Here is a 144,179-nt window from a genome sequence, read left to right on the forward strand (position 1 = left end):
TTTGCAGATGCACACGTCAATAATCCACAACGATGTGGACATTGTTTGTAGTAGTGTACAGTTGCCATGGAGATTATGTTACACAGCACCAACATCCGCCACCAACATCTGCCACAAGAGATAGGGAAAAATCGTAACTTAGACTATCCCAAAAAGGTGGAGCACCAAAAGCCATAGCAAAAAATATCTACAAAACGAACTTTGAATGACGAAAATCGGACAAAAGAAGTGAAACGTGCAAAAAACTTTTTTTTTTTTTTTAATGGAACAGCAAAACACATACTTTGAAGACGAACACAACTATAGTAGGTGGCGGTAAATGCACCTTTTCAGTTGGCTGCCAACCGCCATTAAAAGCAACACAACAACAACAACAACAGTTTGCTATAATAATAAAATATAATAAAGATCTACAATAACTAATAGTTGTTGTTGTTGTTGTTGTTGTTGTTGTTGTTGTTGTTGTTGTTGTTGTTTTATGGCGGTTGGCATCCGAGTGTTGCATTACCGCCAGACTTTATTCCTCAGACGTTTCGTAGTCCTCAGACTCTGTCGTAGTCCGTAAAAGTACTCCTCCCATTGCTTTGGTTGTTGTTGTTGTTGTTGTTGTTTTATGGTGGTTGGCATCCAAGTGTTGCATTACCGCCAGACTTTATTCCTCAGACTTTTGGTGTTACAAAGCCCATGGGGCCCTCCTCTGTTCCTTGAATGTAACTTCTAGTGACAGCTTTATTTCGCAATCACTCAATAGTAATGTTTTATTTACGTATTTGCTTTGAAGTGTGTTTGTGTTCTTCCGGACCTGTCGGCGAAGGTTACTCCTGGTTCAGCTCTGCGTTGTAGGGGAGACACTCTTGGTTTTTCTCTTCTACAATCAAAACAGAATACGAACGACCCACTTATCAATTAACGGCGTACTTTTATTTTCCACTTATATTGATTTCGTAAACGGTCACATTTTGTCGTTTTTAAAGCCATCAAGATTAGCCTCTGCTTAAATTTTTCCTATTACCCACGTTTTCCTCGGCCTTGAACACAACATTGCGCTGTTGACCCGGAAGTTTACATCAGCGTTCTCCGGGCAACGCTACTGCTATCTCATCCGTTTAAAAAACAAACAAACTGCCACAGTTTGTTTCTGGTCCACAAAAATGGTATAGTATTATTGTATTTACTTTCACGACGTACTGTTGTCTAATTGTGATCGTAGCTTTTAATTGTAGCATTGCGCTTCTATGTCGGAAAAGGCTAGCACAGAATCGGGCGTTGTCAGATTAGCGTTAGCTCCCTTTGTGCGACACGCTAATTTAACGTTACATGTTATTTATCTAATGTATAAAGGTTAATAATCGCCTCGTTCAAACATGTTGTATCATATTGTTGCTGTTGCGTATAAAATTAAAGTGCGCAATGATGTGCTGTTCTCTCAGGCCGAAGTGGAGGAAACCTTAAAGAGGATTCAGAGCCAAAAGGGGGTCCAAGGAATTGTTATTGCCAACTCGGAAGGTAAAGTCAACTTTTCACGTTTACAAAGCTGTGATCTTTATACTGTATCATTTGCCTTGTTTGTAGCTGAGACAATGTTGTACCTGACATAACCTGCATAGTCAGACTACTTCAGAGTCATTGTCATTTCCCCTGCTTTCTGTTAAAAGCGTATTATGTCATGAGAATTTCAGCCTTGTCTGTAACTTATCTTAACTAAAAATAATGCTACTTGTCATGTGGTTGTTGCAGGCACAGAGGCATTCAGATCAAAACTGCAGTGACTGGAGGGGGACATACAACAAGCAACATATTTGTTTGTTTTTCTCTCCCTCTCAAACTCGTGATCCTTGTAAAATTGTGTATCGCGCTGCGTTTCCAGGAATCCCCATCAAGTCGACGCTGGACAACTCCACCTCGGTGCAGTATGCAGGCCTCATCCAACAGCTGCTACTGAAGGCCAGGAGCATTGTGCGAGACATCGACCCACAGAACGACCTCACCTTCCTCCGAGTCCGCTCCAAGAAGAACGAGATCATGATAGCGCCTGGTAAAATTATAATAATCATGAAATATAGTTTTACAATTGACTGTGTGCGTTAATAATTTGTATTTTTGTTCTCTCTCTCTCTCTCTCTCGCTCCACAGATAAAGACTACTTTTTAATTGTGATCCAGAATCCTTCAGACTGAAACTATAACTGTTAGTTTCTATTACACAACAAACCATAAAGGAAATTGAAGACTAAATATGAAGGCCAACAGATTTATATCGATGTCTCCGGTCGTATGTCACTTCCTGTGCCACCAGCCGTCTTTTGGGTGAAAACAAACAGTGTTAATATAGCCAGGCGGGAGATGGCACATGACATAGCAGCCATGGGGAAGTTAGTGATTATTTCTGTCCATGGCTGCTGTGTTGCCAGTATCAATATGTTGTTGTATTTTGGGGTGAAAGGATTTTAACACTTTGTATCTCTTGGTTCTGTCAACACTGTTTGTTTTCACACAAAAGGGGGCGTGGCTGTAGCGCTAGCCCTAAAGTACGACTGGAGACATCTATAGACACGTTTTAAGGGATATTCCAGTACGATTTGGTGCCCAAAGTCTTTCTTGTTGACAACGGCTCCTAAAGCTCTTAAGCTTAAGATGAAAACAGGAACATGTGATAATTACCTGTTTGTTGTGCTGAACGGTTTCTTCCTAAAGATGAATTATACGTTGTTGATATTGTTATTTTATTCCCGCTTCATCGGCTCATTAGTGTGTTTCCTCGAGCAGCACGATCGCGCTCATGATGTTACACAATAAAGAGTAAAGTGATGGATTATTTTGTGATGTTCCTTTCTAGACACTTAGTTTAACATTTCATATTTAGAACACAGTGTTTCAATTATTGCATGATAAATGTGATGTTGGATCGATGGCAAAACGGGATCGGAAAATTGATAGCTAATTGTTGCTACTAAAAAAAAATTCCATTCTAGTTTATCTGCATATGTCAGTTCAAACTGATGTTTGCAAAGCTAAACGATACATATCTAAGTGAATTTCTTTCTTAGGAGTTAAATTTGAATAAGTTCATTGCTTTCAGTATTGTATTGATATCATACGTACAGTTGTACTGGTTCAAAACATCAACATTTGTGTCACACATCACTAATAAATAATATTTTGAAAAAAATTATATTATCTGTGATGTGTTATTTCACTTTTGAAGTGAAAGACACAACTAATAAACAATCGTAGTGAGAGCCATGAACCGAAGTTTGGAGGTTTTATTGCAGTTATATAAATGTGATACAAAACAAGCTCACAGAACAGAACTGATGAGCCACAAATGAAAAAAGCTTCAAATAAATTTATCTACAAGGAACAAAACAAGTGTCAAAATACTACAGGGAAAACCGTGTGGTCGCTATGACGACATCTGATATTTTAACCTGGTAAAATATGTGCCACGTGATTAGACCTTTCATGCTACCGTACAAAGGGTGTTAAGTCCCGTTATATTTCATTGGACACACAGAGGGGGTGCACCGTTCCTGGAGGTACTGCAATACCAGGTCGATGCGTGGAGTGGACGGAGCAAGCCCCTATTCCATCTCCCAGTTCCAAAAATCAATTTAATATATGGTCCCCGGGTAGGGGACGTATCAGATATTAAACTGATAAGAACAGATACTACACTTGATCTTAGCCAAAAGGCCGAGAAGCGATAACTTAAAACGCGTCTGAGGAACGAACCACTATTTCCTCCACGTCTTTCTCACTCATGGTGCGGAAAGAACTGAATTCTTTTTGCTGAATTATCAAAACGACAAACATGTTAATTTCATATTAATTTAATAAAGCGATGTAAGAACGTTCTACAACACTCTTTGTTGTTGTTGTTGTTGTTGTTTTATGGCGGTGTTAATTTAGCAGACTTTTAAGGATAAACGACTGTTAGGGGCGTGAACAATTTACCACGTGACCCGATACGGCCTTAACACTCGCGTGCGTTTTAGAAACGACAAAGCAATGAGACGGGTTTAGAAACTTCAGACATTCAAGGAGAAATATGATACTTAAGTACCTCGCGTTATTTTGGTGCAAATAAGGGTTTATTTAGCGAAACGAACAACATATCTCCGAGCGTGAACATTTCTGGTCACGTGCGCGCCCCTGATCCAATAAAAAACAGATTCAAACAAATGCAAGCTGTTGCGACATCTACTGACCGCAGCTCTTACTGCAGGTAGAGCCTATAATATTATGGAAACAATTCTCATAAAGGCCTCCTCTTTTAAACACGTCACTTGCAATTAAAAATACAATTATGTTGAATTATTAGACTGTGATTTAGCTTTTATTTGGTCCTCAAAATGATGTCAAACCACATATATTAACAAAATCAGAATGAGAAAAAGGTTTATTGCCACAAACTAGGAACTTGCTCCTGTGGTAGGATCCAATTAATAATAACAGCAAAATCTATCAAAGGCCTGCATAGAAGTAAGAATAGACTAAGAACCTAAACATAGATAGCAGAAGTTATTTTTTCAAGTGATACATGTGGAGGACAGCAGGTCCCAGAGTAGTAGGCCTACTGGGTCTCAAGCTGTGGGTACACCGCCAAGAAGTGTGCAACATAATTTCTGCAACAAAGAAGTAGGCTACAAATATATTTACCTATTTTGGATTTCGGAAGAAGAAGAGACATGCTTTTGCATTGTGCTTATGCGAGTTCATGGATGTGACTGACAGAGAAATATTATTGACAGACTGGAAGACGCAGCAAGTTGGTACTTGTCTGACCCTAGGCCTGAAGCTTGTATTTATAATCGGAGCATGTTCATATACCAGATTTTCCATAAGTCTGCGTTGTCTTCAGTTCAGTGAGGCAGGTGTGTTCCCATGGCCCTGCCCATCCCACAGGGCGGCACGGGGCCCCTCAGCCGTTTGCCTGCTTCACTTTGTAGCCTTCAAACTTACCATGCATGGAATGAAACCGCGTTCAACCAAGATATGAATGTGCGCAAATATGCAAACGTATCCTAGACATGGAGTCAAATTTAAAACTGTTTGTCATAGGGCCTACTTGTTTTTAAGTGTATGAATAAGTTTTGGCAAAAGCTTAAATTCTACAAACCTGCTATGGATGATGTTATGAATATTTTGCTTTTGAATCTTTGAATGCCTAATTTAAATAGCTTTAGTTATTTGGGCATTTCCAAAGTAACAATGCAACTTCTATCCACCATCCACAACTTGCATGTGAACAGCTGATGGTCCAACAATAGCTCTTTTGTCTGGTTTATTTTAAATTCATCCTTCTAGTTGGCATTTTCTGCGGTGAGGAGAACGAATAGAGTGTGGACAATGGGCAGTCTCACACGTATGAGCTGTAACCTTTAGTTGTGAACCAAAGCTGCTTCACCAGAGCTGTTCTGTCAAGAGCAGTGGGAGGACAGCCACGAGCATTGTCTGTGATCTTTAACAATCATTTATTATTTGTAAGTATTCCTAAGCGGATTATATGAGTTCTTAAAGGAGCATGATGTATTTTTCTTGTGGAAGGCCTGTCTATCACTGTAAAGATGTTATTGATTTGCTCAGAATGTCTCACAGTATGGCATTAACTGGATCGTATCTTTCCCAATAGAGACAAGCAGATGATGACACCAGGCAAGGTAACAGGTCAGATCTGTGGAGAAATGTTCCCACTCATGGTAAAAATCATGTATTTTAAGTTATTATTCACACAATAATTAATAATTAATTAATAATTGGAATATATATATATAATATATATTAGTATTTTATTCCATACTGGTAAACATTCCAGGCAAAGCAATAACATCTCCAGGAGCCAAACAGGTGGAAGACCTTCAACCAAAAAAGCTCCGTAGTGCACCTTTAAATGTAATTTAATGCTATGTAAGCAAAGTGGATTAATTGTAAATATTACAGTGGATCTCCAAACCTTTTTTGTTAAAAAAAAAAAAAAAAAAAACTTAAGTCCATACAATCTGAAACGTCCATAAAACATTACATGATTCTGATTCTGATGTGTGACGCTTTAGCCAGGAAGTCTCGGTTTTCATTGTGTCCTAAGAGCCTTTCTTACTGAAAAGAAAGTTATGAACAAGATCAAAGGTCCAAGTTTAAGTTCTTTACTCAAACCAGCACATGCATGAGCTAAAACCGGACATTAGACATACTATTTTATAATCACTCTTATTTTCATTGTCAATCAACAAAACGAATATGTCATTGATTTGTATTGAATAATTATGCCCCAATTAGCAATTATAAATTGTTTGTGATAAAAATCAACTTTTCAGTACACATTCTTTACCTTTATTCCTGACGGACTCAACTGGGTTCAATCCATGAGTAGCTGTACTCATCTCTTCGTAATAATCCACAGAAAAACAATATCCACTTGCATTTTTCCTAAAGTAATTCATTTTGGAGAAATAGTCCACTAAACGACGTTATTTCTGTGAAATTTAAAGCTCACCCACTCTAGATGCCATGTGGCGCTGGGTATGTTTGTTTTTCTCACAGTTTCAGCTGAATAATGAGACTATCCACCTTTTTCCCTGCACGGGTTCGTCTGGCACAGCCCTTTAGTTAAACCAAGCGTCCCCTAGTGGTTTCTGCGCAGTGGGTCTCTTACCTGTGCTAGCCTCGTGCGTGTTAAAGCGAGCTAAAGAAGTAGCTAGTGCCAAAGTCTGAGGAATAAAGTCTGGCGGTAATGCAACACTTGGATGCCAACCGCCATAAAACAACAACAACAACAACAACAACAGCTAGTGCCTCTTGATTGTCATATTATTCTAGCCAATGAGACAAGCTTTCAAATGGTGTTTTTTTAGGTTTTTAGGAATAAGCTAGTCTGAGAGCTCAATATTCAGATGCTTAAAGCAGTAAACAGCTATTTGTTTTGGTGCACACTAACAAGATTTTATGCACCGTGTTTTTTGATCCTTTTAGCCTTTTGGATGTGCATTTTGTTAGATAAGATAAGATAACCTTTATTTGTCCCACAATGGGGAAATTAGATACAGAAACAGATTTGGCATAGTATAGTATAATAATACTTACATATTATAAATACATATTATTATATGCATAGGGCGAAATAGGCGGCTGTTAAAGAACATTTTACTGTAAAGGAGAATATATATCTGTGTATTTCCTCTTCCAGGAATAACCCTCATAATTGATCTTGACTTCCCTCTCACATTGTGCAGCAAAGAAATAATTGCTATAACCACACCCCTGTTGTTATAATAAGATAAGATAAGATATTCCTTTATTGTCCCACATGGGGAAATTTCATACATGCAATTAAGAAAAGTGTGATAAATGAACAATTTATTATTGGGCTACCTCACCTCAACTTAGCCTTCTACACAAGTCCTTGGTGAATCTCCTGACGGTCAGTAGTCTGGTGTTTACAGGCACAAAGGCCAGAGCAGAGCGTCTTTAGTGAGCTGCGTTCATTCACAGCACAGCCTTGTTGTGTTCACTTCACACTGACTCCAGTCTGCCAGCACTACGGTCTCATTATGTAACCAAGACATCGTCTTATAAACAGTAAGGAGGACACAGTACGTCACGTACAGTGTCCTCCTGAGCGTTTATAAGAACTTGAAAAGACACAAGAGGCAGGTATAACAATGCGCCGAATACTTAAAGAAAACACAATGTGTTCATGCGTAGCAGCAGAATTAAGTTACACTGGGAACAAGTATGTAAATCCCATACATTGTGTGTCTACCATTTCACATCTCCATTTATGAGCACACAGAGAATGTTTACACCAGATCATGGCATGACTGTAGTAGGTGCACATATACTGTAGCTTAACTGCCTCCAAGCCTGACTCCTTTGTATTTCTGAATCAGCATGGTTTTCTCACTGGGGCTGAAATGGCTCAAGTGTCAATATTCCGACTAAAGACAGCTTTAAATCTTGTGAACCTTTTTCTCATCTTCAACAGTTAAACATAGTTTGAACCTGTCACGAGCATGGGCTTACACAGGTTGACCAGTTTGAGTTGTGCGATGCTACTCAGCACAAGCATATGCCAAATCAGCCCAAAACGTATGCCGTAGATCAAGGTTACTTTTTGCATGACTTTTGTAGACTTCACCTGCGAAGATCAAATTTTACTTTTATACTAAAATGTGGGTTATTATAACAAATTGCTTTTTAATCAGACACATTATTTTTACAGTAAATTATGTTTCCAGTGAAGCTGAAGAATGCTTTTCAAAACCTGTTTATCCATGTTCTGTAAAGATCCCCCTCTAGCCTGTCCTAATATAATATTATATTTGTCCATTTTCAGCATTACATTGTATCCAAATTTCCCTTTTGTCTCCATCTCAATCTCACAAGGGAAGTGCATTGTTTTTTTAATTATTGTGCTTTGTTGATACACCGGTTTCAGCCAACTACTCGTTTGAGTAAACAGAGGCCTGGAGGTTGTTGGTGTTACAAGGGTGATACCAGTAATGTGACTTGTTTCCAGTGTTACTCAGAATGAGTCAACTCAAACTCATGACCAACATTTTACAACAGGAAGCAGCACCTTCACAGGGCCATGTTTATTACTTACTTGAGTTAAGGCCAAACCGATTGAGTATCAGAGATGGTGCTCTTGATTGAATAAACCTGAAGTATGTCAACTCTTCTTTTTTAAAATATATTATAATTACAATTGCCCTCTTTTATAGTGTAATTATATATTCCCGGTGTCCTGTTGGACCATGCAGGCACAATGCCACACTTAATTTGCCTAAACAGTGAATGTTAGCGCCACATATTGCATGTTTGCATTAGGGCGAGATGTCAGTCCGGTGTGACTACTTTGTTCTGGTTATCTCGCGTATGTAAATCCTATCAGGACACAGGCTGTTTCCTTATTCAAACACAATGATGATGTCAAACAGCTCTCTCCCACTTAAATCAATATTAGACATGGTCAGCGCAGCTTTAGGTGTTTATGATTGTCACAAGGATGTTTCTTTTTCTCTTTACAATGGTTTGTTTAACCTTTTGACCCAGAACATTCTCCTACACAATGTCCTTTTTCATTTGATTTATAATTGTATGTTTCAATCACAAGTATCCATTTACTGTGCTCATTTTAAATGTTGAGGAGCATTTGGCAGGTTTACAAAGGCTGCACAAAAATGAAGGTGTTTGAGATTATACCTAAATAATTTAAATTTGATTGTGATTTCATTACTCACCCAGGCCATTCCTAGTTAATAGTAAATAGAGAGTAAAACCGTAATTGAGTTTGTCCAAACAACTCAAACAACAAAGCATAAAAAAAAATAAACGTGCATATTTTTGATTATTTTATCAAGGATGGAGCAACACATGACCAAACACACTCTCACAAGGAACAAGGTAAAATCACTCAAAAAGAAAAGGTTACAGTTAGGGCACAATATGAGGCACTCTCTGTGTGTGACCTCGCTGAAGCTTATCATTACGCCTCAACGTGTCATTTCTGAGACAAGAATAGCAGCTACATAATGATTTTATAAATTACTAGGTCAGAACCTTGTGGGAGTGTCAGAAATGTCTGCCAATGTGGTCCAATAAATTTGGATTTGGCTAGGTGTTTTTTATTTTTATTTTTTATTTAGTTGATTTTTATTGTACTTCTGTTTCTGTAATTTCTTTGTGATTTTAATGCATTTTTCCTGCTGTGTGAAGCACTTTGAATTGCCTTGTGTATGAAATGTGCTCTACAAATAAACTTGCCTTGCCTTGGGACGATGTTGGATTTATGTGATTATAAAAATAAAATGTTTTTCATAAAATTAATTGTTTTTGTTGGGTGACATGCGTCAATTCAGTTGTTTATAAATTAGATTTGAATAAGCGGGAAGTATAAGCTTCATTAGCTTATAAATATAAACTTTATTAGTTTGTACTAGCTGGAGACCGAGTGGACTGACAGATCCATGAAACATCGCCCTATAGCTATGTCTATTACTATTCTCTATTTTGTTCATTTATGTAGACAGTTTTTGACTATATCCTTCTGTTCAAAGTAGGCAGGGATCAAAAAGAAAAGTATTATAATTATTATATAAAACGGGCCCAGGGGTATTAGGCTTGTCGCTCTTTGTCCAAAGCTTTAGGTCAAAGTCTAGTTAGCCCAACACGGATTTGCCATCACCAAATTAAATATCTTTCAGCTTTGAAATGTGCATTTGTTTTTGAGGGGGTCGTATTCAAAATCAGACTCTCAAAATCCCACAGTAATAGGCTTATTTAATTTGTGAACTGCACCAAGGAGTGGCGCATTTCATCCACACTCAGAGCGGACAGACCAGACTGACGAGAGCAGGGGAGGGACCCGCGCGAGGGAGGGGCGTAAAGTGGGCGCGGCTTGTGCAAAAGAACCAATGGCGTGCAGGTAGGCGACAGGTGAGAGTCGCGCGCACGTGAGACACGGACGCGCACTTCGCTGAGGCAGAGAAGAGTTGTCCGCCTGCGCACAGGGGCTCCTGGGATTACACACAACAGACGGGCAACTGGAGAAGCCAGGACCATTACAGCGCACACAGGACGGAGCTCTTCTTGTTTGGATTATTTCCTGCATTGCCATTTGAGCTCACGCTAGACAGTGTGAGCGAGGGACACGTCACGTTGACTCTTGTCACTGTTTAGAGCTGTACTTTGTCCGTCTCCAGCAACTAGTTTTATAATCCGCTTTTGTTTTCTTCTGTGACTCAGAAATTAACGTTTCCTTTTGTTTTTAATCATGTTCATACAAAAGGGCTAGTTTCTTTGTGTGAAGAAGTTTATTTCTTAGTTAGTTGGACTTTTGGATCAGTTTGCAGAGATGATGATAAGCTCCGAGGGCCTTAGGCCATCTTCAAACGGCCGTAAACCGCTCGGGAAGCTCGCGTCGCGGCTGGAAGAGGTGAAGAACCCGTGGCGACAAGGCTCCACTTTGGAGCTCAGCCACAATGAAGCTGCGCGCCTGGCCACGGACGCACTGCTGGAGCAAGGGGAGAAGGAGTACCGCCGGGTTTTGGCCGAGGAGCGGGAGGTTACGTTCCTTTCCCCTTTGGAGATCCGCTATATTACGCAGAACGCGGCCAAAACGTGTTTGGACTCCAACGGCACCAGCCCCAATGACCGGGACTTTGGGGATGGGGACGCAGTGTCGGAGCTCACCTCCGGGACGTACTTTCCCATGATGTCAGACGAGGAGCCCCCCATGCTGGAGCTGGGCTGGCCCGAGCCGCCTGCACGCTATGGACCATCCGAGACGCAGATCTACTTTCAGAGAGACAAGTCCCACAATGTGAAGGACCTGATAAGGTCCCTTATCAACAAGGCAAAGAAGGTAGAGTCAGCTGACTGTACGACTCATGTTGTGTCCCACACAGATCTCTTACAGTGACTATAGACCACTGCTACGGATGTACTGTTCATCCCACCTTTGCCCTCCAGACTGCACCGTATTATAATTTACAGTCCAGATTAGGCACTATAAATAGCACACGAGACTTAGATTAACTGCAGACGATTAATGATTCTTAACAAACCAGAATGGCTTTATGCAACTTTCTTAGGCATTTATTACACTATTTATATACTCTACTTTAAAGTGTATAGGGAGGGCTACATGTGTAAGCCACTGTACTACAGTCATTTACACAATGAAACAATTTACCAATTCAGATTTATTTTATTACTATGTTGTTGAATAACTCACTCCACATCATCCGGCTCACGTGTTCTTCTGTGACCTGTGCTAGTGAACTATTTCCACTCTCCAGTAGTTTCCACTTGGTTTGCTTACAAACAAATTGGCCCTGCTTCAGGTTTGGCCTGCTCTGTCCCACAGTCACCACCTTTACATACACAGAAAAGTGTTCACACTGATCTGATGTTACAAAAAACAATGCATATCTTTAAGCACCCAGTTACAACACAACCTGTCTGGGGCTGAATGCTAAAAGAGAATAAGAATCCAGTCTGTGATATGGCAGAACATCCAGCACAAGCTGCATGAGTCACCACTTCACAGACACTTCTCATGTATTAATAAATCATCTTGCGGTCAGGACTGATAAAATACCCATACCTTTTGAGAACTGAAAAACTAATTTTGTAGCATATATTCGGTTAAACGTAGACACATTGTGCAGAGTCAGCAGTGCCTCTCTCAGGTGAATGACCATGTAACCTATATGCACACAACTCCTCTCTGGACTATCACTGTATATCAGTCTCTGATCACATCCCACAGCTCTCATTAGTCTTTTTTAACTTCTCTTGTGCACACAGGTCCATTAACTGTGAGCCTGGGCCTGTCTTAACCCGCCTGTGTGTGCATACCTGTTGTTTGTGCAAGACTCATGCATTTTATACGCTAGAAACACTTGAGAGGTTATACTCTGTTAACAATTAGTGGTATTGTGTCACTCCTCACTCAATAGAATATAGAGAACTCATGACTGGCAAACTTTAAAATTGTCCATATGATTGCAATAACTTGCTGGTTGTATTGTTGTAGGTGATAGCGGTGGTGATGGATGTCTTCACCGATGTGGACCTGTTGTGTGACCTCATGGAGGCATCAAACAAGCGAAAGGTGCCAGTGTATATTCTACTGGATGAGAAGAACCTGAGCTCCTTCACAGACATGTGCTCTGCGCTGGACATCCAGAACTCACACCTGAGTGTAAGTGTATATTGACAGTGACCTTAAAGAGAACATGTAGGTGAGAGGAGTATTACACAAGTCCAGTATAACCTTCAAAACCTCCAAAAAGTGTGAGTCAGGAAGAAGTCATGGAGAATATTGCGTAACATACCTTCCGACTGTGTGTCCAACTGTAGAACAGTAACGTGTTGTTGTCGAAGCGCAGGCCTAAGCTGGTCTGCAAGTGCATTTAGCAGCTGCATCTTTACTCTTTCAAAAGCACAGTAAGTACTTTGTGCTTTTGAATATGGATTTTGCTGCTTGTACTGTAAAACTAGATTGATCAAATTAGTTTTGTCAATCAACAAGGTCACACACACATGCATGTGAATGGGAATCATTATCCATCAGTGAGGGGTAGGTGCTTAAAAACAGATTACAGATTCCTTTATACAGGAAGGGTTCAGTTGATTGAAATCTTATCTATTGTATTTTATCCATGTTATTCTATTGTGATCTTCTCTTATTTTTAGAATTTATATTATCTTCTACTGGTCCATTGCATGTCTGTAATCAAAAGAATTCCCCCTTGGGATGAATAAAAGTAATTCTGATTCTGACTATTGGGTTAGTGACTCCAACAAGGTTTTTTCTTCTTCCTTTTGGGCATTGTTTCTTGTGTTTTTTGTCATACTTAAGTTCAACATTGTTTTTACAATTTATATTATTATTAAATTAAATTGGGCTATGCAATTCATCTGATTTTAATTGAGACTGAGGTTTAACCATTTACTTATCGTCATTAGTCATGTGAGTATTTTTAATTGAGAGGTCCACACTCAGTCCTGTGTCAGTAAATGCTTGTTTTAGGAGCAGAAGTCAGCCATGTGGCCAAGCCAGTATATTAGCCAATAGTATGAACTCTGTTGGATATTTTGTATCTTCCCTTTTCCTTTACATTGCAAGTATTTTGTGTGCTTTTGTTTATTGTGTTTGTGCTTGTGCTTGTGTGTTGCTCAGCACATACGGATTCGAAGTGTATGTGGGGACACGTACTGCACCAAAAGTGGAAAGAAATTCACTGGTCAAGTGCTGGAGAAGTTCTTGATTATCGACTGTGAAGAGGTCATCGCAGGGTCATACAGGTAGGAACGCTCACAGGGGTCAATGCTTGTGATACCACCTAGGCTTTATGGGATTGTACATTACTTTCTGCAAATACAGTTTATTTAAAACAATTGTTACTATCTTTGAGAAAAAGGGGCCGAGTTGAGACAATATAATATTCAGATGGAGCTGCACAGACTCTGTCACTTGTGAAGCTTGGCGTTTGTAGCAGAACGTGTGTGAGGACTGTTAGCCCTCACTGGTGCCACACTGCAGGCACAAACCTGTTACCCCCGGCTCCTGGCACAGAATGCACATGGGCACATTCAAGTGGATTTATGCAGTGTTGCTTGGACAACAGGCTGCAGAGCACGGAGGGGGACTGAAATACGTTTTACCAGAACCCCTTTTTGTTATTCAAAACCACTATTTAAAAATGATACAGTGTAAAATGCAATGTTCAATAGATTTGAAATAGGTCCTATTGTTGTCTGTCAAGTTTGTATGATCCTGAAAGTTCTGTATATTTTGTAATGTTTGATATATTGTTGTTGTATAGAGTAGTCAAACATTAGAATGATATCACTGCTTTATTATTAAGTAAAAGTTCTAGTTCATTGATATATTACTCAACTGAAAATAAGCAAAAATATTACCTACTCAAGCAAAATTAATTGTAAGAGTAACAGTCTGGACTGTAGTCAACTAAAGAAAATCATCTTAGACTAAAGCTATTTCATGCAGATGAATATGGTGTGAAACTGATAAAAGCTCTCATCTCTATGATATTATAATGTATCTGATCCAAACTGCACTCACGAGACCAAACCCGCACTATTTGTAGAGCACAATTCGTACATAAGGCAATTCGGCAATTCAAAGTGCTTCACAAAACAGGAAAAAATGCATTAAAATCACAAAAACATGACAGAAATGGCAAAACCTTCATTTAAACAGAAAAGTACAACAAAAAAAGTGTATTCATACATAAAAAGCAGATTCATGATTCACTCCTAAATCTTCATCTTACTCACTCCATGTATTTTCCTTTTTGCTGTTTTCCCTTACTACTTAGAATAATTAGTTGACTAGCTTATCCTGGGCAAATGAAACACAATCAACCGATTAAATAGGGCACATCCGAGCGGAGGCAAAACGGCGATACCTTCTTAAACTCTTAAAAAAATGTATGCATCCACACACAACACGTCTGAAAACGTTGTAATACGTCAGGTTCCTTGGTGACGCTGTTGAAGAGTAACACAAAGACAATGCGCATGTGCTGAAGACAAAACAAATATGGCGGCTTCAAGTGATCATTAATAGATCCACGAGTCAAACGCATTGAGATGATTTGCGGTTAGAGAAAAAGTCTGCAGTACCAAGTCTAGGATGTTTAAATAGACCTAAAATTCTATATATCTGAAGGAGGAGTGCAAGAACGACAGTAGAGTAATCAACACTTTTACTCAAGTTAGAGTACAGAGACACTGAAATATTAATTGAGTAGGAGTAAAAGTATGGCGTATGAAAACGACTCCAGTGCCGCTCGGTGGGCAAGTGGGTATCAAGTGGCGCTTTGAATCCGTCTCTCGGCAGTTTGCTGCAGTGTCTTTCCCTGGTCTCGTCCCCATTTCACGTTGTCCTGTCTAATAAAGCTGACAGGCCAAAAATAAATAGAAGAAAGAAAACTACTCAGAGAAGTACAATTTCTTGAAAAAGTTACTTGCACTACTCTGCATACTGTATGTAGTAAGTAGTATAAAACATGGAGGGACTGTAATCATTTAATGTTAGTACTTTGTGTTACCTGGTAATAACAGCAATGTATACATAGATATAACTTATAAAATACATATCACGTATTAAGTATAGACTAATGCGCTGAGCTTCTAAAAATGCAAAATAGGGAGTGACTGCGAGTAGATGAAAAATAGAAAGATTAGGAAACCTGTTTAACCACAAACCATTTATATATGCTCCATATTAACTTCTGCGCTTGGTAATAAAGAGCAACACAACCCACAACCCAAATGGCCTGAAAGCAAACTCCATGAGAAGTGGGAACGGATGTTAATATAATCTGTTCAGAATACATTTAGAGCTTAGTGCATACAATGGCTGAAGCGCTGTCGATGTCTTGAGAACAATTTATAGGGCAGATTTGGATCATTTTCCCCAAATGATGGGATTAGTGGTAAATCTGTTGTTTTCTATATTTCTTTAAACTGAAACAGAAATGATTAGAAGCTTGTGTGTGGACTAAAAAGTCTTCACATCCAAGTTGCTTTGTTGTGGAATTTCAATTTCAAATTTTCAATTTTTGATTAAATTCTATTTCAATTCAATTTATTTTTAAACACCCAAAGTCACAGCCTGACACAACCCCTCCTTGCCTGGACATGTACATGTCCGGACATCCAGGATGCCCCAGGGCCAGGCCCCCGTTTGGTTTCACACTAGGACAAAGACAGCAAGACATGTGAATTGAATTAATGCAAATGTTATCCACTGTCTCCTTCTTGAAACCCCTAACCCCTCGCCCCACCTGAGTGACTGATAACTTTCCGTGTGTGTTGGGTCATGTGACTAATGTACATATATATGGAGGGACCTGGCACGAAGGAAGGAACTGATCATGTAATGTACCAGAGAGAGAGAGAGAGAGAGAGACGCCTGATTAAATCACCTTAACATTGAGACAAAGCAACTCGCTTCCTTGCCTTATTTTTGCCATTACAGCTTCAAAAGAGCTTGTCATAAACAAAGAGGGCAGATCAGGTGTTCTGCAGCATTCTTTGTGCAGGAATGACATTTGCTGCTGGCTCAGAATGACAGCCCTGGATTAGTGCAGAAGCCCAGAGCCAGTGTGTCCCAGTGACACGTGATAATGTGCACCACAGAGTGTGCATCTGGACCAATCTGGAACTGTTATGATCAAAATACTTCAGAAATATCTGCTGAGGAAGAGAAGAATAGAAAGTTGCAATTACTGTAAATATGATGTTCTTTTGCCGAATTTTCCTAAACGTAGTAATAAACTATTTCAAATAGTGTTTGAGCCAAGTGTTAGCCTTGTTTAAAATGCTGATTAAACTTGGGAGTGAAACTACTGGAATTTTTGGTTAATTAAGATTAGATTAGAGTATTTGGGATAATGTTTTTGATTATTATTTTCTTTTTGCAAAAGTTAACCAGAAAAAAGTATTTGTTTTCCTTCCTAGTTAAACCATGTTTATGAAAAATAGTCAATTAAAAATAGTACGGAAATCACGTCACTGACATCTGAGCTTAGACTCAGCTTTATTTTCAGTTTGTTCTTTGGTCCTGGGGGTTGTGTGTGATAGTACTGTACCAGTGAAGTTGCCAGACAAACAAAACTGCGGAACTCGAGGGACTTTATCAAGTTCGTGTCACAAGAAGGAGTGCTGATAATAACTTGTTTCTTCGTCACCTTCCCATCGCACTCTTGGTTGTAACTGCTGATTGCTTTAATATCCAGTCAATTTTGTTTCCGGTTTCAAAAATGCTACTAAAATTCATATTACAACAGCTTTTTACTGTTCCTTTTTTGAAAAACTGTGACTACAAGGACACAGTGTACTTCTTGGACTAAGACCATGGCTGTTCAAAGTTTATGGAATCGAGGGTTGCTGATGGAAACCTCTGAAGGACTATATGCTGGTGGTCAATAGTACACTGCATGTTTATAAAAATAGCAACAGTTGTTTTTTATTAATTCGAGTGGTTCTGAGTAGAGATAAGACAAGTCCAAGGTTCAAATGGCGACATTCACGGGGGGCAAAGCGAGTCCAATCCAACAGTTGTTTTGTATTTCAATAAATAAAAAGAAAATAATACATTCATCATCTTAATTTCTAAGGGTCACAGGCTGGTAACTTCTAAACTTTTTTTTTTATATTTAAGACAAACTTTGCTGATATTCCTGCAGTCACAGCTGGAAAGTGTAAACTGACCTTTAGTGTGGTCACCGAGGCAGCTCACCAATGGAACAATCATACAACATATTTTTTTATAAAGGAAAAACTTGCACTTTTGTCAACTCTGATAATAATATGATGATAATATATTACCTCTGAACTAAGAATTTTGTTTCGTTAAATAGTCATTTTGTGGTTTAAGCTGCATATAATATACTTAAATACAGCATAGATTACATAATTTATAACGTCAACTTCAGTGTGTGACGGAGTTGACATTTCAGGTTGACGAGTGAGGAGTTGACAAACCCACCAGTTTGCTAAGAAGTGTAACCTTGAATGTCCCAGTTTTCTCAACAACAATGTATTATGCAATAACGTTTTTCACCTACTAAAATATTATTGTAAATGTCTTACTTTATGAGCCAGATCTAGACTGTATCATGTTGTGACACTCGCACTTTGAAACGTCAAATTGAAAGCAAAATATGTAAAATAATTCATGTTCAGAATTCAGAATGAAAACTCATGGATTGGCAAAGGAAAGGGAGAAGAAGGGAGGGAAACAAGAGAGAACTGGAGAGGAAGAAGAGGTGAAAAGGTGGATCCAGAAGCAGACAGGAGGGTGAGACGGGCGAGAGGACTCGGCTCTCCTTTTGTTAGATTGGGGTTTGGAAATTTTATGTTGTTCAAATAGTAAAGGTCACTAAGATCCACAGCCAAATCTGTGTTAATTATGTACAGAAATGTATTTTCTAATTAAAAAAGAAAAACAGGTTTGAAATTGAGATATTTTGAAACTCATGTTTTCATAAAAAGTGTCAAATTACAATCTAAGTTATTCAATTCAATTTATTTTTGTAACGCCCAAAATCCTCGAGAGTAGTAAGGGTAGTAAACAAGTTGGTAAAAAACTCATAAAAGTGTAAATAAAAAGTGTTTTATTTAGAACCTGTTCCTTTATATTTCTCTACAGCTCAGACCTTTTTCTACAAAAATATGACACTCATAAATGGAATGCTTTTTGAATAAAGTAATTTTCAGGTGTCACAGATTTATGTTCATGGCCATTTCACGATTTACAAAATAATGTCATGATTCATCTTGCTTAGCTGACCTAAAACACCCATAATACACTCAGACTAGTAATAAATTGTCCTCTGCAAACAGCAAAATATTCTGACTTCTTATGAAAAATCAAAGGCTTATCCTGTAATTCATCCATTCTTCCTGGGGGTCTCAAATGTGCCCTGTGACTGAATCTTGATACACAACATAAATCACAAATATGATTGTAACGGCCCCAAACAATTTTCTAGTTCTTCTTTGAGTTATCATGACTTTTCCAGCCCTGTTCCCTGGCGCCAGGTGCTGTGTGTTCACGTTGAGCTGTTGTTACGTGCAGCTGGGTAGGTCAGGCTCATGTCTTTATGCTGCTTATGGAATGAAGGGCGAGGTTCTGGAGCCGTGCCAGTGCATTCAGTCAGGGCAAATATTGTTTTGTTTTTTTATCTCTCCTTTCTGCTACTTCACTGTACTGCAAAGTACTGTATCTGCCACTTTACACGTCTGCTTGAACTACTTAATGATGCGTTTGAAAATATCAAATTAATATTGTGTAGCTTGAAAGTGAAATTAAGTTATGACTTGCAGAAGAGGTTAGAGAGGACTGTCACCATGGCCTGTAAAAGAGTGATTTACGCGCAAAGCTGCTCTTCCAGTTTGAAGTGTTTCATTGCTACAGAGGAACTGTCTCTGCTCGTCTCATCCTGTGATAAAAAAGTTTATCAGTAGTTTTGACATTTAAATTGTACAGTGGGGCGTTATCTTATTGGAACCACTGTGCTGTTATTGCGTCTGTATGAGAACTTAATCAACATAAAAGTTTAAAATACTGTTGAGACGCTACAAGGCGCCTCAGGGTCGACTGGGGCTGTTTTTGACATTATATAAAAGCTCTCTAAGTGTCAATCGATGCTGAAATGTTAAAAAGAAAGCATCTGCCACCAACGTTTTAGCTGTACACTTTCCAACTAGATGCCTTGTCTCTCACATGTGCTGTCAATGTGCTAGCTCAACTTGTTTGTGGGAAGTTGGGACCTCAAATGCGTGAGAGGAGTTTATCGCAGTAATGGAGTGTTTAGTCTAGATTTCCTTCTCACTATTCAGAAGGCTCAGTGTTGACAGAAGCAGCTTCTCACAGGTAGAAAACTCAGTGCTCATTATTATTATTATTTTTTTTCTTGTCTCTCTTTTGACACTGTCTTGATCTGAGTAAGAAAGTTAAATCCGTGTAATTGAGGCTTATTTCAATTAGTGGATGAAATGTCATACAGCCACATGCCATATTGTTGAGTCATTTGTTTCTTAAGAGCTTTTGTTTTTTATTAATATTTTGGTTGTGAACATCTGCTATTTATTCAACGTATAGATTAACGCAGAAGACATAATATTGTGATGAGACTTGCCATCAAATCAAACTACGTCTTCTTGTATGACACAGATACAAAATCCAGTTTGTATAAAAGTCTTTTCTGCCATCTCTCATTTTAATGGTATGGTATGGTAACAGAGTCTATTGCATGAAACTTTGAAGTAGTGAACTACGACAGAGCCGAGGCTGGAAACGAACCCCACAGTGGCTACATTTCCTTTATTTCCTTTTTTTTTTTTTTTTTTTTAAACATAAAACAAAAACAAAACTGGGCGGGACCAGAGAGAACATTCCAATGACAAGTTGATTCAAAGGAAATGCAAATTATATTTTGTTGTGACCATAGTGAGTGTGACGCTCACAGCATAATCATGGGGAATTGTATATATTAAACATGTTTCCTTGAAAATGTGGACATTACTGCAGCTTGTACTGACTGCCTTTTTCTTTGTGTTCTCTTGCAGCTTCACCTGGTTGTCGGCCCAGGTGCACAGTAACATGATGATGCATTTCTCTGGTAGAATCACGGACAGTTTCGATCGAGAGTTTCGCTGTTTGTACGCCGACTCTCAGATCATCGACTGTTTCTTCAACCCTGAAGACGAGGGCATGCCCTACTACCCTTCGTACCAGGCAATGATGCCGGGCATGGGCCTCAACATGGGGATGGGGCCGGTCATGGGGCTTGACCTACTCTCTGACAGGTAATCAAGCTTTAGTTCTTGTATTGGTGACAGTAAGTGCTGACAAATCTGGCCGGTATAGAGACTATGCAGCTGAAATCAAAACGTTGAAAATTGTCAATAGTGATAATGGCATTTTGCCTGTAAGAGCTCAGAATACATCAAAATAAGATAAGATAATCCTTTATTGTCCACACATGGGGAAATTTCATTGTTGCAACGCAGGTAGATACAGAGGTACATACAGAAGAAAAGAACAGATAACTTATAGGAAGTTTGAAAAACACTCTCAATAGAAGATCTCTTATAAACAAAAACTCCTATTGACAAAACCTCCCATTTCCAAACAAGGGATGGAGGGGAAAAATAATAAAGATAAAAATAAATAAATACCATTGCATGTGACCACGACAGTAATTGCACATGAATATGTGTCACGACAGTAATTGCGCATGAATTGCACAGTAATTGCACAGTAATTGCACATGAATGACGACAGTAATTGCACATGAATATGACAGTATTGCAAGTGTTCAGGACTAACAGTGTTTGTTATAAAGTCTGACAGCAACAGGAAGGAAAGACCTGCGAAACCTTTCCTTCACACAGCCAGGGTGGATCAGTATGCTCACATTTGTCACTGATACAGACTTTGGGTTCATACACAGTTGAACTGATTATCTTTGTTCTGTTCCTAAATGTTTATAATGTTTATAATTTTTTGTGTTGTGGAAATTAATAAGATATTCCTTTTATTGTCCCACATGGGGAAATTTCATTGGTGCAACGCAGGTAGATACAGAGGTAGATACAGAAGAACAGATCACTTATAGGAAGTCTGAAAAACACTTTCAGTAGAAGATCTCCTATAAATAAATAAAAACTCCCATAGACAAATAAATAAATAAATAAATACCATTTCATGTGATCCCGACAGTAATTGCACATGAATATGTGTCACGACAGCACATAGATTGCACATGAATTTCACAGTAATTTCACAGTAATTGCACATGAATTCCAACAGCAATTGCACATACGACAGAATTGCACATCAGTATTAGGTTAGGTCAGTATTGCGACGGGATAACGTGACGATCTCCGGGTAAGACGACAGTTCTCAGCAGTTTCATGAGTTCCTCCTTTGTGGAAACGCGGTACGGCACCGGCCGGGGGGCGGGGCCGGAGCCGGGGGGCGGGGCCGGAGCCGGGGGGCAGGGCCGGAGCCGGGGGACTCAGAGCCAAGACACATCGCAACGACACGACGAAAACACTCAATCCAGCCGAATAAAGTCAAAACAAGTTAATTTAAAGCGATTCCAGCACGTGTCCCGATCGTTCATGAAGTTCCTCTTTCATATAAACGTGTACCGACGACACGCCGTACTTTAGCGCGGCCGGAGGGCGCGGGGGGGGCTGGTGGGCTCACTCGGAGCTAGCTCACGTCACATAATGATAATTATAATACATTTTATTAATGAAGCACTTTCTGTACACTGAAATACACTTTACAGAACAATAATATTTGTTGGTTTCATTTTTTAATGGCTTTGCTGACGTTTGCTATGTTTATTGCAGCCGGCAAAGAGACAGAGTGTGCTCAGAGAACTCCAGTAGCCAGTCCAGCAACAGTGTGTCCAGTGTGAAGGCAGCGCCAGGAATGACCACGAACAACATCTACAAGGTCACGCAAACGCACGACAAGAAGGAATCTAACAGCAGCTCCCACATGAGCCCAGAGAGGAGAGGTGGACAGACCCCAACTAACCAAAACTCAGCCAATCACAGCTCCTCTGCAGAGAGACCATCGGCGATCTATCAACCCATGGGAATCGAGTGGAATAAGCCCAGTCCAGTGGACATGATGCGCTCCAACATTGGAGGAGCCTCTTCCAAATTCCAGGCTCTTGGTTTGTACGAGCACAAGCCCACTTTGTACCACAGCAGTGGATATGGGTCCAACACCCCTAACACTAGCCTAAACTCGAAGGCCCCCACCCCCTCCCCAATTCAAGACCCCAAACTCAACCCCAAGAACCGTAGTTCCTCCAACCAGTTCCTTAACAAACTGTCGGACCTCTTCCTTCCTCCCTCCAACAAAGAAAAAGACAACTACAACTACCGCAGGTCTCCCTCTCCCCTCGCTCCGTCACCTTGGGGGGGCCCAGACCTGTCCCAGACTGAGCCTGAGAGCCAGCAGAGCCCCCCTCCCCCTCCCTCACCAGGCGTCGTCATGAACCGCCAGGATCAGAAGCGCATGACCCTGGGACACAGCAAACTGGACCTAGTCAACCAGTACAATAAGATGAAGTCCAAGAATGTGTACAGTCGATTTGAGCTTAAGAGCAGCAACTGACCCACAGTGCACATGTGCACACAGACTCCGTAAGGCTTTTGTCACTATATTGTCTAAGTCTTGTGACTAACCTGACATACATTACAAACTTCACATGCAGTTGAACGTTAATGTTTACAGAATATGATCTTACTACTTACTTTAGGTTATGCTTAAATTATCTTTCTGTAGCTTCTTGATTTTTAAGACAATTCAAAACCAGTGAAAATTCCTAAAATTACAAAGTGTACATCATATTTTAAGGTAAAACAACAGGGGCACAATGTATTGTTTACAGTGTAAGCTGACTGTGATGTATGATTATGAATCTGTAATTGTTTGAGTTTCCTGACAGGATATACAAGTCAGTGTACGGAATGAATCCAGAATGAAATAGTTATGTCTAAGCGTTACAGGCTGTATTTGGGTTTGGGTTACTCCCAAACCCAAAGGTATCCGTCAGTTGAGTGCTGATGTACCACAGTCCGACTTTGAAAGAGTACCTACAACTTCAATACACCTTTACTTTCTGTATACATTTTGACTATAATACACTCGAGGAAAAACTCCCTTCATCTGTGCCTTCTTTACTCTGCCTTAAAACTCACTGACTCAGTTGTTTTCAGGTGCACATGGGAGCCACAGCACCGCTTGTAAATATACTGTAATACATTCCTGGTGCTTGTGCTTCCAAACAATTGTATGGAAGTAGTAAATATTAATATGCCAAACTCTTTAAGTGAGATAATTGAGATAACATTTGAGTAACAGGAGTTTTTAATGAGTTTCTTACAATGGGTTGTTGTGATTGTGTACCGTTTACTGTGGTGATTTTACACCTAAATGTATATTTATCCTGCATTGAATACATAATTGACATATGCTACATCAGTAATATATGCAATTATCAGTTACTGTAGTGACTGCAGGAGACACTCAACAGACACTGCACTTGGGCTGTGCAGAAAAGGTTCTCCCTTTTGAGAAGCACAAACATTATTGCAATTTGAGTTAAAAGCACATTCTGTAGTATCATTGGAAGTGTTTTGTCAATGAAGACAAATGTTTATACAGTGCATATTGTACATTATATTCTTTAGACTTCGGCACATTTGGGTTTACAGTATGGCAAAGAACTTTTGGTTTAATGCTGAATCATTCTTCAGTTGAAAATGTGAATGTAAAGTTTAATGTATGTATGACCTTATCTTTTGGATGAATTACAGTTATAATAAAAGTATAAAACTAAAGTATAAGAAATATGTTGTTTTAATGCAAGCAACTGAAACACAAAGAAGATTCCCTTGAGTTGACATCAAAGTAGTTTCGTGCATGACATGTGGGTGTGATGACAAAAGAGCTGCTCCTGATTTAACAAAAGCACTGAAAAGGAAATGGATCACTTCATTTAGGGAATTCTTTTGTGTTTTGTGTAACATTAAGTGTTATTCTTAATGTTGTATACAAGTAGTTTGTGGTGAACAGCTGAATCGATCAATACTGGAATAAAAACACACATTAAGATTATTGAGAGAAATACTGTTTGTTGTGTTTATTTGAAATGCACAGAACTTGGTCTAAACGGCCTTGAGAGCTGGGACCTTCCTGTCAGGAAATCCCGCCCATGACAAAGGTCACGGTCACAAAGTCAACAATGTAACTCCATGAAAAGTGCCAGGTGCATTTGATTATTTAGATTTGAGTACAGTTTGACATGCTACTCTTTATATTGGTCCTAATTGAATCTATTGAGGACAAATACATTTACAGTGGTAGCGTTTCGGATGTTTTCCAAGTCTGTTTGTGGAGGAAAAGCTACATTTTGGCATGTTAAACTGATGTATTTATTTTATTGAATCAAGATAGTCTGAGATTTGGAGAGTTTTTTAGAATGCATGCATCTGCATTACTTGTTTTGATTACGTCTCGGTGTAATTTTATGCATTGTAGGACTGCCATGCTGCTCACAATGAACCCACAGCTGTACACAGGGTGAGCGGTTGTCAGAGTAACAGGCCCATATTCTGTTGTTTTACGAGCCTGTTTTGGGAATTTTATTAACACGGGGGACTGTGACGTGCTGTTGTCTAAAAGAGGACGTGTGCTTCGTTCCATTTCATAAAGGTGTGACTTCTGTAGAAACGCAAGAACAAAGATTAGAAAAAATAATCCCGCCAGAGCTTTAAATAGACCAAGCACTGGAAAGTTGAGATGTTTGTCACTTAGTTGTTCTGCCAGGTAATATTTGCTTCTAAAATAAATCTCTTGACCCAAACAATGTGAGTAGTTAGTAGTTAGTATGAACTAATGTGGTTTCAATTCAAATAAAATGATGAACCGTTGCAAAATATTTCACACATCAGAGACAATTTTTCTTGTGGTCCACAGTACATGTAATAACCTACCACCATGTACATACCGAAATGTATGAGGCACATAGGATCGAGGCAAAGAGCTGAATCGTATCTGGTTTATAGGGCAGATAGGGTAACACAAGACTGACGGTCATGTTTCAGGCTTGACCACTGACAACCAGCCAGAGAGGACTACTTTCTCAAGTCACGAACAATAATGGTCTAACTAAATGAATACATAAATAACTGCCTGCATTAGGAGTAAATTTAAAACTTACATAGATAGAACAACTACCGGTAATTACTGGGTTTCATTGTCCTGTAATCTGTACCATTTTGGATGCGCTCTCATTGTTCTTGTTTGGTCCTGTCATTCTGATGTAGACAAGGTTTGGACCTGTTCTAGTCCTGGTTTAGCCCTGGCTTAGCCCAGGTTTTTGTCCAGCTTTGGTCCGGATTTTATTGTAGTTTTTGTGTGAATACAACTTTTGAGGATTCTTGACAATATATATATTTTTTCATTAATATGTGAATTTCTCATCATCATCATCACTCCGAAACCCAGTTCTAATCACACTATCTTTTGCCAAGTTCAGTATTTCACTACCACCACACATTTTTACACTCACATGAATTATTTTGTGTTTTCAGTTACAGTAACAGACCCAATGTGAGCTGAACAGTGCCCTTTATGTGTTGTTACTTAGCTGACATGAGCACTTTCAGGGTGATAACAGCAGCAGAGAGGACGCCTGCTGGTGCACCGTCGTCTGTGTAACCCGAGAGCTCTGAAAGTGTCCGAGTCTCTCTCTCTCCTCTGCAGCCAGGAGCCAGTGTGGAGTGGCGGGTGCTCACTGCATGAGGCCTTCTCACCACTATCTGTGTCACAATGGGAGTCATTTTCTGAAGACTGACAAGGAGAGCTCTGTGAAAACTTTGGTGTGGCAAGGCTATATCTTTTGATCTCGTAATGTCTGTGAGTTGGATGGATGTGGGAGAGCCTGGCCTGAAACTGTACAAAAGACACAATTTTCTGACATATTTTTAAAGCGGTCAAATTGCCGCGCAGTTTCAGGGACCGCGGCATACCCTTATAGCCCGTTATAGCCTCATGGCTAACCCTAACCTTAACCTTAACCCTAACCCTAACCCTAACCTTAACCTTAACCCTAACCTTAACCCTAACCTTAACCTTAACCCTAACCTTAACCCTAACCCTAACCCTAACCTTAACCTTAACCCTAACCTTAACCCTAACCCTAACCTTAACCCTAACCCTAACCCTAACCTTAACCTTAACCCTAACCTTAACCCTAACCTTAACCTTAACCCTAACCTTAACCCTAACCCTAACCCTAACCTTAACCTTAACCCTAACCTTAACCTTAACCCTAACCTTAACCCTAACCCTAACCCTAACCTTAACCTTAACCCTAACCTTAACCCTAACCTTAACCCTAACCCTAACCTTAACCATAACCTTAACCCGGCGCGGTCTAAAACGGCGCTAAAACGCGGTCAAATAGCGGCGCAGTTTCAGGAGCCGCGGCGCGCGGCCGGCACAAAAATAACATGTCAGTTTCGGCCGTGCGCCGCGGCTCTGCAGACACTCCCTTTTTTAAAAGCTAAACACAGGTTCCATCTAGTTGATACATCGGTTCAATAAAGTGGTCTTGGACACTAAAATTCAATTCGATTTATTTTTGTAACGCCCAAAATCACAACAGCAGTCGCATTGAGGGGCGACAGTGAAAAACAAATTAAACAATGTTCATAAGACTTGACAATGTCCCAGCATCCTGTCTCCTGAGACAAATGTCCCAAGCTCCCGTGTCCTTAGACCCTCCTTCTGAAAATGTTGATCTTAATTCCTGCCAGGCATTTCTGGAGCATATTTTTTAGCTTTGAGTTTGTATTGACTGGAAATTGGATTGTATTATACATTCCATGAAGTGACGTTTATAATTCAGCAAAAATATGAATTGCAAATTTAAATTAATCTTGAGAAATACATCTTTGCAACCAAAACATACTTTTTTTTTTCTTTTCATCCACAGATTTAAATGAATAGCAACTTACTTACAAAAAGGTTGAAGGATGCCGACGTACTGCACACAATGAACAACAAAACATTTGCATATTGACAGTTCACAAACAAACCATGAAATAAGATCGTGTAGAGCAAGAATGCAAAACTCGCTTTTGCATCTTTAGTGTCTTGCATATGCTTCAGTCAGCAGTTCTTCTTTCTTGCTTCCACATGTTGAAAGTTAATTATAATTCCCCTCCACTCCCCCCTTTGACCTTGTGAGAAAAGGTCATCAAGGTTTTAAACCCAATTCATCCTTTAAATTTCCTCTGTTCGTGATTACTGTAGATCCAGGTTACGAGCTGTGCAGCTTACACATTATGCTGTAGAGTTTACAGTTTCACTAGGCCAATGATACTACCAAAATAAGTTATTAAGTTTATCTGACATTTGTGTATCAGTGTTCAATGCAATACACGATATAGCAATATATGGCGCAATGGGTATCATGGTACCTCAGATGTACCATAAGGCCTTGACCTGTGGGGCGCCCCAAGGGTCAATCCTGGGACCCCTTCTATTTAACCTCTACATGCTGCCGTTAGGTCAGCTGATACGCAACGAAAATGCATCCGATTACAATTATGCAGACGACACTCAGATCTTTGTTTCACTGTCGGCAGGTGAATATGGACCAGTAGATTCACTCTGTCACTGCATCCAACAGATCAGTTTGTGGATGCAAAACAACTTTCTCCAGCTGAACTCAGACAAGACTGAAATAATCGTTTTTGGCCCACAGAAACAAAGAGAAAGTGTTAGCGGTCACCTCCAGAGTCTCGCTCTAAAACCTACAAACCAAGTTAGAAATCTGGGGGTAATAATGGACTCAGACTTGAACTTTTTCAGCCACGGCAAATTAATAACATCAGCAACTTTTCTAAAAAAAAAAGGCAAAATCCAAAATAGTGTCTTAATCAGATTTGGAGAGACTTATCCATGCGTTTGTCTCCAGTAGATTAGACTACTGTAACGGCCTGCTCACTGGCCTCTCCAAACGAGCTGTAAAACAGCTGCAGTACATCCAGAACGCTGCTGCTCGGGTCCTGACTAGAACCAGGAAGTACCATCACATTAGTCCTGTTCTCATTACTTTCCTGTTGTATACTAATTGTGCTCTACAAATAAACTTGCCTTACCTATTATAGGTTGTGTTATGATTTCAGATGGAGGGCAGTGGCCTGTATAATGAAATGTGCTATTTTTAAAAGAAATATTTCAATTTATAGTCCACAAATATTCAAACTTTTCATTTTATGTTTGGAATTGGTTCCACAAACGCAGCATTTTAATCTTATGGCTTTAACTCCTTTCAGCCGACAACAATCACGATTTTTTGTTTGAATAATGGCCCCACTTTGCAAATCTTATGGCTGATAGCGAATATGTGAATGTGAAGAGATATGAATCATAAAGTCAACAACTCTGCAATCGGACATAGTTCAACAGCATATTCTCCTGCTCAATATCAAACTATAATGAAGCTAACTACGGTAACCAGAATGTTGTGATGTCACACGTGGTCTGGTAACTCAACAAAAAGTATGACAAAGCTAAAGCTAAATTAGTTCATTCACCATGATTTCAGAACTATTTGAGCCTCATTGTCCCATGTGGATACATCGTTCCTCTGCACAGCATTTCCTGTAGCCTCTCTCTCTGAACGCTGGTTGTTTTCCATTATCTTCAGGATGCACAACTCTTCCGGCCTCTGGGTGCTATTCTCTGCTGAGGTTGTTGTATTGTGCACTGTAGACCGCACTGTAAAACACCTCAAGACTGTTTACGTCTAAGGCTTGTTGCTAGTCTATAATTATGCTCATTGTTGTTTAGCCAAATGCATTTCTGAGGTATTATGGGCCAAGTTGCCGTTTACATTTGGTCGATATCTTCTTCTGGGTATCATTTTAGCTGATAAAACAATGCAAAAACATTAATCTATTTAGAAATAGTTTATATTTTGGGAATTATTTAAATAATCACCACCCCTGACATCAGTCATGAACATCTGACGCACATCACGAATCGACTCATAACCACTGAGCTTCCTGTGGGGTGATCCTGTTTCACAATAGTTCCTCGTGCAGTGGTTTAACGTTTAATGGACAACAAATGATAATAATTTACCCAAATAGCACAGAGATGATTCATTCCACAAAATACTAAAACATTACACACACACACAAAATAGTAAAGCTTGTTTTGTGCATGTTAAGTATATTTTATGTGATTGTATTAACTTAATAGTGTATATTTTGAGTGAGGGTTTCCGATAAAATTAATATTGATGTCATTGATACAATTTTTAAAATTTTGTTATTTTCTTCTCTATTTGATCTTTTCTTTGTTCCAAAAGTGCATCATGGTGAGCTTTATGGACAAAATGTTTCAAACTGGCTTAAGCAGAACACATCATGAGCTAGTGGTTTGACAATGTTTTTATTGTGTAACAAGTTAAGATTCAGGTTAAGCAGAGGGCTGCTTCAGACTATTTGATTGATAGAGCAGCTGTAAACATTTAGGTGTGTTTATTGCTGTGGTGACACATGAAAAATACATAGTTAAACTTTAAAGCCTTGGCGGTTGATACTGTTCATAAAGCAAGGGCCACAGCTACACCAATATCATTTTGCATAATCTTAACAAACTATAAGAAATAAGCAAAATGCCTGATATCATCAATGATTAGTCAGAGGGGTCTAAGCTGCAAATCAACTGCACATGTCTTTTGGGCTAGAAAATTATATTATAGCAATTAGCCTAACGTCCGTTTTATTTTATACCAATACAGCCTCATCTGTCTCAATTTATCAAGTTTGTTTTGTTTGCTTAAATTACAATAACTACTTCATGTTTCCCAACACATGGCTGGGTCCATTGTCAACCTCTGCTGATGTGTTAGTTAGTGGTATGCTGACCGCACTCCATGTCACAACACCACACGTCCCACTGCATCCACTGCAGAGCAGACATTGGCTCGTCTCTGTCTGTGTTTGTCTTGTCCTTTGTCTCCCCTCAATCTCTCTTGTCTCTCTTTGTTTCCCCATCAGAGACACTGCATGACTCAGTTTGTTATGTGGTTTGACAAGACATTTCTTAAAACAATTCCTTAAACCTGTTCCAGGATTGTCTTGAACTTAAACTTTAAACGATCGCATTGGTTGGTCATGTGTTCACAATATCGTAACAGCCCCCTCTCGTGGCCATAACGTGCAGTGCAGCAGCAGCAGCAGCAGCAGCAGCAGCAGCAGCAGCAGCAGCAGCAGCAGCAGCAGCAGCAGCAGCAGCAGCAGCAGCAGCAGCAGCAGCAGCAGCAGCAGCAGCAGCAGCAACAACAACAACAACAACAACAACAACAACATCGTGTTAACACTATAAACGCTCAGTCTGAAAAATCACCTTGAACAAAAGTTTTACCTTTTTATTTTGTTATTGATTACGTTTGCCTAACAGCATTGTTTAATGAACCATAAAATGTATTTCAAATAAATCCCTTTTGTTAAGGACAAGATGGAATTACGTCAGTCCTATTTAAGGGTAAACGTAAACTCTTACTGTTTTAGCGACATTTGAAAACACACCCACGGTCAAATGCTGCCATCTTGTGACACTTGTGAGAATGTTATAATTCACAAGGCCAATAAAACATGTACTTGCTAGGTTTTTACATTATGGAATGCATTTAGCTCAGTTGGAAAACTCTCAGCTGGAGCTTTCCCTTTATGGATGATCAGGACTCTATTTGAGACTGAACACAACAGTGCATTTCTGACACCAATTTGTCTCCAATATATCAACATTTCTCTCAGCTTATGCACTGCATTAAGGACATAAAGTCCACTTGCAAAAACATTTATGAAAACTTTTTACTAACTTTTTCAGCAAGATTTTAAGATCTATTTCTGTTCTTAAAAAACAAAAAACGTATGAATATATATATTTTTTGCATCTTTTGAGCCAATTTTGAAACTTGGATTTCCAAAACTGACTTTTAATTTAAATTTACGATTTTTTCTTTTCTTTTAATTGAAGTAAAGGTTTAAGGTTTACCAGGTTAATCATAAGGTCCCATTATAGTAATCAATGGCAAGGAGTGACGCTACACAAAAACATATTTCACCCTGGCTTCAGTCTTATGCAAGTTAACTACATTTTGGAGCCCATATGTATAGACCTACATGGGCCACAAATAAAATGTACCCTCTGGCTTCAGTTTCACAGGATATATTTTAATATCTCTGTCTATTTTTACAGGTCACATGAAATCCACATATTCAAAATGACAATTAAAGGATTAAAACACTGTTAATCTTATTAAGGCAGGGATAGAGCTTTAGAGAGAGAGAGAGAGAGAAATTAATCTAATTAATCAATACTATTTTTATTGCTGTTCTTGTGAGAGGACAGTTATGTCCTTAGGGTACTAAGTGCGGAAATGTATTTAACCAGGAAAGTCATTGAGTTCAGCATCTCTTTTTCAGGGGAGTCCTGGCCCCAGAGGGGAGCAGCCTATTTTATATGGTTTTAGTGGTAGGACAAACTGGAGCACCCAAAGGAAACCTACGCAGACACAGGGAGTGAGGGCCCCACACAGACCGACACAGGACCGAACACGTTGTAGATTTAAATTGTTTTTCTTTTTGACTTATAAAGGTTGTTTTATCATTTTATCATTGTTTATTGTTTTATGTTGCACCGAATCACCATGGTGAATTCTGCCCATTGGCAATGGCAGTAAACCGTTTCATTCTGAATCTTTTTGTGAGGCAAGAGCGCTATCCAGCGCACCAATATGCAGTCAAAAGTGAGAGTTTTATTGTAATCTGATGCTACACAAAAACTGAAAATGCTGCAAACTTTTTGTCGTGCTTATTAAAACACATATGCTTTAATTTGGTGTATTGGTTCTAAAGACCGTTTGCCAAACTAAAACTAGTCGGACATAAACCTTAAAGTCCTCAGCACTTAAAGCTCAGCACCTGCACCAATCATGGATCAGTGCTAGTGCAGCCTCTGCAGCTCAGTGAGCCTGGAATTCTGGAGATGAACATGAAACATGCCTGAACATAAACTGATAACTTGTGTGACTTGTATGTGTTCTCTGCACTGGCAACCCTGGTCCATTTATAATTGTAGTTCCTTTTTTAAAACTCAGATTATACACTCCCTTTAACAAAAACAACTGTCCCAGGACATTTTCTCTTGATAACTCAAGGTTGTAGCAGAGTGCAAGAAGATCTCTGCAGATGTGGATTGTGGACATGCTGGCAAAGTTTGTGCGACCACCTCAAATTGCAGTATAATCGGGACGTTATGCAGTACAATGGTAAATGGTAACATTTATATAACACATTTCTACTCTTCTTTACAGCGCATTATATAAAGGGAACCACTCATTTACACACACATTTACACACCAGTGTTTGCAGACACTGGGGCCAGGGCAGGTTAAGTGTGCGGCCCAAGGACACAACCTGTTACATTATATCTGTGAGTGATGTAATCACACCGTCGACCTATGGGCCAGGAGATCTGACCACTACCCAGCAATGTTACAATTCAAGAAAAAGATGCAGAGAAAGTGATGATTTCTGGATAGTGTGTTATCCTTCTTTCTATATAAATATATCTATTTATTGTCCACTTAATGTGGTCCCGGTAAAAAGGGTGCGAAATAAGTAGGATGAAGAATAAGTTGTGATGATGAGGGTCTAAATGGACGTTTAAGAGGACAACTAAAGAAGGGTTGTCAACCAAAGTATATAGAATAAGCAAGCTTCAATCAAAGGCTTGACTAATGTCCTCATATGTCCATGCAGTTTCAAGAATACTGTACAAACATTTTTGATGACCTTTCAGGATAAATCCATGCATGGTGGTGACACTAACAACTCTGGAGCAGAAGTCCCAAACGCAGACTGGATTGGGATCTTGGCTGCACAAATGTAGGTCATAACCCAGAAAGATGAGGCCTTTATAACTGAACAGGAGGAAGAGGGAGGTGTGAACTGCCTCTCGGGCTGTGTGGGGATCTGCTTCCAAATGAAAGAAGGAAGGCTTTGATAGGGTCCAAAAAGAAGCTCAGTATACCATAGACAGTGCATACTTTTAGGCAAAGACAATAGAATATTCAGTATAAGAGAAGATATTTGGATGTTTTGAGTGGACAGATGATGTGTGGGGACGTGTTGTGTGGGTGGACAGCTGACTGTCGAGGTGTGGAAAGAAAGGAAGAGGAGGTGGAAAAGATGAAAGAGAGGAGAAGAAAGATTCCATTTACCAATCTGTGCAAAAACACTACATAAAGAAGACCATATTCTAAAATATAGACTACAGTTAGTTATGCACTTTTTTACACATTGTTCTGAATATTGATGGTGTAGAGAGACTTCTGTGTAAGGTTTAATCTATAAAAAGTATAGTCCAGGTGTGGAGGGCTGGGGTTGTAAATGTGAGGTTGACATCACTGCAGTGTAGCGGGTTTAGAGCCACCTGCACATGTAAAAGTCTCCATAGGATTGTGCAAGAAAAAATGCATTGTTAACAAAAAATTGGTTAGACAGCGGCTGGTTCATATAGAGACATCCAAAAACCTTTGAGCTGATGATGCTGTCAGGTCAAGTATGAAGACGTCTGTGTGGCTCAGGTCCATGTCATGTGACATGGGTGCTCTCCAATGGGGTGTCACCTCTGATTAGGCCTGACGTGGGTGCAGGTGCTACATTCTACAGGCGCTGTGTGACTTCAAGAAAGAGAAGGTACAATATTCATCACTTTTATGATGATATAAGATCAGTCTTGTATTTTCTTTCATGTAAGACTAATGCATCACTCATAGTATATATTTTGTTATTGCCATATTTGCTTTTTATTTTATTATTGCCATTATAGTTTCAGCAGACTGAAAATGTCAGAACCACAATTTGAGAGCCATGATAATTTTGTGTAATGGCATAAGACCCTACATATATTATGTATTAACACATATTATGACGTGTTAAATACATATGATTAGGGATACGTTTTGTTATATGCTATTTTATTCACCACTCTGAGGCAAAGTCAATGGTAGCTTGCAAATGAACAGATGTAATTCCCATGCATTGGCAGGTGCTTTCAGATGATCAACGTGTGTCGTGATAAACCTTAAATCTGTAATCCCAAAGAACCAAAATAACTTAGTGGTCATGCTCAGCCTCATGGCTTCTGCTCCTCCAGAGTTCTGTGCTGAACATTACTCACACTAAAGGTCACACTGTCACCAGTTTGCAGACAATACTGCACATGGAGCCAGTTACTGTCCAAAACTGCTGTAGTTTCTAGAGAAGAGCCACAGCTTCAAGTGGAGATAATGCAGACACACTTTTGATGAAGTCCAGGGACGGTTGACTTCTTTCTCCATGTTGACTTATTCCTCATTGTGCTATGCTTCATTAAAACACAGCCATGATTAGTGAAATAGAAGTACAATAAGAATCTATTTTCTGCCTCGGCCCCTCCCCCTTCTCGTTTCTAATGACATCCAATCGCTCTGACCAACCTGCGCGCGCTCCATTGTAGCCAGGCTTCCCCAGCTGTTCTCCTGTACCTCTACGAGCGTGCGCAATGGGAACGTGTCAAGTCTGAACCAATCGCGCGTCTTTCCCTCCGTTCCCCGTGACGGAGTGAGGGTGAGAGACAACACAGACACGGGCACGAGTGAGGGCTGAGGTGGAGGAGGAGAAGGAGAGGAGAGAGAGATGCGAGCAGCCAGCAGCCGCGAGTCCAAGCCCGGGATCATGAAGATGCGCTTTCTCCTGTGAACAAGCGCCGGTTCTGGACCAAGTCGGCGGAGGAGGTGGAGGTGGGGGGATAACGGGGACGCAGCTATGGCGGGGGGCGGAGGTGGACTGAAGCGCTGGAAGAAAACAGGCTTTCCCGGATTGTGCTGCTACTTTCCCCTGCTTTTCTGCGTGGTTTCCGTGTGTGGAGAGGAGAAGACTTTTATTGTTGAGGTGAGCGTTTCCCTTCCACAGCGCAACATCACACCAAGAAGTGTCCCATCACACCCCATTGCTGCCTCCATCCTCCTCTGCCTTGACTCTGGACGCGCGCACGCGGCGTGGTGCGCTCCTGGTGCGCGCAGTTGTTTTTATTGTCGTCTATTTATTCTCAAAGTAATACCCAGCATTCCTTGCAGTGAGGAAAGGAAGAATAGTGTTTATCAAAGATTGAGGAGACCGTGAATGAAATAGATTAAAGGATTAAACATGAGGACTCTTTCAAGTGGATCTTTTGTTTGGTACAAGTCCAGGCGAATGGTTATGTTGTTAATTTATCCTATTGATGACGTTTATAGCTTAATTTGAAACTTTAAAAACACAAAATAACACTAGACATGAGGAATAAATCAATTGGGTCAACTGCAATTACTATTGATATTTTTTGTTACACTTCTATTTGAAATTTCCCACAATTATTTCAGTGAAGTGGAAACAACCCCACATGGCTTGTTTACAAAAATGTCCCACTATTCAAACCCACCCAATGAATCAACAGCCATTGGCAGTAATCGATTGTAAGATGTCCATATTCTGTTGTCAACACATTTACATGCACAGTGCATTGGGAGCTGCATTAACATAGCCTTATGCTATGGTTGAGCCCGACAAAGCAGTAGCAGCACATTCTTCTCCCCTTTACCCAGTCCAAATATAGCCCTCTTCTATAATTGATGGAAATGGCAGGAGTTAGAGCAGGGGAAGACGGTGGAGAGATCTGAAGAGGCTTTGAGAAAAGGGACTAATTTGGAAACGTGTACTAAAATAGTGGTGAATGTCTCTCTGGTTTTTGATTTGCTGAACAAAGACAAATCCTGAGTTGTTGTGATAAAATGTCTGTGTGTGAGCCTCTGATGTATCTGCTTATGTATTTGAAATAGCAAGTCAAAGTATTTGGCTTTGTTTGAGCTATTGGATATGTGGGGTAAAAGCTTAGGCAGTGGTCTTGTACTACCAGTGGAGGTTCAGTGATGTATTTTGTTGCTAGAGACACTTTCATTCAGACAAAGAGAGCGCCTGTGGCTGAGCGAGCTGCCGACAGACACCGATGTCATCGCGCACACAAAGCACTGTTTTTCTCATCAAACCATACATTTTTTATACTCCACCGTAGCCAATATGTCACACAGGGGGAAATAAGTTGTTGAATTACACATTTCCATGTGATCGGGACAGTATGAAAACGAGTGCCTGGATGTAATCTGTAGCTCGAAGACAAAGACATCTGATTCGATATACTGTTTACACAAAATATTTTGATTTGGTGCAGTTTCTGTTAAATAATTTAGTAAAATAAATTTGTCTTTCTTATATCCTCCACAAAGAACTGAATGGCTGAGATACAAGTGTAAACAGCTGCTAGGCTGAAACATGGCGTATATGTTGTTATGTGTTAGGACAATTTTGCCAGTGAACTTTATTATCTATGTCTATGTTTATCACAATGTTGTAGTTTGTTTCAAAGTTTGCTTTACAGATTCGAAAATATTCAGCTAATTAAGACTAAATAGTTGTTCATTCATATATTTAATTTTGCAATTATTTATTATGTGTTTGGCTATTTACCTATCACATCGCTAAATAAGGTGACATAACATTTACACATAAAATTGTAACTTCCTTGACTTCTCAGACAAATGCAGACATGGTTAGTAATTAAAATCTGTTTATATATCTATTATATATGGTGTGTGATGTTACTACTGTGAAGTCATTTCCAGCCAATCAGAGCTCATGTTTTTATTGCCAGTGTTTTCTTTGTGTAACTGTACTGAAGCATTGGAGCTGGCAGTGCTCATCATAAATCATAGACTGAGATTTAAAAATCAATCAAAAAGTCTATTTTTAACGACCTGGTGGCAGGTCGAAGTAGTGTATGGTACTAAGTGTTACCATGCATCTTGTTTTATACAATAAAAAGGGTGTATTTTTTTAGAAAATTGTGTTTGATGGTTGTTTTGCTGCTCCCATCCGACATGATTATGTGCAGACACATGGCTGGCCTCTTTTTATTTGAGCTTTGTGATGGGTAGTTCCTTGATGTCTGGGGTGAAGCGTCAGAAATAAAAGGGGTTTTGATCATGACTCACTTGTCATTTTCTGTTGCTGTTGTATGGGTCAAGCCAAGTTTAAGCCGGTATAATTTGGTGTGTGTATTAAGAATTTAGGTAGAAATATCTGGGAGGTTTTTATATGTCTATCCAATTTTTTATACATTACTATTACAACATAATACACATGATAGACCTTTTAAATCTATGTGACGCCTCTGAAAAAACTGCAGGTTTCTTTATACATGCATTTAGCTTGATTTTGTTTGAATGTGCAAGGCAGATTTGTCTCGCAAAATGAGCAATCTAAACTTCCCGTCTTGGAATAAGTGGTTGTTAATGTGTGTCATGAACCATGTCCTAACTTTACCCTGCACAGCAAGATGAATCCCTGTGATATTTGTGTCTTCATAAACTCAGGAGAATCCATCTTGTCCCCATGTCTGCGTTTGGGCTCAAATCAGAGATCACAGGGCAGCATGGTGGTTTGGGAGGAAGCTAACTGAGAATCGCCCAAATAAACCAAAACAAGCATGGTGACGCTGATGGACACTTTGGCCTATTTTGCAGAAATAATTCAAAAACATGCAGTGGAAACCGTTTTGTGCATCTGTGGATGGGAAATGTCTGTATTTCTCTCTCAATTGGATTTAACAAAAGTTTGATTTCTCTGCTTGTTCCACTTTTGTGAAGCTTCACCCAATCAACTTGAAGTATTCTTCAGAACGTTCTGCCTTTTCCCGATAGAGAGCCATCCCAGATAGATACTGTGTAGAAGTCATGAATCTTATTAATCTGGTTTCTGCCAGGTTAGCCCTAACTGACCATTGAGGCCTACTGTGTCACGCCCTTTGGCGAGACAGTTTAAGGCGAGTTATGTGATAAGGGTGAACTCTCAGAAGCAGTAGATGACTTTACTTACCTATGTATATACAGACATCAAAATTGTGATCCAGGCTTAAGGAAATTGTGACATGATTTTATTTTTGACATTTCCCAGACACAGCCCAGACTGAACATATTAACATAAACCCTTGTTGTGTGAGGGAGAGGTTCCGCGGGTCTTTCCTTCCTGGTGATGTCAGACTGTATAACAAACACTGTTAGCCCTGATCATGTGCAATACCGTCATATTCATGTGCAATACTGACTTAACCATGTGCAATACCGTCATATTCATGTGCAATACTGACTTAACCATGTGCAATACCGTCATATTCATGTGCAATACTGACTTAACCATGTGCAATACCGTCATATTCATGTGCAATACTGACTTAACCATGTGCAATACCGTCATATTCATGTGCAATACTGACTTAACCATGTGCAATACCGTCATATTCATCTGGAATACTGACTTAACCATGTGCAATGCCATCATATTCATGTTCAATTACTGTCATACTCACAAGCAATTAAGGCCATATTCATGTGCATATAACTTATGTAAATAAGAATGTTTACTTACCATTATTATTAGTATTATTTAGTCTTATGCTAGCTATTTTTACTTTACTTTATTTTATTATTATTTTATTTTATTATTATTTTATTTTTATCTTTATCTTTTTATTTTATTTTAATTTATTTTTTTCCTCCATTTCCTATTAAGATATGAGAGGAGTTTTGTTAATAAGAGTTTTTTGTTTATAAGAGTTCTTCTATTAAGAGTGTTTTTTCAAACGTCCTATAAGTTATCTGTCCTTTCCCTCTGTATCTACTGCGTTGTAACACTGAAATTCCCCCATGTGTGGACAATAAAGGATTATCTTATCTTATCTTATCTTAATACATTCTTGGAATAGGCATGATGTAATTCAGAAGTTTGACAAACTCCTTCCATTGGATCTTCTACAGCAACTTTATTTAACTGGCAAGGGGAAATGGCTATGGCTATGCATGTTCAATGTGTTTTCCTTTCTGTGAAGTATAATCAGGTGTATAATTCAGAAGTAGAGGCAACAAACTATTCAAATAAGTACTACACCAATAACAACTACAGTTTTTATATTTAGCCAGCTCACTATGCCACGTCCAGCTTGCCTTGTATTTCTCTTTTATCAAGCTTGACTTGTAGCAATAATGTCAGATTCATCCCCTTTAATAGATAGTCATTACTTATTGGATGTTCTTTCTGTGCCACTCTGCCCATCTTCCCAGTGTTACAAACAAGATGAATCTGGCTTCTATTTTTGGAGGAAACAAAGCCCTTGCACAACCGGAGTCCAGGTTCTTGACTGATTTAAAAGCAAAATCTTTACTCTTTATCTCTATAAAGGTTGCAGGTTTTTATGTAACAAACCTAGTAAAAGCCGAATAAATGCAGATTCTCTGTATTTACTTCCATAAAATGCTGATAAATTCTTGCCTTCATATGACACAGTCAAAACAGTGAGATAAGCATATACTTTTTAATAGCGATGATGGTACACTGTGCTGTACTTAAATCTGTTTGTGCACAAATGACTGTATTAAATTAACTCACAATTAATAAAAACAAAACACAAAAGATGTTTTGAAAAAGACCATGTCAATGTATCATTTATTCTAATAATATGATCTATTTGCAAACTTTCTCAAGTGGACCATAGAGTTTTATGTCTATGCACATAATGGCAATGGGTCTTATGGTGTTGACATGGACGGCAGTGACAGAGTGCAGCTGATGGAGATGAATGCTGATGTTACTGACAGAGGGGATGATTATAGTCATAATGCTGGTGTCTTGATTTCTGTAGGAATTGCTTTACTTTGTACTTTTTGGGATTCGCTTCCCCTCGTTGTTGTAAACTCTACATTTAAAACTAAGATGCTAAACAGAGTTGAACAGAACGGTTTGTGGCGGCTGTGATGACAGGGAACTGCTAGTGATTTGCTGCTGTTATTATAAATATGATAAAATATCCATTCACAATTGGCATTTCTTAGTTTTTTTTTATGGCAAATGGATATCTGAAAATGGTTGTTATATCTTTGAGACCTTCAGCAAGTTATTATTAGTTATAATTAGTGCTATGGTGAATATGGAACAGTGAGTTTCTAGTTTGAACGGTTTAATGTTTAGGCAAAAGCTCAACTATTTGAGCTACTGTCTAATCAAAATGAGTACGGTAGATGTACATGGGATGAGAGAGAAAGTATATTACAGCCTCTGATGATAATGTGGAATAAGACATGCTTCACAGTGTTCCTCTCTTTGACCACTGGTAATGGACTGGGGTCAGGTTACAGGCTGCTCAGAGCCTCTGTGATTGTCTGACCTGGAATTAGATCATAGATCTATCAACTCACAGCATCCAAGCTTCCAAGCTTAAGATAAATATATTTCCATTGCTACAATATACATGGCATCAGCTGTGGGTTGTTGTCTATTTAAATGTATTTATTTTAGGTTATTGAAAACTGTGTGTGTTTTGATGTATTTTGAATGGGTCTGCTTGGCCCAATCACTCAATCAATATTTCTTCACAATAAGCTGAACATTTGTGGGTCATAACTCACGTGTTATAAGACTTAATTTGTGTTGCTGAGTTGACTAATCCCAGTCTGATGATATTGCCTTATTCTCGCCTCATCCTGGAAGCCATCGACCGTGTGTCCTGTACATGATTCACATGTGTGTGCTTTACTGTTTCTCAGATTTGTGGTCATTGTGTAAAGTGATACTCCAGACATGAGCTCATAGCTGCGCGCATTTGTCCCACCTGCGCCCTCACCACAGACTGCAGGTCTGTTTATGTTCCAAACTGCTTTCTTGGGGTCTAGTTTCTTGATTAATTTCCCACATTTGACATAATGTGGTGCACATTTTGATCAGAATGTTGAAAATACTGATATAAGTTAAGTTTTTTGTACTATCTCTGGACCAGTTAATAAGTTATACGTTGTGAAAGCCCCTTCTGCCTGCTTTTCTTTCTGGGGTTACCACAGCGAATTATTCACATGGGTCAGCGGCAAGAGCTACATTTGCCGTACTATATGTTTTCAGTCACAATAATTCATAGTCTTGTGTACTCCTTGAACTTTTGTTCTACCAATGTTTTTCCATCAACAAAAGGGACAAAATGTATTTTACCCATACTTTTCCATTCTAGTAACATTGGCCTCTACTTCCTATAACAGGAACAACATCCATCATAAAAACCTAGAAACTTTGCCATTGCTCTTGCAACCACGAGTGAGAAAGGTTGACGGCCTAAAGAAACACACATCTTCAAGTAATGATTTGAATCAAAAGAGAATAAACCCATTCCCAATCTCAAAACTGACTGTTCTCAAGGTGAGTTCACACTTTTCCCAAAAGTAGACATCTAGAGCGTACATTTAGCCTTGCCAGTCACATACTCTCCGCTGAGACCTGCTGCTCCTGACCAAACACTGTGAAGCCACAAATGAGGCCCACAGTCAGATCCCCCCATGCAGCACTCACACGCTCCTGACAGACTAGAAACAATCAGGCTCCAGAGAAAGCCTTTTGAACACTTCTGACAAATGTGTCCCTGCAGCATGGGACCTCTCTGTTGTTGTTGTTGTTGTTGTTGTTGTTGTTGTTGTTGTTGTTGTTGTTGTTGATGTTGATGATGATGATGTTGTCGCTGCTGCTGAGTTAGAAGTGCTAGATGAGGAAGAGCCACACTACATTTAAGAGACAGTTTTGGAGTCCTCACTGAAAATCACTTTCAGGAAACTTTTTGGAGGTACGTTGATGGGATTTTACCATTTCATTGAACAGCTGTTCACTGACAAATGTAAGTGTGAACGTCTTGTAAACAACCTGGATTCTTTAATCTACACTGATTTTGATTCAAATCTCTCTCTTTTGGGCCTGTGTTTGTGGATAGGGAGTCCTCTTCAGCAAAACCCTGCTCACGTCTTCTCATTTTCTGAACAAATACATCTACTCAGTGGGAGGCACAGAATTTAATCTCTGGCAAAATTACTTTATTGATGTGAAATCTACAGCCTTCCAGAAGTACAGAAGACCTATTGGTTGTGGTTTTGTTTCGTTATGTTCAATAATAATAATAATCATTATCAATATAAATCATTATCAATATAGCGTAGGTTTTCCAAATTCCATCCAGTAATATATTTATTACAAAGCTGCAACAATATGAATTGGAAAGATTTTCAACTGCAAATAAGATCTATACAATCTACAAAGATGTTTCAAAGACACCCAGAGACAGGGGGCATTGTTTATGTGTTGGTGCACATGAACACTGCACTGCTCAGTGGCTAGCACGTATACTAGGACTCGGCAACCCAAAATGTTCAAAGAGCCATATCGGACCAAAAAAAACTGGAAGTCTGGAGCTGCAAAAAATGAAAACCCTTATATAAGCCTTATATGAAGGGAACAAAGGCTGTAAGTGTATATTAGCTATATAAGCCTACTATCAAAATGACAAGGCCACAAATACATAATGAGCATTTTTGATTAAATGTTTATTTTCTCAGCAGTGCAGATGTTAATGTATTATGTTTTGTTGCATTGATGAAAATATAGAAATATAATTGAGAAATCAGATTTTTGATGTTCTTAAAAAAGAGGATTTGTTAAAAACAAAAACGCAGTCCTCTTCAAACCTCAATAACAATACAATCCTCTTCTCTTTCTGCCCATATCTAGGCAACAGTAAACACACCCTGCAATTATATATTCGATCATTATTTTGTTCTTGCGGCCCATCAGAGTTCACATACCTGCATAGCAGCGCTGCCTGTTCGATATCGATCACATCACAGGCAGTATGTATGTTGGAGCTGAATTAACGTCCTTGATTGGTGAAGTTGCCTGCCATGTCCCTTTCCTTCACTGTCTTTGCGGAGAATCCCACCATCTCTGAACGGTTTTCCACGCTTTATCATCTCCCGGGTTGCAACAAAACTAACTGGAGTAGTGGAGTTTGGAGATGCAATCCACTTCTTAAATCTATCTTTGCGCTCTAATTTCTCCAGAAGTGCTGAAATTGCACTTTTTCTCTTACTCACTACAACAAAAGCTGTTAGCCCTGAACATGTGTCAGTCAGCTGTCATAATCATGTGCAATACTGTCATAGTCATGTGCAATACTGTGACAGTTCCATTTTCATACATTTTTGAAAAAGCTCCAGGGAGCCACTACAGGGGCGCTAAAGAGCCGCTTGCGGCTCCGTAGCCGCAGGTTGCCGACCCCTGACATATACCAAGCTCCATGTGCAGAAAGCCGCAATTCCGGCTCCGACAATTAGCTGAATGTCCTTCTCTCATCTCAATTTCATGCTACACTGTCTTAGCCAATAAAACTTATAGGCCAACAAATCCTTCAAATCAACCTACTTTTTATAACAATTTCATGTTGAGACTTTTCTCTAGTTCTCCAATGAAATTAATGGAATTCCTGCCGTATAGTGATAACTGTGAAATGTGATAACTATGTAAGTGCAGGGCAGGAACTGAAGTAAAATTGGGCAGGGTGGAACAAGGTGAATAAGCCTCTCAAAAATCTCAAAATAGAGGAGTCAAGATAAGTATTCTTTTGTTTGTGGCTCTGTTTGATGTAGCTGTGGCACAATGACTGCATTCTTGCCCAAAATAACTTCAATGCTTTAAGACAAGGGTCCAATGTTAGTATTTACTGATTGTAGAAAGATGAAAAAGATTTAGGCCTGTCACAATAATTACATTTATCAAATTATTGTTCAATAAATTGAAGCTGGAGCAATATTTTTTACATTAAAATGTAATTTTCAGAGGGCTGAATAAAATCTGTAAATTCTATGGGCATTTTTATCTCCTGTTTGTGATAAAAATATTGCTCTTAAAATCCCATACTAGTCCTACATAGCATATTTTCACAATAACAGGCCAGGCAACTGAAGATAAATATCATTGGATCATTGGATTTTGTCTTGGGGCTCAGTGTGTTTTTATCTGTGTCTAGATAAAACATCATTCAATTACAAGCATGAGATTTATGTTGCATTGTCACAGAGCAGCAGCGTTGTCATCACTGCAGACATATGACTTTTAATTGGATTTAACAAAGACATTTTTCACTTGGCCCACGCTCACCAACCGCCATTCACTTTGTGTGCACTGTTACAATGAAAGCAGATTAGGATCACAACCTAAACAAGTATGTGCGGTTGATTTTCAGATGGATATGTTTAAATGGCTTGCCTCATTACTGATTAAACACAAACAAACATAGTTTAGCATGCACAAGTATGTACGATTGTGTATTGATTGAGTATTTTTACACAGTTTTGAGGTTTCATAAAATGTATACTTAAAGTCTGCATGTCCGTAACGTCTATGTCTCTGTGTTAACCCTGCGACGAGTTGGCTACTGTTCAGGGTGTACCCCGCCTAAGGCCCGAAGTCACTGGGATAGGCTCCAGTCACCCGCGACCCCGAAAGGGAACAAGCGGTAGAAAATGGATGGATGGTATACTTAAAGTGGGTCAACAAATTTCATTCAATTTTCATACGTATTAGTTAGAAGCCAAATAATTTATTTATGTATTTATTATGTTGACTTTTTTTTTCTTTTTTCTCCAAAACAAATATAGATTAGCAATAAATATGAGCCAATTTTCCATCCATCCGTTTTCTCCCGCATTATCTGGAGCTGGTTTGCAATGGCTGCCGTATGAGGAGAAAGACCCAGACTTCCCACTTCGCACAAGGCCTCCAGCGCTTCCGGGAGAATTTCGAGGCATTCTAAGGCCAGCCTTGGCATAGTACAGCGTGACCTTGGTCTCCCTGGTCAGCGGCTCTACTCCAAGCCCCTCTCGTGTGACTGACCTCCTCACTCAGGAAGCGCCCAGCCACCCTGCGGAGGAATATCTTTTTGACTGCTTGTATCCACACTATTGTCCTTTTGGTCGTTACCCAAAGTTCATGACCATAGGTGAGGGTATGAACGTAGATTGACCAGTAAATCGAGAGCTTTACTTTTCGACTCAGTCAGCTCCTTCTTCACCACAACAGTCCGATGCAGCGACCGCATCACTGCAGCCACTGCACCGATCTGTCTGGCAATCTCACGCTCCATCCTTCCCTCACTCGTGAACAAGACCTCGTGAACCAACATAATAAATACATAAATTCATGATTTGGCTTCTAACTAATAAGTATCCATGAGATTTGTTGACCCACTTTAAGCGTAGATTTTATGAAACCTGAAAACGGTGTAAAATATTTATACTCAATACAGATTTTCCATGTGTGTTGTGGCTGCAGTATATTTGCTTGTATCAATACAAATTTGTCCATACAGGTGCATGCTAAATTATGTTTGTTTGAACTCCTCCACTTGAGACAGGGACTCTCCACCCATCTGGAGGGGCAGTTGAGAACCATAGCCTCGGATTTGGAGGTGCTGATTCTCATCCCAGCCGCTTCACACTCGGCTGCAAACCGTCCCAGTGCATGTTGCAGGTCCGGGTTTGATGGAGCCATCAGGACAACATCGTCTGCAAACAGCAGAGATGAGATCCTGTGGTCCCCAAACCGGACACCCTCCGACCCCTGACTGCCTCTAGAAATTATGTCCATAAAAACTACGAGATATTGAACTCTAATCCATAGTATGACATGAATATTATTATTGTATATGTATCCTACTTTAGCTGCTTTTGTTCTGGTAAAGTTTGTTGTGGTGCGTCCCCCAGTGTTCGTCATGCTGCTTGCGCTCACACACACAAACTCGGGTCGCCAGCGCACACTCTGAAATATTAATGAGCCCATGTAGAGCTGCTCTCCCTCCCCCTTTTAATGTCCACACACCTCCTCTGGCTCCGTTAGTCCTGTTTTATCTTTTAACTACTTTCCTCTATCTTGGTCCAGCGTTTCTCTGGAGGTTATGCTGCTGTTATGTCATATTAAAGAGATAAGAGTGTTGCCCGGTAAAAAATACAACTTAACTGAAATAATCTGTGGAGGCCTGTTTTTATTGACTTATGGGATCATTATAAATTTAGATTTTTTCTTTTTTTCTTTTATATTTCACGGTTTGCTCCGTATTTTATAGGACTGTAGGTCCATAGTTATTTTGCCAATGAATCAGTTGATGATGTCTTAATCGATTTGGATTATGAGCTTTTAAATGGGACAACAGCTAAAAGAAGAAGACATGGAGTGAGTTAGCTCAACATATTAATACAGTCTCATAGTACCTTTCTGTATAAATAGTTTTCCATTTCAGATAGCCCACATAAACCCCCCGTTTTTAGTCGACTAACTTAGCATTATTTGTCTTCTAATAATTTTGTTTACACTGGCAGTCCCAAGCATGGACTGAAAAATAATCGGAAACTTCCATAAAACGATAAGTTAAAACAACCTAAATTAAACTGTTGATTTCCCTCCATATTTCCTCAGCCATCTCTTTTTTTTATGTGACTTAATATTTGTGTGTGTGTTTTGCAGACCTGGCTGAAGACCTATGGGTACCTGCTGCCCCACGATGTGCGCACCTCAGACCTGCGGCAGGAGAAGGCCATGCAGTCGGCTGTGGCGGCCATGCAGCGCTTCTACGGGATTCCAGTGACAGGAATCCTGGATGAGAGAACTATAGAGTGAGTCCACATCTGGCACTGATACAAATTATGCTTCTGTAATGCTTCAAGGAGACACACTATGCAAACTCAACTTCAGCTTTTTACAATGGTATTCCTTCATCATATTCTTACTCAAAATTGTATCTTTGTTGATTCATGCATGTTTGAGTAATGCCAAATTGTCCTTATTTAATTTAAATTTTGAATTCCTGCTTTCACCTACACCCTATACCCGCCCACATCCCTCTACTTAGCTGCGATTATTTGAAAAATAAAGACTGTCAATGGACCAACTTCTGTCACTAAGCTGTTTTTTTAATCAAACATTAACAAAATGTGAAATTTGTATCGACTTATGTTGTAATTTAATATTAACTTCCAGAAAAAAAAACACAACATTTTTCTCAGGCCTAGTTCCATTTGTCTGAAGTTATGTTTTTATATAATTTTGCTTACTTTTAGGGCTAAATGTCTGTTTTTATTGCTCTAATTTGCAGCACTTTGAAAACTGTCTTGTTTATGAAATGTGCTATATTCGAATACAGTTTGATTGGATATCAAAATAATGATGAATGAACGTTTGTATCCGTGGTTGGTCAATGCGGTGCTTGATGTGTAAATATAAATGTCCATTGGTTGTGTCCAGGTGGATGAGGAGGCCTCGCTGTGGAGTACCAGACCACCCTCATCAGAGCCGCAAGCAGAGGAATAAACGCTACGCTCTGACAGGACAGAAGTGGAGAGACAAGAGGATCTCATACAGGTATAGGCTGTTCCCAAAGCTGGATTTCTAAACACAAATTAGACAAAAATGAAGTGCGTTCAGTTCATGGTCTCCTCCTCCGTTCCTCCCAGCTCTGTTTCTCTCTCAAAGTGGGGTCTTGGCTCGAGGCCTGATGTGAATACATTTTTGCAGTTTTGAGCTGATCCCTTTGGCCTATATTCTGCCTTCAACTCAAATTTTTGATTGAAAATGTTACATATCCCTAATAAAAACATTAAACGATAATGATTATAAAATAGAGCGATAAAGCATGAAATGAAATGTATTGGCAGTTGGGATGTCAAGAGTATTAGGTTATTTGATAATTAGGAATTTTCAGTTTTGTAAAGCTGGTCACAAACTTGAATTATAATAATAATAATATGTTTGACAATGGGAATGAAAGAAAGTTAAAGATCTCTGTAATTGTGAATAATCATTAAATTGTGATGTTTTTTTTTCATAATAATCATAACACTAACATTAGATATCATGCCTAATAAGCAGTGATAGTGTAGTAATTTACTTATCCATCCATACAATCCGTATCTCAGATTTTGGTTTAATATCCATTTCCAGGATGTGCACGGACAGTGAAGGAGCCTTTGGAGTGTTCACATAAACCCATAGGGCTCCTCTCCTCTTTCTTCTGCATGTGAATGCCTCTTTACTGCTGCTAGTGTTACACCTGCTATCAGCTGCCACAGACATAGGCCTAATCATATTTATCTTTATCTTTGCTCCTTTTACTGTGCCGCCAGCGTGTCTTCAAAGTAACCTCAGTCCCTCAGTCAGGGCAGTATGTGTCGCAGATTCAACATACACATGAATTCATATAATCAATAAAGGGCAATACATTTTTGTTTTTTTATGGTTTTATGGAATATTGAAATATGATTAACATGAAAGCAAGACAGATTTAACAGGCCTAACATTTCAACTTTTTGAATAACCTTTTGCACTTACAGAAGAAGACATTATCTTGACATATTTTTAATTTAAAAAAGTTGTCCAATAGAAAGTCAGTCTGGCTTATATCTCCTTTTGTACCTGTCCCATTTGTCCCAATGTCCAGCAAATTCGTCAATCTTCAAATTCAGTTAAATGTCCAAAGTTACTTCAGTCCAGTTCTTAAGCCTCTCTTTGGATAGACTGTAGTGAAGCAGAGTGTTTTACGGTGACCTCACCCTGTTGGGGGCAACTGAAGGCACTGTCTTCAGTGCTTCTGACTAAACACTTTAGGTGATGTAGAGAGGTGCAGAGGAGTTGCTGGCTCCTGCTCACTTCAAATGATCAGAAGCAACTGCTGAAGCTGCAGGATTATGCAAGTGTGCATCTTTAAATGAGAATTTCCTCTGGCGCCCGGGACAGGCACATGGTGGGGAGGATAAATCAAAAATGTTTAACTCAAAATCAAATCAAATCAATTTATTTTTGTAAGGCCCAAAATCACAACAACAGTTGCCTCTGAGGGCCACAGGGAGAAATGAATCAACAATGTCTGTGGTGGCGATGAAGTCAGACAATGTCTGTGGTGGCGAGGGACGATGTCCCAGGGTCCTCTGTCCTTAGACTCTCCTTCTCGGCCAGGAAAAACTACAAAAAAAACCTCTTTGGGAAAAAAGCGTAGAAACCTGGAGGAGTTCCAGTGAAGGAGAGATCCGACTCTCACAGACGGACAGACGGACACAAGGAGACTGGAGCTGGACCCACTCTTCAGGCAGAAGAGGGACCGTCTGAGTCGAGCTGGACCCACTCTTCAGGCAGATGAGGGACCGTCTGAGTCGAGCTGGACCCACTCTTCAGGCAGAAGAGGGACCGTCTGAGTCGAGCTGGACCCACTCTTCAGGCAGATGAGGGACCGACTGAGGCGAACTGGACCCACTCTTCAGGCAGATGAGGGACCGACTGAGTCGAGCTGGACCCACTCTTCAGGCAGATGAGGGACCGTCGGAGGCGAGCTGGACCCACTCTTCAGGCAGATGAGGGACCGTCGGAGGCGAGCTGGACCCACTCTTCAGGCAGATGAGGGACCGACTGAGGCGAACTGGAGCCACTCTTCAGGCAGATGAGGGACAGGAGAGGGGCATCTGGGTCCACAGGTCCTCAGGAGTGAGAGAAAGAAAAGAAGGCGGTGAACAGTTTGCAAGTGGAATCAAAAAATAAATATTGTTTGATAGCATAAGTAGTCAGAAGAAGAAGAGGATAGTGCTCAAGCTGTCATACTTCCCCCAGCATAGTTACTCCTAGGGCAGCGTAGCTGAAGCTGTGGGTTTATCTTTCTGTTCCTAACTACTCTGACCATAAGCGATTTCGAAGAGGAACGTTTTAAGCCTGGACGTAAATGAAGAGACTGTGTCAGCATATTTAACATGGGTCGGGGGCTGATTCCATAACACAGGAGCTTGGTAGCTAAACGCTCTACCTCCTACAGTACTTTTAGAGACTCTTGGCACCACCAGAAGGCCAGCATTCTGAGAGCGAAGAGCTCTGTTTGGATGATATGGTTCTATAGCATCTTTGAGGTAGGATGGGGCCATGTCATTTATGGCTTTGTAGGTCAAGAGTAGAATTTTGAATTTGATTCTAGACTCGACGGGGAGCCAGTGAAGAGACTTCAGCACTGGCGTAATGTGCTCTCTTCTTTTTGTTCCTGTTAGTAATCTTGCTGCTGCATTTTGAACCAGTTGAAAGCTTTTTATGGAGCTTTTAGGACACGCTGCAAGCAGGGAGTTACAGTAGTCTAATCTAGTCGTTACAAATGCATGGATAAGTTTTTCGGCATCACTTTTAGGCAGGATTCTTCTGATTTTGGCGATGTTGCGCAAATGGAAATAGGCTGTTTTACAAGCTTGATTTATATGAGCTTTAAATGAGAGCTCCTGGTCAAATAAGACTCCAAGGTTTCTTACAGTAGAACTGGAGGCTACACTGACATTGTCCAGTGTGACTATCTGCTCAGATAGAGCGTCTCGTAGATGCTTAGGGCCAAGCACAATGACCTCGGTTTTTTCAGGGTTAAGAAGCAGGTAGTTTAGTGTCATCCAGGTTTTTATCTCCTTCACACAAGTACTAAGTCTGTCTACTTGATCGCTCTGATCAGGTTTCATTGATAAATACAGCTGAGTGTCGTCTGCATAGCAGTGGAAGTTAATGCCATGCTTTCTAATAATGTTGCCTAATGGTAGCATATAAAGAGTAAACAGAATTGGACCGAGTACCGAACCCTGTGGCACACCGTAAATTACTTTAGAGCTTGGTGAGGAGCTCTGGTTTACATTAACAAATTGGAACCTATCAGATAAATAGGATTTAAACCAGCTGAGGGCTGTTCCTCCAACACCTACATCACATTCTAACCTCAGCAGTAGAATGTTGTGGTCGATGGTGTCAAACGCTGCGCTGAGGTCCAACAGAACCAGGATTGAGACCAGTCCATCGTCAGCGGCTAATAACAAATCATTTGTGACTTTAACTAGTGCAGTTTCAGTGCTGTGGTGGGCTCTGAACCCTGACTGGAAAACTTCAAATAAGTTATTGTCCTGCAGGTGGCGACAAAGCTGTTTTACTACAACTTTTTCAAGGATTTTAGAGACGAAGGGAAGATTTGAAATAGGTCTGTAGTTTACCAATAGGTCGGGATCTAGATTAGGCTTTTTCAGAAGAGGTTTAATGACTGCATGTTTGAAGGACTGTGGAACATAGCCACTTTCGAGTGAAGTATTTATTATATTAAGAATAGGGTCTATAATTAGGGGAAGAATGTCTTTGAGGAGTCTGCTTGGAATGGGGTCTAGGACACAAGTTGAGCTTTTAGAGGACATAATGGCTGAAGTTATCTCTGCTTGATCAACAGCTGTGAACCTTTCTAAGTTTACAGGTGGATTTATATGGGACGTTAGATTTACAGCTTGGGCTAGTTCAGGGCTAATAGCGGGGGTAATTTCATCTAATTTATCTCTGATTGTTTTTATTTTATTATTAAAAAATAGGAGGAAATCATCAGAGCTAAGTGTAGCTGGGATTGAGGGCTCTACTGCACTGTGACAGTTTGTTAGCCTAGCTACAGTGCTGAAAAGGAATTTAGTGTTACTTTTGTTGACTTCTATTAGATTTGAATAATATCTGGTTTGGGCCTTACGCAGAGCCTGCTTATAGGACAGCAGGCAACTTTTCCATGCTTTTAGGGATTCTTCGGTGTGAGAGCGACGAAATAATCCCTCTAACTTTCTAACTTTTTGTTTATGTGAACGCAGTTCTTGGTTGTACCATGGGGAGGCGCGCTTTGGCCTAATGACCTTCTGTTTTAACGGCGCGACAACGTCAAGAGCAGACTTCAGAGAATTCATGGTCAAGTCGACACATTGATCACTTAAACTGGGACTAAAGCTGTTCTCAGCAGGATCACATGACATGTCACTGAATATTGGCTCTATTATTTCTTTGAATTTTGAGATAGATTTTTCAGATATTGTCCTTTTCATTATAACTTTATTTTGTGGGACTGGATGATCTTTAAGAATAAACTGAAAGGTAATTAGGAAATGATCTGACAATATAGGGTTTTGAGGGAGGACAATGAGGTCACTAATCTCTGTTCCATACGTTAGGACAAGATCCAGAGTGTTCTTGTGAGTGTGAGTCGGTTTATTTACATTCTGAGTGAAACCAATGCTGTCTAACAAGGCGCTGAAGGCATTACTGAGAGCGTCATCACTCATGTTCACGTGGATATTAAAGTCTCCAACTATAACTATTTTATCCCAGGCTAACACTAAGTTTGATATAAAGTCAGAAAACTCTGTTAAAAACTCTGAATAGGGACCAAGAGGTCGGTAGATAACTATGAACAAAACTCCTTTTTGGTTTTTCATATTTGGACATGTGATTGACAGCATAAGGCTTTCAAATGAGTGAAATGCATTGTTAGTTTTAGGGCTCATGAGTAGGCTTGAGTGGGAGATCACTGCCACACCACCACCTCGGCCTGTGCTCCTGGCAGTCTGAAAGTTAACATGGCTGGGTGGGGTGGACTCATTTAGTCTGACGTAGTCGTCTTGTTGAAGCCACGTTTCAGTTAGAGCTAGAAGATCTATGTTATAGTCACTAATTAATTCATTAACTAAGAGCGATTTGGAGGAAATTGCTCTAATGTTTAGCAGTCCACATTTTACGTGTTTATTCATTTGTGTATTTGTGTCATTTGTGATTGTTATTTTCCTTAAGTTATTTGGTCTGACGCCTGAAATATTTTTTCTGAGATGTGACTTTTTGGCATTATTTGTACGAGGAACACGAGGGACACACACAGTCTCTATCTGTCTTGAATCTGAACACTTCACATGTAACAGAACGGGCGAGAGTTCAGCGACAGAGGAGCGTCTTGAACTGCTTGATTATTTTTCTGCCTCCTAAGCAAAGCAAGATCCGATTATTGTTTTAGCTGATTTTAAAGTTATCTATTTGTCAAGTGTAGTTTGTTAACCCTAGTAAGCCTTTTTTATGATGGAAAACACATTTTAACTGAGTAAATGTTGATGTTCTAGTTACAGTCACTATGTTTTATCTAACCATTTACCCAAATAAATAAATATCACTGCATTCCAAACTATTCATTACATTTATTTGCCTTATAAAAGCTGTTTTTCACCATCACTTTTAGTAACAGTTCACTCCTTATACTTAAAGGGTAGAGCAGATGTAATAAATACTTTTTCATAGCTGTGAGCCCCACGGTAAGAGGCTATAATTTCAGTTTTTTTTCTTTTCTGCTTCCATCTGGTTTGCCCCTGTTTTATCTGAGGTTCAAAGAGGTTTCAAGAAACAACATGAAAGTGGAAAGCTTGATGAAATATATAATGATGTTCAGCTCACAGTAAAGTATATGAACGACTTTTGAAATTACTCCCTGATGTCTTAGACCTTGTTTCTCCCTTTTGAGTTGTATGCGCTGAACCGAAACTGCCCCACTCAAACTTTCCCTTTGGTCGACAAAAGGATATTGTTTCATGAATGCAAAGTTAATAGATTTGAGAGTTGAGACATTTGAACGTAGCATTTTAAGAGAGAAGACACTGCTTAAAAAAAAAGAAGATTGTGGTGGGAGGTTACTAAATCATTCAACAAATACAAATCTTACTTAGGCTAAATCTTACTTTCTGTTCTCATTTGCTCATCTTTCATCTCTGCAGCATATCAAACTTCACGCCTAAAGTGGGAGAGAAGGACACGCAGAGAGCCATCCGACAGGCCTTCAACGTGTGGCAGGCCGTCACGCCGCTCTCCTTCCAGGTCTCACTCTCTCACCATTTCAAACATGCAACGGAGCGTATCTGTTTCCCTTCACCTTTGACCCCAAAGCTTTGTGGACATGTCTTACAGGAAGTGCCCTATTCAGAGATAAAAAACGAGGGTAAAGAAGCTGACATCATGATCTTCTTTGCCTCGGGTTTCCATGGTGACAGCTCTCCATTTGATGGCGAGGGGGGTTTCTTGGCACACGCCTATTTCCCCGGCGCAGGAATCGGAGGAGACACTCATTTTGACTCCGATGAGCCTTGGACTCTGGGGAACGCCAACCACGATGGTAAGACTTTTGCTCTGCTAAAAAAGTACTTTGTCAGAGATGTTTGAGCACAACTAACATCAACTTCTCAGTACACAGCATTAGAGACAAATATGAAGTTAAATAAACTAACCAGTTTCATGGACGATCTCGACAAGGTGGGAACGACTTCAAAGTCAGTGGGTGTATGTGTGTTTGATTTGAATATGTGTGTGTGTAGTGTTGTATGATACATTGCAGATGAAAGAAAATTAGGAAACAAGAGTGGGGCACGTAGGTGATCGGGCTGGAAGCAGTATAAGGGAACACAAGCCCATAGTGTAGTTTTTAAAGGCAAACTCCAACCGTGCACTAAACACCAAACATGGGGCCATTTTGTCACGGACCACTCTCTCACTTTTTCTTTTTTATTCACTTTACACTTTAATTTCACTATATTTTACGCTACATCAGAGATGTCGAGCCAACAATTATACTCAAGTACCAGTAAAAAGTATTTGTTAAAACTACTACACAAGTCTTTACAATTACTAGTTAATGTAATTGAAAGAACAATCAATTGTAACACCATGGATTTTTTTTTTGAATGCACACAATCTAGTATTTTGAAAGGAGAGGCGAAATAATATCTGAAAGTAGTGTGTAAGAAACATCAAATCATTTAATATTGTCAAGATAAAGCGTTGTAGCTTGTTCACTTTGGAAGACCAAAACATTTAACACTGTGAAACATTAAAGGTGCCATAACATGCAAAATTGACTTTTCAGAGCTTTTAACCTTCTTACATTGCTATTTGTGCTTCATATATGTACCCAGAGTGTTTTTTTTGATTGATTCCCGCAGTGTCTAGCTATATTACAGACTATCTCCTTTCCTCGAATCTCCAAACTGACGGGCGGTGGGGCAAGACCGTGTCATAAGGGCAAGCACGCGTCATCATCTGAAGTTCTATCGTTTCTCACTCACTGGCGCGGAGCTGCACACCGCGGAGCTACAGCTGTGGGGCACACACTACATCACGGGTGGGCGGGGCACACACGCGCTCTGAGACTACGTCACGGGTTGGGCGGGGGAGCCAGATCGCTCTTCGCAAGGGTGGGGGCAAATATCAAACCAAGCCGTCTGCATTTCCGGGTTGGTGAGGGGTTCCAAGGCCTGGGTGATATTTCTTAACTATTATGTTATGGGTGTTGCACAACCCCTTATTATTATCAATTATACACTTAAGATAGACTACGAAACGTGAAAAAAAGCATGTTATGGCACCTTTAAGTGTGAAGTAAGAATGCAGTCCGAAAAATGTACCATTTAAAAAAAAGTTACCCTTGTACTTCTGCTCTACATTAGAAACATATCCAAGTATGTTACACTTAAAGGTCCCATAGCATGCTAAATCGACCTTTCAGAGCTTTTAACCTTTTTTTTTAACTCACTCCGGGTGAGTTACGCAGCACACAGCTGTTTCAGCCCATGCTCCAGCAAGCACTCTGTACCTGTAACACGCCTCCCTCCCTCTCTCCTTCCCTCGACTCCCCGCTTGAGAGGAACCGCGGCTATATAGGCACAGTTAGCTTCAAACGCTACTTTGTTCCAACGCTGCTGCCGCTGAAATATACTGCTGTGTCAAGCGCACGCCGCGGCCTCTGTTTACACCACCATTGTCTCCACGCTGAGACTACGTCACAGGTTGGACGGGGGAGGCAGATCGCTCTCCGCGAGGGTGGGGGCGAATCTCAAACTAAGCCGTCTGCATTTCCGGGTTTGTTAGCGAGGTCCAAGATATGGGTGATATTTTATAACTATTATTTTATGTTGCACAACACTTATTATTATCAAATATACCCTTAGGGTAGACTACAAAACGGGAAAAATAGCATGATATGGAACCTTTACCTTCAACATTAATCACTGCCACATCAAATAACTTCATCATATCCACAGACAACTATTGTTGTGTTTGGATTGAAAAATTAGTTGAAGATGCCACATGACTTTGTAGTTTTCCTTTGTTTCTTCCTCTAAGTTTGACAAATGGCTGGTGCCAGATTGGCTCCCGTTGACAAACTAATGTGTGATAGAGAGAAAGCAGAGGGACAGTGACAGAGCAGCATAGGGCTCTGCTTTGAGAGATTAGACGCAGAGACAATTAGCTGAGTCAAAGGAGCACCTATAGTCCCTTTGCCCCCAGCACAGCCCTTATATAACAATCTCTTTCCACAGGACCATTTCTATATATATATCAAGGACGTTAAGAGCACTGTGGAGCGTCATAAATTATACGGCAGTACATGCATTTTCAACTTGCTAATTGGTCAAGATATATAGTGGGGACTTATTTGCGAATTAATGATTCATGCTTCAAGTGCGTGTGAGTATTGCCTGGGTATCCAGACACTTTGCAATGTCTCTTTATCTCCAAATCCCTGCACACACTTCCAGATGCACACACTCAGAGTAATTGAAAGATTAGAGACATGATAGTGAGACAGACTTCTAAAAGCAGTGGCTAGAGAAGGGTGTCAGACGAACTCCAACAGTCGAATGTTTCTTTGACATCTGTAAATACATACATTCGTGCTTGATTGACTATTAATGTATAGAAATCATTGCAATGCCATGGTGAAAAATAGAACCAGGACTAACCTCAAACAGGAGTGAAAGACAAAGTATGTCTAAAGTATTTTGGTGATATTGTAACTTTTTCTATTTTTTTGACACTTTCCCCCAGCCACGCGTCCCATTGATCAGCTTTCGTTTGGAGTAATTGACAAATGGATTTAACCAATTCAAACATTGTCCTGGGGCTTCAAAATGGCACTCAATTCTAGTCAATGGGCTGTGCTCATTAGCACATGTCACCAGTTTAGCCTAGTGGGTAGGGATAGCCAGTAACTCTGAGGCTTTGATGTGACGTGGGCTCACGCACTACGTTTACACACTGACCAATCAGAGCGAGAGTTGCTAAAGCTAAACTGCAGTATGGCTTACACTCTTCCTCAGCAGATTTCCCAACATTTCTGAGCTGCTGACTATTTTCTACCAAAATTTCATGTTAACTCCAGGTTGGAACATTTGTCACATACTTGCTGCAAGTTTCTCAGTTTTGTCAAATGTTGCTTATTGTAAATTGTGCCGACAGCTTGACACAGTGTGCAATTGTTAGCCTTGAGTCTGTAGACACTGAAGCTCTGAAGAAACAATCGAAAATACTTCACAAAGACAGAGGATACGCCAAGGGATGGTGGCATAGCGGCCATGTTCGATAGCCTCCTCTCATGTGACACGTTGTCTCCAAGGTGGTCCCTGGATTTAAGAACAAGCCTGATGTAGAGGTGGTCAAAATATCGACATTTAGATAATATAGTGAATGTTGTTATGAAGATATAATGAGTATATAATAAAAAGTAGAACCATGCTACAAAAATGTAATTAAAATAAAACAACTTTCAAAAAGGATATAAGGTTATATTTATGCTATTTTGTGATTGATTTTACAGGCATTTCATATTTATCTGGTAATTAAACCTCAACTTATGTTTAAAGACATGTTTTGACATGTATCGTTGGATAGTCCAAAAATAAATTTTTGGCAATTTTTGGCAATATCGCCCACCCCGAGCCTTATGACAATACGACAAAACCCATATGATTAGAATATTTTAAAATCCATTTTAGATCCTAACTTACCTTTTTATGTTGTTGGAAATTACACAATATTTGCCTGCAATATTGTGTTAACATAATCACCTGTAAAGATATATTTTGCTGGGTTCAAATTTCACACTTTTTCTATGCTATGGAAGTACAACAGTTATTTCATGGTTCTCACGTATTAACTATAATCGTTAACTTGTTATGTGTAAAAGTGTTAACTACTAGAATGCGCACACAAGCTATAATACATTGTGTTTCGGGGTTTGAAGGAAACTGTATTGGAGGCTTGATATCTAGAAGATGGCAACACATTTTACTTCAAGTCATGCATTTAAGTTTACAACCATTGCTAACTTCAAGAACAAAAAAAGCTATGTTTGACCCCCATGTAAGAGAACAAAGATTGTCTTTCTCCCAGCGCTTCTTGAGGTGGTTCAGAAGACTTTGTATCAAACCTTGCAGCAGCGTTTGGTGGGGCTCAGCTGAGGGGCAGCCACGGGAGGTCTACACTCACGAGAGACCTCCTGGGAATTCCCTCAAGCTGTCATCAGAGAGCACTGTAAAATGTGGTGGGTGAAATATCAGATCAGGGAAACAGAACTGAGTAAATATAGCATGTGAGGGACTTGTGAGTTATTCAACTGTGCCTTTGAACAATTTGGTTTATAAGTCGGGCTGCAACGATTTATCAACTTATTGTGACTAGTTGACTATAAAAAATATAGTTTTTTTGGATAACTGATAATTCTCTCTATTTAGAAGTTTTCATCAACTATATTTCAAACTTTATTTGGTTAATAATGTGTTTAGTCTCAATGTGCAATTCCAATAATCGCTGACTGGTCGAATACTAAAATAGTAGTTGTGACAGCCCTATTTTTAGACACAAGATAAGATATTTGAGTGATCATTGTCACACAAACTTGCATAAAAGCAGCAGGATGGTGCTGTATTTGGCGCACTGTGCAAATGCTATTTTTAAATTAATCTAGGTCAGTATGTTATGAATATTGCATTTTGTTTTGTCCCATAGCTTGTTGCAAACGTGGCAAAAGATTGTTGTAAAACTAGTGTCTGATTTATGTGATCACTTGTGATAAAGTGATACGGCCATTATTTAGTTTATTTTTAGTTGTTTCTGGTTTAATTGTATTTTGTAATCTTTGGTCACCCAATCAAATATTTAAACATGAAACCATTCTTAGCAGTGGCTTGAAGAATCAAACTAAATACTATAGATTCTAGCTCTTAAACGCAACAAATTACTGACTCAATCTTGACCAAGTAAGTTATTTAATAGAAAACCCAGACAACAGAAATGCAGTTCAGTGGTGCTTTTCTTACAAAGTCTTAAGACAGCTTGCTTTTTAGCAGCAATAGAAACTGTTAAAGTTTTCTGTTAATCCAAGGAAATCCATCTCTTTGTTTACAGTAACATTTATGTAAAAGCCTGTCTGTCCACCGAGGTACAAACTCTCCAACTGAAGATAATGATTTTGTTTAATTAGGTTCAGAAAGAGTCAAAGCAATTACAGAGCTGATGAAAAGTATTTACTGAAACTGAGTCGGTGCTGATTTAGGGATTGACAGCTAGATTACTGAAAACAAGGCACCCGTAAATGACATTCGAATATATTTTACATTTGATTGAATTGAAATTCCGACAATTAAAGAGGATGCAAACGCTGCGGGATATTTTCATTGTTTCAGTCATAGGTCTGTCACTATAAGATGCATTTGTTGGCTGTAATTTCATCCTTTGAAATTTCACTGTAAGTTTAAGAGGTTGATGTTTAGATTTCAGTCATTTAACCTGCACTGATCTGTGAAAGAAATAGTTTTGGGCCTAAGTTTTGGGACTTGGGCTTGGAAGCTCAACATCAGACAAAGGGTTTTCATTCCAAAATCAAAGTCATTTCTGGGGCTCTTGAAGCTGCCGTAGTGAAAATATCTCTAAACAATGACTCATTGTACTTCGGGAGTGCATTGGCTTGTTGAAGTCGGTGTATTTTTGAAACTCTTTGCCATCTCACATACATACATAATTTACTAGTTTTACAAATTTAGAATCTTGTCTCATACAAGTCTGAATTTTACCCTTGCCTCTGCAGTAATCTTCAGTGAGTGGCAGCATTTCAACAGGATCATGCTGGACTTTCTTCCCAAATGTTCTCACTCACGGCTCTTTCAGTTCACCCTAATGCTTCTTTTTATGTGGGATTCATATGACACTGCTGATGAGGGCATCTTATAGCAGGATTTAGCCCACTTTCTCTGTGCCTCCTTTAGTCTTTTTTACTTTGTTTCCACTGAGAAGCCTTTGAATTTGAGGTATTTATTTATTATATTTTTGAGAATTTGAAACAAAATAAGGACACACACAGTTTTTCCACTACAACAATAATGCCCCTGATCAAATAATCCATTATTAACTACTGTGTTAGATATACACATTATGTGTTAGGACCACATGCTCTAAATTCAACAGATTATGTTTACCTTTTTAGGACCAGCATTGCATTATGTTTGCCAATCAAACTTAAACGGAGAATTTGACAAACTTTACACATTACTGTATAATAAAAAAAGTTGCAAAAAATACCAAAAGAGCTGTGACAAATATAGTTAAACAAATATAGTAAATTAGGGATGTGCCAAAATATCGTCACACTAAATTTAGTGATATATTATCAATATCGTGGGTTGGGATATATATCGCCATGAGTCATTTTTGGTATAATTTCCCTTTTATTTTGTGACCTCACTACAATTTAGTTGCTACCCAGAAAGGAAACTTTGGGTTTCCTTTCTGGGTTTAACAAAGAAAAATGTTGTTAAAATGGATTGTGTTCTTTAAAAAATAGTGATATATCGTAGAATATCATATCTCATGTATGGCAAAATCGTGAAAATATTATGAAATATTCATATTAGGCATGATATTTCCCATCCACTAAATACAACCAAAATGATGTGAAAATATGTATTTTATTAATTTGTCAAAGAAAATATGCCCCGTCCATGCATTTTATTCTTTGTATTTTTTTCTTTAGGTAATGATTTGTTCCTGGTGGCTGTCCACGAGCTGGGCCATGCTTTAGGTCTGGAGCACTCCAATGACCCCAGTGCCATCATGGCTCCCTTCTACCAGTACATGGACACGCACAATTTCAAACTGCCTTTGGATGACCTGCAGGGCATTCAGAAAATCTATGGTAAGTTAGTCTAAAGCATGACTTTTGCAAACAAAGCAAATACCAATGACTTATCAATGGCACAATCAAAGGGTGCTGTCCGTTGGACTGATATGAGAGAATGTGTTCCTTTTTATTTTACATTGCCCTATTCTGCATTAAGAGTTGGCCCTGAAAGCAAAAACTTGCATGAGCACACACCAAACCCCGAACTTGTACATTATTAACCGTAAAACCCAGAGTGAAGCTGAATTATGAAACAGTGTGGTCCAGTGGCAACCCAGCGATGCTGTGTGTGTGATGAGGTATTAAGAAGGTTTAAGACAAAAGACAAAACAAAAATGGTGCTTATTTTGTCACTGTTCCAAATACTCCCGGGAGGCTTTGTTCTTCTGCTGAGAGAAAAACAAATGCTTGTCATTTTGGTAAACTTGAAAGTGAACAAAGAACAGTGAAAGCTTGTCAGTGGCATAAGCATCTCTCCCTAGTCTCTTTTTATCACAACAGCTTAAAATCCTATGTTTACAGGCAGTAGTGAAGACAAAGAGCACTGCAAAGGAACACAAATAGTACAAGTTATGTAAGGCAGTGGTCTTAGTATTGACTATTTAGACTAAATGAGTAGAGTACATCAGTTATTCATTCCCAAGTTAACAACAGTTAGCACATGTGTTATATAATTACAGTATTAGTGCACATTTTTTAAAATATTGGTGTAAAAAAGTGAATTTAAAAGGTCTAATACCAAAAATACATAATGTACAAAACATGAAATAAAACAGTTTTAAAACAGACACTGTCTGTGGTGCTGATGTTCGATCTTGCGTCACTTTCAGTTTTAGGCATATTATTATTATTATTAAAACCTGTAGCGGCGATAGCACAGTAAACCATTCCTCTAACTAAATTGTAAATTCACATGTGTCTTTGCGTCTCGCCAGGTGTGCCCACTGCCATGCTGGAGCCCACTCGCCCACTACCCACTCTGCCCTCACGACGCACCCACTCTACGTCGGAGCGGAAACACTCGCGTCCAGCCCGCCCCCCAGGGGACCGCCCCGCGCTGCCTGGCAACGGCAAACCAAACATCTGCGATGGCAACTTCAACACTGTGGCCTTCTTCAGACGAGAAATGTTTGTCTTCAAGGTAAGATTGTGGAATAATTAAACCTCATCGGACTCATCTTCAATACAATAATAATTATGATAATTCATCTGCAGGAAATGTATTTATTTGTTTTCAGCTGTTCATCACATTCTGTATTTGTACCATTGATGTATTATGATTTGTACAGCCACTTTAAGGACAGCATTGACAAATTACTTATTTGTTTCTTTCTTGTAATAAAACCATTGTAATGATGTTTTAATAACAAGTAGGGCTGGGCGATATGGCCAAAAAATAAAATCTTTATTTTTTATATTTTATTTTGCACACTTTGGACAATTACAATTTTAATTTATTTTAATCAAAGTCTCTGCCACTGCTGCTCTTTAGGGAAGCTCAACACATTTTACTCCCCTATGGAGGACAATATTACTGTCAGGAGGAAACTCAAATCTAAAAGTTTGCGTGCTGCTCTTCTCATCTCTGGTTGTCATGGATACTTACACCCAGGGGAAAAGGGGCGGAGCCGGAGCGGGCTGCTGTTTTTACTTTGCTCAGAGAAGACAAGATTCAAACAATTTTACAGAGAAAACTTAACTTTTCACGCACAAAGCACAAGCTTTTGTAAGGTACTAAAGGCTCATCAGAAAGATGCTCAATTGTTCACTGGACTCTTCCCAAAAATATTTGCAAGGCAGAGTAGAAGTGAAAGTGGCTGCAACATGCCTCATTCTAAGTCCTAGGAACAATAAACTCGTAATTTTCACAGATTAAACTACTTAAGGCTCCTTAAAGATGCAACTCTAATTAAGCAATAAAGGCTATATACGCTGGCCTTTGACAACAGTCACCTGGGAGGATTGTGAAAAGCGTTGAAGTTGTCCTCTCGGTGCGCACGGCTGGTCAGCGCAGGTGCCCTTTAGCAATTTTTCACATTGTCGATTATTAAAGACCCGAATTAATCAAATTAATTTTATGTATTGCACAGCCCCAATACCAAAAATTACAAATGGGAAGTGGATAAAAGTAACACAGGATCAAAGCATGTTTGAGTGAGAGGTTGAGGTGTGTGTAGTGTAGACAGTGAGTCATGCGACTGCCATATAAAGCGCAGCACCAGGGAACAGAGATAAGCTTTAATTGAACATTAAGTGGAGGACGAGTGCTCTAAGTGCTTTGAGAGGAACATGACAGTCACTCTGGACACAATAAGAGCTTCAACACTACCGAACATGTTCTGAACATCTGTTCACCACATAATTCAAGGAAAAATGCACAAAATGCTATGAGGTTAGCCAAATTTAATGAAATTCTACTTGTCTATTTTCAAATACTATGAATGTAACATTAAATATGATATTGTGTTTCTCTCACAATATATTTATAGACTAAAATAGTATAGTATTAATAGGATTTATATAACATGGGGTAACCCTAACCCTTATCATATCCTGTTCAGTTGCAATGACAATAAACCTTTTCTGATTCTGATTCTGATCTAGTTTGTAACTAGAGTGGAAGCAAATATGTTGTATGTGTAATTATAGTGCTAAATGTATTTTGAAATGTATATTAACAATCTCTTAGTTACAAATATATTGTTTACTTTTTTTTTTTTTTTTATACAGCTGTTTGGAGCTGTCCGTGGTGCTGATGTTAGAATTTGCTTGTCTTACTTGTCTGTATACATTTACATTGAAAATTATATTCGGATACTGTCTCAAATTATTATCAAGGACTTTTACTGATCACATGATAACAATTACCGGTACATTTGCACAACTATCTCTGTTAATGCAATGTAAGTTTGTTGACTTGGTAGATGACAAACCCACTTCTCAAACACATGCAGTAAATTGGAGCTTGTCTTTGTGGACATCGTGGATGGTGGCTGGAAAGGGTGAAACATCTATGGTGATGCCTGTGATCTTTAAAACTGAATGTTAGAAAAGGTCAGAGTGAGTCTGTGTTTTAGGTCTGCTCACTTGTCTCCATGACGCTTTGTTTGGCTCCAGGGTCCGGCTTTATTGTGGATACTTCTAGGTTGATATAATGGGATATTGATTAAATATTATTGCAATATAGTGACTCCATTAAACACAGATGTCTGCCCAGTGATCACTGCAATGACAACAACACTAGAACAGCAAATTCATTGAAATCCACCTCTTTTTGGTCTGTAGAGCATATAATCTTCTTTCTTAGAGCTTGTCCCACTTTAGTGCAGGGTCTGCTTTTTTGCATCATTTCCTCCCTTTTATGAGATAATTGGGCATCTTCTTGGGTGAACGGGATTTCTCTCAAATGTTCTTTAATAATGTCCACTCACCTTTTCTTTGTTTGTCTTCTTTGTCTAGTAAGCGTTAGCTGTGGTGCACATTACCACCGATTTGGGCCTCTCATGTTTTTTTGTGACATGGGCCAGCCTTGTCAACCAGAATGACCATTGTATTGATTCTCATGGCTAGAAGTACAATAATAATATACAGTAAAAGTTTTGTCTGCCTATAAGAGCAAACGGCTAACTTATTTGTCATAGTAAATGTTTAAGAAGCTAATCTCCCCAGTGTAAATGTAATGTCCCCAAAGTTCTCTGTATTTGTCATAAGCTTATGATGTTTGCTGCAGTTTATTTTCAAGCTGTGACCATTATATAAATATGTCCCATAATACTTATACATTAAGTGCATTACTATCCCCGGCAGTTGTGCAGCTATGGTCTCTGAAGTGAGTCTTAAGTGTTTGTGAGACATTTACTAAGTAGCGCTTTACACAACAGCAGCTGCACTCACATGGTCATAAGGGATTTTTGCAATGTATTTTAAGCATTGTTTAGAATACATTTTTGTGGCTGCTATGTTTTAAGCAGGCCATTTCCTCCTGGCATGTTCTGCAAGTTTTGCAAGACTGTGTTCTATTTAGATATTTCCAGTTCCACTCTTTATGAACATGAACTGTGCAGGAGGTTCTTGCTTCTTCACTGACGCAGAATGATGCAGAATAGAGCACACTTCGTTGAGTCCAGTTTAAGGTTGTGTCGGAACATGAACTGGTGTTAAAAGCTAGTGTGGGCCACTCATTATGAGACATTTCCATTTTTTTTTTTCCCTTTTCTACTTCAGACAGGCATTAGCGGTCTGTGGATAGTGCTTGATAATTGCAGGTGAAACATGTGGTGTCTTTTGTGGTGACACTCAAAATGGCGTTATGGACTGGTTTAACCTGCATCACATTTGGTTGAGGCAATGGGAAACCAGGCCCAGGAAATTACTCACAATTAAAAGTAAACAACAAAGTGGTGTACAAATCTGTTGGTTATTTTATTACTTTATTTTTTCTTTAGATCTCTGAAATCCAGTCACAGAACTTATGCATCTATTTTGTGTTGTTCATCTGACCAAATAATGTTACATGTATTCATCATGTAGCTTTTACCGGACAACGCAATGAACTACTAAAAAATAAGATGGTTTTAAAAACATTCATCCATCACATTGTTTTATTAAAATCAAATCAATTATCATGAATTAATTAATCCTCTCCTTGAACCGACACCTTAACGTGGTGGAGGGGTTTGAGTGCCCGAATGATCCCGGGAGCTAAGTTGTCGGGGGCTTCATGCCCCTGGTAGGGTCTCCCAAGGCAAACAGGTCCTAGGTGACGGGTCAGACAAAGATCGGTTCAGAAGCCCTCTATGATGACAACACGAACAAGGCAGTTTACGTCGCCCGGCGTCACCGGGGCCCCATCCTGGAGCCAGGCCTGGGATGGGTGCTCCATGGCGAGCGCCTGGTGGCCGGGTCTTACCCCACGGGGCCCGGCCGGGCACAGCCCGAAAGAGCGACGTGGGGCCGCCCTCCCGTGGGCCCACCACCCGCAGGAGGATCCATAAGGGGCCGGTGCAGAGAGATCTGGGCGGCAATCGACGGCAGGGGCCTTGCTGATAGCCCCTCAGCTCAGCCGCCACGTGTTGGAGTTTACCCCGGTGAACGAGAGGGTCGCGTCCCTCCGCCTTCGGGTGGGGGACAGGTCTCTCACTATTGTGGCGGCCTACGGGCCGAACAGCAGTGCAGAGTACCCGGCCTTCTTGGAGTCCTTGGGAGGGGTACTGGACAGTGCACCGACCGGGGACTCCGTTGTTCTACTGGGGGACTTCAACGCCCACGTGGGCAATGACAGTGACACCTGGAGAGGGGTGATCGGGAAGAACGGCTTCCCCGATCTGAACCCGAGCGGTGTTCAGTTTTTGTACTTCTGTGCTAGCCACGGATTGTCCATAACGAACACCATGTTCAAGCACAAGGGTGTCCATCAGTGCACATGGCACCAGGACACCCTAGGCCGGAGGTCAATGATCGACTTTGTTGTCGTGTCATCAGACCTCCGGCCGCGTGTCTTGGACACTCGGGTGAAGAGAGGGGCAGAGTTGTCAACCGATCACCACCTGGTGGTGAGTTGGATCTGATGGCGGAGGAGGAAGCCGGACAGACTTGGCAGACCCAAGCGCATTGTGAGGGTCTGTTGGGAACGTCTAGTGGAGCCCTCTGTCAGTAGGGTATTCAACTCACACCTCCGGGAGAGCTTCTCCCATGTCCCGGGGGAGGTTGGGGACATTGAGTCCGAGTGGACCATGTTCTCTGCCTCCATTGTTGATGCGGCTGCTCGGAGTTGTGGTCGCAAGGTCTCCGGTGCCTGTCGTGGCGGCAACCCCCGAACCCGGTGGTGGACACCGGAAGTAAGGGATGCCGTCAGACTGAAGAAGCAGGCCTATCAGGCCACTCTGGCTTGTAGGTCTCCGGAGGTCATCGACGGGTATCGGCAGGCCAAGCGAGCCGCGGCTCGTGCTGTCGCAGAGGCAAAAACCCGGGCCTGGGAGGAGTTCGGGGAGGCCATGGAGGAGGACTATCGGTCGGCACCAAAGAAATTCTGGCAAACCGTCCGGCGCCTCAGGAGGGGGAAGCAGTGTCTCACCAACACCGTTGCGGTGCGGGTGGAGGCCTGCTGACCTCGACTGGGGATGTCGTTGGACGGTGGAAGGAATACTTTGAGGATCTCCTTAATCCCTCAGTCACGTCTTCGGAAGAGGAAGTAGAGACCGGGGACTCGGAGGCTGGCTCATCCATCACCCAAGCTGAAGTCACTGAGGTTGTTCGCAAACTCCTCGGTGGCAGGGCTCCGGGGGTGGATGAGATCCGCCCTGAGTACCTAAAGTATCTGGATGTTGTAGGACTGTCTTGGTTAACAGGTCTCTGCAACATCGCGTGGCGTTCGGGGACCGTGCCTCTGGACTGGCAGACCGGGGTGGTGGTCCCTCTGTTCAAGAAGGGGGACCGGAGGGTGTGTTCCAACTACAGAGGGATCACACTCCTCAGCCTCCCGGGTAAGGTCTATTCCAAGGTACTGGAGAGGAGAATCCGACCGATAGTCGAACCTCGGATTCAGGAGGAGCAGAGTGGTTTTCGTCCCGGTCGTGGAACACTGGACCAGCTCTATACCCTCCATCGGGTGCTCGAGGGTTCATGGGAGTTTGCCCAACCAGTCCACATGTGCTTTGTGGATCTGGAGAAGGCTTTCGACCGTGTCCCTCGGGGTGTCCTTTGGGGGGTGCTCCGGGAGTACGGGGTCCGGGGCCCTTTGGTCAGGGCTGTCCGGTCCCTGTATGACCGGAGCAGGAGCTGTGTTCGCATTGCCGGCAGTAAGTCAGACCTGTTCCCAGTGCATGTTGGACTCCGTCAGGGCTGCCCTTTGTCACCGGTTCTGTTCATTGTTTTTATGGACAGAATTTCTAGGCGCAGTCAGGGGTCGGAGGGTGTCTGGTTTGGGGACCACAGGATCTCATCTCTGCTGTTTGCAGACGATGTTGTCCTGATGGCTCCATCAAACCCGGACCTGCAACATGCACTGGGACGGTTTGCAGCCGAGTGTGAAGCGGCTGGGATGAGAATCAGCACCTCCAAATCCTAGGCCATGGTTCTCGACCGGAAAAAGGTGGCTTGCCCTCTCCAGGTGGGTGGGGTGTCCTTGCCCCAAGTGGAGGAGTTCAAGTATCTCGGGGTCTTGTTCACGAGTGAGGGAAGGATGGAGCGTGAGATCGACAGGCGGATCGGTGCAGCGGCTGCAGTAATGCAGTCGCTGCATCGGACTGTTGTGGTGAAGAGGGAGCTGAGCCGAAAGGCAAAGCTCTCTATTTACCGGTCGGTCTACGTTCCTACCCTCACCTATGGTCATGAGCTTTGGGTAGTGACCGAAAGAACAAGATCGCGGATACAAGCGGTCGAAATGAGTTTCCTCCGCCGTGTGGCTGGGCGCTCCCTTAGAGATAAGGTGAGGAGCTCGGCCACACGGGGGGAGCTCGGAGTAGAGCCGCTGCTCCTCCACGTCGAGAGGAGCCAGCTGAGGTGGCTCGGGCATCTGTTCCGGATGCCTCCTGGGCGCCTCCCTCGGGAGGTGTTTCAGGCATGTCCCACCGGGAAGAGGCCCCGGGGAAGACCCAGGACACGCTGGAGAGACTATGTCTCTAGGCTGGCCTGGGAACGCCTCGGGATCCCCCCGGAGGAGTTAGAGGAAGTGTCTGGGGAGAAGGAAGTCTGGGAGTCCCTGCTCAGACTGCTGCCCCCGCGACCCGGCCCCGGATAAAGCGGCAGAAGATGGATGGATGGATGGATGGAATTCCAATATTGCTAAATTTGGTTTACACACACAAGGGCAACAGGTTTAAAACGAATGGCTAAAATCACTGCACTAATTGGATTTTCAGCGTTATAATGTACTATTTGGACACTTTGAACTCTTTGAACTCTTCTCATTTTAAACTAATTCACAGGACATAGCGTTTGAGTAGTTTGTCTGACTGTGTGTTTGCACCTGTTTGGGAGCTCTGTATAATGGTGTGTATTCAGTGGGGACGATGCTTGGCTGTGTCCTAGATTCTCTGAAGCCAAATGATAATGAGGGAAGATTGATGCTTGCCTTGCGATCCTCCCTCCTCTGCCTCCTCCGCTGCTCAGCTCCGGGCACAGGCACACCCTTTTTGTCCTTCACTTAACATGCATCATCGTTCTTCTTCTTATCGCTGCCTTCACCGCGGCCCCAGCGCTGCTCTGGTGCTCCTGTCCCCTCATTTGTCTTGGTTCATCACACCCACTTCTTATGATTCGCTTGAGTATACAACATCCAGAAGCCTAACATATTGTCAAACACAAGATTTATTTATGTTGTTCTTGCTTGTTGAGAAGAAGTGGGCAATATATAATATGGAAAAATGTATAATAATGTGAATGTTGTTTTGAAGATATGTTCAATCTGATTATGGTGCAGTAATAAATAAATGCAGTAATATTTCATTACTTTTGTGGGTAATTTTACTGACCATTCATGTTAGTCGGATATTTAAGCCTTAACTAAATAATTTAGACATGTTTTAACACATTGAATTGACAAGCAAGTCTAAACCAGGGACACAACCAGGACTAAAGCAAGACTAAAATGGGACTAAATCAGTACTAAAGCCGGGCTTAAACAGGACTAAACCAAGGCAAAACCCAGACTAAAGCAAACTAAAACAGGACTGAACCAGGGACAAAAACAAGGCTAATGTCATAACACATAGTATCGTTAGTATCCAGATATACATTTTTGTTAATATCGCCCATCCCTATTGTTGAGGCCATAACTGATCCATTAACGATCTACGCTAAATCAACTTGTTACAGTGACATTTGCAGCTCAAATACAAATCATTCATACATTACTCCTGTATCTGCTAGTGTCATGTTGCTAATCCATGAGTTCCTAATTAGAAAATAGCAAAAATACAAAATAGTAATTCAAAGTAGTCATAAGAAAACGCTGTGGTGATCCCCTGCATCCTGTCTCTGTGCATATTGGTCCTGGTTTACACTATTTCTCAGTTCAAAAACAAAGGGGTCCAACAGAACATGATGGTGCAGCAGTACTACAAATAGTGGGTATGGGTTTTTTGCCCAGCTGAAGAGAAGCTCAATGCTTAAAAGACACAGCAAAGTTCTGGGCCTTTAAAATCTGGAGCAAAGGTGTATTTCCACAGCTGTCATAACTTGGACTGGATCACTGATGATTATTTGATAAATTTCAACTGTCATGCTTTGTTTTGTTTTTGTAGGACCGGTGGTTTTGGCGTCTACGGAACAACAAGGTGCAAGAGGGTTACCCAATGCAGATTGACCAGTTCTGGAAGGGTCTACCACCTCGTATAGATGCTGCCTATGAGAGATCGGATGGAAAATTTGTCTTTTTTAAAGGTAAGAGAAGACCATAGGAACTGAATCTTATTTAAACAAAAATATGTATCAATCATCTGCTCATGCGACAAAACAAATGTACAATACAAATGTGATGTACTATAAATAGTCTTATATGCAAATTGGCAACAGTTTTTTGCTTTCCATTGCTCAGTACTTACTTACGTAGTACTCACTACTACCGTGAGTGAGCAGTGAAGCGAGTGTGAACAGAAGAGAGAGGGTGCTGCACAGGAGTAACAGGCTTCATGCACAGACACTTGAGAGAGAGTGTTGGCACAATCACCTCAGCGCCTCACCAAATGTTCGGATTGAATCACACTGCCTCAGAACAATGATGCTCTTTTAACTCTAGTAGTACATAATCTACTTATTTTCATGGATGGACGGATCCAATTTACCACAGCTTTTATTATATTTAAGAAATCTCTTCTCTGTGTGGTCTGTGTGTAAAGCTCTTAAAGGGTTGAGAGACGTACTTTATACTTTTTAGGGGATTTTGTCCTCTGCATTTTTCAATGCTGCTGAGGCTTCGCAGGGAGCAACTACACTTACATTATTTAAACATGTGGTCAAATTAAATGGTGTGTTTAATGTAATGATACAAAAACGACAGCGAGCTATACTAATACTATAATAATACTATTCTTACCCATTATGCATATATGCATAAATTCTTACACATTTTGTCTTGGACAAAGTTTCCAAAGGTCTGGAGGGCTGCTAAAATCCCAGTCTGCCATCTGCTCTCATGTTCCCTGCCCTTTAATAAAGTGTGAAATGGAGAATGGTAAAACGTTTGGGGAGAGTCATGCTGCAGTCATGGATCTGTCATCTATTAAACTGGTTCATTCTCAGTTAGCTGACCCTGCTCATGTGAAAACATTTAACTTAACTCTGTTATCAATTATATAGGCACATTATTTATTTATTTATTTTTTTACCAGGATAAAGGTTTGAGAACAATAATAAAAAAAAACAAATAATCACAAATATGTTTTTGTTCAGTCATTTAGCAGCTCTTGGTGTGTGTGTGTGTGTGTAACAGAAAGTACATCCATCGTCAAAACTTCTGATATTTAATGACATTGGAACTCAGTGCACCTTTTCCAGGGTGTTATGAGGTATGAAATGTTTTAAAATACATACATTTTTAAAGTCATGTTATTCCATGATCTATTGAAGAGTTCAATTTGGCTCAGTTAGCCAGCAGAGGTTTGCAAATCCTGTGAACACTTCTTTCTGAAACTGGCAAGAAAATAAGCCTTGGGCCAAAAAATTCTCTTGATAAGATTTTTGAGTGATTTAAACATCAACCATGATATAATACTTCATAAATAAACCAAGGTAAGCATCACTAGAGGGTCTGTTTAAAGATGAAGTTGGGGCAATACTTTGAAAGCTGAAAAGTTTCTCTTCTCTTCTGTTTGTCCCAGGCGATAAGTATTGGGTTTTTAAGGAGGTTACAGCGGAACCAGGCTATCCTCACAGCCTGGTGGAACTGGGCAACTGCCTCCCCAAAGATGGCATCGATACAGCACTGCAGTGGGAACCAGTGGGCAAAACTTATTTCTTCAAAGGAGACCAGTACTGGCGCTACAATGAGGAAAAGAAAACTGCAGACCCAGGCTACCCTAAACCTATCACCGTGTGGAAAGGAATACCCAGCTCACCGCAAGGAGCCTTCATCAGCAAAGAAGGATGTGAGTGTGCCACAAGGTTTAATCTTGTTTCTCTAATAGGTCGGACCGTGTGTGTGTGTGTGCGTGTGTGTGCGTGTGTGTGTGTGTGTGTGTTTTTGTTTGTTTGTGTGTGTTTGTTTGTTTGTGTGTCGGTGTGTGTGTCTGTGTGTGTGCGTTGACATGGGCGCTGAAGCGTGCACGAGTTCTGGTGTTAGATTGTGGCGCTCTCTTGCAGGACGTTTGGACGTGTGCTTGGGTGTTGTGGAGGTGATGGAGAAAAATATAGACGCAGACATGAGACGGGCCTGGTGGGGCTGTGCAGTGTCACAAATGCTGTCTGTGTTGTTGAGCTGCTTGGACCTGATATTTTAATACTTGTGGACAACTGTATTAATGCATGTAATGTATGCGTGTATAGAATTATATAAATCATATCTCAATCATTTTTGCATATCTCGATAATGATATTTAGACGATTTTAAAACAGCATCAAGATTGTGTTCAAGTGTGCCTGCAAATGTCTTTGTTGAGGTTCAAGTTTTGCACAGAATATCAATAGACCATAAAATTTATCACAAAAGGGAAGAAATGTTACTGGATACTTTTGTTTGGGAGATTTTTGAGGGCATTTTAAATTCTCTCTGCATTCTAATTTTGCATCTCCAACAACAATTGCGATGTTGTATCTCCCACCTTTATGTGTCACAATAAAGAACTGGATTTGTGAATGCTAAGGATGTATCTCTGAGTTCAAATCTTTTCACATGCAAACATCAATTTGCATAATGAGGAAAGTTGGAAAATGTAGCATTAGCGTTACATTAACATCTTCCAAACATCCTGAAATCCTTGTTGTCTTTTTTTTGCCCCTCCAGACTACACCTACTTCTACAAGGGCAAAGACTACTGGAAGTTTGACAACCAGAAGCTCACAGTGGACCCTGGATACCCTAAGTCCATTTTGCGCGACTGGATGGGCTGTGACCAGTCGGACATTGAGCGCTTGGGAAGTGGTAACCGTGGAGACCGCCAGCTGCCTCTGGACGATGTGGACATCATGGTCACCATCAACGACGTCCCGACAACCGTCAATGCCATCGCCGTGGTGATCCCCTGCATCCTGTCTCTGTGCATATTGGTCCTGGTTTACACTATTTTTCAGTTCAAAAACAAAGGGGTCCAACAGAACACGATGACGCAGCAGTACTACAAATACCCCGTTCAGGAGTGGGTATGACAGGCCAACTTTTTTATCAAAATGCTCTGACCAAAAGCAGGTGGTCATGTTTTTTGCCCAGTTGACATCGGCTTAAGGCAAAGAACACAAGATTATACAAGAGAACCTCAATGCTTCAAAGACGCTAATGTGGTAGCTAAAGGTAAACGTCCCAAGAACTTGTGCCTGTTTTGTGCCACAAAAGAAAACTTGCTGTGACCAGGGTTTCCACCATTCCAGGTCAAACTAACATTTAAAGCAAGAGTTTGTGGATGATGCTTAAAAAAGATACAGTTTTTTTCTCGGACCTACGACATGTGACTTTCCTTCTCAGTGAAAATGAAATCAGGCCACACACTCTCAAGTTTGTCTTACAAATGCTTATACATGTGACAAATCTAACTTGAAAATAAACAGTGGTAAGAAGGCCATAACCTAAAGAACAAAGCAGGGGTCTCAACTCAGATACAAACATGAATTTATAGAAACATTTTTCAAAGAGGAACATTTTTTCCCCACTAAAATCGCAGTTATACAACAAGATACAGCTCAAAATATCTGACAAAGACTAGAAAGATACAGACCATTTTACACGTTACCTAGCTTTGTCGTCCTCATACAATTTTTTTTAGCTAGGTGGATTAAAATCAACACACAGCAAGTAACAAGTTGAAATGTGTCTTTAAGAACATGGGCCTAATGGTGACAGCACAATCAGAGAAGGTGACCATGGCTCTGTATTAGTATTACAGGCAGTGGAACAACATCGACGTGGTTTAATGAAGTAGCTCTGTTAGGCTCCGCTCTGTTGTAATACCATTGTCTCTTTTCTGTCTTCTGATCATCCCACTCTCAAACCTCGTATGCAAAATCTTCCTGCATTTTATCCATTTGTGCTTCCCATGCTACTTTATAACATAATGTATCATTTGCATTTATTTGATAAACATGCTTTAATTTGCCCGGTAACAGACCATGCTTGTGTTTTTGTTCAAATGTCAAAAATATCAATGGATGGTTTTCTTGTTTATAGAGGTTTGGAATGTCTCAATAACAATATTTGGACAACATTTTCACAATGCATCAGGTATGTGCTGAAGCGTACATGTGAATGTCTTGTTGAGGTTCAAGTACAACACAAAACGTTAACTTTAATTCTAGGCATTGCATTGCATGTCTCCAAAACAACAATTGTGATGTTATACAATTGTTGATACATCTCCCACCTCTCCTGGCTAACATTTCAAACATGTATGTCTCTGTGTCTCTTCAGTGTTACTTTGGCTAATCGTTTTTTGCCCCACTGTCGAGAAACATGCACCATATTGTGCATTTGCAAAAGTCTCCCACCTGGTCGCCTCCATGTCGAAGACTAAAAACCCAATTTAATAACGCTCTGACCTCTGTTGTTGATTGAAACATGCCATGAAGGCCCTCTTGGAAAAGTGCTGAAGCGTCGCAAAACTGCGGCTCTGTGGTTCGGAGCATGCTTTATTTAAACACACTGGCTCCTCATTTAAATGTCATTAACTCTCAAATGACTCATAATGGTTCATTTAGCGGCCATTTAACTCCCCCCGAGGCGTATTGGAGTTCCTTGTCTATGACCTCACACTGTTACATATCATTAGATCATTAGATTCAGTTTTGTCATGTAATAATTACTTCCAGTCCCATACATTGCACATCACAAACATTATCTTTCCCAGGCGACTTTATTTGTGCAAAAAGTCCGAAGTCTTGGTCTCCCTGCATCTGCGCTCCCCCACTTCCCTCCATCCTATTGTTCCTGCTCCCACTTTGAACCTTATTCACTGAGCTCCCTGTCTTACAATAATTGAATGTGTTCTTGGTGCATAACTGTGCAATTACTTGTCGCTGTCGTGAGCCGTTCAGCACATGCAGCATTCAGCACAAATCAATGCTGTTCAATGCCCTCCAGCGCTATTTGGACATGGTGGGAAAACGCACATTTGTTCTTTCAAGTGGGACAATATACAGCAAACACAAAATTAGACACTGCAGGTTCTATCGGAAAATCCGCCGTTTTTGGCTTACGTGTAGATACATGAATGTCAGTCCTATTGGAAAATGGAGTCATATTGTTTACTCAGCCTGTTTCGAGGGCACAGATGCATAGCACGGATCAATACAAGTGAATAGGCTAAAACTACATTACCAATCACCCACAAAGGACAAGCTGGGGGCATATTTTAACTTATAGATGCTCTGCGGTGTGAGAACATCATGGAGTTATAAGGAAAAGAGGCAGAGAAGTGGGGAACAACAGCGCTTTCAGTTTTTTTCTGTGGAGCAATAGCATCATTCATGATTATTCTACTTGATGACGTGTTGGCGTATGTGGAAATAACAGGCAATTGTCCTGTGAACACACCCTTTAAAATGCTCAAAATTACAGAATAGAGGCGAAGCGGAGGTGAAGTATATCATAACACACTTAACTAAAATTGGCTCTAAATATACACATAGTTTGAAGTGTTTATTTGACATAAATGAGCAACAGTTTAGAATATCAGGGGTAGAGATTTCAGTTTGTTTGCCTCTCAAAAATAAACGGAATAATAATAGTCTCCTGATTGTATTTTAGCGTAACAAGCAGTTGCATCCATGGTTAAATATAATATATTTGTAGATTAAATTGAATATCGTACTATTGTGGGCTCAACATTTGTCCTGTAAAACCTAAAAATCATTAATTATGATTATCATCTATTAATTCTATTTCCATTTACTAACTATGCTCTGATATTACTTACACGTACAGTTGCTGAGGGGTTTTCATCTATCAAACGCTCCTAGAGGCGTAACTCAATTACCACATTGCAAACACATTATGTTCCACTTCACTTTTGCTTCAGAATGTATTTGTTTCTGTGTAAGCGTTGAAGGAAGGTTTCTCAGTATTGTAATTATTTAAATGGATGACATCTATATATCTATCAAATTAATTTATTAAGAGCACTTAGAAGGCATAAGTTGCACAAATGAAAGTCGTTGTCTCTAGAAGTATATTATTCCATTCCATTGTTTCTAGATCATGGTCCTCTTTGCAGAAAATGTGCTATTCTTTTAATTGGCACCACTAAATTACCCTTCACTGTCTTGTCTGACACATCAGCACGGAGTATTTTACTGCTTTAATCATGAGTCCAGTTTCGTCTTGTTCAGCAGGTTCATGCAGTAGAGAAGGGCCTTTACTTGTTAAGGTGGTTGTCGGCTGTGTAGTTGCTGCTTGTGCACTTTTCCCCCAATGGTGGCTTCAAGTGTTGTGCGCTGGTCGTTAGTCGGTATTGTTATGCTGTAAATTAAAAACGGAGTGGAGTTTACCCTGGAGAGCACTGGGCTGGAAAAAATATAGTCAATCCATAAAAATACACCCACAGCTAATAATGATAATATCTAATCTATTCCACCTACACTCATGTTGTAGTTCTTCCTCCTTGCACCAATTCATAATAAGAATTTAGGGGAAACAACTGTCAGAAATAATCATGTGTGTCCATTCGTGCAATACTGTCAACATAGAGAAAAGTGCCTTGCTTAAGGGCACAACCTTTCATTCTATTTTGTATCCACGGTCTGAGAGCAGGGGCCATGGCTTCTTATTCTGCTTTATGGTTGCCGGCACTAATGCTAGCAGGAAAGGTCATTGGTTTATTTATTTCCTGTCATAAATGAACAGAAGGGATGTATATACAGTATTTACTGAGATTGATGTTTAAATAACATGTGTATTAGCAAATTATGGCAATGGAAGGAAGCTACATAAAGTAAACGTAACACAGTGGCAGCATTATTCATATTACACAACACTTTTATGAAGATAATAAACTCAGAGCATTTATAATGTTTTGTGTTCCAGGAATCTTGAGGATGCGTAAAAAACACCTTAACAAGACACGTCATTTAAATATGGTGACCTGGCACTGAAATATAGGAGGCTGGGTTGTAATTTATACTATGCTGGGGGATATGCAAGCCCACATTCATATTCCTGTTTAGTGTAAAGTGTCCTCTGTAAATAAGCCAATACTTGAGATTGTTCGCAAAACGGGCACAAATGGACAATGAGTGGTCAGCCAGATGTCTGTATTCTTCCCAAATACGCTGTGCAATTTGTATGGAATAGTGTTGCTGGTACTTAATTACATTTGTCCCAGGTTTGCTGTTCAACGGAAAAGTGAAGCCAACACAGGGTTCATTCAACACATTTCAAATACCACAGTCATATACAGTAAACATGTCAAATTAGTTTTCCTGCAGATGTTTACAATTAGCTGAATGTCCGTTCATGCTCCAAACATTTCTACCATGAACAAATGTTCGGTCCCATCTCTGACAATGTTCACTGTGAGTTTGGGAGTGGCGCAGAGGCCAAGTTGTGTTTTAACTTGCCTGTTGTTGCCTTTTCTTTATAACCCTCTTTTTGATCAAAAAAATAAATACATATTAACCTTTAGGTGAAAAAAAACATATCAAAGGTAGTTGAAAAAAACTGATTTATGAAGTTCTTTGGGTTATACGACTATGGTTAGTACATTTTGTCACATCTGCTATAGCTTTAAGAGATATTTTTTCTGTAAATACTGTTTGAAATTAGACCGCTTTTTGAAATAAAGGGGTTGGTTATTAAATAAAATTTTAAAAAATTATATAAAAATCTGAATCTACTCATGGCACTCTTTGAGAAATAATGCACTTTTTTGTTTAGCGGGGTTTTGTTATGTTTCTAGTTATATTTCTTGTCTTTATAGAGTGAACAATTTGAGATCCTTCTTTATTTAACATTTAATCTTTTGCACATTTTTATGACAATGCTTATGGCAGAGGCATGTTTACGTTCATAGCTTGAAAACACTTTCTATTGCAGTATATATTGTTTTACTATTTAAATGCTGAATGGAGCCTGATTTTTTTGTTTATATATATTTTGTTTGGTTTTATCGTCCCACGCGAATTATATACCAATAACACTATGTTCTGTTAACAATTAAATGTCAATAAAAATGAAAACTTTATTGTCTCATGATGTCGTCTGTCACATTTTGAACATTCTAATGACACAGCGTTTGAAAGGGTCAGTACAAGCACTTTAGTCTAAATAACTTTTACACTGAGTCAGTACCCATTGGTTTAAGAAGTCTCCATGAATATTACTGGAGTTTGAAGGGCTTCTGAGATTATGTGCCGTATAAATTGAGCAGATGTGTGTAATAAATCTGTCTGGTGCGTCCTGCTGAAATAACCCTGTGGGACATACAGCTCCTCCTCTGCTGATTCGCAATATGCTCTGCCACATGCTGAATAGCCACACCGGATCTGACAAATTTTATAACACCAACCTCTTTTACACTTCATGGACATTTGCTGTGCCCACTTAAACTTTAATTTCTGCTGTAATAGTTCATTAGATTACGTTAATCTGTAAACTGCTTGCAGAGCACAGTTGCGTTTACTTCACAACCAGCAATGGCCCTTTTCTGAAGCTAGCGTCCGGTATCGATTACAATACAAACATTGATACTTGGCGCAAACATCAGTGTGTCATGTTTTGATTTTGTATTTAAAATAAGGAGTGACTCAATCCTCATCAAGGCATATTAATACATTTAAAGAAAAATCATACACCAGTGATTCTAAATCTTTTCACACAAAGTAAACATTTGGCCAGATTTAAATCAGATCTATAACAGGACTATTCTAGGTCCAAACTAGAGCAAAACACATGTCCAAAACAGGACTACATCATTGCATTATAGTTATTCTACAAATCAAGACTTCAAATCAAGAAAACAATCAAAGTGCACAGGAGTCCACATTCCCAGTATGCCGAGTACCACCCAGTACCCGGATCACAGCGTGAGAACCACTGCACGGTCATTGTTGTCAAAAGTAGCAAATCTGGCAATGACATTATTTCCAGTCTTCTACTTGTATTTTATCCTGCTGTGTGGCACATCATCAGGTCAATACCAGTTTGTGCATGAGATCATGAAGCTCATATTGTCCACCGTCTTGTTTCCCATCCTGCATTGGGGCAATTCTCCAGTGCGTGTGTCTGTTGGAGGAAAATTTTCATTAACATTAATAGGATGAGTCTGAACTTTCTAAAAAGCCAAATATTTAAAAAGGTTAGAATTCTTAATGCTGATGTTTTGAACTGGTATCTCTATAATTGCCGAAAATTGATGCAAGGTTAAATATCTTTTCTATCAAAGATTTACTACGAAGGTGAAAAATTTTACACTATAGTAATACAAAGTGGTTGACAATTATGTTGTGAGACGTCCCATTTAGACTCCTGCCCTCCACCTGAAACTATTGTATCAATTCCTATAATGTTTTGAATGGAAATAATAGAGTTTATATTGAAATGGTCCTGTCCCAGATGTGGATACCTTTCACAGCCGGTTGTTTAATGTCAGAGCCGTTCAACTTCACAGTACTTTCAAGCTTCTCCTTGTCTTTGTTCTCAAGACTCTGGCCTCCTTCCATTGTCAAATTACACTCCTGCATTTAAAGGCAAAGACATGTTAGAAATCAGGACAAAGCAGTTTGATTTGGTAATTTTTGAGAAGAAAATATTAAGACCTCATTTTTAAACCTGTAAACCAGACAATACGAATACAGACAACTAATGCAAATACAACCCTATTTCACCGCAGACCTTGTTATTATGGAATTTACAGTACGGTATATTGTTCACTATGGTAAATTGTATGGATGAAATGTCTGATCAGAGGGACCAAGAACCCTCCTGACCAGGAAGACCTTGGCGGTGAGTGTGGAACACAGCGATACGGAGCAGAAAATGAGAGGAGATGGGACAGAGGGAGAATGGATGGTATCAGCGCCACCTCTGGTTATCAGGTCGGACATCTTTAATCGTTCCCAGACGGATCCGTCCAAGACGCCAATCCAATCAGAAAATATACCATCACTAAGTGGAGATGAGCGATGGGATCACCGTACACGTCAGCTGCCAGTCTCTCATTGCCTGCTCGTGGGCTGTGATGCACACTGGACTATTACAACAAGTTTGAAAGTTTGTACACCCTGTATTCATACCATGGCTCTACCACAGCAAATAAACAAATCAATAAATAAAGGTACACGTCCATAATTTGTAATACCTGTGTTTCAACCTGTCAAGTGTTTACGTTTAATCTTTTGCTTCCATTTATTTTATTACTGGTGTCAAAACTTTAATCTGATTTTGAGGTAGATCTTTGTATCTGTCTCCATTTCCTTTATGTATTCTGGTAGACAAAGAGCCTTCTTGTTAAATGCAATGTTTTAGCAGACCCTGATCTAAAGCGTGAGCTATAATAATGATCATTTACAATTTTACATTTAATTTTCAAGGTGTATAGTAAATTGATAGTATATAATATTCGGTTTGTCCATGTAACTGTTGCTGTAGTGTAGGGCCTGTTAAGATTGGCCACAAGACTGTAATCGTTTATTTGGATCCCCATTACCTGTCACCAAACTGAGAGCTACTCTTCCTATGGTCCAATGGTATAGGTTAAGGTAAGGAAAAAGGTTTGGGAAAGTTGTCAGTGTTTGTGGTGTGGGCAAAAATGTAGTAGCTTAATCTCCCACTTTAATATCTTTTAGCAGCAATGGCCAGTGTTTGTTATGACGTCCATGAGCACAAATGTGGCTTTTTGTTAATGGCTTATGAACAGTTCTAAGGTATTTATAAAGTGTTGCCTCTGTAGTTAGACTTTAAAGCATGTCATTCCAGGAGTTTCTCAGTCTGAGGACGGTTCTGGACCTGATGTGACCCTGTGTGACCTGCAGCTCCACTGCTCCCTCAGACACATCACTCACTCTCCCTCTGTCACGCTGCACTCCTGTGAAACAACACAACCTCGAGCCTCTTCACTCATATCTGTAAACTAGAGACTTGGCTAACCTATGAATCCATTTAATTAAATATGGGGGCTGTTAGGTTTGGACATTAACAAAAAATAGTAGGTCTAATTTTGGGGTCGAATTTAATAATTAGAATTTTGCATTTGACAGTTTCGATGAACCTCCACACCTTTAATAAGACTTGGAACATTAATATTATGTTGGTATAACATCAAAATGCTTGAATATTTCCAATGTTACAGAGTTGTTTGGACCAACTTAGCAGCCAGAGGGCCAACAAAAATTGGTCGGAGGGCCAAATTTGGCCCCCGGGCCGTAGTTTAGACATGGGTCTAATTAAAGCCAGTTTAGGTTGAATAGGTTAATGATACTTTTCTTCCTTAGAAAACAGGTTATTAAAGAATAACCTATTTTGACTGATTATTAACATATATGTCAGTGTAATATAGAAGTCGTGCAATTGTTGATCCTGAGAGGGACATTTTTCTTCAAATGTGTAATAGAAGATAAACTCAAAGTTTATAGCCACGTCTACTCTGGTTTTCTGACTCATGTTGTTTACAACATCAACATCAATCCATCTACAGAGTAACTGAGGTATGAGTTTAGCCTTTAGACATAAGAAAGGAATTTCAGCCTCAGCCCACCTAACTGACCCCAAGAGGCCGCCGTGACTCCGACGTGTCCGCAGCTTCTTGAAGCGGTTCTTCACAGCAGCAGCTCCTTCAATGGCTGACTCCAAAGATCATTAATACAAAAAGAGCCCCTTTGTTTCTATGAGCAGTTATTTATTATGAAAACATGTGCATGGCATGTATGTTGTAAAACAACAGTGGGCTGTAGTAATCTTGTCTCATGTCTAAATAAAATACAACTATAGGCTATAAAGTGTCCTTGCTATAAATACCAAAAGGTTAACTGAGAGGCATTGTGGTTGACTGAAGAGCTAGAATGTGTCTCTGGAACTTAACAATAACAAGGCAATGTTTGAGGTGCTACCATAGAATTATAACGTGTGTGTTCACATATAGACCCATAAGGCTGTTACACGTCAAACTTACATTTCTCAAACTCTTTTGCACAGAAGTAACACCTCCTGTTTCATGAGTCTATCTTTGGATCCCCCTCGGCCCCCACTTCTTCAAGAGACGTCACGTGAGGTGAGGCTTGTCAACAAACATGGCGTCACACAGAAAGGTGCTGTGATTGGCTCAGAGTGACAATTCAGACCTGTAGCAGGAGGAGAGCTCCCGCAGTTGCTATGCAGGTTCTACAGAAGGGGCAGACGCACGTTTGAAGCCCCGGGCACAACAACATGAACTGCCTGATACTATCACGAACTAACGCAACATTTTTAATAGTTATTTCGTGATAACTTCACTTTTTGGTGATTTTTTTAATTTTGTGATACTATCACATAATTTTGTGATAATTTTGTGAACTTGTGATACATACCAAATGCAGATTTTGTTCATGAGTTTTCCCAATATCACTTATTTTTATTTGGCAATGTGGATGGAGCGAGAGTCTTGACATGGTTGTAGGCTTGTAGAAGTAGTAGAAGTAGTAGTAGAAATAATCGTAGTTGTAGTAAAACTGCTTGTGCTAAAATGTCAGTCTGCCTTTGCCTTGGCTGAGGATTCTGCAGCGCTGTACCCGTGGACCTCCAGGGCAAAGCCCATGGCTGAATTAACTTGACTCCTTCTGGGCTATCTCCATCGAAATGAGTTGCTATTCATCCATGTGCATGACCCTCATGTCATATATATCCATGTCCAGACTCTCGCTCCATCCACTTGCCTGGCAGAAAAGAAAAAAAAAGTGATCGATTTTATTTAAACACCATCTGCTCTTTACTTTGTAGTCAGACCAGGAACATTATTTTGAACATGTAAAATAATGTCTTTGTTGTGAAATATTATTAATCCTTTCTAAGATTTTGACGAGTTTATCGATCCACAAGGGAAATAACTCAGACACAGTAGCTAGCTAAAAATATAAATTACTATAAAAACAATTCATAAGAAATACTAGAATAGTAAATAAAACTGTAAAACAATTGTTTAGTTATTGTTCATTTAATTTAATTTGTTAGAGCCTTTGTGCATCAAAGTGTATGTGGAATTTCAAGAAATATTTATTACTCAAAGTACCACCAAAGAAAAGATTTGGCTTTCTGAGTACCACCAGATTTAATTTGGGTCTAAAATAGGACTATTTCAGGGATAAATCAGGGCTAAACCAGTTCTTATAGGACTACACCATTGCCACAGTAATTTTAACAAGAAATTACTGAAAAGGTGCAAATAGTTTTAAATAAAATGTACTCTAAATGAAGCAAACACTAGACCTGAAGAGGTTTTTCAGTACCACCTAAAGGACCTGGCGTACCACCAGTGGTGCATGTACCACAGTGTGAGAAACACTGGACTGTGTGGGATTATACTCCCTCTAATCATTAGAGGGTCTAATTCTTATTATCATGTGTGGAAAACATAAGTAGTAGGTGACAGATCAAGTCCTACTATATTACAACCAGGTGATCTGATCTGATTCTTCTGCGCTATGTTGCGCTACCAAAAATAGTCTACCAAAATTTCTTTTGGGTTTTCAGTAACTGGGTTTTAGATCTTTTTACATCAAGTTTTTGTTCTGTTAATGTTTAACATTTAAGCAGCAATACAGTTTAATTGCGCAAATTACATTAATGTGTATCATACGTTTTAATACAATGTTTCTTTTTTTCCCTACTAAAATTTACGTATTACGTCATCACGTTGACCCGGTTGTAGCGGAAGTGAACACGTGTGGAGGAAGACGCATGTTAGGAGGCCAAACATATTGCTTTGGTACTTTTACATGTCATTTTTGTCTTGACTAATCGCGAACAACGTGAATTGTGTGTGTGTACAATTGATTATTTTGTGTTGATAAGCGTGAGAAATGTTTTTTTTAGGATCTTGAGCGCGTTCTGTCATTAATGTCTATGATTTTACTGTTAGCATATCCACAGCTAGCAAAGCGGCACCGCACACTACTTTCTTTTCCTCTTTGTGTTCATTGTGTTTTCTCCCCTCAAACAGAAGCTGTAATCACTCCTCGCCATGGCTGTCAGAGCTGCATTTGAGAAGAATAATGAAATCGGCTGTTTTGCCAAACTAACAAACACGTATTGTTTGGTGGCCATCGGAGGAGCCGAAACATTTTACAGGTCATTCATATTTTTGTATCAAGTAGTTCACTGTAAAACACGTTTAATGTAAAGAGCGCTATACGCATCATTCATCTTAAATGCGAATGTCTCAAGAATGTGCAATTTACCAGACATTTTAGAGCGCTTTTGTTTGTTTAATTGACATGCGGTGTCTGTGTATAACTCCATGTGTTTAATTGTCCACAGTGTGTTTGAAGGTGAACTGTCAGAAACCATCCCAGTAGTTCATGCTTCAATAGCAGGTTGTCGCATCATTGGCAGGATGTGTGTTGGTAAGTGTTTAGTTTAATTAGTTGTATTCATCTTATTACGTCATGTTCAGAAATAGTAATTTTCCTTGTGCAGGAAACCGCCATGGCCTTCTTGTTCCTAACAACACAACAGATCAGGAGCTCCAGCACATTAGAAACAGCCTCCCAGATGCAGTGAGGATTCAAAGAGTTGAGGAGAGGTTGTCTGCTCTTGGGAATGTCATAGCCTGCAACGACTATGTGGCTCTGGTCCATCCTGACCTTGACCGAGTGAGACATATTTCTTACATTTACACTTTATTTGGATTCAATGTTAGAAATCCAATACTCTTGTCTGTATGTAGAGTAGTAAATATACCAAATGTATGTTCTCTTTCTCAGGAAACGGAAGAAATCCTTGCAGACACAATGAAGGTAGAAGTTTTCCGACAGACGGTGGCAGAGCAGGTACTAGTCGGCTCTTACAGTGCGTTCAGTAACCAAGGAGGTCTAGTCCATCCCAAGACATCCATAGAAGACCAGGATGAGCTGTCCTCCTTATTACAAGTTCCTCTTGTGGTGAGCGTCAAAATTAAATGGAGTAATGTCCAGAGCTAAAGCAAAACGGCTGAACAGCAAATGGACCTATTTCTCTTTTATTGCATTTATTTCTATATTCTATACACAACTTTCAATCTGAATCAGTACATGGCAAGTCAATAGGCTTTTTTCTGGTTCCTCTGGAGCTCAACTGTGGGCAGACACTTCTAGTTGCACAAATGGAGCCAACCCAGTGTTTTGGATGACTTTGTTAAATCAACACTGCGTACCTTTCTGGAGGTGGCAGATCACTTGCCTGATTCCATGGAACCTGAATAGTCAAAGCCTTATTATATCTAAACTATATTATTATAGCCAAACATTTCTATGGATACAAGTAGGTGGAGGCTACTCCAGGTCAAGTAAGAGTCAGGTTTGTGGAGCTTCAAGGTTGCTCACAGTATAGATGATTTTTAGGTGCAATAAAAACATCCAAACTTAAAACATTCCTTTGTTGTAGTTGTTTGGCCTAAAAGTTGCACTGTGAGGCCTTAAGCCTCTTTGAGCTTGCCTGCTTTTTAAATATTCTTTTGAGAATCTGTATCTTCCCTTCAAACTAATTACTGTACTCGTATAATATACTTTATGAAGTTTAAATTAATAATAATACATCCATGTTAAAGCTTTATTTACACTCTCAAATGTCTTAATTTCAGGCTGGCACAGTGAACCGGGGCAGTGAAGTGATCGCAGCTGGAATGGTGGTGAATGACTGGTGTGCTTTCTGTGGGCTGGACACCACGAGTACAGAGCTGTCTGTCATTGAGAGTGTATTCAGACTGAGTGACTCTGCACAACCTTCAGCCATCGCCACCAGCATGAGAGACTCACTGATTGACAGGTAAATACACTGTATTTGATATACTTTGGTATATTTATGTCTTTGTGATTCATCAATGCTAATTGTGAAGAAAACTGAGGAACAATAATACATTGAGTTATCCATGTGATGTCATTCAAGTAGTCTGACCGTCTTTTTAGTATGTTGCATTTGAATTCTAAATCTATTCTAAAAAATGATAGTGATAATCATAACAAAATTCAATGTGAAATAATGTGACAGCATTCAAACTGAAGACAATTATTTGCTGTGTTCTGCTCCTTCAGTAGAGCTCACCTGTCATGACTTCCATAATAGGCAACTGGGAGATTGGTTATTTCCCACTTGAACATTAAGAGTTCTGAGCGTTTGCTTAATTAACTAAAAAATATGGCTAATGCTAATCTGAAGGCTAAAGAAAAGTAAACACTGTAGGAATGTGTCTCGCGTGTCCCATAAAAGTATTGTCGAATTTAATCTAACAAATGTTAGCATTGTTAATGTGGTGATAAACCTCAGATCCACTTCTGGCGGTGATCAGTCGTTGTGATGTGATGTGAAGTACAGTTTATCTCGAATGTGAAGCAGGAGTCCCTCGACCTGCTCCCAGTTCACAATCTTGAGTGGCGTTCAGAAGTATTCCTAGTAGTCGGAGACGAGATAAATCCCAGTGGCCTGAACTCGCCACACGACTCAAATATAACAAAATCTAAGGAGTAAAGTGTCTGACTACTTAATACTGTGTACTGCACCAATGCATTAGGGAAATGTCAAAAATAACAGTTTTACCATTTTTATTTAAATGTTTTGACAATTGTATTTGTTTTTTACCTTTCTTTTTAGCATGGCCTAAACCCTGGAAACATCTACAGCTGATCATTGCTGTCTGACCTCAACACGATCAAAAACATGCTTTTACTGTATATGTAGAAAGCTTTTTATCACACCGCTGTCAACAGCCAGATTATGGTCATGTGATTTATTGCCCTACTTTGGGGTTGGGATTGACAGAACGGGTGAGAATGCTAATGGTAAAGAAACAAAACAGGTTATTCTTCTATGAACAATGTAGTTTTATGTTTGTTCTGTAGTCTCTGACCCTACATTTGCCTGATTTTTGTAAATTGTGGAAAATAACTTCCTCTTTTGCACAAAAAACTGTGATGGTGATGGAGAGCTTCAGATGGTTGTGTGTACTTAAGACAATATAACATTTCTAACATTTCTTCAAGTATAAAATGAGCTCTCTTCAAATTAAAAAGTAATCTTTTTATATGTTGAGTCTTTTTATTGTCCGTTATCAGTGGTCCGGTCCAAAAAGATTGGTTGATTATAAAATGTTAATAAGAGCACTAGTACATACAAACATTTTGAAGGCAACTTTTATTGGCAAATGCTTTGAATAAGAGCAATGCATCTACTTTATGTACAGAACAATCAAAGTGTGATGGTGTAAGTAGCCTAAAAGAAATAAGTAATACAGTTTGATTATAGAATCCATTATACTCTTAACAATTTCAAACACACTTTAATTTTTTGGTATGGGGAATTTCTATAAAAACTCAGAAAAACAAAATAGTCTATAATCTATAACATACAGTTAAAAAGTCCACATGCTAAATTTGTAGTGCATCGCAACCTTTTTTTTTTTAAATATACCGGTAAAGTCTCAAACAGATGGTTGAGTGGATGATGGAAGAAAAGGGGAAAATGAAGCAAATCGCAAATAAACATCTCACTAAACATCAGGTGAATTAGGAAAAAAACAAGTCAACCCCTTTTATTAATTTATGTGCAAAAGAAGCTCATTTTCTACAGTAAATACATTTTATTCTGTCTATTGTTCTATGCTATCAGGACACACGCCACACAAGTTCTCAAACACGGATGGAAGAGAAGTATGGCTCACAGTGCAAAGAGCAGATTTAAAACCACCTTGGATGAAAAGCTCCACTACAATTTGGGGAGTAATGCTTTCACTCTAAAGTGTAATAATATAATTGTGTTCAACAGCACTGCAAAAACCAACTCGATTAAAAGAAAAGTATCTTTTCCAAAAGCTCTGTCTTTCAACAGAAACAGAAACCATTTGTCTTACATTTGAGCATAAAGGTGTGAGTGGTGTGCGTGCATTAATGCCAGAAAGTGGCAATAAGGTGATTTGTGCTCAAAAGGCTAAAAACACATGAACTGCAGGTCAAGTGTAGCAGCATTTTGCTAAAGGCGCTAGTCCTAATATCCCTTTATTATGACAGTTCTAATATACTACAGTTAAAAAGGGTTTATCTTTGAACAGGCTGTTGATTAAGACGACATCGTGTGGCGGGACCTGTTGAGGTGTGTGGGGACAAATATTGCACACAGAAATAAACGTTAAAAGTTATAGTGTTTCTTTTTAAGCCTGACTCACTTTACAGTGAAGCAAAAACTAGACATCGTCAGGCTGAGAAAAATATAAGATTATACAGAAAATAACCGGAGAACAAACTCAACTAAAAAACATTTTAAAAGTATACAAATTATAAAACAACTACAGATCTCGCATGAGGTTTAAAATCAAGGGAATAAAAAGTCAAACTGTCGGGTAGTTTTTTTTTTAATGCACGTCATAATGCGCTCATATGCTAAGTTTTGTGAAACTGACGGTTAAATGAGCAATATCAATGTTATCGCACCGGTGTTTTTTTTGTTTTGTTTGTTTACTGTGCCTAGCTCTAAAATGTCAGGACCTGGTGAAGTTAGTGCCAGATGAAACAAGCAGGAACACCACATAGCAACGCGAATGATCCTTCAGGGCTGTACTTACTGACCAATACTAAGTGGGTACAGGCTTAAACTCAATGTGGGGAAAGCTAATGTGTGCCTGCAATGGAACACAGTGTAAGAGAACGACATGTGGTGGGTTTTACGCCCCCCAGCCCCTGACGTCTCCCCCAGACTTCATCCTGGACCGTAACTAGCATCCAAACGTTTCCTGCGAAGCGTAGACCATGTAGAGGAAGCCGTCCTCGTCTCGCTCCTGCTCGTAAATCTCGGAGATCGGGGTGGACACGGACACCATGCTGTGTTGGTTCACCAGCAAGAAGAAGGCCTGTGTCGGGTTGAGCTGCAAACGGCGTCTGGTGGGAAGATGGAAGACAAAGCTGATGTGCTGAAGTAATATTACACCTAAAATGTGGTGTAATTTCAGTGAAAATACACCACATTTAGTGCTACTTTAGACCAATATTCCGTTCCAATGTACATCAGGTTTTGTCTTGGTTCCTAATGTCAAAGTACAAATGAGTAACTTTTTCAATTTGTGGTAAAATGATCCACATCTACACGGCCCAAAACTATAAGCAAAGTTCATCATGTGTTCTTTCAAGGGAACAGGGGAACCAAAAAGACAATGCGCAACAGAATCACATGACGGCGCGACGTCAGGTGCACGTCCTCTATAGAAAAGAACAACTGAGGACGCTTACATGTGAAAGTTGCTCTTAAAGTGCGATGGCAGTATTTCAAATTGTGTTTTTAGGCCATTTATTATCCAAAGTTCACAGACAAATCGTTGAAATGTAAAACATGTTTAAGCCCACCTTCTTCCTTAGGAACATAATTTTGTTCCATGTTTTGCCTGTAAACATACCAAAAGTTCAACTGCTGTGTAATGGTGCCAAAACATAAATATAATGTGATTAACTTAACTTTGGTGATAAAGTATCGATATCATAGGCTGCTATATCGCTATAGCAACACGAGTCATTTTTTAAAAAAATTATTTACTAAATTATTTTGTGACAGCACTACAATTTTTGATTCTTGTCTAGATTAAGGTAACTTTTTTATGCAAAACATTTAACTTTAATTCATTGTTTTGGTAATTAAAATGGGTGTATTTGATGATGTTTGTGCAGGTCATGGTTTAACAAAGAAAAAACATTGTTAAAATGTATTGGTTCTGCTAAAAAAAATAGTGACATATTTTGTAGAATATCATGAGCAATATATCGATTACTACATGTGTCACAATATCGTGAGGGACCCTGTGGTTCCCCACCCTTGAGAGTAACACTATCTGCAAACAGCTGGTTGGTCTAGCGGTTTTACAGCTTCAATTTCATTCAAGTACCTGATGATCTTGACAAGCTCACTCATGTTGACATGGTCTGGCACCAAAAACTTTGTCTTGTCCAGAACTGGAAGCTGCTTCTCCCCCTTATACCTCTCAATAATTACCTATAAAAGAGAGAGGAGAAAATTATTCACACACAATTTCAGCATCTGTTTGTTTTGGGTTCTTTGGAAGCAGGGTGAATTCATGTATGTGATAAGGGGGAAACATTGATTGACAGTCTTTCTGAACACACTTTCTATTTGTCTATATTTGTCCTAAAGTGTCTTTGTGTATCTTGAAAAGTGTTCATTATCATAAATTATATTATTAAAAAAGTGTCTTACAGGGATCTTGTTGGGGTGCTGCTCCCGGATCTGCTGGACTTCCTTGCACCGGTCAGCTGAAGGAAACAGGTAAAGCATTTTTTTTAACAGCTAAATATAACAGCAAGACATGAGATACCAAAGAAAATGTTCTGAATGCAAATTTGTAACCCAAGTCCAGAAAGAACAGGGTCATACACAAAATGCTTTCTAAAAGGATGACTGAACTATTTGTATGTTTGGTTATGTTTATGTTTGGACAAATTGTATATTCCTTATCCCGAACTGCAGAAAAAGTCCTGACTAGTTCTCAACACTGCTAAGGTTCAAAGCTCAGAGGGCATTTAGAGAATCATGATTTGAATAGTGCCTTTGTTTGACAGGGCTGTTTTGCTCGGTAGCGGCAGGTAATGTCTAATAGCCATTGTTGCAAGAGCTTTGCCAAATCCACTGGCATAGTGGCAAACTTTAACCAACTTCACCATAAATAATATGCGCTTGGGGCTAGTAAATTGAAGATGAGGTCATGAAGCTTTATGGGCAAATCACTATAAATCACGTTAATAATTCAGCCAGCACAGGGTAATGTCACAGTGAATTGTGTGGTATTAAAACTGGTTCACGCGCTTTTCTTTTATATAAACCAAACTCTGCTTTATTCAGTGATTTATCTTCTGAGCAGACACAAAGCACAGATTATGCACTACTAGCATAAAACTACAGTATAATTAACTGACCACGTGTACTGTTATTGTGTTTTCTTTAAGCAGACTAAAGCTATAACTGAACACAGCTTATAATTTGGCACATATAAAACGAGCAGGCCTCAAGTCAATAGCTTCATAAACGCCAAAGCTATTGTTGGAGACCTTGTTACACTGTCCAGGCTATCTGAGAACTAAAATGGACATTGCCTGATCGGATATAGTGCAAATTCATCCAAAACAAATCCCACTTCTAACCAATATAACTCATTAAAATGACATGTAGACACTTGACCCCATCATGAGGGATTACAATTACGATACGAGCACTCGCTGTGTGTTGTATGCAATAAGTAACAGAGTAGTATTCAAGCGTAATAACATCTGACACAAGTAAACACGAAGCTAGCAGGCCGGCTAAGTTTAAAGCTAGCGCAGACAGCTGCTCCTCAAGCACCTTAACCACCCTGTTTCTCCTGGATCTTACCAAACGTCCTCCTCTGTTTGAAGGGTCTGTCGGACGGCATCGCTGTCTCTGCCTGCGGCCGTTATTACGTGGTTAATATACGGCTTTGTTTCTCGTAAATAGTGGGTAAAACAGAACGATGAAGGTTCTTGTTTCTCCTCTGCTCGTCGGTCACAGTCTCGAGCTCAAACTGCTTGGACAAACAAAGCAAGAAAACCTAGCCCTGACGTCATGACGCTGTATTTAAAGGCGACGTGCACCAAGTCAAATACCGTCATAACAGGTCACACACAGTAATAACAGGTCATATACAGTAATAACAGCAGGTCACACACACAGTAATAACAGGTCACACACAGTAATAACAGGTCATATACAGTAATAACAGCAGGTCACACACACAGTAATAACAGGTCACACACAGTAATAACAGGTCATATACAGTAATAACAGGTCACACACAGTAATAACAGGTCACACACAGTAATAACAGGTCATATACAGTAATAACAGGTCACACACAGTAATAACAGGTCACACACAGTAATAACAGCAGGTCACACACACAGTAATAACAACAGGTCACACACACAGTAATAACAGGTCACACACAGTAATAACAGGTCACACACCATAATAACAGGTCACACACCGTAACAGGTCACACACACAGTAATAACAGGTCACACACAGTAATAACAGGTCACACACACACAGTAATAACAGGTCACACACTGTAACAGGTCACACACAGTAACCGGTCACACACAGTAATAACAGGTCACACACAGTAATAACAGGTCACACACCGTAATAACAGGTCACACACCGTATTAACAGGTCACACACCGTAATAACAAGTCACACACAGTAATAACAGGAGGTCACACACAGTAATAACAGGTCACACACACAGTAATAACAGGTCACACACAGTAATAACAGCAGGTCACACACAGTAATAACAGGTCACACACACAGTAATAAGAGGTCACACACTGTAATAACAGGTCGCACACAGTAATAACAGGTCACACACAGTAATAACAGGTCACACACAGTAATAACAGGTCACACACAGTAATAACAGGTCACACACACAGTAATAACAGGTCACACACCGTAATAACAGGTCACACACAGTAATAACAGGTCACACACACAGTAATAACAGGTCACACACCGTAATAACAGGTCACACACACAGTAATAACAGGTCACACACAGTAATAACAGGTCACACACCGTAATAACAGAATAACAGGTCACACACAGCAATAACAGGTCATATACAGTAATAACAAAGATGCGTTTTAACAATAGGCGGTGCACATGCTACATCTATGTCTGCTGCATAGCAACACTACAGTAAGTAGGACTTTATTATACACTCCGGGGGGAATAAACACTCAAAAACATGACAGGGACTTTACGAACCAAAAAAATAGTGTAACGTTGGTGTAGCCTACATAGTTAGAATAGTAGTCTTAGTTAGTCTAATTCTTAATGATAATAGCAATGATTGCTATTATTCTCTGCACAACGCCTACTTTAATGGAGTCACAGTTTACAAGTGTCTGTGCCTTTAAATCCATGCTTTAAATCTGTTCTCCAAACCAGGAAATGGATGTGCTGCGTTTGTAAGTTCGTAACATGTTCGTAACATGTTCGTAACCACGTAAACGGGGTAACATATTTCCATGGTTCATAAGGCCGGGAATCTGACTCAAATTACTCAAACGCTTAACAAAACTGTATTTGCCTCACTTTACTTGTTCCATGAAGCTGTGCGCGTGAAAATATAGTTTGAGAAAGTAGTGTGACTTTCCTCTATTGTAAATTTGACCCAAGCAGCCCACGTGACCACTCCTGCAGGTAAGGGATCATACGTTTTTCTCTAAAATATAATATATATAATATATATTATATTATTATATACATATATACATAATATATTATATATACATATATTTTATATATATATATATATATATATATATATATATATATATATATATATATATATATATATATATATAGCTTGTCTTGTTGACTTGTGTAGGTATTCATGTAAATTTTCTGAGATTATCATCGCAATAACCAAACATGTTGTGGCACCATGATTGAGATTGGCGTTACGGAAAATAAGAACCTCAACGCTTCACAGCGGGCTATTGTCAAGCTCTCAACAAAATGTCATAACGCTGATGCTGAAGTTCTGAGATTCACTCTCAACCTGATTCAAACAAATAGGCCATAGGCTGTAACTCAGAATGTGGCTAGAAAATGAATTTCGCTCCACCACATCAAGACTACTTTTCAAAAGTGGTTTTCCAATCTCAAAGATATACTTGAGCTGGGGGAAAAAGTTCTCCGCATGATTTCTGCCAGTATTTGAGAAAATAGGTGTCGAAGTTGCCAGTTTACCCAAATATATGACAAATTGGGCTGTACACCCATCTTCATACCTTCTTATTTTTTTCATTCTTTGATTGATTACTTCAGAAATTCAGATTCTCAGATACATAACTACTTTCTTGAGGGATGTAAAGTGGTGAGACTCTGGGTGCTTTAGTTTATGTGCAAATGTAAGTTAAAAAAACAGTTTTAACAATTTTGCATGTTATCGTTACGCACTTGAAAACTCTTACTCCACATTTAGTATTCAACTGAACGCTTCAACAATTACAAATTCTCTAGTCTTGATTCATACTACACTATAAAAACATAATCTAAAAGTAGTATTTTAACCCTTTCAACACCAGTTGCCCATTTGAAGAAAGAAAACATAGGCTATTGGTAAAGGTTTTATTCTATAGAACGGATATAATTTTATGTAATGTATTTTCAATATGAATAATTACAATCATAAAAGCAGTATTTACATCGTGATAAACAGGCTAATTAACATGTGTATCTTTCGATCTAGTATAAGGCAAACTTTCTGCAGAATAGGATATACATACAAACAGAGGAATGATATAAGTATGATTGATGTCAAAATGTGTAAGTACAACATTAACATGAGGCCATGACATTGGACTGGTTTGATTTTTACCTTTTGAGGACAAATATATATCTTGGCAAATTGACAGTAAACAAAGATCAACCTCCTCGGATACATTTACCATGTTAGACAATGTCAATTTATCACTAGCACCTACACACCAAGCTAGTAAGTTATAAAGTTCAATTGGCACAATCTTTCTGGCAGAGGAAACATTTAGATCCTCTGATGTAGGAGGCCAATTTACATCCATACTAGGGGCACTTTTGACCGCTTGTTTCATCCATACTAGGGGCACTTTTGACCGCTTGTTTCAGTGATACTAGGGGCACTTTTGACCGCTTGTTTCAGTGATACTAGGGGCACTCTTGACCGCTTGTTTCATCCATACTAGGGGCACTTTTGACCGCTTGTTTCAGTGATACTAGGGGCACTCTTGACCGCTTGTTTCATCCATACTAGGGGCACTCTTGACCGCTTGTTTCATCCATACTAGGGGCACTCTTGACCGCTTGTTTCAGTGATACTAGGGGCACTCTTGACCGCTTGTTTCATCCATACTAGGGGCACTTTTGACCGCTTGTTTCATCCATACTAGGGGCACTTTTGACCGCTTGTTTCAGTGATACTAGGGGCACTTTTGACCGCTTGTTTCAGTGATACTAGGGGCACTCTTGACCGCTTGTTTCATCCATACTAGGGGCACTTTTGACCGCTTGTTTCAGTGATACTAGGGGCACTCTTGACCGCTTGTTTCATCCATACTAGGGGCACTCTTGACCGCTTGTTTCATCCATACTAGGGGCACTCTTGACCGCTTGTTTCAGTGATACTAGGGGCACTCTTGACCGCTTGTTTCATCCATACTAGGGGCACTCTTGACCGCTTGTTTCAGTGATACTAGGGGCACTCTTGACCGCTTGTTTCATCCATACTAGGGGCACTCTTGACCGCTTGTTTCAGTAATACACCTGCACTGTAAACTGTCCTTGAGAGCTCTCGCAGTGCTGCATCTTTACCACTTTCTGGCACCATTTCTCCATCACTACATGACATCTCAGAAACTGACATATCAGTTTCAGTTGAAAAATCCTGGTGAAGTCCTGTCGTCTCTGTGGAAACCATTTCACTCAGGTTTCTTCTTGGTGGTTTGTGAAAATTCAGCTGTGGTAAGTCTCGCTGTAATCTCTTCTTCAGAAGATCGGATCTGTAAAAATTAGACAAGGAATAGAAATTCATAAGTATTGATAGATTACTATTTTATTTGTGTTTTAGAATTATTATTTTATTTGTGTTTTAGTATCCTATGTTTGTTGTTTATTTTGTGTTGTGTTTTAACAGGGTAACCACTTTTCTCACTGGGTTTTCCCTGTATAAATAAACAAAATGAATGGAAATATGTAGACTCCTGTAGCTAACAGGATTGGTTTGATCTTGAATGAAATTTCATGAATAAACATAGCTGTGATGTTTATCTGATCTTCTATTGTTTTCTTTCATAAACAATAAGAATAATTTAATTACCGGTAACTTCCATGACCATGGTGTTTTTTGATGAATTTCTGGAACAGGGACAAGAGCTTCTTCATTCTGAGGATTTCCTGATTTTCAATCAGTCGTGTCCGGATGACAGTGTCACAGAATGCTGTATATGCATCGCCGTACTCCCAGACTTTAGGTAACCTGTATAAAGCAAGGAAATGCAGTGATTGGTCAGTGATTGAAATATACTAGCTCACTACAAACAGAAATTTGCTTTGATTCAAACGTCTTTAAAATTATCGTGTAGTCATTACAATAATTTTCAATTAAATTATGAATTTATCTAAATATATGGAAATATATATATTTTATTTGATTACCAAAATGTTACCTTTCATCACTGTCTTCTTTGTCGGAAAGCTTGAGTATTCTTTGTAACACCTCTTGTGATAGAGGTGCCTTCAATGGCAACACAATCTTTACCTCTGGTACACATCAGGATGGATTCATCTGCTCTTGATTCAGCTGCTTTGACCAAACTTCCTAGTAAAGGAGAAGTAAAAGAATTTCAATCAAGGGTGAGCACAATCAGTAAACAATCGCAAAAGTTGTATTGCCTTTTTATTCAACTCGCATCATCATACAGTCTTACGTACATTACATCTACACCTACATGTAATAAACTAGGCACATATTCCTATAGTGATCTGTTCTTTTCTTCTGTATCTACCTCTGGATCTTCCTGCGTTGCATCAATGAAATGTCCCCATGTGGGACAATAAAGGATTATCTTATCTTATCTATGTATATTTTGGCCAACTTATTTCACTGTGATTAGTCCTATTTACCACGAGCAAGAGAAAACACACATGCAAGAATCAATATATAATCTACTCACCAGCAGTTAAAAGTTTCAGTTTGGACCAATTTATCTTTCTTTGTCTTGTGAGCCTCTTTGATACAGCGATCAACCTTCTGCAAATGATGCAAACTGCAGGAAGTACATCCCTTGACTTTTTAGATGATTTTGTCTTTACATCTGTGGTAGCTCTCAGTCGTTTGGGAGAAGGTGGCAGAGTTGATGTGGTAGATTCACCTTCTCACCCTCGCCATGCTGCCCACATACCGACTGTTTTGCTTTTCTATAGCATGTAGGGTGAAACGTCTATAGCATGTAGGGTGAAACGTCTATAGCATGTAGGGTGAAACGTCTATAGCATGTAGGGTGAAACGTCTATAGCATGTAGGGTGAAACGTCTATAGCATGTAGGGTGAAACGTCTATAGCATGTAGGGTGAAACGTCTATAGCATGTAGGGTGAAACGTCTATAGCATGTAGGGTGAAACGTCTATAGCATGTAGGGTGAAACGTCTATAGCATGTAGGGTGAAAGCCTGGCTTGTTACTTTCCAGAAAATGAGAAAGATTTCCGTCCGAAGAAGCCACAGAAGACGTAGGATAGTTTTGTTTGGCGAAGTCGTCATCGTGTACACAAACAGCTGCCGCTAACGCGCGGTCTATTCCATCGATTTCTATTCACTTCCGAGCACAAGTCACCAGCTTCCTCCAGCGGACAACAGTCTGTGGCTGTGTTTGTTCTTTTTCTACCGATGAAATGTGTGTGATGCACGTGTTATCCATATTTTCATAGTGTTTTCTATCGGCTCGAGAGACAACATGCCGCTCCACGGGAGCAGCCATGTTTTATGTTGTTGTTGTAACTCTCACCTGATTGGCTGATTCAGAGGCGGAATGATTCAGGCGTAGGGATATTGCGCTATCAGGCTGAGAATATAGTTCCGCATTTAAGTTATCGCCGTAAAAAAACTGGCGCGATCCGAGTGGAGAACTTTTGGTCATGAGCTAATGGTACAATGATAATTTTATATTTGAAGTATTTTTTTAGTCTTGTGGCCTAAAACTCGTTTTGTATTCTTCAGTAAAGATGAATAATTCGAGTTCTCCAGTGAAACTTGCTGCTTTGAGACTCCCATCCATGGGCTTTTTCCTGCCTCAAAATACATTTGCTCCAGCTGCTCCAGCAGCTCCCCTAGTTGTGAAAAACGAACTATTGGCCACAAAAATGCAGGAGGAACGGTACGAAGACTCAGGCGGTCCTGTACAGTGCACGCCGGAGTTCCCCTTGGACAGTGAAATGGAACTTTCCGGCTACTCGGCGGAGCACGAAATGTTGGAGAGCGTCACAAAGCAGTTTTTCAACATCATCACTGGAATATCTCAGTCCAACTGGAGGAAAAGGCCGGCGCTGACTACAATGCAAAGAGTGGTGGAGGGCCTTTTGGAAAAGCACAGATACCTATACAATGGTATGATAAACGGACTGTCTCTGGAGGACAGGGGAAACGATGTAGCGTTCATCAGTGAAGTGGCCAAGAGCATCTTTGAAGACGGCACCACCAACTGGGGTCGTATCGCCAGCCTGATCTCATTCGGGGCCGTTGTGTGCCAGTCTCTGAAGACAAACGGAAGAGAAAATTGCGTGGAGCAATAATACAAGAAATCTCCTCATACCTTCTGTCCCACCATCGAGAGTGACTCGTCCGGAACAATGCATGGGACGGATTTGTCCAATTCTTCAAATTAGAAGACCCAGAGTCATCAGTGAGGAACACACTTGTGGCAGTAGTCGGATTAGCTGGTATTGGTGCAACGCTGGCCATGTTGATCCGGTGAATGTGGCAGACTTTTAAGAGACTCTTTTATTTCTCAAGATGGAGATGAGAGCGATTTTACAAACTTTGCAAGAGCACAAAGTCGGACTCCTTGTTATGTTGGAGACATTTTAAGTTGTATTTAATTTCACTAAGTTGATTTTTCTTATATGTAAATACATGTTTCTATGCAAGTAAAATCATGTATTTGGTATCATTGTTGAAAATTGCTTCTCAATATTCCTGATTTCATAAAAGTAAATACAGAGTAGTGGGTGGAGATAAGGGGTAGGTGAAAACAGACATTGTCTGAGCCTCAGATTCACACATCGATTACATTGATTACTTAAACATACATTAAGCACAGCATTCTGACAAGAAAATATAATAAGATTAAAAGCGTTTGCTAAATACAATGTTCCCATGAACTTGTTTAGAGTCAGGCAGTTTGCAGTTCGATGTGTTTGTAAAAGAGGTTTAAAAAATGACAACTTAAAATCCCATTGAGACGTGAGTCTAGGGTTGCCAACCGTCCGGGACATCCCGAATTATGGGTGATTTTGATTTGTCCAATCACAGCCTCGTCGGCCAATAATTGGCTACTGTAAACGCGCCAAAAGCAAACGTTGCTATGGGACACAGTTGCTGTTGCTTGTTGGTGTGTGTGTGAAACTGTTACTGAGCGTCACTGAGCTTTATGACCACGCGCCTCTCGGTAGCTCCACTTCCTGGAATTACCTCAGACGCGCGTCTCAGCCAATCAGCGCGCAGCAGCCGAACAGCCGCTGCTCGTTCTGATCCGAGGTTAGATTGAACTGAAATGCCTCGCCTGTCCTCGCTCGAAAAAACAAAACAAATCCTTGCCTTTGTAACGTACGTGGTATTAATTGCAGATTGGGGCATGCCGGGAGGAAATACAGAAAGCCACCAAGGATACCACAAAATCCACTAGTGAGAAGTGGGTGTCAATTTTCCTAAAAGCCAATATGATGAACATGTTCAGGATTGTCTCATTTGTCCTCAGTGTGCCAGGCTCAAATGCCTTGGTGGAGAGGATCTTCTCACTTATGATAAATGGTCAGACTCAAGAAACAGATGCGGCATGGTCACTGTCAACTGTGACTTGTCATGCAAGGAGTTCTACCTGGCTGTGCAGAAGGATAAGAAAATGCTTGAATCAGTCAGGAGTAGCAAGAAAGAGGCAGTATTTCTCAAACTAATAATGATTTGTTTCTGTCATTTACTGCAGGGTAAGAGGAGGTCCATGAAACAGACAGCAAAGACACAGACAACTGAGGATAACGGTCAAGAAGACAACACAGTAGTAAGAAACAACGAGTCAGAGATGAGAGAAAAACTGAAGACAGATGGATAGTAACAAAAAGTTCTACACCCGTTAAATGACACGTTTGAATGTCAGAGTTATAATAAAATGTTAATATATAAGTTACATAAATGTCTGTCTTCCCCCCCCTTCAATATGATATGGCCTCCCATGTATATTGCTCAGAACTGGGATAAATTAATTTGACAATGGTTGGTTTAGGCCTAAAGCTTTTCAGTGTCTGCAGCATATGGTTATAGTCTAATGCTAACATGACATTTGAGAGAAACTTGTAATAATTGTCTTCACTATTCCCATGAACAATACATCCAAGCAAGTACAGAAGTGGTTTGCCAAAATTACACTGAAATTAGTAGGTTTATGGTATGGCTAATGAAACCTTCCAATTTCCATTATTGTTGGTCAGCTGTTGTTAGAAAGTGTCCCTCATTTGGGGTTGAGCTAGTTGGCAACCCTAGATGTGACAAAGACCCCCTTTGGGGAAATGCAGTCCGTGATCTTAGCTGCACTTGTTTATGTCCACACTAGGTGTCCTCAGGTACCTCCTGAGGTCCAGCAAGTCAAACGAAACACATTCACTGTTTATTATGGCTATGATGACTGAGACTGTGTGTGTCCCTCGTGTCCCTCGTACAAATAATGCCAAAAAGTCACATCTCAGAAAAAATATTTCAGGCGTCAGACCAAATAACTTCAGGAAAATAACAATCACAAATGACACAAATATACAAATGAATAAACACGTAAAATGTGGACTGCTAAACATTAGAGCAATTTCCTCCAAATCGCTCTTAGTTAATGAATTAATTAGTGACTATAACATAGATCTTCTAGCTCTAACTGAAACGTGGCTTCAACAAGACGACTACGTCAGACTAAATGAGTCCACCCCACCCAGCCATGTTAACTTTCAGACTGCCAGGAGCACAGGCCGAGGTGGTGGTGTGGCAGTGATCTCACACTCAAGCCTACTCATGAGCCCTAAAACTAACAATGCATTTCACTCATTTGAAAGCCTTATGCTGTCGATCACATGTCCAAATATGAAAAACCAAAAAGGAGTTTTGTTCATAGTTATCTACCGACCTCCTGGTCCCTACTCAGAGTTTTTAACAGAGTTTTCTGACTTTATATCAAACTTAGTGTTAGCCTGGGATAAAATAGTTATAGTTGGAGACTTTAATATCCACGTGAACATGAGTGATGACGCTCTCAGTAATGCCTTCAGCGCCTTGTTAGACAGCATTGGTTTCACTCAGAATGTAAATAAACCGACTCACACTCACAAGAACACTCTGGATCTTGTCCTAACGTATGGAACAGAGATTAGTGACCTCATTGTCCTCCCTCAAAACCCTATATTGTCAGATCATTTCCTAATTACCTTTCAGTTTATTCTTAAAGATCATCCAGTCCCACAAAATAAAGTTATAATGAAAACGACAATATCTGAAAAATCTATGTCAAAATTCAAAGAAATAATAGAGCCAGTGACATGTCATGTGATCCTGCTGAGAACAGCTTTAGTCCCAGTTTAAGTGATCAATGTGTCGACTTGACCATGAATTCTCTGAAGTCTGCTCTTGACGTTGTAGCGCCGTTAAAACAGAAGGTCATTAGGCCAAAGCGCGCCTCCCCATGGTACAACCAAGAACTGCGTTCACATAAACAAAGAGTTAGAAAGTTAGAGGGATTATTTCGTCGCTCTCACACCGAAGAATCCCTAAAAGCATGGAAAAGTTGCCTGCTGTCCTATAAGCAGGCTCTGCGTAAGGCCCAAACCAGATATTATTCAAATCTAATAGAAGTCAACAAAAGTAACACTAAATTCCTTTTCAGCACTGTAGCTAGGCTAACAAACTGTCACAGCGCAGTAGAGCCCTCAATCCCAGCTACACTTAGCTCTGATGATTTCCTCCTATTTTTTAACAATAAAATAAAAACAATCAGAGATAAATTAGATGAAATTACCCCCGCTATTAGCCCTGAACTAGCCCAAGCTGTAAATCTAACGTCCCTCAACTTGTGTCCTAGACCCCATTCCAAGCAGACTCCTCAAAGACATTCTCCCCCTAATTATAGACCCTATTCTTAATATAATAAATACTTCACTCGAAAGTGGCTATGTTCCACAGTCCTTCAAACATGCAGTCATTAAACCTCTTCTGAAAAAGCCTAATCTAGATCCCGACCTATTGGTAAACTACAGACCTATTTCAAATCTTCCCTTCATCTCTAAAATCCTTGAAAAAGTTGTAGTAAAACAGCTTTGTCGCCACCTGCAGGACAATAACTTATTTGAAGTTTTCCAGTCAGGGTTCAGAGCCCACCACAGCACTGAAACTGCACTAGTTAAAGTCACAAATGATTTGTTATTAGCCGCTGACGATGGACTGGTCTCAATCCTGGTCCTGTTGGACCTCAGCGCAGCGTTTGACACCATCGACCACAACATTCTACTGCAGAGGTTAGAATGTGATGTAGGTGTTGGAGGAAAAGCCCTCAGCTGGTTTAAATCCTATTTATCTGATAGGTACCAATTTGTTAATGTAAACCAGAGCTCCTCACCAAGCTCTAAAGTAATTTACGGTGTGCCACAGGGTTCGGTACTCGGTCCAATTCTGTTTACTCTTTATATGCTACCATTAGGCAACATTATCAGAAAGCATGACATTAACTTCCACTGCTATGCAGACGACACTCAGCTGTATTTATCAATGAAACCTGATCAGAGCGATCAAGTAGACAGACTTAGTGCTTGTGTGAAGGAGATAAAAACCTGGATGACACTAAACTACCTGCTTCTTAACCCTGAAAAAACCGAGGTCATTGTGCTTGGCCCTAAGCATCTACGAGATGCTCTATCTGAGCAGTTAGCCACACTGGACAATGTTAGTGTAGCCTCTAGTTCTACTGTGAGAAACCTTGGAGTCTTATTTGACCAGGAGCTATCATTTAAAGCTCATATAAATCAAGCTTGTAAAACAGCCTATTTCCATTTGCGCAACATAGCCAAAATCAGAAGAATCCTGCCTAAAAGCGATGCTGAAAAACTTATCCATGCATTTGTAACGACTAGATTAGACTACTGTAACTCCCTGCTTGCAGCGTGTCCTAAAAGCTCCAAAAAAAGCTTTCAACTGGTTCAAAATGCAGCAGCAAGATTACTAACAGGAACAAAAAGAAGAGAGCGCATTACGCCGGTGCTGAAGCCTCTTCACTGGCTCCCCGTCGAGTCTAGAATCAAATTTAAAATTCTACTCTTGACCTACAAAGCCATAAATGACATAACCCCATCCTACCTCAAAGATGCTATAGAACCATATCATCCAAACAGAGCTCTTCGCTCTCAGAATGCTGGCCTTCTGGTGGTCCCAAGAGTCTCTAAAAGTACTGTAGGAGGTAGAGCGTTTAGCTACCAAGCTCCTGTGTTATGGAATCAGCTCCCGACCCATGTTAAATATGCTGACACAGTCTCTTCATTTAAGTCCAGGCTTAAAACGTTACTCTTCGAAATCGCTTATGGTCAGACTAGTTAGGAACAGAAACATAAACCCACAGCTTTAGCTACGCTGCCCTAGGAGTAACTACGCTGGAGGAAGTATGACAGCTTGAGCACTATCCTCTTCTTCTGACTACTTATGCTATCAAACAATATTTATTTTTTAATTCCACTTGCAAACTGTTCACCGCCTTCTTTTTCTTTCTCTCACTCCTGAGGACCTGTGGACCCAGATGTCCCTCTCCTGGTGAAGTGGTCCCTGCCCTGTGTGGACGGTCCCTCATCTGCCTGAGGAGTGGGTCCAGCTCGCCTCCGACGGTCCCTCATCTGCCTGAAGAGTGGGTCCAGCTCGACTCCGACGGTCCCTCACCTGCCTGAAGAGTGGGTCCAGCTCGACTCCGACGGTCCCTCATCTGCCTGAAGAGTGGGTCCAGCTCCAGTCTCCCTCGTGTCCGTCTGTGAGAGTCGGATCTCTCCTTCACTGGAACTCCTCCAGGTTTCTACGCTTTTTTTTTTTTTTTTGAAGTTTTTCCTGGCCGAGAAGGAGAGTCTAAGGACAGAGGACCCTGGGACATCGTCCCTCGCCACCACAGACATTGTCTGACTTCATCGCCACCACAGACATTGTTGATTCATTTCTCCCTGTGGCCCTCAGAGGCAACTGTTGTTGTGATTTTGGGCCTTACAAAAATAAATTGATTTGATTATTAGGCGACTCTTATTTGAATAATTTATATATTTGAAGACAAAAATACAGTCTTTTTTCAACAGGTTCACATGGCTCAATTCAACATATTTAAATTATCTAATGCCTAAAATCACAACAGCAGTTGCCTTGCAAAGCAACACAAAATTATCAATTTTACCAGCAGAAAGTTAGAAAAGCAAACGAGTAATTGGTCAATAATAGGGAAGCAGATAAGCAGAACCAACGTTCACAGGAATTAAGGAATTACTAGTTGTCCCAGACCCTCTGGGCAAGCAAAACCTACAAAACGACTATAAAAAGATGAAACCTCAAGGGCAGCCACAGTGAAGAAGAGATCCTCCTCCCAGACAGACTGTAGATGGTCAAAGACTAAGCGCTTCCATTTGCAGATGTGGAGATAGAAACAGGCTCATCTAGAAGAGAGTTCATCCAACCTGAGGTGCATCCAGGTCCACAGATCAGGCTTGTGCCATCTAAAGGTTCAGTCATCACTGGAGCAGAGGTTTAGTCTTAGGTTTATGTTAGAACAAGATGCAGAGTATTTAATCATCCCGTCACAGAAAATGGTGTCATGATGAAACTACCCAAGATTTGCATTAGAACAGCCAACCCACATCCGCTCAACCCTCATCCATTCATCCGCTCAACCCTCATCCATTCATCCGCTCAACCCTCATCCATTCATCCGCTCAACCCTCATCCATTCATCCGCTCAACCCTCATCCATTCATCCGCTCAACCCTCATCCATTCATCCGCTCAACCCTCATCCGTTCAAAAAGGTGCCATGTGATATTGCTGTGGTCTTTCCCAGCTGCTAATTCTACAAATATACTGACAAAATACTATGATAGGACACATTTTATTCAACATAAAAAAACAACAACTCATTAATACAGTAATAATTTGATTTAGCGACTTCTTCCTAATAGGGTCTGAGAGCTTTGTTAGCAAACTATAAACAAGAATATAACAGTAGCAAACCACAGAGATCTGATGAAAGCATTAACTTGAAACATTTGCAAAGCTGATTGCCTCATATCACTTATATTCAAAGTGAAAGTCACAGTGACAGAGCAGTGACGGATGTGTTTAGGCTCCACCTTTGCTAGAGCAGAGTGTAAATATGAGTTATAGAAATGTGTGTATAAATAGATGTTTTATAAATAAAGATAATAAAGTGTATTCTTGTGTGTGGCAGTGGAAGCTCTCAGAACCTAAAGGATGAATGAAGTGGAGTTAGATGGCATTTCCCGGTTATTTCCCGGTTATGTCACAGTTATGTCATCGATAGCCAGGATCATGGATTAAAGTGTGACTGTCGGGTTGAAAAAGAGAATCCTGTTTAAGGGCACCAGAAGAGGCCTAGTTCTGGAGGATAACATTTGGGAAAGCAGCGAGAAAAGAAAATGACACAAGAAAAGAGACAGAGCGCCGATGTGGAAATGAAGAGCAGAGTGTTTAACGCAGCAGAAACAGTGCCGATTTAAGATGCGGAACATTTTAAAATCGATGAGAGGAACACTTTTATATCAGCAATCTGGAGTCTCTGTGCATCACAGGCCAGCGTCGTTGTACGTCGGTGTCGTCACCTTCAGAATACTTTGCGCATTCTCCTCCACTAGAGGGCGCCACTTGACCTCTCCTGTGAGCAGCAAGTCATCTCCATCCAACGCGTCAATGAACTGCATCTGTACAGAGTTCAACAGCACATATTCATGAAAATGTCTTTGATAATATTGAAGAATGTTTAATATCATTAAACACGACTGTGTAGGCCGCTATAACATGTTGAAGGTGTCAAGCTTAATGTCAGAACCTGGTCATTTTACTAACATAAAACATAAAAATTGAAGTATGTGTGGTTAACTGCTACATCAACTACTTGTTTATTTGATGATGTAGTAGTAGGCCTACTTTATTTCCCAACAGCTGCAGCTCGGCTGACTTTTGATTGTCGCTCTATCTTTCAGTGAAGGCCAAATCATCAGGTGCTGATGGCTGCATTATGAAATCAAAGGGCTTCTTTGTCATGTCATTAACAACATCCTCTCAGAAGAGAAAATTTGCATTTTGTTTACATGTGAAGTTACTTTATGGCTTGTCAAAATGTAGTTAGTAATTTTAATAAGCAATTTGTGAATAGTGTTTGTGGAGTGGAGCCTGCTTCTTCACCATGTTCTGTTTGTTTGGGCATAAAGTCAATGGCACAGTGGTACTTCACCTGACAAGCTGTTTACTTTCCCTGTGTGTCGAGGAGCAGGAGGCGCTAACAAACTGAGCAGCATGTTCTCAGTCAAGACACACAAACAGTGGTTTCTATTGACATTTATTCAAATGGCTCATTGGTCGTTTTGGATCGACTGCACTCACAAAGGCACTCTGCCATAATACAACATTATCCATAACTTTCCTAAAGCCACAAACTACTGATAGCTTAGTATTAGGTTACAGGATTAGCAACTGCTCAATATAAAACTAAATCTTCTTAAAATGTAAAATATTTAGGATTTTTATGATTAAAGTGATGCTTCTTGTTGCTTTGTTATAGTGTTAATACCACCACAGACATTTGTGTACAACTACAAGTTTGTACATTTACTGAAATTGAGTTAATGGTTACTAAAATGCCCAGGGACAGACAGTTCAGGTTTGTGTGTTGGAAGTGAGATCCACACAATTGTGACGTGACTGGTGTGTGACGCAGGACTCATCTCCACAGCTGGACTGAGCGTACACACCAGAGTGAGTCAGCATGACACTGCTCCTTTGACCTTTGACCCCCATACAGCTAAGTACAAGCGAACAGCTGTAAAACCCAGTTTGTCTAAAACAGAGGTGGAGTAACATTTTCAAGAAATTTGACTTTTTGACACTATACTTTTACTCCTACTCGAGTAATATTTGTATTGAAGAAACGGTACTTTAGTAAAAGTGCTGGTTCCTCTTCCCACTTTGAGTACATCTAAGCTGTAAGTCGACAATATGAAATTATTGGAATATTTGCGTTTCTTGCACCTTCAGATATGATTTACACCAGGAGCCATAGTGAGGCGCTACAGGAAACTGTTGTGTCCTTCACTAACATCGTATGTATTCTGGTGAGTGCGAATGAATGGTGGTGGTTGGAAGGACCGATGCCGCAGATCTGCCACGTTGTTTCAGACAGTCTGCCCTAGGGCAGCTAGAATAGAACCTTAATCCTCGTCATACCTTATTTCAAGTTTTGTCCCTCAAATTACATTAACACAAATTATTACCGGTAGTCACGTTACTTCCGGACAGTTTCTTTTCAAGTTACTCTTACTTGAACAATAGTTTCCCCAAATACTGCTTTGCTCTAATATTAGTAAGTAACTTTACTCATACTTGAGTACAATGTTGCTACTCTACCCTCCTCTGGGCTAACATTACCAAGGCAAGCAGAGATCATTTGAGACGAGTATTTGATGTAAAGGCCAGAGCTAAAGAAAGCGCGGCCCTTGCAGCAAATATAGTCCTGCAGGTGTTTCCAAAACCAGGAGTGTTTTCATTCACACAGAGGCAAAGAAAACATACAGCAAAGTGCAGGGAGGGGGTAGGTAAGCTGCAAGTTTCGGAAAAGTGCACTCAGTGGGGGTGGGTGAGGCGGAAATGGGTAAAAGTGAAGGGTCAAACTGATTCTCTGTGTAGAAAACTGCTGACATCACACGCCAACACAGAGGACAACAGTAAAACATCACGTTTACCACTTTACTAAACAAACTGCCGCTTCAGATTCAACACGGATTGGGAGCTCGATCCCCAAATATGCTTTAAAACACGGCGTCAGTGTGTTAGTGTCACTCATTGTAACTCTGATGGAGGGCAGAAGTACAGAAGTCGATATTGGCACGTTTGCAATTGATTTAGTCGGTAACAAAAGGCAGTCGGCACGTTTTCTTTTACTCTGGTGAGCCTAGAAAGGAGTGATGATGATGTAAATGTGTTCTTATCTACCAGAATGTCAGGGCAGTGTAGAAGCGAGAAGAGCCCGGCACACACCTGTTTGCGGACATATTCCACCATGAGCTCGAGCTGTTTGGGGTCCTCGCACTGGCAGTTGAACAGGTTCCTCCACAGGGCTGCAGCCAGCACACTGTCATCGGAGAGAATTCCCTGTAGAAATACAAACACAATCACCATCAACCATAACGCCACGGCAACAATATTGTAGTTTATGGTTGCTGAAGTTGACTGGATAACTCGTGTGCGTGTCTCTCTCACCTCGTCGTATCCAAATATCGCCGCGTAGAACGTCTCGGTCATCGCCCTTGTCGCCTCTTTTCTTTGGAGGGCATCAATCTGCAGAAAATATGACCGTTACCTATTTGGACTTGAGTGTTTGCATTAGGCCACGCCAGAAACAAAATGTGTGCCTCTTTTTTGCAAATGTTTCACACAAAATGAATTAATTTTCCAACTCCTCTGGATTGGAAATGAGCAAGTTCATTATTTAGACTTAAATAATAACTCTAAAAAGGGACACAATATGTTAAATTATGAACTTTTTTACCATGTCATTGTCATTAACGTTGTGGCAGTGGGACATGTAAAAGTTCAAAAGGGAGGGAGGAATTGGGTCATTTACACTCCAGTTCATATTTACTTGTGCTTTCACGTCTCCTTTCCACAATTATCATGAAATCCGAGAGCGACTCCAATCACTGGTCCTGCTTGTGACTTGTGCAAATACAGAAGCTGCTGATGCAGGGTTCTAATCTGAACATTGTGTGGACGCTGCGGCCGTTTAAACTGCAGAAGACTGTATTTTAGAAGGAAAACAAAACACGACTCCAACAGAAAACATTTACGTGTGCTTTTCATGGCCTGCTCTTCCAGAAAGCAATTAGTGTTAAGCACGGCCTGCGCTGAAGCGGCGGCACGAGAGACATCGGGAGATGAGAGACAAACGACAAACGCTGCAGTTGCCACAAAAAACACAGTACTGTATGATTATTTCATACATGTTTTTATTATTGTAATTATTGTGGCTGCAAATAAAAAGAGCCATTTCCAAAGGTGCTATCGATAAAACTACATAAATGACATGTTTTGTACAACAATGTAAAATAACCCAAGCAAAATGTGCTAAAAAGAACACTAGAAATCCATCTGCCTTGGTTTCAGAGGGATTTTAGAGTGTCCCAAGCACACTCACTTTATCATTAAAAAGACTGCGATCATGTGCTCCCTGAAATACTTCTGACGTGTGGGCAGCTTCAGATAGACAAGGAACCAGCAGGTACAACTATTATTATAAAGGATAATACATTCAACCCCTCGGGACACACCCACTACGCAGGACTGGGAGAATATACACCCAAACAGGACTGAAGTATCCACACTACACATTCCCTTCATAAAGCATTAAAACAGTTAACCACATTTGACACAATTCTCTAAATACTAAAAAAAAACACAAAAAACTGTTGTAGTACATGTGTTTTTGTGTGTCTGTAGTCATTTGTTACTTTCACAGGATCAAGTGTCAACGTGAGAGAGGTTAGTGACACGGCGATGCACTGCGACTATGCAAACAGAAACCGTCCAACCTCTGTGGACGGCGTGATCTAGTCGTCAATCATGATTCAGTTTTTTTAATTGGATGAGGAGTTCTGACATTTTGACTCACATTTATGAGCTCGTGCCAGGTAATGAGAATACACCTTCGCATGCTGACAAAAGTTCACATGGGCAGCTGTGAAAACACCTGCAGTACGAGTCACTTCACAGCGCCTCCTCGCTCCGCCCCAAAGCCCGAGCGCGCGCGCGCACACACACACCGCGAGTGAGCTCACCGAGCATGCTGTCATTTCTCATCTCTGACCTCCTTCTGTCGCACAAAGCCAAACGAGCTGCGCTGAAGGGCCCATTCTGAAACGCCTGCTTAACCTTGGCTAGCGTTCAACCGTCCGACCACGTCAAAAATCAAGGACAAAGGCACATTTAAGGCTCATAGCAACCACGTTGACCATTTAATACAGACCGACACATACTGGGAGGCAAGGCAATGTGTGAATTTACATGCGGTTTTTAAATGCACGTAGAATGGATGGGGAAAAAAAGGACTCTCGAAACGATATTATCTCTTAAGCACAAGTTTGTCCAGTGTCTGAAAGAATAAGTCGTTTAAGGCTTTGTTTTCATTTTGGTGAAGAATAAAAATGTGTTTGCTTCATCAGTTTTGAAGATAAATTCTGCATGGAGGACGGCCAAACTAAATTAAATAGCTTGTTAAAACCCCATTTCCTAAAGTTCCCCACTACTTTCTGGTTATGTAAAAGAGCACTGTGCAGTCATATTTACAGTGCTGGCCCAGGTTGCTCCATGTGACGTCAAGAGCCCAGGATTTGGTGGGAAGCTTAAGCAAAGGTTGCCATTTATTTCTTGTTTTTATATGGATTTATAGAACCTGCCATTTTCAATAGTAAAACAAGTGCGCTGGCTCATTAGTGGAGCGTTTTGTCTTCAACAATTAAATGTCAAGCATCCACTCCATACTTTTTCTAACTAATCAGCTTCGGTTAATACCAGGTTTAAGTATGACAACATGTTTTAAAAGGCCCAATGCAGCAAAGCAAAAACATAAGTCAGTGCTGCTCCAGTGACAGAAAATAGAGGCGCAGCTCTGTGGGCACAAAGCTGCAGCCAGACGAATGCTCTGGGGACGTCTTGGCTACACGTTTGGCTGGAGAACGACTGGCACAATTACAATGAGGCAAAACCTTAAACAAACTGCATCATATGTTGCATGCAGCAGCACAAATCAAACTGAGGGCAATTCTGAAGTGCTGTTTCAGTTTGTAGGAGTTTATACGTGCAACTTATAAACCCATGTTGAAAAAGATTCAGTAATTTTTTTAAAGGAAAAAACAACACTCAAGAGTCATCATCAATCTGCGAATCAAGACCGGGAACTCAGATATTTATCCTACTCCGAGTAGCATCCAAATACCCTGGGCGTCTACATCTCCAGGGATTCAAATTTTGAATCCTCTCCAGGGATTAGACGCCCAAGGCATTTGGATGCTAATCAGTTACACAGGGAGGAGAGAGAGTGAGCCAGGTAACAATAGGAGGCTGATAACCCATTACAGGGCTGATAGTAAACAAAGAGGCTAGTTTAATAGAAACCAAAGAGAAGTTTAGTTCCTGGAACCAAAAACACCCTGTATCAGGAGGTCCCGTTCGGTGGGCCGGGCGACCCGGGCCTACTCAGAGTTAGGATAAATATCTGAGTTAATGGAGGGATTACACCAATATGCTTATAAACCTATCTTACCTATCTTGTTTATTTGGACATAAGCAAAGTTAGAATATAGTGTCAAAAAAGAGAAAAAAATACAAACTTGCAGTGTAATCTTTCAAACAAAGCGGTCATAACTTTTTTTTCGATACATTTGTGGTTAATTTTATGAACAGAACGCTTTTACAGGCCAATAAGGGTTAACTCTGCAATATTGATCGAAAATCGCTGCTGTAGAAATTGACTATAGCTTTTAGCTAAATAAATGGCAGCATCACCCTTTTTAACCTTGCTATATTGTTATTTTTTTATAAAATGTCAGAAAATCTAAACTACTAGACTCACTGTTTGCAACAAAATGTATGCAGACTTGAAAAGATCAGCCGTAAAACTCAAACATTGTGACAATTTAGTTTGTAGCACAAGGTTAGAATGTGTGATTTCCTGTTGTGTGAAGCACTTTGAATTGCCTTGTATACGAATTGTGCTCTACAAATAAACTTGCCTTAATGTTATGGTCTATTCATTTTGAGAGAAATCCCAACCATTGCATTTGATGCTTTTTGGCATATGGGATGGCTAAAATATCACCATATTACGGAAATTGAACAATAATAACCATAATAATAACAACAAAAACATATTATTTTCTATTCTTGCAAACACAAATTTTAAAGTTTGACTTTTATAACCCAATCAAAGACAATAGTGTAATTAAACAATTAAAGGAAGCGCTCACTGGTTTAAAAAAGGAGCCGTGTTGCCAGAGCCTTCACCTGTAGACACAGAGATGGGCGTGTCACAGATGCACCAGCACTGATTCATGATTGGCTGCAGGTGCTGGGCCGAGGTTAAAACCAACTGGATTTAGTTTAAGGAACTGGCAACCCAAATGAGGGAGTCATTTTGCTTTCTGATTGGATAATCATCCGAGAGCCAAAACACTAAATTACAACATAAACAATGTGGACATAATTTCCAATGTTTTAGTAATTACGAGAACATCAGAATTACAAATCGTTATCAGGAAAAGCTCTATTTGATTTGAACATGTTTATCTGGGGGGCAGAGATATATATTACATACAGTGCCTTTAAGTATAAGATGTAAAATCTACATCTGATCTTTAAAAAGACAAAACTTTGGAGGGAAAGCAATTTCATATTTTGCAATTGATTGTACTTACTCCCATAATTTTGCTCCTCTGCTCTACATCCTCCCACATTGAGTGAACGACATAACGACACATGTATTTCCCTTCTCTGCCCTCTTGACGCATCCGCACCAGACACATCCTGAAGCAAGGAGAATATGTTAAAACACACAGGTTTAATAGAGAACGGAATAATATTACAAATGAGTAACGTACCATACATGTAACTGCGCTACCAAGAACCAGGAGTTAAGTGTGTCTGGAAGGGAGCATTCTGAAACATAGAGCAGGAACTGAATCACACAGCAGCTATAGCAAGGTCTATTTCATTTTATTTTTCAACACAATTCAAACGAGTATTTCTACTGTACATTGAGATTTTTAAAATACATTACAAAAGAATAACTATTGTAACCGAAGGCTTCTAGCTAGAGAATATTCATGAATAAAGCTGTGGGCACACTACACAACTGGACTGAGAGTGATTATAGAGTCTGAGGTCCACACTACACGACTGGACTGAGAGTGATAATAGAGTCTGAGGTCCACACTACACAACTGGACTGAGAGTGATAATAGAGTCTGAGGTCCACACTACACAACTGGACTGAGTGATTATAGAGTTTGAGGTCCACACTACACGACTGGACTGAGAGTGATAATAGAGTCTGAGGTCCACACTACACAACTGGACTGAGAGTGATTATAGAGTCTGAGGTCCACACTACACAACTGGACTGAGAGTGATAATAGAGTCTGAGGCCCACACTACACAACTGGACTGAGAGTGATAATAGAGTCTGAGGTCCACACTACACAACTGGACTGAGTGATTATAGAGTTTGAGGTCCACACTACACGACTGGACTGAGAGTGATAATAGAGTCTGAGGTCCACACTACACAACTGGACTGAGAGTGATAATAGAGTCTGAGGCCCACACTACACAACTGGACTGAGAGTGATAATAGAGTCTGAGGTCCACACTACACAACTGGACTGAGTGATTATAGAGTTCGAGGTCCACACTACACGACTGGACTGAGAGTGATTATAGAGTCTGAGGTCCACACTACACGACTGGACTGAGAGTGATAATAGAGTCTGAGGTCCACACTACACAACTGGACTGAGAGTGATAATAGAGTCTGAGGCCCACACTACACAACTGGACTGAGAGTGATAATAGAGTCTGAGGTCCACACTACACAACTGGACTGAGTGATTATAGAGTTCGAGGTCCACACTACACGACTGGACTGAGAGTGATTATAGAGTTTGAGGTCCACACTATACGACTGGACTGAGAGTGATAATAGAGTTTGAGGTCCACACTATACGACTGGACTGAGAGTGATAATAGAGTTTGAGGTCCACACTACACAACTGGACTGAGAGTGATAATGGAGTCTGAGGTCCACACTACACGACTGGACTGAGAGTGATTATAGAGTCTGAGGTCCACACTACACGACTGGACTGAGTGTGATAATAGAGTCTGAGGTCCACACTACACGACTGGACTGAGTGTGATAATAGAGTTTGAGGTCCACACTACACGACTGGACTGAGAGTGATTATAGAGTCTGAGGTCCACACTACACGACTGGACTGAGAGTGATAATAGAGTCTGAGGTCCACACTACACGACTGGACTGAGTGTGATTATAGAGTCTGAGGTCCACACTACACGACTGGACTGAGAGTGATTATAGAGTCTGAGGTCCACACTACACGACTGGACTGAGAGTGATAATAGAGTTTGAGGTCCACACTACACGACTGGACTGAGAGTGATTATAGAGTCTGAGGCCCACACTACACGACTGGACAGAATGATTATAGAGTCTGAGGCCCACAATGAAACATATTTTGGTTCGGTCAGAAACTCTCAAAGCTCTGAATCCCACAACATGAATATGTGTCCAATAGATCAGTTTAGTATTGCTTACTGTCAGAGAACTCATCATAGTTGACTCGCTCTACACAGCATGTGTACATGCGCAGGGCAGCAATCTTGATTTTCTGCAAAATAAAAACGATAAACAGTCAGAAACGTTCATCTGGGTAAGAACATTGACAAAGGATAAAATAGTTTCTGTTCATTTAATGAGCACTTCATTAGTTTTCTAGGTCCATCTTAGGTCAGCAGCTTTTGTCTGGGACCTTAGGCAGCTACACACATTTAATAAAGAGAATAATAGTGTCAATACAAAGCGGCTCTCTGATGAGAAACCAAACATGAGGTCAGTGGAGTAGAATCACTTTTGTTCAGCTCACCAGCCTTTAGCATGACTCTTAAATAAAAACAATCAGCTGAATTCCTTGTTCCTTGTTGTTCCCTTGTGACGCAAATGTCAGGACGACAGCCTGGCTGCATTTTGAACATCATTTGAATCCTTCATAAAGTATACAGACGTCTTAAGCAATAGCAATATATATGATTGTTGACTCTCGGTTGAAGGAAAATTATTCTTCAACAGCCACTTTTGGAAATGAAAGAAACACATTTAAGAGATACTTTCTCACTGGTTTGTCATGAGGATAAATTGCAGTTCTATAGTTGTATTAATATACTCTAAAAATCCCAAAAAGGATTTCTGAAATCATACATGCCCAGACCATTCAAAACGACAGTAAAGAAAGGGCCAATCCATGTATGGTTCACGCTTTAGTTTTTCTGTTTTTAATCTAAATCACAAAAGTTGAGAAACAAGCCGTTATTGTGATTTTTTTGTTCAAACAAAATTACCTTTAAAAACAAATTTACTTTACTCATTAGTTATATAACAATTGGAAGTTATAGAAGTTAATTCTTGACTTATGACTTACTTTCATTTATGTGGGAATCTGTTATCAGACCTAATGCGGAGTCTCCCTCTGGGCCCCTGTGCATCAGTAGCACTGGCCCCTCCCCTCTGTCCACTGGCCCCTCCCTTCTGTCGCTTTTTGACTTAAGTATTTAAAATAACCAAACAACGTACAGAATATATCAGCCTAATATCAGTCTAAAATGTCCATATCGGTGCACCATTAGTGGTATTTAATAAGTATTATATGATGAATGTTTCACAACCTAAAAAACGGGAAATGTAGCGAAATATGGGACCTTTAAAGTTACTCACCCATTTGTTGTACTTGAGTGACCCCGTGAAGCCCATGGCCTCAATGAGCTTTGTAAAGGCGCCAACTTCTTCCTCTGTGTGTTGGGCAGTTTGTTTTACATGAAGGAGCTGAAAGTTGCACAAAAGAAGAATTAAAGCTTCACTTATGAAAACCTTAGTAAGACTAAATCTACAGCAGCACTAGATATCATAAGTACATTCTCAGGTCATGGCATCACACACCTGGACACTGTGGCCTTTACTGGACCAGTGTCGAGCTCAAATCAATACTGACCTCTTCTAGAGGTGGTCTTTTCATGAGGTGCCAGTTTTAATACATATTTTGTAGTATTCTCAAAGTATTGAATGAGCAGGGGCTTCTGTCTGAACTTCAACAAAGTGTCTTTTGCTGCATATTTACAGCATGGTTTCATACCTGAGAGGTGCTGTGTAGTGTCCGACATGGTGTTAAGCTCGGAGGGGCGACTCTGGTAAGATGATATGCAACTGACGCTTGGGCAAAACAGCCTTCTTCCAACACCTGAAAATATATTTACAAGTTATAGGATCAACATATTAACATAAAATGTATGTGCGCTTGTTCTGTCCACTTATTTCTGAAACGTATAACATTGTATAAAGCACAGGACATTCATCTGTCCTTATGTTATAACAAAAGGGTGTTTGAGTTCACGGTCAAGGAGCATGTCCATAGCCCATGACAACCCACACAGAAGGTAAGCTCATAAATGGTGACAAAAGAACACACATCTGTCAAATACATCGAATATTTCACGTTATATCCACAATGAGCATGTAGTATGTAGCTACATTATCACTGGTTCTGGGCACATGATTATACCGTAACATGCTGTTTTGGCCCCAGCAAATGCTTCATGTGCGAAGTTCAGATTGTCTTTAATCTACTTAAATCCCATCAGCAACTAAGCTAATGTTAGCTCTATTACCTTTCCATAGGCGCCTCTGGACGCAGTCACATTGAAAATGCTTTTCACGGCAGACTGCAGTGGCCGCCGATACATGACTCCAAGATCTCCAGGCACAAGCACTAAACAGTGGGACGCCACAGTCCCGCGGCTTCCCCTGTAAATCCTATCGGTTTTGCAACACGGGTCCTTTCCCTCCTCCTCCCCCTTCAGCAATGTCACCGGGATCTGTCCGCCGCCGAGTACTGTCCGTGTAGAAACACGGGCCTGAAACAGAGGGCCTGAAAGTAGCGTTAAAACAAACACAAAGCATAACTTGGATCAAATAATATACACTGTTGTTACGTGGGATTTCTTCTAATAATGAGAGGCCATGTTAGATCACTTAGCCAATTATACTACTTAAAGTGTGTATGAAAGGGTTTTATGGTTTTCTAATTCTGGCTTTATTTGATTAGTGTTTTACACCAATCGAGTTGGTTCCATCATACATTTTTATTTGTCAAATAAAAATTACCGTGTTTGCTGGATAATTTCCTAGTGTGATGTCATCAATTACAAACAGGAAGTGAAATTATAAACCTAAAAAATTTGCAATTCTGTGATAATATTTTTAAAAAGTTCAAAAAGTAGTCCGACCTGTCATAGATACTTTTAGTTTTAAGCCTATTTATAGGTTTTGACATCACTCAAGTTGTGAAGAAATATTGACAAGTAACAAAACATTAATTTTTTGAGTTCTGAAACACAATACCGTTGTAAAAAAAGCAACATTTCATCAAAAACATTTCTGACAGTGTAAACAATCATTTAACAAAAAAAAGTGTTCTAATCCGGTGTTATTATTTGCCAAATCCTAACTATTGTGTCATGTATATGGTTTTTGACCCTGTTTATAGTATGAGTGCTTGGTAACAGTTGTGGAATTTCTATTGGGATTTTGCCAAGTTAATTTAAAATGAATAGATACTATAAGATCAGGCAGTGCACAGTGAGCGTCAAGGATGTCTCTGAGTGACTATATGTTTTACGTTATAAAACAGGTGAATACTTCACCAAAGACACTTGTGTGTTCATGAAGGGACGTGTTTGTGTCTCAATGCTAAAGCTAACGCATTAGTGTTATTTTAAAAATTAACAGCCTAACTGACGTTCTGTGCACAGAGCCAATTGAATAAATGCAAGATAGATAAGTTCAATGCCGTTGAACATTATGGACAAAGAAATTACATCTACATTGAAACAAGCAGGTGACAGACAATCTACCAGAAAAGTCACATAATGCACCTTTAATACTTTCTAAACCGATAGCTACTTATTTGGTATTTGTTTGTTAGTATAAAGCCCCCAAACACAATTACTCAGTTTTCCCATAGACCACAAAGTAAAAACACTTGAGCCTGTTAACTGCCTTTTATCTGATCATGAGAGATGCAAAATAATTTCTGTAAAAGTTCATTTACAGAGGAAGGTCACTCATTAGAGAACTGTGTCCAGTTTTATGTGACAAAATGTGACACGATTCATCAGTAATAAATATCTGTCTCAAACTTTTTTTTTTCTTTCTTTTTTCAAAATCAAAATCTGACAATTTTAGAATTAGAAAATTAAAATAAATGTGTTAGGCCTATGTACCAGCACAATTTAATAGGATCACATGATTAATACTAACTGAAGTATTATGAGGGACTAAAAATGTAAATATTCAGAACAAAAATAAAGGAAACAAAAATAATATGGGGGAGTTATGTTTGTCAGGGTGTCAATAAAACAAAGGTCAACTGGAGTTATCTGGACCAAAGCTTTGTTCCAAATCTCAGCATATATACATTCAGACCAATGAAATGTGACTTGGTGCTTACAATAATACTTCAGCGATGAGTTATGAGACACAATTTAGAGGGGTAACGTCAGGTCTAGCCAGTGCTATTTCCTCGGCCCGACTCCCTGCAGTGACCTCACCTGACACGCACGCACATGCACGCACGCACACACATACACACACGCACGCACGCACACACGCACACACACTCACGCGCACGCACACACACACATACACGCACGCACACACACACACACACACAAACACTCACACACGCAGACACGCACACACACACACACACGCACGCACACACATACACACACGCACGCACGCACACACACTCACGCGCACGCACACACACACATACACGCACACACACACACACAAACACTCACACACGCAGACACGCACGCACGCACGCACGCACACACACACACACACACACACACACACACACACACATACCAAGTGAACCACTCATCACCGTCCTTGATCTCCTCATATCTAGTGACTGAATCTCTAAGAAAGCAGACCACACATTTTTGCCATTGTTTAGTTCTTAATACATAACAACCAAATTAATCTCAATGTGTTTCCACAAAACGTCATTCTTAACTTTCCTAAGTTTGCTGTTAGAAATATTTTTTTTTTTTTTTTAATCTGTGAAAGCCAGACCATCAAATACTAGCAGACTGAGCAATTGCAGTGATTTTGCATACAGAGGATCCCACTGTGCAAAACCATACAGTTACTATACTGTCAATATTGATATTATGGTCCTGCATGCCCAAATGGTGACTGCCAACACCCCCAACTCCTCACGCTGAATTGATTTTCTAAACATTTGTGGTCGGTTAGAGGAAAAAAGTGTTATTTTATCTTCAGAAAACGGTAAACCAAGCAACGTTTCTGTTTAGGTTTGACACAAGTTGCTGTGTTTGATTTTTAACATTATTGCTTAACTCATAAACGTTTAAAAATATTTAATATTTGTATAATTTTTTGTTTTAATTATTACTTTTTTTAATCCAGCAGCCAGCTTTGAATGGATTTATTCCCGTAAAAATATATATATATATATTAATGATAATAATAATAATAATAATGATAATAATAATGTTAATAATGATAATGATGATAATAATAATGAGTCCTTACCGTGAGTGGGCTTGCATCTCCACAAGATTGACTCTTTGTCACTTGGCCTGGAAGAGCTCTCCTCTTACTTGTTTCCATGGAAATGTTGTTCCTTTATCTATAATATTCCACAGTATGGCATAAAACTTATCTACCTGCATGGAGATTGTTCAAAAGTATGTTTTTTAACTTTAACTTTTTATCTCCTTGGAATTATGGAGATGACCTTCCACCTCCAGAAAGTTACATACTGTGGCTTTAAACTGAAACACGATTGAGGATAAATTGTTCATCGTTGTCCAAGGAACACAACAACACAAATAGGTAGACAAATCTCAACCTGCTAAGACACCACTGTATGTAAATGTAGATAGTTAGAACATGAGATGTTTCATTTTCAGTCTGTGCATACCTAATGAAGTTTGTTTATTTTGACCACAATAAACATTTATTTCAATAAAAATATGCATCCATTGTGTTTGTAAATAATATTTGCAAACACAATGGATGCATATTTTTATAGTATAGCCTGCATTCGGGCCTAAGGTAAAATGTATGGCTTTTCATGTAGCTGTATGTTTTTGTATTAATAAAGAGTGATAAATGGCAGCTCAGAGGAAGTGGTGAATTCCTTCAAGGCTCCAGTTCCTGTGAGAAACCTGGCTAAAGAAAGCAGACATAAATAACAGCTGCCATCCCACCATCCTGGTCAATACTGAACTGAGCGTGACCACTCATACATGTGTGTTGGTCAGCTTTTAAAACCATCCCCATGGAGAATGAACGCAAAGAAAACAAAGACCCAGGATGTATTTTTACCGATGTAGAAAAAACAATTGCAGTGATGCTGCTTCTGCTCAAAAACACATAGTAAAATATGTAACTTAAATGTGCTAGTTCCTTCAAAGTATACAGCTCGGGACTGTGCTGTCACATATCCTCAGAATTTTTTGTAAACCTAATGTTGAACTTTTAAGATGCTTAAAGTGTTCTCAACTTTCAAGTTTTTTTTTTAGGAATATATCAGATGCAAATCTGGCCTCATCAAAATTGTATGAGAAAGAGAACAACACATGTGTGATTTGGCTATACCTAATCAATGCTAGAAAAGGTTTCAAAGTCAGTCATCTGCAGTGTTTTTAAATCAAGACGTTTCATTCCATTTGAAAGTCAAGTGAGTATCCACAGAGCGATGGATCCACGGGCAAATTTTAAGCAGGATTTCACCTTATTCCGGAAGTTGCCCTGAGCGCCACCATGCACCATAATCTTTCTTCCGGTTTTATCAGTTAACATAGGGCTGGCGACCTTGAGAGAAAATACCAATTTTCAGGCCACCCAGGAAATCGGTGCATTGTTGACTTGTTGGTCACATGAACATTGGACACTTTACACAAATCAATCTACTTTATAGCATATTTTAGCTGCAAGACCTTTCCTTTGTTCTCCATTTAAGGGAGCAGAGTTCCTGCTCAACTGGAAGTGTAATTACAACGTCATTGTGTCATAAACAATCAATCTCAGTTAAAATCTGTCTGGCAAAAGGGTGTGGCAATCAGAACAAAAATATGTTTATGTGGTTTTAAGTTAATTATGCACATTGTTCGGAATGGAATGTTTGTGCCATTAAACATTTCTATCTCCATGGAGACAAGCAGATGAAGCCATCTTGCCAAGTTACAGGTCAGGTCACAATAAGAATGCATGTTTTGTCATTTTTTTAAAAACACCTGAAATTGAATAAATTCCATTTACTATGAAACATTCCAGGAAAGACATTAACATCATAGTGACAAACCCCCAGAAAAGTTAGTGCACCAAAATGATTATAAATATACATGTGCTTCTTGTGATTTACTCTATGTGTCAGGGTTATAATACAGAAATATTAGAGAAGAGAGTTTTGTTCAATAGTGTGCCAAACTTACCAAACCTGTCAAATCATCTTAAAAGACAGGGCTAAGTATGACAGATACAAGTACATTTCACTTGCATCATCTGTTGTTTTCATTGTGATAGGATGTTCACAAAATTCCACAAGACACAGTTAAGATGAAGGAAAAGGGGCAAAAGAAACGGGGTGGGGTGTGGGGTGACAGAACTGCTCTCCTGCGTGGATGTACATTTCCTGACTGTCTACGTGGTGAGGCTAAAATAACAGTACAGACTGACTGGTAAAGCCCTAGGTTTTGCTAACACTCTCTCTGCTTTAGCTCTTTCCATCCCACTCCTGGTATATTCTCTAGCTCTTCCTTCCTTTCCACCTCTGGCTAATGTTGCGCTAACAGGCTGTAATATGAAACAGGGTGCCAGCCTGCTGTACAAACGCATGATCTAACCTCCACAGCTTGTTCATTTGGGTGTTGTATGTTTTGTGCAGGTGTCTTGGTGAAACATGTTGATTCAGCAGGGCCTTATATTATCTTGCACATTAGACCCTTTGGTATCCTGGAACGATCTAAACCACAACACATTTTCAGCTAAGTAATTAGTGTCAGCCACTAAACTTTTCAAATTCTGTCTGATTAAGACCATTTTCTCTACAGGCTTACAATACACTATTTAAGTAAGCCTATAGTAATTAGAAAGGAGCTATTTATTACACAGAGAAAATATTACTTTTCCTTAATAGTGTTAGTATTATAGGGTAGACAGGTAAACAGTATGGCTCAGCTGAGAACCCACTACGCCAAGATGATAAGTGCAATGCCTTAAACCACTACACCACCTACAAGCCCTGGCTGTTGTGCTATGAACAAAATGTAGAGACCCAATTGACTCACTTTGGAGCAGATCTGTGCGGTCTTAAAATGTCTTCACTGACACTGGTATAAGAAAGCTTTGGCCTGTTTTAGGGGTCCGAGGGTCTGAAAGCTTGCTTGCTTTTGGCCCCAAGAATGCTTTTGCACAAGGTGATTGAATAAGAGAAAACTCTTACTCTGATGACTGCACAAAGCAGAAACATTCTCTAAAAAACTGTATTGATCTGGAGAGGAATCGCCACATTTTCAGTGATGATAACATTATTTGTTGAGTCGATAAATTGAGGGGCCGTGGGCTGCTGTTGATGGTGGACCATCTCCAGATTTTCTGCTTGGCTTTGTTATGATCACTGTAGCTTGAGGACTTCCTGTTGTGGGTTGATGGGGGAAAACAGAGCACCTGGTGGAAACGCACCCAGAGACAGGGACAAACGTGCAAACTTCACAAATGCCTGGTCCATCCTGGGAACCCACAACCTTTTTGCTGTAAGGCGTGAGCACTAGCCAGATCATGATTTGTCACTATGGGAAACAAAGTTTAAAAGGTTTATGACTTCTTTTTCTTCTTTTTTACAGGATTTTTTGGCGTATATGTTATTAGACAGGGCAGCTGAGAGTGAACTGGGGATAAGAGAGAAGGGGGGACATGCAGTAAACTGTCGTAGCTCACAAACACGGCTGGCTGTACATGGAGCATGGCATATGTGCTGCCTCCTCAACCACTCCCCTAACCCTGTGTTGTTTCTGTTTGATAATTTAGAAAAGCATAGGTCTGAAGAAACACAAGAAGCTTTGGAGACATACTGCATAGGGGGGGAATGTGCCCGACAGGATGGTTTGGACACAAGAGAAAGCAGCACTACAAAAAAGTACAAGTTTTGTTCAAATCTTTTGCCTAATGTTGATGTTATGGTCCAGCTTACATGATTTTCTGGCATATCTGTAGACCATAATACATATTTGTTTTCAGAAGCTTAGACTGCATTATTAAACATTCACTATATTAAAATACCATCTCCTCATAGTTCTCCTGGGCTGGAATAAAAGATCCAGCCTGATGGTATTGCCCACAAAAGCCTCCAGCAAACATTTTTACATTGAAATACATTTTCATCAGTTTATCTTGGCCTTGGAGTTGCAATAATATTTTACACTGAAATGACCATGCCAGTGGTTGATTTCAGTAATGGTAAAAGCTGGACTTCCTCTTGAGCTAAGGTCAAACTTCTGTTCACCCTGTCATCACTTCAGCCCAACTTTAAACTCACAATACCTGCAGGAACAATATCAGCAAATTTTGATCCCTTTCAAAGCCTTTTCTTTCATTTCATGGGTTATTTGGTTCACAATGACCACAGGCTAAGTGGATAGTATTTCTTTATTATCTTTTCTACTCTATACTTTTCATCAGACAAATTGTCTACAGTGCATCTCTGCAACACGGTATGTCGGTTTGGGACAGATCATATATGCGTTTTATATACATTTCTTTTTTTTATATATATATACACAAAACCACACAATATAAACAGAGAACAAGACACAGGGAGACATCATACAAATTATATAAATAGTCCTAAAACGGTCAAAAGTCTCCTGATGTGTCATTGTACGCTTTGGGAGTGAGATGACGTTCTAACATTGTGGTTTGCTGTCTTCATGTCATTGGAAGGGAAAGTAGCTGCCAAGAACGTGTCTAAAATACCATGAGCAAATCTTCTGTTGTCATGGCAGAGGCGTCTGTGAGGGGCGGGGTCAACGGGGGTTTGTTTCATCTGTTTTTTAATCAATTAAATAAAAACATCAAAAACTGAATTCAGCTCCGCCTTCGTTATTTGTTTTCTGTCTGTATATTTGTCTGTTTTCAGATTTTAAAGTGCTTTTGGGTCTCATGTTTTTCTAATGACGACTTTGTTTTGGTGGAACTGAATCTGTGCGAAATAGTGATTACAGTTTTACAGTTTGCGAAGACGAATGGGAAAATAAACGAACAAAGTTGTAGGGTAGTAAAACAGAATCCCTTGAGACGACTCACAACTGACACGTTATTCTGACATTTTCAACCACCAACAAAACAAAGGAGTTTTCGGCTTTTACGTTTTTTAGTCAAATCAAAGCTGTTGTGTCATTTGTATGGCTTTGTCCCTTGTTTACAGTGTGGTTGCTAGGTAACAGCTGTGTGTTCATGTCCAACCAGGAAGTTACATACATATTGCATATTACATACAAGTTACATGTAATTTAGTTACATTATAACATTATAAACATCAACAAAATTACATAAAATAATTACATTTTCGTAAAATCCTAAATAAAGGGTTGTGGTTCCCAAAGTGAGGGTCGTGAGATGTTTTCAGTTTCTGTGAAATTGGGTCCGAAAACAATAAGATACTAAAATAAATACAATACAACAAACGCCAAATTAAATTACATCGTTGACATCTATTTAATTTCAGGGTTATTTTGGAAATCCTGAAGAGTTGGGGAACCCCTTGCTTTAAATACTTAAAATACCGCACAAAATACTGCACAATAATCACAAAGATGAGACAGGAGTGGACGTCCCGGACAGAGGTGGGCACAGCTGGTGACGGTGGCCCACTTTATCCCCGTTAGCCACAGATGCTCATTTACTGCCCCACTGACGACACCCACACACGTACACAAGTACACAAGTACACAAATGCACACTCCAGAATCAGAAAAAGGTTTATTGCCATTGTCAGTGGACAAAATTCATAAACATAGGAACTTGTCTTGGTGATTCGATGCAACACAAAACAATAAAACAGTGAACAATGAATAGGTCACAACAATAAGCTATCAGATATTAAAAAAAAAATCTGTTAAAAATAGGCTTGATATGTACAGAAATTTACAGTTGTACAGTTATACACAATATATATATATATATATATATATATATATGTAGTGCAGAAGGTGAACAGTGCCGTGCGTGATTACATTATGGTTAAAGTGAAAGCATTTAGGAAGTGTTCATGAGTCCAACGGGGAGTCCAACTGCCTGAGGGGAGTTGCCTCCTGCATGAGGGGAGTGGCCTCCTGCCTGAGGGTTGTGGCTCGAGTGGCTTTAGTCCTGACTCTGGCACCAGCAGGAGGCCAGTCCACATTTAGTCCTGACTCTGGCCCCAGCATGAGGCCAGTCCATGTTTAGTCCAGACTCTGGCACCAGCAGGAGGCTGGTCCATGTTTAGTCCTGACTCTGGCACCAGCAGGAGGCCGGTCCATGTTTAGTCCTGACTCTGGCACCAGCAGGAGGCTGGTCCATGTTTAGTCCTGACTCTGGCACCAGCAGGAGGCTGGTCCATGTTTAGTCCTGACTCTGGCAGGAGACTGGGCACCAGGAGGCTTAACAATTATTAATAAGAGGCTTAAATAAGTATTCTGTTGTTTTTTTCATAAATAGCTAACATTTCGTTTGTATTAGCGGCAATTATGTTAAATTGAAGCTGCCAAACAACAAAGACTGCAGTGTTTGCTCGTGGGACTGTTCTTGGTGTGACCTGTTCCCCTTTTCTACAGGTGTTGATGTTTTGTCCATTTTGTGGGCACCGTCTGCCTGGACCCAGCTCATTCTGTGACTCCTGTGGGAACAATGTAGAATTTTTGGACACCAGTACAGGTAGTAGCCCTGGATCACTGGACTTAATGACTACAGACCTGTGGCGCTGACGTCTGTAGTCATGAAGTCATTTGAGCGCCTGGTCCTCCCCCACCTCAAGTCCCTCACCTCCCCCCTGCTGGACCCCTTGCAGTTCGCCTATAGAGCCAACAGGTCTGTGGACGACACTATCAACCTGGTACTACACTTCACCCTGCAGCATCTGGACTCATCTCGGAGTCGGTCTACAGGAGGGAGGTGGACCGTCTGGTGTCCTGGTGCAGCGGTAACAACCTGGAGCTCAACGCCCAGAAAACAGTGGAGATGATCGTGGATTTCAGGAAAGTCCCAGCCCCCCCTCATCATCTCAGACTCCCCCATCACCACTGTGGACTCCCTCCGCTTTCTCGGCACCACCATCACCCGGGACCTCAAGTGGGGGCCCACCATCAGCTCCCTCACCGGGAAGGCCCAGCAGAGGATGTACTTCCTGCCAAGCTGACAGCGGAGATGATGGTGTAGTTCTACACGGCCATCATTGAGTCCATCCTCACCTCCTTCATCACCGTGTGGTACGCTGGAGCCACAGCCAGGGACAAACAGAGACTACAGCGCACTGTGCCTCTGCTGAGAAGGTGACCGACCACGAACTCCCATCTTTGCAGGACCTGCACGTTTCCAGGGCTCTGGGTCGCGCAGGTCGGATCACAGCCAACCCTTCTCACCCAGCACAAGGACTAGTACCTCCCGTCATAAGAACAGTTTCTTTCCCTTTGCCATTGGACTCATGAACACTGCCTAAGCACCTTGCACCCATCGCACTGTTCACTTCTATTGCACTACTGCACTACATGACTTTATATTTTATATTTAATTTTAATATGTACATATCATGCCGTTTTGTATAAAGTGTTCAATGTTTGTTGTCTGTGTTGCACTGAACCACCAGGACAAGTTCCTATGTTTGTGAATTTTTGTTCATCGACAAATGAAGCCTGGGAGACCTAACTCCATCCATCTACATCAAGGCCACCATGGAAGGACCCCTCTCCCCAGCGCCATCATCGCACTCAAGCGGGCGCCCGCCTGTCCGTCTGTGAGAGTCAGATCCCTCACTTCACCATGGACTCTTCCAGGTTTCTGCGCTTATCCCAAAGAGGTTATGCAGTTTTTTCCCGGCCAAAGAAGTAGGGTGAAAGGTCAGGGGGCGTCTGTACCATGGCCCTCGCACCTGCTCCTCATCCCCAATCAACGCTCTAAAGTGACTCCTCCCCGCTCCCAATCAGCGCCCAGGCGGTCGCATTTAAGCCCTCAGGCAGATGGCTCGGCCGCTCAAACCGTACTGCGACCCACCGCCTCCCCAGCTCCTCCTCTACATTCCCCTCATCCTCTACCTTCTCTCCACATCTACCACCACCAGTCTCCAGGCTCCGGGGGAAGACATCTAATACAAATAGATCATGGAGTGCCCATGATTGCAACGTCTTCCGCCGGGGTCTGAGCGCCAAATAACTCTTGAATAAAGCTTGCTCAACAGTCCATTCTCGTGGTCTCTTTGTCTCTCCAGGGTGAAATGGCAATAAACCCTTTTCTGATTCTAATTCTGGGGTATTTGATGAAGAAAAATAGCAATGCTACCTTGAGTTTGCTAGACCCTGCCTGCTCAGATTTTCTAGTCTCATGCTACTTCAGTTTATTGTACAACATTAACCTACCTTTGGGGCATAAGGTGGCATTTTGCCAAGATGAATAAATCCTATATGATCAGACCATATGACCATTGAGTTGTGGTCAATGTATCTGACTTTACAGAACTGGTGAATACTTAATTGAAGCATGTTTGCATTTCAATGTTAATTATACTGTAAAAAAAAAATTGGTTGGAAATGCTAAAAATACCCTTGAGACTTTCCAACAAATCAGAAAGAAAAGGAGAGGAAATCATGTTTCAAAAAGAAAACATCTGTGGGACCTGTAAAGGTATCTGGTTATTGTGTATCTGTCTGTTCGTAGTGCAAACCCATTCCCAAATAGCAATTTTAATATATAAAATCACACATAATTGTGAGGTGTAGCATTTAGGTATGTATATAATATATACATACCAAAATGCTACAGTATGTACAGTATGTCTTACACCATTAAATATGTCACGTGTGTTTCACTGGTAAATACATTAGTTTACACAATGAATGTAATTCTGTTAACCAAAAGTAGAAAATGACAGATGAGTGACTCAATGAGGTAAGTGAACAAATAACAATAAAAAGTATGGGGGAATATAATGAGAGAAATGGATGGTGAAATATTAATAGTGACATGCCTGGCTAACCAGTCCAGTGTTGATCTTGGCCTAATACAGCCACATGCACATCTAGTGGAGGTGAGCTCACTCTGTGAAGATTGGGCGAGAGTGCTAGAGAGACTTAATACATGGCCTCCTGGAGCGGTAACGCCAATACACTAACAACAGATATGACTTTTATAACCCAGACACATCAGGGATTGCCACAGCAGTTGAGTAGTGATTTTGTAGCTTGTTACACCAGACCCAGTCAAATATGACTGTGTGGGAAATGGGGCTATGACCGCCTTGAGCAAGAACTGAACTGATCACCTTCTGCATTGAAGACGAAGTTACCAACAACTCCACTGTCACCCCAATAATAATGATCTCTGGAGAGGCAAGTCCTCTTACAGTAAGAATGCATTTTTAAAAAAGTTATCTTTGAGCAAAAAACCACAAAATAGTCTATGCAGCAGGGATTTAGACTAAACTTTTAAATACATGTATGACTAACTTTCGCATTCTTCTTGCATTTCATCAAAATATTTTAAAGGCATAATGGACGATTTTTTGGCCCAAATCTGAGTCTCATTTCCTCGTGGCGTGGACAGCCGATTAGTCCTGCCACGTATCAATCATAAAACGCACCTACCGCTCACCTGCAGCCTCGTCAGCTCGTCCCCAGGAGAGCAGGATGTTTCCCCGTGGCTGAGCGCATTGATCTATCATAATATAGTTCCCTCAGTGTACGGGACAAAATTAAGACAGAGAAAGACAGTTCAAGCTGGCTCAGAAGAGATTGAAATCTACGGGAGACAAGAGATGCGATGTAATACATCGCGCTAATAGTGTTTTTATGCATCCGCACGGGGTAGTGCGCATGCGAAAAATCTTCCATTACGCCTTTAAGTGTCTTAAAGATGGCTCAAATGGAGATTGATATTATATATTAATGTCTTAGATGTTGAAATGACCCCTCCTTGAACCGTCACCTTAACGTGGTGGAGGGGTTTTATCACCTGAATGATCCCAGAAGCTATGTTGGCTTGGCTTCATGCCCCTTGTAGGATTACCCAAGGCAAACAAGTTCAGGGTGATGGGTCTGACCAAGAACGATTCAGAATCTCCTTATGGTGAGCAACACAGCAAAGCCACATTGCCCAGATTGGCGTTAGAGGAGCAATGTGGGGCCGACCCACAACCTGCAGGGGCCTCTGTAGAGGGCCAGTTCAGAGAAATTTGAGCAGCAGTTGAAGGTGGGAGCCTTGATGGCTGGATCTCTGGACACAGAAATTGGCTCTGGGGACATGGAACATCACCTCGCTGGGGGGGAAGTTGTACAGGAGCTTGTGCGTTACCGACTATTCAGCCTCACGCACAGTAGCAGCTCTTGAACCCATCTCCTCAAGATGGGCTGGACGCTCCATTCCTCTAACGTTGCCCGTAAGAAGAGGAGGTGATCTGGTGTGGGCTTGCTTATAGCTCAGCCTTCAAATGGCCCCTATGCCTTCAGACGTAGAACCTGGCGTTCTTGGAGTTGCTGGGAGGAGTACTGGCCAGTGCACTGACTGGGGACTCGGTTGTTCTACTGGGGGACGTCAGGGCAATGACTGTGACACCTGGAGAGGGATTATCGTTGAGAGCAGCCCCCCAATCTGAACCCGAGCAGTGTTCAGTTACTGGCCTTGTCTGGGATAGCCAGTTTGTCTAAAACAAAAACCTTGTTCAAGCACAAAGTGCAGCAGGGTCTTCAACTCCGACCTCTGGGAGAGCTTCTCCCAGATCCCTGGGGAGGCTGGGTACAATGAATTCGAGTGAACCCCTTTCTCAGCCTCCATTACCGATAGCTTGAGCTATGGTTGCAAAGGAAATCCCTGAACCCGGTGATGGACCCCAGAAGTAAGGAATGCCGCCTGCTGAAGGAGTCATTTCAGGCCTGGTTGGCCTGTGGGAATCCTGAGACAGCTGATGGGTATTGGGTACCTTGGATTGAGGAGGAGCAATGTGTTTTTTGTCCCAGTTGTGGAACACTCGACCAGCTCTGTACTCTCCATCGAGTGCTTGTGGGTTCATGGGCATCAGTCCACATATGCTTTGTGGATCTGGAGAGGTCTCTTGTGGTGTCCTTTGGGGGGTGCGTCGGAAGCATGGGGTCTGGGGCCCTTTGCTCAGTGCTGTCTGGCCCCTGTATGACTGTGTTTGCATTGCGAGCAGTAAATTAAATCTGTTCCCAGTTTATATTTGACTCCACCAGAGCTGCTGTTTTTCACGGGTTCTGTTCATAGTTTTTATGGACAGAATTTCTAGGCGCAGTCAGGGGTTGGAGGGAGTCCGATTTGAGGATCACAGGATCTCACCTCTGCTGTTTGCTGATGATGTTGTCCTGATGGCTCCTTCAAATCTGGACTTGCAACATGCACTGGTAGAGTTTACAATGAGTGTGAGGCGGGTAAGCTGAGGATCAGCACCTCCAAATCCGAGGCCATGGTCCTTGACCAAAAAAAAGGTGGAAGGCCCTCTCCAGGTGGGTGGGGAGCCCTTGCCCCAGGTGGAGGAGTTCTAGTATCTCACAGTCTTATTTATTAAGTGAAGCAGAGTGGCTGAGCGTTTCCTTAGAGATAGGGTCAAGAACTCAGTCACACTGCTCCTCTACGTTGTGAGGGGCCAGCTGAGGTGGCTGAGGCATTTGAGATGGTATCGGATGCCTCCTAGAGGCCTCGCCGGGTAGATGTTCCGGGCATGTCCCGGAAGAGGCCCTCAAACTGTGACCCGAGCACAATACTGGACAATTAGGACTGTGTGTGTGTGTGTGTGTGTGTGTGTGTGTGCGTGTGCGCGCGCGCGCGTGTGTGCGTGTGTGTGCATGTAGGAGGTTGTAGCATGGCCCCAGAGCTTAGTTGTTTGGCTGGCAGTTTATTGCTGCTGTCTGGTATTCATTGTCAAATCAGAGTCTTAACACTGAGCAGCCCTCAAGCTCCATTTTAAACTGCCCTTCTACATCCAGCTGCAGTGGATTACACCAGATCCAGGAGGTTCGAAATCTGCAGGCTCTTGGCAATGTTAAACCATCGTGTGCACCCCTCATTTGTTCAATCTTGGAGAGGACCTCCATCAGGCATTAGTTGCAATTGCAAAAAAAAAAATGAAATGAAATAATAATAATAATAAAGTGAATACACAATAATGTTGTAAAAGGTAGCAGCAGTATAAACATTATGATGAGAATGGTTAGAAATTTAATCTCATTTTATTATTATTTATCATGTATTCGGTTATTATAAATTCAAACAAAACACAGTAACATTAGGAGCATATGTGACCGACCGTGGATAAACTAGTTACAAGTCAACCCGGAGACATTTTGAGTTATTCACAGATTCTGAAAGTGTGAATTCAGCTTTCCAATGATGTCTCACTCATGCACATCTAATAATATTTGAGTAAGTTGTGGTCATTTGAATGTATACGACTCTCAAAACCTTTCACTGAGAAAACTGCCTCTAAAGATTCTCACCGGAGTGAGCCCAGAGTCACAGGGGGGCTCATTTGCATCTCATTGAGATAAGTCCACCCCCCTGTCACACTGACACCACCTCCCCCTACAGCTGTCACTGAAGACTCAAGAGGAGTGTTGTTATTGATGTGAACTGGACTTGAATCAGAATTAGAAGTTACTATATTAAAATGGAAATACTTGGATTACAAAAGGCCCTGAATAGCATCAAATAATCAGAATCAGAATCAGAATAGGGTTTATTGCCATTTGTCGATAAACAGAATTCACAGGTGATTCAGTGCAACACAAACAACAAAGTAGACTCCACCCAAACAAAGAAACATTGGCAAGATTCAAACTCACCACACCAGTCATAAAGTTGAGATGTTGGTTTGCTTCTCATTTAGTTGGGAGCATTACTGAAGAAGTTATTCCAGAGGCTCCATCACAGTAAAATTCCAAAAAATTGCATTTGAGAGGGAGAAGTATGTGCAGTTGACTATATGACTGGATGAACTTATCTGCAGTTCTCTTTGGCCCAATCTGGATCTGTATTTATTGTAAGATTGTAAGGTTAAGGTACACTTTATTGTCCCCATAGGGAATTATGTCCACAGTATTTTATGCAGCGCCTGGGGAAACATCTCCAGATCTTTTGTGCAAGGTCAGGACTACTTTGCTGCATGTTTTTTGAGTTGACGGGGGAAACCAGAGTTCCGGAGGAAACCCACCCAGACACAAGGAGGAACATACAAACTCCACACAGAAAGAGCTGGTCGGCCGAGGAGTCAAACCTGTGACAAATTAGCAGCTTAGTTGGGTTTCCCTTGTGTATAGTGGAAAAATTTTAACAAGAATTAGCCTAATTTCGTGAACAATATGTGTACATAACATGTAAAAATGCTACTCTTATACACTTTATACAGACACAGAGACAACTTGCAAAAATACAAGACAGAATGACTCCACAGAAATATTATTGAGTTTCTGAGAAGTTTGCTGCTCATATTCAGAATATTGTTGGCCATGTGCAGGCTCAGATTTTCCATGTGTTGCAGTTATGGAGCAAATTTATTTAAGTAACAAGAACACACAGTGGCACCCAAAAAGCACAAGTGTTTGAGTAATTTACAGGTGGTGTTAAGTATGACTAATGGTGCCGTTTGTTTTGCTGTCATACTGTTTTCCTGCAGTGCTTTGGAAATAGCAGCATGGCAGCTAATAGAGCTGATAATGACTTCATCACTCACGACTGTGCTGTGCCTGTGACTGCAAAGAGGTTAGAGTTTGTTTGTCTTATAGAAAAGGCAAAGGTGAATGGTTCACACACAGAGTTGGTGACATGGGCAGTTTGAGGTGTTTTTGAAATGAGAATTTGAATTGATTGCCAAACATGTGTCAGATGAGTTTCATCCATCAACACCAAATGCAATGGGCAAAATCCTCCAGCTACGGGATATAAACAGGACATTAAATTCAGCCTTAATCTTAACAATAACTGTTTTATTTCTATTTAGGGGAACATACTCAAACAAATAAAAATTAAGGGTTTTATTGTTCTTTTGAGACCAGTAATAAATTATTATATATATATATTTTTGCAGTAGGTCTTTTTTGACATATTCTCTCTTTTTTTTAACACATTCACTTCAGTTGGCATTTTTATGAAGTGTATACCCTGTTATATTGCTTCACTCACAGCCATAGATGATGAGTAAATTCCCCTGTCTCGACAACCTTGTGTACCCCTGAATCTCACACATTAAGAATCATTACTAAGCATCGCTCAGTGCAGTGGCTGTGTGATTAGAGTGATATTTGGCTGTGAATACAAGCCTCAACTCCCACTTGCTCAATAAATATGTCACTTTCACTTCATTTATTTTAGGTTTCATAGCAACCAGTCAAGTTTGAATTGAATGTACTCCGAAGAATGGGAGTGTTAGCGACAGAAGGATGACGCGTTGGTGTTTGTGTGTGTTGACCACATCCAGAAGCTGAGGAAACAGTAGGTGGCAGCTGTAATATGTAGCAGAGCAAAGAGGTTAGGCTTGTCACACAAGAGGAAAAAGTGTGAGTGAGAGAAAAGAGAAACTCCATCCACTGTATTGTGCAGCTCCTGCCAAGATTTATTAGGCTAGGTAAGCACAGTGAGCCCCTGGACTGTCGTAAAGAACACAAGTAGCCTGCATTTAAAAGCACACACATACGGTTAAAGTGGCCCAAGATAACTTGTGTTCAGTATTGTCACTCAATGATATGACAGCTATTGGGGCAGCGCTTCCTTTTTCATGGTTACCTTTACTTGCAGAAAGCTTAATGGTGTGTTCAGACCGCGGCGTCCAAATTTGTGTCAGACGCTCCAGTTGTATGTCTGTACATTTTTAGAGGCAGACGCTTTGGATGCGCGTCCAGGGCAGATGCGCATCTGAGGTGCTTCCACACAAGTGGGTTTGAATAGTATCTAAGAAGGCCTGGCAGAGATACAATGAGAAGTTCATAGCATACCACTTTTGTGAGACGAGTTGATTAAGCAAACTGCAAAAGGACAAATTCTGTAACAGTTTAATAATGTCCGTCATAGATAGCTATACATAGCATACATAGTTAACCACAGAGAAATGTCAACAATGATAGAAATGGAAGTGTCCTTGTTAAGACTATGCACCAAATTGAACATTCTACAACAACTGGGGCACCTATATTTCTGAGTTTGAGCTAAATATAAAAATAGTTAGATTTATATTTAAGTGCATATAACCCATAACCTAAAACTATAATAATGTCAAAGTCTTTTTAGGGGCTCCAAGATTGAACAAATGAGGGGTGCACAATTTATTGATGTTGAAGCCCATGCAGAGCAACAGCAGTGCCACGAGACAGACAGAAGGCCCCATATCATTTTATTGGGGCTGAATACAAGCCCCCACAGTTTGTCCTAGTGTAATGGGCCGTCATGTCCCCTGCAGCTGTCAGCACTGGGCTCAAGTGAACACCTCTCTGGACACTTCCCTGGGGCGGCACACATGGACAGAGCAGGCTGGAAGGGTAAGTGAATATTGGCCCTGTGCTTTCACACTGCTGGTTTGCAAGACTGGAGTATTCAAGAGCCATTTTACTGCTATTAGTCCAGTTAGGTGTTGACATTACAGTCGCGATGACAAGGTGGCACAAGAGGCGTCACTGGGACTGGATTCTGTATCCATGATGTCTTTGCACCATTTTATGTGTCAGAGGGTAATTGTGGAGCTGCAACTCGTTGAACCATGGTTATAAACAGAATAAATGATGCTTTAAGTCAGTAAAAAATATCCAACAGTGCAGTCATTTGGTCCTGCAAAACATATTTTACATAGCCACAAGAAGATCCTTGGAAAAAAGGGGGGGCAAACCAAGCCTCTAATGAATGCAAGTAGCATTTTGGATTTTATTTGAACACCATTTAATTACTGTATAGTTTTTAAAAAAAATGAGCACAGTGTTTTTGGGTGAGAGCATAGCTGCCAACCCTCTTAAAAAGAAAAGATGATGGATTTTGCATGTTCTCCCTGGGGGGTCTCCAAGTGAGCCAGTCTGATGATGAGGGTGAGAAAAGTGTCTAATTTGTGGTCTCAAATTTGCTCTCACCAAACAGTATGGATACCCTCAAAATTGTACCCACAAATTTTAAAAATGGGTGTTATGTGCTATAAGATGTCCATATTCAGCTAAACAAGGCCGTCTCTTTTTATTTTGTAGATATTAAAATTTTGAAACAAAAAGTACATACAGGCAAACATATCCACACTTCAATCTGTCTTTGGGGCCGTGGAGATTTAAATATTGCCTATATTCTGAATAACGTGCATGTTCTAGTTGTCTTATATATCCTTTAATTACAGTAAGGTCCAACGCTCGGAAAACTCCTCATGAAAAACATCCATCCAGCTACACGAGCAATTACTGTTTATAACAGGGCCCTGGCAGCACTGAACATTGATGAACATGAAGCTCAAAACTTGGATTAAGAAACAAAAACAATTAAAGCCCCCTGGCTCTTGTCCCGCTACGGACCACCCTCCCTCGCTACGGCCCTTCCCTTATGATTACCTTAGCAAAGCCACTCCTCCTTCCTTGCCAATGCCCAAACTCTGAGTCCTACTTTACAATCCGCAATTTTCTTGCTAATTCACAGTTCGTTGAAGGGCAGAGCTACAGTGAGGAAAATAAGTATTTGAACACCCAAAACCACATGATATTATTTTTAAATTATTAATTTGTATATTGTTGCTGTAAATAAGCATTTGAACACCTGAGAAAATCAATGTTAATATTTGGTACAGAAGCCTTTGGTAAAATTACAGAGGTCAAACGTTTCTTGTAGTTCTTGACCAGGTTTGCACACACTGAAGCAGGGATTTTGGCCCACTCCACACGGAGCGACTCCTTGGTTGTCCTGACTGTGTGCTTCAGGTCATTGTCATGTTGGAAGACCCAGCCACTATCCATCGTCAATGCTCGTATTGAGGGAAGGAGGTTGTTGGCCAAAATCTCGCAATACATGGCCCCATTCATTCTCTCCTTATTACAGTGCAGTCGTCCTGTCCCCTGTGCAGAAAAGCACCCCCAAAGCATGATGTTTCCACCCCCCTGCTTCACAGTAGGGATAGTTTTCTTGGGCTCGTCCTCATCCTCCTTCTTCCTCCAAACATGACAAGTGAAGTTTATACCAAAAAGTTCTTCCGTACTTTTCTGGCTATACAGTGCTCCTGAATAAAAGCCACACACACAAAATTTACGAAGAATATATAACTTGTACATATATGGGCCACACCTGTCAAAAATGTTGTTGCAACATGAGATATTTACAAATATACTCATGAACCCGCGGTCCACTGCGCCGCGGGACTGATTAGACTAATTTCTCAGTGAATATGAGTAGGATGTTAATAAAACACACATCATTTTGAAGTTCAACATACAAAGAACACATCACAGCTGTCCCTACTGTCCCATCTGTCCTTGATTACTCTGTGTGAGCTGATTTACCTTTTTCTTCACATCTGGTTGATCTGCTCCTGAGCTCGTGCTTAGCGAGTGAGTGTTACGTTGTAACATGAGATATTTACACAGAAATATGTTCCATGGTAGTGATGCACATGTTGTCTTTTGACTCATGGGGCAGTTCTGGCCAAGAAAGTCTCATTTCACTGTGGCAGGTTCTAAACTGCAGACTGCTGCATATCGCATGTTCGTGCTCTGATGCAACGTTGTAATGACAGCAGGGTCCAAAGCGTGGTAAAAAGTAGCAGTTTAAAGTCCTGACCCCATGACTTTCTCCCATCCAGATGGTCATCCAGAGGCCAGGGAGCTTGAGGGTTCTGCGCAGTATCTTTGCTGTTTAGCACTGCACTTTTCTGGACTTGTCTGATGTCTGATGTTTTTCCAGAGATTTCCAGTTTAGTAGTCCATACTCCGCACAGATGTTCCTGTACACTATGCCAGCCACTTGGTTATGGCGCTTGATGGAGGCTTTCCCTGCCAACATTGAACACAGAAGCAGCAGCTGCAACAGCGCTTCTCTTCGCTCGCTCCCTGTGTGTCATCTCTCTGCTCCCTGCGTGGCAACTCGTTTGCCCTGCCGTTCTGAAGAGGGTCTGAGTGCTATTGGCCAGGTCCTGGCTTAAGCCAAGCCTCAGGTATTTTATTCAATTAAATTAAATGCATTTTTGTAACGCCCAAAATCACAACAGCGGTTGCCTTCAAGGGGTGACAGTGAAATTCAGATTAAACAATGTTCATAGGTACTTGGCAATGTCCCAGCATCCCGTGTCCTTAAACATATGTTCAAAGCTCCCCTGTCCTTGGACCCACCTTCTCGGCCAGTAAAAACTACCAAACCTCTTTGGGGAAAAGTAGAAACCTCGAGGAGTTACACAGTGAAGGAGAGATCCGGCTCCGTCAGACGGACAAGTGGACATGCTTCAATTTGAAGGTAGACAGTGGAGCTGGACTCACTCAGGAGGAGAACCAGTTCTTCAAGGCAGATGAAGAACCGTTCATATAAAGTAGAGGCCGTTTCTCCAGGCAGTTGAGGAGCTTCTGGATACACAGGTCATCAATGTGCCTCTCCCACTCCTCACAGGGAAGTGGGAGAAGAAGAATAAAAAGCAATGAAGAGATTGCAAGTAAAATTAAATATGAAATATTGTTTGATAGGAAAAATAGTCAGAAAAAGAGGATAGTGCTCAAGCTGCCATACTTCCCCCAGCATAGTTGCTCCTATGGCAGTGTAGCTGAAACTGTAGGTTTTTATATCTGTTCCTAACTGGCCTGACCATAAGCTATTTCAAGGAGGAACGTTTTAAGCCTGGTCTTAAGAGACTGTGTAGGCCTCTTTAACATGGACAGGAGCTGATTCCATAACACAGGAGCTTGGTAGCACCTGCTTTTAGGGACTCATGGGACCACCAGAAGTCCAGCATTTTGAGAGCGAAGAGCTGTGTTTGGATGATATTATAGCATCTTTGAGGTAGGATGGGGCAGTGTCATTTATGGCTTTGTAATTCAGTAGGAGGATTTAAAATTTAATTCTAAAATTGACAGGGAACCAGTGGAGAGACTCGAGCACCGGCGTAATGTGCTCTCTTATGTAATGGTCTGCAAAGTTTTGATATCACCAGAGGACACAGCACAACTCTATTATCCAGCTTTAACTGTGTTTGACAGCTCAGTCTGATTACACTACAGTTGTATCTTCTGTCATCTTTATCCCATAATAATATTATGGCACTTTTATCAAAACACTGGAACCGATCCATGCACATGATGACCAGCACATGACGACCAGCACACATGTATATTAGAGCTTTGACAGCACCATATACTTGTGACTGGGGTTTAACCTTAGCTTGGGCCCAATAAATATTCACATCATATTTAAAGGACCACAGGTTTGTTAATTGAAAATGCATATGGCAAACATTTTGCATTGAGTTATATTTAGTACAGCAAGGGATAATAGTGGATCGGGATAAAGTTTTGTTTCAATTTGACAGTTTAACATAAATGGATGTCTCACATTAGTGAAGGAAAGTCCAATATGACATGTGGTAACTCCTGTTTGCATCGGCTAGCCAAATGATAGAGTTTGAGAACCGAGCAGGGATAGAGAATGTCATGTCTATGTACTAAATACCCTGATCTGTTCTGTAAAGTAGCTTTTGGAAGAATCTAGCAAATCTAGCATTTTGACCATTTCATGGCCACAACAGCTGTTGTTGCAGCATCTTGATTTCAAACCAAAGGGAGTAGTTTGTATCGGTTCATGCGAATGTACATCACACATCGAACATATTGCTAATAACTAATGTCCCACAGGGCAGTCAGCACAGATTTTGTAACAGCGCTTTTTCAGGATGTTGAACAGACTTTTATCTAGCAAAGACCTTCATCAAAGTAAGCACTAAAAGCTCAAAATCACATCCATCCATCCATCCATTTTCTACCGCTTGTTCCCTTTCGGGGTCGCGGGTGACTGGAGCCTATCCCAGTGACTTCGGGCCTTAGGCGGGGTACACCCTGGACAGTGGCCAACTTGTCGCAGGGCCAAAATCACACAAAAACTTTATTATTAAATTAAATATTATACACAGGGAAAGTTTCAGATACTTACTAACCATGTTTCAGTTGTTAGAAGATTCCTTCGAGTCCATTATGTTTGACCTGTATGCTAATCACCAATGCTAATCATTGTCTAGTAGTTTAGTTGCAGAACTTGCTACAACAAAGTCACATTTGCATTTTAAAATGGAACTTTTGTAGAATTTAACTTGTATAAATTTCAGAACCACAACTAACGTTAAAGATTTGGACGGATATTTTAGCAGTTTATGCAGATTTTTTTTTCAGATTGTATAAACTGCTCAAATATCCTCCATAAGAGTAAAAAAGTAATTGGGTAACGGAAGGAAAAAATATTAAATAATGCACACATTTTGGCATTTGAACAAGATTAGATACACAAATGATCAAATTATTTATTATTCTCAACACAAATGTTTTATTTTGCATTGTCCCCCACAATGGCAAGAGTAATCAAAACATGTACTCAAATAAGATCACTGCTGCCCCAATAAAATATATTACTACAGTAAAAATACAGTGTCTGAAAACTATAGTGAATAACTGAATAGACTACTACCCATCTTTTCTTACTTGCGGAATTTATGGAAGACAACGAGGCAAAAACATGAAACTCTAAAATTAATTTCTGAAATCCTCTTCACTTCTCCATCATAGATTTAATTTACTATCTACAAACTTATACTACCTTCAGGTGGCCAAACCATCTTGAGAATGCCTGATTTGGTTAGATGAAGGTTGGGCCTGGTTAGTACCGGTTAGTACTTGGATGGGATACCACTGAGATATACAGTGGCCACAGTGGGACAGTCGTGGTGCACACTGTCATTGTGTCTCCAAAGAAAGTGTATAACAGTCCGGGATGTTTACAGCATGTATTTCAAGTGATCATCAACATGCACTATCCTGACTGCCCATGCCTTAACATGTGCCTGAAATTGCGGTTTGCTTGTGTGTGTAGATGCTTGGCAGGACAAAAGAAATGATGGTATGTTGGCAACATGCTCTCGCAACAATCAGGTAAAATGCCCCATTACGAACATTCCTTTCCCCTGAGGTCTTCCAAGTTGTAAATGTGGTCACAGACATGATTAAATTGTGGTTATATTTAGCATTAGATAATGTAAAAGCTATTGTCTTCTCAGCCGGTGGTTTGATCCAAATTGAATTCTCACGGTAGGAAACAGGTTGTTGGCATAGAAGCAAAGACTGTGAATGTACTGAGATATCCTCAGACTCTGGGCTTGATACAATTACCTTTACGTGCTTAATGGCCTTGGAGGATGGGTGCTGGAACCTATTGAAGCATACCAAAAATGAACCATCCTGAGCAGATTCTGTATCAAAGGATAATTTGGCCTGTTTACGCATTTCACACCCACAAGCGCGGTTAAGACTCAGCCTCCTTGTAGAAAGAGTTAACGCTGCATTGTTTTTCATACAAAGAAAGGTCTAAAACAGGACTACACTTGCTATAGCATTTCTAACCAAGGAGAAACCCAAAAGAGCACTGAAATGTGGATTCAATTGACTATAAATCAAGTAAATGTTGAAACTGCAGAGGAATTTGTGTACTACTTAAAGTAGCGTGCGTTCCACCAGTGGTGCGCGTACCATAGATTTAGAACTGCTGCTTATCAGATTGATAAATTCTGTATAATTGGCCTAATAGCTGTCTGCAGAGGGGACACCAATCCTCAATCGACCCTATTTCTGTGCTGCTTTAATAAAAAGGCAGGGCTTGTTCTAGTTATTACTGTCTACTCTTGTCCTCTAAACAAGTCTTGTCCTGGGCCACCGTGGCAGAGATGCAGCAGTCACAGTGGCCCAAATCCATACTGAGTATTGTTCTGATAATTGTAAAAGTAGAAACATATTTAAAGAAATATGGATTGAGTGCATATGGTGAACACACACCTGCCACATGTCAGCAGTATGTTAGAGGAAGAAACAAGACATCCTGCACACAGCCCTGCTTTTGCTCTATAGCTTTGTCCCTAATATTTTAAAATATGTTTATTTCAAAATTACACAACCCCTTGCAGAAGAGCAAGTTGCACAAATTATCAGTATATCTGAGACGTGCCGTCTGCGAGGCAGTAGAATTTTTCCTAACTTTGGCTGAGGCAGTGTTTGCCCAGCACCTTGCGGAGAGAGAAACACTGTTTTCTTAATGACAAGCAAAACAGCAAGCAAAACATGTAAAAATGTCAGGGGTTAGGGTTGCATGGAGGCCCATACACTTATCATATAAGCGGATATATGAGAAGGTTAAAGCAATGGATAGCGTTGAGTCAACTGATGTTCATTACAGAAATCAGAAAGAGGCTTTAGACTTGGCCCCTGTAAAACATACTTGACTCAATGTGGTGTTTTTTTCTCCAGTTTGATAAACATCAGATTCACAAGGAGAGTCTGACCCTACATCTCGCTGTCTATTCTCCTCACAATGGAAGATACAATGGCAAATCATAAAGAAATTATGCCACAGACAAAAATTAAAGGCAAAATTTTACCATAAGCAAATCAAGTTCACTGTAGGGCCACCATTGTCATTCAAACTGTTTTCACCAGTGGAGGGCTGAGCTTATAACAAAGTACACTCTGTTCAGGTGACGTGAAACTCTCAGAAAGTCCCTGGAAACATTTCTGGAAAACTGGAAATGTTCACAACTGTGTTTAAAAATCAGAAATAATCTAGTTTGTAAAAGGACTAAGTGGGAGCAGGTGCAACATTGTGCTCACCTCATATGTTTAATTTTGCAAACGTAACTCAAAGGAACTTTATTCTAAACTGAAAATCTGACCATGATGTTGGAGATCTAGATCCAACAATACAACACTGTGAGAGAAGTAGGTAACAACAAGGAGAGGGTGGCGAATGGAAGGGATAAAGCAGCCTTTGTTGGGGCAAACCTCAGAGGAACGGCGTCTGAAGCCAAGGTTGAGATGAGGAGATAAAAACACACTTTAGGGGTACTTACCCTGCACTTTAACTGTTACCCCCTGTTGGTTGGGTCGAGGGCCATTGCTGAGGTCTTCCTTTCATAATAACAGTCGTTTCAGTGCAGTGTTCGGCTGCTGTGCTCTGCTGTAGGGTTCACTGCATGTTCTCCAGAAGTACAGCAGAGTAAGCAAGGCCAAAAGAGTCATTGTTTAACAGAGGATCTTGGTTAAGCTGTACAATACATTTTAATAATAAAAAATAAGGGCTTCTAACATATAGTTACCAAAATCCTACCATTTAGCATCTAACAATAAAGCATCTGTATCTATCACAAGCCTGACAGTCTTTCTGATGAGCTGTTAGTTTGAACAGTTTCAAAGTATTGTGCATAATCAGAATTACTTTCCCTGAACATGAACTTACTCTGAGTTGTATTTTTATTAATTTCATTCATGAATGTTTGTAAAATATAGGCTATATTGAATTTTTACAAAATATAGTCATAAGTTGTATTTGACTCACACTTGCACACAGCTGCTATCCCAAAGCTGCATCTAATTTTCAAAATATGTAGACTGGATGTAAAAGACATGTTAATATAACACATGTCTGCTGTATTCATCATTATGTCTGCGCAAACGGAGGTCTATACATGTGTTTCTGAATTCGCACTGACAGCAGGGGATGTGTTCTGATTAGGTGGAACTGTAGCATGGGGGACCGCTTGGAAAATGATTACTCATGTTCGTGTGCAGTGAACAAATCCAAAGCAGAATCTCTATTCACAAATATTACATGAAATATACCATGTTCTATGTATCTATGTTTCTATAAAACCGATCTTGCAGCAATTGTTGAAGATGTGGGAAGAGTCTTTAGGATCTATATGGACTGGATAAGACACGCCACTAACCCAAAACTAAATGGTCTTGTCTGGCTGACAAATCACCTACATATTTTACATATCTACTTCCATGTACTGGCTAGTACTTCTATGTACTGGTTAGTAGCCCAGGACGGAAGGAATTGAAGACAGAGAAGAGGGAGAATGAGAGTGTGTTTTTTGTTTATTTTGTGTTTTAACAGGGTACCCATGAAAAAGATAACTTCTCTCATTGGGTTTTCCCTGTATAAATAAATAAAATGAATGAATGAATATCAGAATATTTACTGTATAAATATTTTTATTTTATTCACCAACATAAGGTAGTAAATTTGACCACAT

General features: G+C 40.3%; 7 protein-coding genes, 1 long non-coding RNA gene and 1 other non-coding gene across 10 annotated transcripts; 5 read left to right on the top strand and 4 right to left on the bottom strand.

Moving 5' to 3' along the window:
- Positions 1-871: 871 nt before the first annotated feature.
- LOC140365560 (dynein light chain roadblock-type 1) lies at positions 872-2,692 on the top strand. Its single transcript, XM_072452055.1, has 4 exons — positions 872-1,154; positions 1,431-1,506; positions 1,868-2,035; positions 2,134-2,692. The coding sequence occupies exons 1-4, from the start codon at positions 1,152-1,154 to the stop codon at positions 2,175-2,177; spliced, it is 291 nt and encodes a 96-aa protein (XP_072308156.1). The 5' UTR covers positions 872-1,151; the 3' UTR covers positions 2,178-2,692.
- Positions 2,693-3,513: 821 nt separating this feature from the next.
- Positions 3,514-3,704, bottom strand: LOC140366472 (U2 spliceosomal RNA). Its single transcript, XR_011928021.1, has one exon. It is a non-coding gene; the product is annotated as a U2 spliceosomal RNA (small nuclear RNA).
- Positions 3,705-10,473: 6,769 nt separating this feature from the next.
- On the top strand, positions 10,474-24,416 carry fam83c (family with sequence similarity 83 member C). Its single transcript, XM_072452057.1, has 5 exons — positions 10,474-11,361; positions 12,538-12,705; positions 13,687-13,811; positions 20,613-20,852; positions 22,410-24,416. Exons 1-5 carry the CDS (start codon positions 10,852-10,854, stop codon positions 23,185-23,187), a joined length of 1,821 nt encoding a protein of 606 aa, XP_072308158.1. The 5' UTR covers positions 10,474-10,851; the 3' UTR covers positions 23,188-24,416.
- Positions 24,417-35,477: 11,061 nt separating this feature from the next.
- Positions 35,478-74,002, top strand: mmp24 (matrix metallopeptidase 24). Its single transcript, XM_072452058.1, has 10 exons — positions 35,478-35,603; positions 47,121-47,269; positions 47,898-48,014; positions 54,206-54,305; positions 54,396-54,600; positions 61,288-61,449; positions 62,370-62,575; positions 70,677-70,815; positions 72,252-72,518; positions 73,373-74,002. The coding sequence occupies exons 1-10, from the start codon at positions 35,478-35,480 to the stop codon at positions 73,732-73,734; spliced, it is 1,833 nt and encodes a 610-aa protein (XP_072308159.1). The 3' UTR covers positions 73,735-74,002.
- A 3,440-nt stretch (positions 74,003-77,442) lies between these two features.
- Positions 77,443-82,411, bottom strand: LOC140365564 (uncharacterized). Its single transcript, XR_011927835.1, has 4 exons — positions 82,263-82,411; positions 80,133-80,244; positions 77,629-79,792; positions 77,443-77,565 (listed from the first exon to the last, which is right to left on the bottom strand). It is a non-coding gene; the product is annotated as an uncharacterized lncRNA (long non-coding RNA).
- Positions 82,412-84,385: 1,974 nt separating this feature from the next.
- eif6 (eukaryotic translation initiation factor 6) lies at positions 84,386-87,523 on the top strand. 2 transcript variants are annotated; one of them, XM_072452059.1, is made up of 7 exons: positions 84,386-84,464; positions 84,699-84,826; positions 85,016-85,101; positions 85,175-85,350; positions 85,462-85,638; positions 86,316-86,500; positions 87,323-87,521. In XM_072452059.1, the coding sequence occupies exons 2-7, from the start codon at positions 84,720-84,722 to the stop codon at positions 87,330-87,332; spliced, it is 741 nt and encodes a 246-aa protein (XP_072308160.1). In that variant the 5' UTR covers positions 84,386-84,464; positions 84,699-84,719; the 3' UTR covers positions 87,333-87,521. The 2 variants fall into 2 exon arrangements, with proteins under 2 accessions (XP_072308160.1, XP_072308162.1); XM_072452061.1 differs by having other exon boundaries at positions 84,419-84,464; positions 84,702-84,826; positions 87,323-87,523.
- Positions 87,524-87,847: 324 nt separating this feature from the next.
- Positions 87,848-92,314, bottom strand: LOC140365566 (microtubule-associated protein 1 light chain 3 alpha). The gene is made up of 4 exons (XM_072452062.1): positions 92,093-92,314; positions 90,923-90,978; positions 90,594-90,700; positions 87,848-89,598 (listed from the first exon to the last, which is right to left on the bottom strand). Exons 1-4 carry the CDS (start codon positions 92,130-92,132, stop codon positions 89,436-89,438), a joined length of 366 nt encoding a protein of 121 aa, XP_072308163.1. The 5' UTR covers positions 92,133-92,314; the 3' UTR covers positions 87,848-89,435.
- Positions 92,315-98,505: 6,191 nt separating this feature from the next.
- LOC140365741 (induced myeloid leukemia cell differentiation protein Mcl-1 homolog) lies at positions 98,506-99,286 on the top strand. The gene is given in 2 exon segments (XM_072452304.1): positions 98,506-99,064; positions 99,067-99,286. Coding segments are annotated over 2 exon segments (747 nt in total). The 3' UTR covers positions 99,255-99,286.
- A 6,870-nt stretch (positions 99,287-106,156) lies between these two features.
- uqcc1 (ubiquinol-cytochrome c reductase complex assembly factor 1) lies at positions 106,157-117,512 on the bottom strand. Its single transcript, XM_072452063.1, has 9 exons — positions 117,280-117,512; positions 116,748-116,852; positions 116,333-116,440; positions 115,160-115,232; positions 113,424-113,481; positions 113,241-113,349; positions 109,033-109,110; positions 108,811-108,924; positions 106,157-106,478 (listed from the first exon to the last, which is right to left on the bottom strand). The coding sequence occupies exons 1-9, from the start codon at positions 117,352-117,354 to the stop codon at positions 106,344-106,346; spliced, it is 855 nt and encodes a 284-aa protein (XP_072308164.1). The 5' UTR covers positions 117,355-117,512; the 3' UTR covers positions 106,157-106,343.
- Positions 117,513-144,179: the final 26,667 nt, after the last annotated feature.

Source organism: Eucyclogobius newberryi, unplaced genomic scaffold, assembly GCF_026437365.1.
Source record: "Eucyclogobius newberryi isolate DKJ021-1_F unplaced genomic scaffold, fEucNew1.0.hap1 SCAF_19, whole genome shotgun sequence".
Classification (NCBI taxonomy): domain Eukaryota; kingdom Metazoa; phylum Chordata; class Actinopteri; order Gobiiformes; family Gobiidae; genus Eucyclogobius; species Eucyclogobius newberryi.

Coding starts and splice junctions, on each gene's coding strand:
- LOC140365560 (XM_072452055.1), top strand. Junction 1,507..1,867: donor TGTTATTGCCAACTCGGAAG/GTAAAGTCAACT, acceptor CTGCGTTTCCAG/GAATCCCCATCAAGTCGACG. Junction 2,036..2,133: donor CGAGATCATGATAGCGCCTG/GTAAAATTATAA, acceptor CTCGCTCCACAG/ATAAAGACTACTTTTTAATT.
- fam83c (XM_072452057.1), top strand. CDS start 10,852: ATGATGATAAGCTCCGAGGGCCTTAGGCCATCTTCAAACGGCCGTAAA. Junction 11,362..12,537: donor TTATCAACAAGGCAAAGAAG/GTAGAGTCAGCT, acceptor GTATTGTTGTAG/GTGATAGCGGTGGTGATGGA. Junction 20,853..22,409: donor CTTGACCTACTCTCTGACAG/GTAATCAAGCTT, acceptor TGTTTATTGCAG/CCGGCAAAGAGACAGAGTGT.
- mmp24 (XM_072452058.1), top strand. CDS start 35,478: ATGGCGGGGGGCGGAGGTGGACTGAAGCGCTGGAAGAAAACAGGCTTT. Junction 35,604..47,120: donor AGAAGACTTTTATTGTTGAG/GTGAGCGTTTCC, acceptor TGTGTTTTGCAG/ACCTGGCTGAAGACCTATGG. Junction 47,270..47,897: donor CTGGATGAGAGAACTATAGA/GTGAGTCCACAT, acceptor GGTTGTGTCCAG/GTGGATGAGGAGGCCTCGCT.
- eif6 (XM_072452059.1), top strand. CDS start 84,720: ATGGCTGTCAGAGCTGCATTTGAGAAGAATAATGAAATCGGCTGTTTT. Junction 85,351..85,461: donor TCCATCCTGACCTTGACCGA/GTGAGACATATT, acceptor TCTCTTTCTCAG/GAAACGGAAGAAATCCTTGC. Junction 85,639..86,315: donor TATTACAAGTTCCTCTTGTG/GTGAGCGTCAAA, acceptor TCTTAATTTCAG/GCTGGCACAGTGAACCGGGG.
- LOC140365566 (XM_072452062.1), bottom strand. CDS start 92,132: ATGCCGTCCGACAGACCCTTCAAACAGAGGAGGACGTTTG. Junction 90,701..90,922: donor AGCACCCCAACAAGATCCCT/GTAAGACACTTT, acceptor TCTCTTTTATAG/GTAATTATTGAGAGGTATAA. Junction 89,599..90,593: donor GAGCTTGTCAAGATCATCAG/GTACTTGAATGA, acceptor TCTTCCCACCAG/ACGCCGTTTGCAGCTCAACC.
- uqcc1 (XM_072452063.1), bottom strand. CDS start 117,354: ATGTATCGGCGGCCACTGCAGTCTGCCGTGAAAAGCATTTTCAATGTG. Junction 116,441..116,747: donor CACTACACAGCACCTCTCAG/GTATGAAACCAT, acceptor TGCAACTTTCAG/CTCCTTCATGTAAAACAAAC. Junction 113,482..115,159: donor CTATGATGAGTTCTCTGACA/GTAAGCAATACT, acceptor TCTATGTTTCAG/AATGCTCCCTTCCAGACACA.